The sequence below is a fragment of the Bufo gargarizans genome, chromosome 5 (genome assembly GCF_014858855.1).
Source record: "Bufo gargarizans isolate SCDJY-AF-19 chromosome 5, ASM1485885v1, whole genome shotgun sequence".
NCBI classification, from domain to species: Eukaryota; Metazoa; Chordata; class Amphibia; order Anura; family Bufonidae; genus Bufo; species Bufo gargarizans.
The window spans coordinates 467,454,937-467,598,420 of record NC_058084.1 but is presented as its reverse complement, the minus strand read 5'-3'; the positions used below and the strand labels follow the sequence as shown (position 1 = coordinate 467,598,420).

Sequence of the window (143,484 nt, the reverse complement as noted above, 5' to 3'; positions counted from 1 at the left end):
ATGGATCCGTAAAAATCATGCGGACGTCTGAATGGAGCCTTACAGGGGAGTGATCAATGACAGGGGGGTGATCAATGACAGGGGGTGATCAGGGAGTGTATATGGTTGATCACCCCCCTGTAAGGCTCCATTCAGACGTCCGTATGCTTTTTGCGGATCCGATCCATGTATCCGTGGATCCGTAAAAATCATACGGACGTCTGAACGGAGCCTGACAGGGGGGTGATCAATGACAGGGGGGTGATCAATGACAGGGGGGGTGATCAATGACAGGGGGGTGATCAATGACAGGGGGGTGATCAATGACAGGGGGGTGATCAATGACAGGGCGGTGATCAATGACAGGGGGGTGATCAGGGAGTTTATATGGGGTGATCATGGGTGATCAGGGGTTTATAAGGGGTTAATAAGTGACGGGGGGGGGGTGTAGTGTAGTGTAGTGTTTGGTGCGACTGTACTGACCTACCTGAGTCCTCTGGTGGTCGATCCTAACAAAAGGGACCACCAGAGGACCAGGTAGGAGGTATATTAGACGCTGTTATGAAAACAGCGTCTAATATACCTGTTAGGGGTTAAAAAATTTAGATCTCCAGCCTGCCAGCGAACGATCGCCGCTGGCATGCTGGAGATCCACTCGCTTACCTTCCGTTCCTGTGAGCGCGCGCGCCTGTGTGCGCGCGTTCACAGGAAATCTCGCGTCTCGCGAGATGACGCATATATGCGTGACTGTGCGCAGGGCTGCCACCTCCGGAACGCACATGTGCGTTAGGCGGTCCGGAGGTGGTTAAGAATAAACTAAAAATATTGTCAAAAAATAAAAAAAATCTGACCAATAAACTATGAAAAATTTTTTTTACATGAATAAAAAAAAAATATCTAAGCTAAAAAAATCATAAAAGTAGGCTAAAAAAAACTAAAATAATATTTAAACTAAAATGCCCCCAAAAAAACAGTATAAACAAAACAGTTAGATATGAAAATAAAAATTATTATGCAAAACCTTCGAAAACATCAGTGAAAAGAAAAAAAGAGAAAAAAGGAAAATCTTTGAAAAAAAACTAAAGGACGACTTGAATGAAAATGAGAAATAAAGCTTTCTTTTCTTCTGTGGGGATTTTTCGGAAGGTTTCTCCCACTCATCATTTAACCCATTATCTTCCTGCCAGGAGATGTGACCTTCGGGGCTCAGGAAGTATCTGGAGAACTGGCTGTGGATGGTAAATATGGCTGATGTTGACTATGGGACATCATGGTGGCTCAGGTCCTGTGTCCTGTGAAGTCAAATAAAAAAATTTGAAAAATTTGCAATCTTCAAAATTTCAATTTCTCTGCTTTTAAAACAGAAAGTGATACCTCACAAAATTACTTTACATTCCCCAAACATCCGCTTTATGTCGGCATCATTTTGTAAATGTCATTTTATTTTTTAGGACGTTACAAGGATTAGAAGTTTAGAAGCGATTCTTAAAATTTTTAAGAAAATTTCCAAAACCCACTTTTTTAAAGACCAGTTCAGGTCTGAAGTCACTTTGTGGGGCTTACATAGTGGAAACCCATCATAAATGACCCCATTATAGAAACTACACCCCTCAAGTTAGGCCGCTTTCACATCTGCGTTTTTTAATTCCGCTATTGTGATCCATCATAGGAAGAAAACGCTTCAGTTTTGTCTCCATTCATTGTCAATGGGGACAAAACTAAACAGGATGCACCAAACCGCATTCCGTTCTGTTTGGTTGCGTCCCCGTCGCGGACAGAATAACGCTGCAAGCATGTAAGTCAATGGGGACGGATCCGTTTTCTCTGACACAGTAGAAAACTAATCCGTCCCCCATTGACTTTCAATGGAGTTCATGGCGGATGCATACGGTTGTATTATTGTAACGAAAGCGTTTTGAAAGTAGCTAAAGTAGCCTTACTCAAAACTGATTTTACAAACTTTGTTAACCCTTTAGGTGTTCCACAAGAATTAAAGCAAAATGGAGATGAAATTTCTAAATTTAACTTTTTGGGCAGATCTCCATTTGAATCAATTTTATTCTGTTATACAACAAGGGTTAACAGCCAAATAAAACTCAATATCATTTAGCCTGACTCTGCAGTTAACAGAAACACCCCACATATGGTGGAAAACTGCTGTACGGGCACACGGCAGGGCGCAGAAGGAAAGGAGCGCCATGTGGATTTTGGAGGGCAGATTTTGCTGGACTGGTTTTTAGACACCATGTCCCATTTAAGCCCCCCTGATGCACCCCTACAGTAGAAACTCTCAAAAATTTACCCCATTTTGGAAACTACGGGACAAGGTGTTAGTTTTATTGATACTATTTTGGGGAAAAAATTAATAAGGAAGGTGAACTTTGGATGCAAACAAACAAGTCTGACTAAACCCTCAAACTGGTGGGACCTTACGCTCCTGTAATTCACCCACTGGCTCCTGGTATTGCCCATACGGCACAGGTAGGTTAGCGTTAGGTCCCGAGCTACTTGAGATACCTTGGCGCGGTGCTCGGGCTCAGATATGTCCTTCATATAAGGATATATTGGCTAAATTCTCAATTAACACCAGTTTGAGGGTTTAGTCAGACTTGGGGTGGAGCGCTTCCTGCCTTTTGATACCACACCATTTTTGGTAGTTTGTATACTATTTTGGGGTACAAATGATTTTTTATTGCTCTATATTACGTTTTTTATGAGGCAAGTAACAAAAAAATGGCTGTTCTGGCATAGTTTTTATTTGTTTTTTTACAATGTTCTCCCGACAGGTTCGATCATGTGGTATTTTTATAGCGCACGTTGTTACGGACGTGACAATACCAAATATGTCTACTTTTTATATTTGTTTAAGTTTTACATAATAAAGCATTTTGGAAAATAAAATTATGTTTTTGGGTCTCCATTTTTGAACGCCATATTTTTTATTTTTCTGCCGATCGTCTTGTGCAGGGGCTCGTTTTTTGCAGGAAGAGTTGACGTTTTGATTGGTACAGTTTTTGGGTTAATATGAACACTGTAAATAACAAAAAATAAAAACGGTGCCAAAACAGCTATTTTTTGTTACCTTGTGTAACGATCCCTACTCTCGGGTCACCGGGGTGAATTATACTAGTGAGCTCATCAATTTACCACAAATTCCCACCTATTCTAGATGACGGAATTATGTTAACTAACTCCCCTAGATTCTAACACCCCAATATTTTCTATCACAATTGCTGCCACCACCTATACTATGAGGCAATAGGGGCCTATACAAATATATTCTCTCAACCCAAAATTAACACTGTAACACCAGTTATCTATATGGGACCTAAAATCCTCTGAAACACTACCGGTAACGTTATTCCCTCCGAAAGAGCAAGTTCTATAGGACAACAAGGAAAGGACTTATCAATTTTTACATTTATTACACAATAGTGCAGTGCAATACAAAAAGAAAGTGTCAGATAAAAGATGAAAAACAAAATTATACATACAATAACAATGCAGTAAACAGATAACATAAAAGGGATAAAATACAGAATATTGGCTTACTGAGATGCAGCAGTTATATTCCGGCTGCGGGGACAGATGAGGATACGGGCAGTCACTCCAAACAATGTGGATCCCCAAATGGCTGACAATGAACTGTCCCCAACCACCCATTTTTATCCCATCCTCGGTCGAGGGGTGCGCTGTGATGGAGCCTCCCTCCCTTCTTTCGGTCCGGCCTTCTGGGACGTCTGATATTATTCAGGTTTTTGCCCCACCTTTCCAAACGGCTGACCGATGTGGCAATATGAATCACTGCAATTCCTCGCCGTATGACAGGGACTGCGGGTACAGGTAAGATCCCATAATCTGAGTCGCCCCGTCCCGGTCATACAGACACCAAATATAACCGAGTTATGACTTCCAGAAGGCCAGATCCTGAATACCGAGAAATGCCTCCTTCTCCAGTATGTTGTGTCTAGACTCTCCTCGAAGCCCATGTCAGGCTGAACACAATTACCAGGGTTCTGACGATGTGGGTGTTATGAGGTCGGAGTTATGGCTTCTGATATTCATTTCATCCACCTACTGAATGGCTTAGACCACCTGCTGGGTTAGCAGCCACCATGTCTGGGGTTGCCCTGCATTTTTAGTGTCCTCTTCCAGGTCTTCATTAGTATGCCCATATGGATAGTAAGTAGCAGGCTAGTGCTAAATGGAGTTTCCTCTGAGAATGTGGAGTGTCTCACCTCTTTGCAGACTGGTTGGCAACTAGAGGCACAATATGCAAAAGTCCTTAATAGATCAAAAAACACTGACATACAATCAGCTATTGGTAATGCAAGTTTAGGAAAACCTCAAATCTATCTATTTATCTATCTGTCTATCTACCTCAGATTTCATTATACCTTGCTTCACAAAAAGTATAATATAGAGCAACCAAAAATCATATGTACCCTAAAATAGTACCAACCAAACTGCCACCTTATCCCGTAGTTTCCAAAATGGGGTAATTTCTTTGGAGTTTCTACTCTAGGGGTGCATCAGGGGGGCTTAAAATGTCACATGGCAGCTTAAAATTATCCCAGTGAAATCTGCTTTGCAAAAACCATACGGCGTTCCTTTCCTTCTACGCCCTGCCGTGTGCCCGTACAGCAGTTTACAACTACATATGGGGTGTTTCTATAAACTAAAGAATCGGGGAAATAAATATTGAGTTTTGTTTGGCTGTTAACCCTTGCTTTGTTAGTGGAAAAAAAATGATTCAAATGGAAAATCTGCCAAAAAAAGTGACTAAAATTTCATCTCCATTTTCCATTCATTCTTGTGGAACACCTAAAGCAGGGATGTCAAACTCGTGGCCCTCCAGCTGTTGCAAAACTACAACTACCATCATGCCTGGGGATACTACAGCTATCAGGGAATGAAGGGAGTTGTAGTTTTGCAACATCTGGAGGGCCATGAGTTTGACATCCATGACCTAAAGGGTTAACAAAGTTTGTCAAATCAGTTTTGAATATCTTGAGGGGTGGAGTTTCTAAAATTGGGTCATTTTTGGGTGGTTTCTATTATGTAAGCCTCACAAAGTGACTTCAGACCTGAAATGCTCCTTAAAAAGTGGGTTTTGGAAATTTTCTGAAAAATTTCAAGATTTGCTTCTAAACTTCTAAGGTCCCCAAAAAATAAAATGTCATTCACAAACTGATCCAAACATGAAGTAGACATAAGGGGAATGTAAAGTAATTACTATTTTTGAAGGTATTACTATCTATTATAAAAGTAAAGAAATTAAGAATTTGGAAATTTTTCAACATTTTTTGTAAATTTAGTATATTTTTTTATAAATAAAAATGAAATTTTTTGACTCAATTTTATCACTGTCATGAAGTACAATATGTGACGAGAAAACAATCTCAGAATGGCCTGGATAAGTAAAAGTTATTACCACATAAAGTGACACATGTCAGATTTGCAAAAATCAGCCTGGGATTTAAGGTGAAAAGTGGCTCGGTAGTGAAGGGGTTAAACTTGGTGTCTGGCGAAGAAGTCTGTGAGCGCGACCCCCTGATGTAAAGCGATCCCTTACAATTGGTGGAGGATGCGGGCATCAGCAAATGTCCATGCAAAAAGGGCACTCGGATGTTGTCCATGCTAAAAAGGCAAAGCGTTGCTAGGGGCAACGGCATGTCAGAAAGAGCAGGTGCTGCTGACGGTCGTATTGGAGCTTAAAGGGCCAGAAGCCCAATTTAAAGAGACGGAGATCTCTGCTGATAAGACTGTGATGTCTGTGGTGCAAAAGAAGCGTGTATGCTGAAATTGTCTCTAGTTAAAGAGAGGCACCTGGAGACTGCGGCCTCTGATTTATGTGGACTTGTTGGGTTCTGGCGCTGGTATGTGAGGCAGCAGGGACCTCGGCTCCTCACCGCCGCATGAAAAAATCCACTCGCTCCGACAATCTCCCGCAAGTTGGGGAAATATCTGCAGCACACCAAGCTCCAGCCCCTGTATGGCGCGTTACTTACTCAGGAGCGGGCAGAAATCCTCTTCCACAAGCCGGCGGCAAAGCGTAGAGGAGCGTGAAGCTCCCAAGATGGCGCTGACCCAGGACGCAGCAGTGCCTCCTATAACGGAGGAAGAGAGCGGAGCGCAATCCCAGATACCTGCAGACACGCAGGTCGACATGTTCGGCACAGCAGGGGGCACAGTGGACACTAAAACCCTGGCCATAGAAGTGGCAAAGCTACTGGCTCCAGACATCATCGCCTCCCTGGCATCCACAGTGCAGACTGCCCTGAACAAGCTGCAGGAGGAGGTGACAGGCCAAGGTAACAAGAGGTGGAGCAGAGAGTAGCTAATGTGGAGGAGGTGACAGGCCAAGGTAACAAGAGGTGGAGCAGAGAGTAGCTAATGTGGAGGAGGTGACAGGCCAAGGTAACAAGAGGTGGAGCAGAGAGTAGCTAATGTGGAGGAGGTGACAGGCCAAGGTAACATGCTTACAGAGGTGGAGCAGAGAGTAGCTAATGTGGAGGAGGTGACAGGCCAAGGTAACAAGAGGTGGAGCAGAGAGTAGCTAATGTGGAGGAGGAAGCAACGGAGGCCTCTGTGAAAATTCAAGATATAATCCAAATGGCTGACAAGCTGAAAGATAGGATTGAGGATCTAGAGAACAGACCCAGGAGAAGCAATGTCAGAATGGTGGGGGTTCCTGAGTCTGTACCTGTAAAGGACTTGCGCCAACTGTTTGAATACGACCTACCGCAGGCCCTGCATTTGCCGGGTAGAAGGAGGGTGGAAAGGGCGAAGGGTGGAAAATCTCATGGAATATCAAGGGGCTGCGCTCCCCTAATAAGCGTATTAAAATCTTACGGCATCTCAAAAGACTGAAACAGACATTGCATTGCTGCAGGAGACCCATCTCGTATAATCATTTTCACAGGATGGAGAAGCTGTGGGTGGGAAAGGTCTTAGGATCAGCGGCGGTGGAAAGAAAAGCAGGTGTGTTAATCTTGATAGGGAGACATCTTTCCCATCTTGTCCACAAGGTGGAGACAGATTCAGAAGGTCGCATGGTGCACGTGCACATTTCAGGGCCCTTTGGTGACTACAATATTTATAACATATCTGCTCCAAATACAGGCCAAGAAAAGTTTATCAATGCCTTGAGCAAAACAATATTGCAGAATTCCTGCTCGAATTTAATAGTGGGAGGTGATTTCAACATGGTCATGCACACGCAGATGGACAGACAGAATGACAGGTCCAAGGGGAAACAAGACGTGTTGGCGGGGTTTGCTACCCTACTGTCACTTAGGGACAGTTGGAGACTATATCATCCACAAGATAGGGAGTATACACACTACTCTCATGCTCATGATACTTGGTCCCGAATAGATTACTGTTTCCTTTCCAGTAACATCCTTCAAAAAGTTGTAGAAGTCAGTATTAAAGACATGGTTATTTCTGACCACTCTCCGGTGCTCTTGGAGTTAGTGGGCCAGTACTCATGGAACAAGGAATATGTGTGGAGATTCCCAAACTTTCTATTGCGCGATGAAAACTTCATAAAAATCATGCAAGGGTGGTGGATGGAGTTTGTGGGGGATAATGCAGATCATGTTCCCTCTCCCTTGCTGTTCTGGGAGACGGCTAAGACTGTGCTGAGGGGCCGCCTATGTTTCTAACATTAAAAAGCTTGTCAGGAATAAATACGAAGCAGCCAGTGACACTCTGAGAAAGGCATATGTACACTTCACCTCGGTCGGGACTAGGGAGGCTAGAGAAAAATGGGTATTGGCCATGAGAGACTTTGACATGTGGGCATCTAAACAGGAAGATATAAAGAAAACCCAATATGACATAGAATTTCACAAATACGGGAACAAATCCGGAAAGTTATTAGCATCCCTAGCCAAAGGTAAACGGAAAATGACACATGTACACAGCCTACTTGGGAGGGATGGGGAAAAAGGAGGATAGACCGGAAAGGATCATAGAAATCTTTGGTGACTACTTCGCCAACTTTTACAAGAGTGAGGAAGAGGTGGGAGGCGGAAAACCGTTCCTAGAGACCCTGCCATTATCCAAACTCACAGAAGAACAAAGCAATTCCCTAAATGCCCCAATAACGGCCCAGGAAGTGCAGGAAACCATAAAATCTTTTCCCTCTGGGAAGGCCCCGGGTCCCGATGGGTTCACCCCTGATTTCTATAAAGCCCTGAGTACGCAGATAGCACCGACACTCACCACTTTATATGCTTCAGTAGCGGCAGGGAACAATATATCGGACCATATGAATTTAGCTTATGTCACACTGATACATAAGGAGGCCCCAGGATAGCCCTTCGTCATATCGGCCGATCTCCCTGATTAACCAGGATTTTAAAATACTATCTAAAATCCTGGCGAATAGACTGGCCAATATATTGCCTTTTCTCATATCTTCTGACCAGGTTGGCTTTGTGAAAGGAAGATCTGCTGTCACCAATATTAGGAAAGTTTTGCTGGCCTTGTCGGTGGCGAAGACGGAGAGATATGCTGGGCGGAACCCTGCCATAGTAACATTAGATGCCGAAAAGGCTTTTGACAGCCTGGGCTGGAGCTGGATGAACTTGGTTTTAGATGAAATGGGGTTCACGGGCCTTTTTAGAACAGTGCTAGGAAAGATTTACCATAATCCTAAAGCAAGGATATACAATGCAGGCCATATATCCAGTACATTCAATCTTCAGAGAGGAGCTCGACAGGGATGCCCATTGTCCCCCCTCCTGTTTGACCTGGCTATCGAGCCACTGGCGAGATATCTGGACACGCAAGGAGTATTTGAGGGGTTGACGGTGGGTCAGAAGAATCTGCGAGTAGCACTATTCGCGGATGATATTGTGCTATTTATGGCAGACCCTATTGGGGACTTACAAACAGTAACGCAAACTTTGTCAGATTTTGGATCTTTCTCCGGGCTCCGAATAAACCGGATCAAAAGTGAAACACTCTTCCTTAGAAACAAAAGAGGTGTTGAAACTGGGGGTCAAACAATGTCCATCGCAGGTGTGCCAGTAGCGAGATCTAGTATAAAATATCTGGGAATACGTATAGGTAGCACTTTAGTATCCATATATCGTCTGACTTATGCCCCACTGTCTTTAGAGGTGGGATTTTGTGCCCCCTGGTCGCTGATGGCATTTTGTGCCGCTGGTGGCAGGTGGCATTTTGTGCCCCCTGGTCGCTGATGGCATTGCTGCATTCTAGACTATCGGTTATCCCTTCTTGGATAAAACACTCCATTATAATAAAAGACACCATAGCGGCCTGGAGGATCCTGCGTAAGAGATACTGGCTCTCTTTTAGGGTGTCAAAACACTTACCGCTCTGGAATAATCCAGAATTCAAACTGGGACAGACAAATAGCCTTTTCTTAGAATGGAAAACGAAGGGTATACTCTTAGTGCAGCATCTCTTACATGCTCAAGAGCCTAGGTGGCTTAAAGAGGAGGAACTAATAGCCAAATTTTCCTTGAGACCCTTCCAGACTATACAGTATGCTCAAATAAAAATGGCCATCATGTCCAACTTAGTGGTTGTTCACAAGGAAATCACCCGAAACACTTTGGATAAAATACTGGACTTGGGGAGTATCGGTCTCGCAATTATACGCCAGACTAAAAGAGGCAGACTCTCAAAGAGACAGGGTAGATGGGTTCAAAAAATGGGAAGAGCAACTAGGTATTGAAAATGGATCGCAAATGATGTATCAGGGCTGGATGAGAGTCAGGAAACATATTATAAATGAAGTATGGAGGGACATGCAACTGAGGATAATACATAGGGCTATATTTGGATTCAACATACCCCCACACCCTGACAAAGCTGACAGAATAACACACTGTCCAAAGTGTAGACCGATTTATTCCATGGACTATGGGAGTGTTCGCACAGCAAGGACCTCTGGACAGCGGTAGGAAACATGGTGCAAACTATTTGGGGCCAGTCGGTACAGGTCACGCCACAACTATTTTTGTTCCACTATGAGACTGAGGATCACAACACGCGGCCTCTTCCTGTCTTGTTTCACTCAATATGTCTAGTGGTTAAACGATGTATTCTGCAGAGGTGGTTACAGCCAGAGGTGCTGAAGAAACTCTTCCACTGGGAACGTATAGATACTGTAAGAGTAAAAGATAAAAATACAAAGAACCTTTTTAAAAAATGGAGGAAGTTTATTATTACATACATGACAGAAAACGAAATTCAGACAGTTATAGGTCCATTCACACTAACAGACTGGTATCTGACTGAACAACTGAAGGGCACATTGGGCAAGTTATTGTTGTGTGCACCAAGTGGGTAGGGGTATTGCCTTGACACCCACTCAAACTCATGCTGATGATGATGATGATAAGCTATATGTAAATTGTTGCATGGATGTTATTGTTATTAAGAATATGTTTATGTTCTTGTATTGTTGGGGTCTGCGTACCCCCCCGTATGTGAGAAAAAAAAAAATGAAAAAGCAAAATTGTGTATGCAAAGACAAATGATGGGACAGAATATATATGGACAAAAGTATTTGGCAATAAAAAATTCAAAAAAAAAAAAAAAAAAGTCAAAAAATAAATAAAAATAAAGTGGACTTGTTTTCTATAAAAGTCTGTTGCCATGGGTCTTGGCGAAGAATAGGTCAGACGGTTGTGGCAGATAAAACGGCCCAAACAGATGGGTCGTACCCAAAGTGAAATAATAGGGTTTGATACCGAGCGGCAGGCTTTGAGGGCGCAATTGCAGTTGGCCCTGGAGAGAAAGTCTTCAACATTGAGTGGACACTTTGCAAAGGTCCAAGGTGTCCGTGATATACCTGGAGATCAAGAGGAAAAGGTGATGTGTGCCGTTGCTAAGGGCAACCAACAGGGTGAGATGGAGAGAGATTCGGCTCTCAGGAGGTCAAATGTTCCCTGCCAAGATGTACAGAGTCCTAGAGAGGATGTGCGAAGATGCCGTAATGCTATTGCTAAGAGCAACCAACCACGAGAGAGATGCCGTCTAGTGGGAAGGTGCGCACCTGATTGTCCTTTGGTCAGGAAGCCTGAGGATGATCGTTTAAACAGGAGAACTGAAAAAACGTATGAAAGATCCTGCGAGTTGGTGATTGGGGGAATCCCGCTGTGGGTCACTTTAGATTTCCGCCAACAAGAGTCCCGGGGGATGCCCGAAGTACTGGACTTTGTAAAGAGGGGGCCGGAGACAGATGCCACCGTGTCTCTGACCTTTATAACGGACTATGGCTCTGTGCAATGGGAGCTCTTGAAATGTGAGACCCTGCAAGTGGAATTTGTGCTCGGCAACGACTTTCCACTATTTTGGCAGCTATGGTGCGGAGAAAGTGCTTCAAGTTGTGCGGCTGGAGAACCCAAGGAACAGTCTACAGAGCGTGTGACTCACCGTCCGGAAAAAGACTGGAGTCAAGGCGTGTCCCGTGGCAACCACTGCACTGAGGAGTCTGCATGTGATCGGGTGACCAAGGGCTGGAGGTTCCTAATATCCAGGAGAAGGGTGATGACCGTGCTGGAGATATTCCTGGACTACCCTCCTCATCTCCCGTGAGGGCCGAACCCGCGACGTCAATCGGTAAGATCATTCCGATAATTATCACTTGTGTAGCAAATAAAGTGACAGTGAGCCGGCAGCAGTTGCTACCTGCTGGGCCGATAGGTGTTGAGATATCAGGACTAGAAACTGCTACAAACAGGCGGGTAAGTCTGTTGTGGTTGCTCCCCCACAGGAGTCTGCAGGGGAGAAGATGACTGTGTTGCCTAAATTGCCCGTAACAAAAGCTAGGTTTGGGATGGCAAAACTCAGAGATCCTATGCTAGCCCAGGTAAGAGGTAGCACGATCGTGAAACCTGAGACCGGTAAAATGATAAATGTGCTGGAGAGTCACGCGGATAATAAGGACTATCCGGTGGTTCTCATGGACTTGCTTGTAGAAATACACTCATGCATGAGGGAATGTTGGGCCGTGTTTTCCCATTGTTCTGTGAGTTGGGGGGAAGTGGAAACACTTCTGCAGTTAGGGACGAACCTCCTGCAGAACTTGTACCAACTTCTTTAAGTGATATGACCATTGAAGACAGTGGTACCGATAAGGTGCAAAGTGATGGTGCCATGTTTGAGGACATGCATAATGAAAATGTGATGTCATGTGAAATATGTGGTGATGATGACATGCCTTTTCCGTTGCAGGTTGTGATCAGGGGAGAAGCGCCCCCTGGGGAAAAAATTATAAAGGATGCAGAAGTGTTAATAAATGTTGAGAGAACGCAGCTGGGGGAACTCAATGTGGAAAATGTGACAGGGCTAGTGTATGTACCACACGTACCAGAGGAGAGTGTGAAGTCTCTTCAGTGTTCTAGGTTTAAAGGGAGTCTTTCACGCAGATTCACCCTATTAACCTAATAACAGTGTTATGTCCACGGCATCCGCCCAATTAAAACGATGCTTACCGTTTGTTCCTTGCTAGCATCGTTGTGCAGAAAAACACTTTTGATCCGCGTCTGCCCGCCCTTAGTCTCTGTTCTAACCTCCCTCCTCCCGTCCGTAACGCCGTGCAGGTGGGGATTAGCTCATCGGTGCCCCTAGAGGTCAGGATTAATAATGACACGAGTGGTAAATGTGACGTTATGTGCTGGGATCGATAGCAACCCAGCTAACATATCATGGTCCTGCGAAAATAAGGTGGTTACTAGTAGCGACCAGTCGACAGTTATACCTGACGAGACGAGAGTTAAGTGGGGAGACGTCAGCCTAGTTTCTGAGACCCATGTCCAGGCAGTGATAGATGACCTGACATGTCAGTACAGCTGCAATCAGGAGGATGATTTCTCTCTCTCCACACGGTCCCTAGATACGATAGAGAAGGGACTAGCTGTCTTCACAGAGCAACTGAAGAAGGCTTCAGAGGGGTCAAAGGAGGAGATCCAGAAAGAGATAAATGAACTGAAGGATCTAGAGTCACAAGTAGAAGTAAAAATTCTCCAACTTCAAGAGGAACTTGCAGCTTCTGAGCAATCCAGACGTCATGCAGAGATGATCTGATGGTGGACCTGGACCACCAAAGGTAAATTATGTCTAACCTGGAGAAGAAACAGAAGTTTGACCTGCTCCTTGCTGAAGAGAAAAACATCTCTGCCTGATGTGCCAAAGAACGTGACCGAGCGGAGACTGATGCTCGGGGAAAAGGAGACCAAGGCCCTCTCTCTGGCTAGGGCCCTTGAAGAGGTGCTTGAGGCTCGAGATGAATCGAAGAGGCTGAACAAGCAACTTAGAGAAGAGATGGAGGATCTTATGAGCTCAAAGGATGACGTCGAGAAGAACGTCCATGAGTTGGAGAAGTCTAAGTGTACTCTCGAGCAGCAGGTGGAAGAAAAAAGGACTCAGCTTGAAGAGTTAGAGGCAAGAGCTTCTCAAGATGACATATTTGCTCAATCAAAAGAAAAAGGAGAAACCTGAAGGGGAGAGTCCTCTGAAAGATGCCAATAAGTCCAAGCCAGAGCCTGTTAAGAATGGGTCTGGAGATGGTGGCACTGCGGTGCCGGCCGAGGCAGAGAATATGGAAGATGTCTCTGCTGGAAAAGTTGATGGGGCTGATACGGTTATTAAAGCCAAAAGACTCATGGTAGTGTAGCCCGGACCTGAAAGATGTCCCTCCGCCTACAAGCCCTTCCAAGTAGCCAGCAGCTTGCTGGGGAAGAAATACGAGGAGGTGGACGACCAGTATGCGGTTCCGGTCTACTACGATTGGCAGGCTCTCCTGAATCCTGCTTGAAAGGAGAACAATATTCTGGGTGTACCTATGGAGAAAATACCAGAAGACTACGAGTCTGGTGAAGTTCCCGGTGCCTCCTACAGCAGTGAGAAAGAGGAGGAGGAGTTAAGAGGGCAAGTATATGCTGCCGTGCCCAAGAAGAATGAGAAGGCCAACGAAAAGAATGGAAACTTAAAAAAGACAAGGGCCGAAGAAGCTAAGGCCGGTGTGTTGGAGGACATGAAATCCCCAGGTGCTGCAGAGAACAAAGTTAAGACGAAAGGAGTGGCTGCTGAAGTGAAGAAGCCACTGAAGACGCAGAAGACTCTGAATCTGGCCCCAAACCCGAGAAAGCCCCTGGTGAAAAGAAGGAGAAAGTGGCCCAGATACATGGAAAAGGGGTGAGCCGTGAGAAGCATGCTCTGCTGAAGCAGCAATGCAAAACAAAGGGAGAGCGAGGTCAAAGAGAGAGTAGAAATAGAGGGTCGGCCCGTTACATGGACACTGGAGTCCTTTAAACACTATCTGTTAGGCAAAACATCAGTTTTGGCTCTGCTGACATGAGTGTGGAAAAATAAAGGGAAAAGTGTGCAGCGGCTGCCCTCTTACGAGCATCCGGGTATTACAAGTGTTCACCCCCAGAGGTGGGGATATGTGATAAGGTGGACAGTGCGGGAAGGTGTGTATATCCCACTCAGATACCTCAGAGAGGATCGCAGGTGAGGTCTGCGATAATCAGACTGGGGAAAAGCACCTCTGGGGAAGAGAGAGTGACTAGGAAGCAGAGACCTGCCGAGGCTCTGCGTGGTCTCAGTCAGGAGGAATGAGGGGCCACAAGGCTATGTGACGCCTGATCACTTCCCTGGGTGGACTATTTGGCTGAGTAAAGCTGGACTGACTTGCATATATGAATGGTGCTCTACAAGAGAGGTAGGGACATATTTTGTATAGGTAGTGCCCAGACGGGCAGGTGTTTATTTTGTTTTGTTGATGCTGAAGTGCCATAATAAATCACAAGTTTGGACCTTAAACTTGGTGTCTGGCGAAGTCTGTGAGCGTGACCCCCTGAAGTAAAGCGATCCCTTACAGCCTGCTGTGCTCCCCAATAATAAACTGCAGACACAGATAAACCCCCTGATAATACTAGTACAATGCAGACAGTGCCCCTCAATAATTATTAGAAATCAGTGTCCTAAAATAACCGTGGTGGCGCAACAGAGTGGTGCCAAATAAGAAACAATAAACTAAAATACTTACCTCCATGTGGCTGTCAGTGATGCCGTGCCTCTTCCGGCCTGATTCCTGGGCTGTACGCTTTCTGGCTCAGGCGGCGCGATGATGATTACATCATCGCGCCACCTGTGCATAGGATTGCCACCTTTCCCAACAAAAATAAATAAATGGCCAAGTTGGTGTGGCTTAACAAGGGGTGATAATACTGGGGTTCCCAGTATTAATAATGCCCCCATTAGTGCACTCAATAATAGTAATGTCCCCATTAGTGCCCCACAGTAATACAGTCCTGATCAAAAGTTTAAGACCACTTGAAAAATGGCAAACAATCCTATTTAGCATGGCTGGATCTTAACAAGGTTCCAAGTAGAGGTTCAACATGCAACAAGGAGAAATGGGAGTGAGAAAACATTTTTTGAGCATTCAATTTAATGAAAACAACGAATAAACTGTAACAGGCTGTTTTTCAGCTGATCAAAAGTTTAGGACCACACCTCCAAAAAAAAACTAAACCCCCCTAAAACAGAAATCCAACTTCCAAACATGACCTCAGTAATGAGTAGCTCCGCCGTTATTGTTTCGGCATGCTTGATGCAAGTGTTTCCATGAGGTGAGTGGGAACATTTCCCCAAGTGGTGAAGACGGCCGCACGAAGGTCATCTACTGTCTGGAACTGTTGTCCATTTTTGTAAACTTCCCTTGCCATCCATCCCCAAAGGTTCTCAATTGGATTTAGATCAGGGGAACACGCAGGATGGGCCAAAAGAGTGATGTTATTCTCCTGGAAGAAGTCCCTTGTCCTGCGGGCATTGTGTACTGTAGCGTTGTCCTGTTGAAAAACCCAGTCGTTACCACACAGACGAGGGCCCTCAGTCATGAGGAATGCTCTCTGCAACATCTGGACATAGCCAGCGGCCGTTTGACGCCCCTGCACTTCCTGAAGCTCCATTGTTCCACTGAAGGAAAAAGCACCCCAGACCATTATGGCGCCCCCTCCACTGTGGCGCGTAGAAAACATCTCAGGTGGGATCTGCTTGTCATGCCAGTAACGTTGGAAACCATCAGGACCATCAAGGTTAAATTTTTTCTCATCAGAGAATAAAACTTTCTTCCACCTTTGAATGTCCCATGTTTGGTGCTCTCTTGCAAAGTCCAAACAAGCAGTTCTGTGGCGTTCAAGGAGACGAGGTCTTTGAAGCCCTTCAGTCTCAGATGCCGTCTGATGGTTATGGGGCTGCAGTCAGCACCAGTAAGGGCCTTAATTTGGGTCGAGGATCGTCAAGTGTCTTGACGGACAGCCAATTGGATCCTCCGGCTCAGTGCTGATGAAATTTTTTGGGGTCTTCCACTTGACTTTTTTGTTCCATAACCCTCAGGATCATTTAATTCCAAATGACTGTCTTACTGCGTCCCACTTCAGCAGGAGAGTTTTTTTTGCCTTTGCCATCACAACGTGTGACTACCTGACAGAAAATGACAATGAATCCACATCTTTGCACAGATTTGGCATTTTAAAGGCATGTGGCCCTAAAATTTGGATCAGCTGAAAAACAGCCTGTTTCAGTTTAATCGTTATTTTCAATTAATTGAATGCTCAAAAAATGTTTTGTCTCACTCCCATTTCTTCTTGTTGCATGGTGAAGCTCTACTTGGAACCTTGTTAAGATCCAACAATGTAAAATATTATTTTTTGCCATTTTTCAAGTGGTCTTAAACTTTTGATCAGGACTGTAGTAATGCCCCCATTAATGCCCCCCAGAATAAATAATGCACCCATTAGTGGCCCCCAGCAAGAGTAATGTGTCACGTTCAGGTGTGGGAGGGGAACACCACACCAAACATAGGAGGGAAAGGGGTAAGGGAATCAGGCCTGGAAATTAGAGAAAGAAGATGGACACCTCCTAGCAAAACCCTAATCAAAGTCATGACTAACTAGCAGTATGAACATACCCCAGAGGTAGGTGAGTTCATACACAGGAATACCGAATGTCCTAACTCACCCTATAGGACCCTGGTACTAATGTCAGGACTGAGACAACCTGTTCCTCCAAAAGGAAGGACGAAAAGGAGTTTCCCTCAGGCCTTAATACAAATGACAGGGAAATGCAACACACAAAATAACCCAAACAAAATACAAAAGGGAAAGAAAACACTTAACTTTAAGTGTCTATGGCAGCACCAGGGACTCAGCCAAGATCCACACACCAGCTCTCCACAACTCAAACAGAAGCTATAAACCGCATAGCATAGTGGGAGAAACAACAATAAATAGAGAAGGTTAAATGACCAGAATAGCCACACCTGGGGAAAGAAGGTGCGGCAAGCTCCAGAAACAATACAGACATCATCTGAGCCAAACGGAAAACATGTCAGGTCAAACCACATGTTGCCAGTCTCACCGATCTCCTGCCACCTGTCGCGGGAAGGTCCGTGATAGTACCCTCCTTCTATGTGTGACCTCCGGGCACCCAGGACCAACCTTATCCGGGTGAGACCTGTGAACGGCTTTAACCAAACGACTGGCATTCACGTCAGATGCCGGTACCCACATCCTATCCTCGGGTCCATAACCCTTCCAATGAACAAGATACTGAAGAGATCTACGAAGAACTCGAGAGTCAATAATCTTGGCGATCTGGAATTCCAAACTACTGTCCACCATGACAGGAGCGGGTGGCAAGGAAGACGGCTCCAAAGGTTCAACATATCTCTTCAACAAAGATTTGTGAAACACATTATGAATTTTCAGAGCCTGAGGAAGTTCAAAGCTACAGGATTAATAATGGCAGTGATTTTAGGCTACTTTCACATTTGCGGCAGAGTGATCCGGCAAAACGTATGCCAACTGATGGCATTTGTAAGACTGATCAGGATCCTGATCAGTCAGAAACATGCCGGTGTCATCCAGCAAAACGGATCTGTCATTTATTTTTTCCGGTATTCTTTTCCGGTATTGAGCCCCTAGGACGAACTCAGTGCCGGAAAAGAAAAACGCAAGTGTGAAAGAACCCTTATTATATGGACCAATAAACCTTGGACCCAACTTTCAAGAAGAACCCTTCAACTTTTAATATTTATTGTGGACAGCCACACAGAATCACCCACACTTAGGTCCAGACCATTCATAAGTTTCCTGTCAGCCACACGTTTATACTCGTTGTCCGTATTCATCAAGTTATTTTGAATTTTCCGCCATATAGAAGACAATGTTAACGAAAAACGTTCCTCCTCAGGGATACCGTAAGTATCTGAACCAGAGAATGTTCCAAATTAAGGGTGAAACCCATATGCCCCAAAAATGGCGGCTTACCAGTGGACTCTTGTCTACGATCGTTTTTGTCTTTGGCAGAGTTGGCTATAAACGAAGACCACTCCTCCTGGTTCTCACAGACAAAACATCTTAGGCTACTATCACACTAGCATTTCTATTTTCCGGTATTGAGATCCGTCACAGGGTCTCAATACCGGAAAAAAATGCTTCCGTTTCGTCCCCATTCATTGTCAATGGGGAAAAAACGTAACTGAACAGAACTGAATGCTCCAAAATGGATTCTGTTCCGTTCTCATACCAGAGAGCAAACCGCAAAAGAAAACGGATCTGTCTGGCATTACCACTTCTGCACCTCGCTACTATCTCCTATCATTAACCTATGTGCATATCTCTTTCCATGCAACTGTTATGTGAACATGTAATATGCCTGGTTCACCAGCAGATGGCAGCATATATGGCAGAGCTACAGGTACAGAGAATGGAACCTTCTTTTACATTCCAACACCCCCCTTTGTGGTCTGGTGGGTGTGTCTCACTTGCTGCAGGGAGGGTGGAGTTCTAGTTAGAGTACCCCCTGCTAGGGGAAGGCAGCAGGAGCACGTCCCTGTTGGAGGAGCCCTGTCTAGACCAGCTGGAGCACCTTCAGCTCTGCTGGATGTGGAGGCCACCGCTTGAAGCCTCTGAAGCCAGGAGTAAAGTTTTCCCTGGACAAATCTAGAACCAGACCAGACTACAAAGTTAAGCACAGCATAAAGAAGAAGCTGAGTTCTATAGTTAGCCTGTCAGCACAGCAGAGCCAGAGAGTGATAGTTGTAGCAGAGAGGAGTTTGCCTGCCACAGTTAATGCTAAAGCCTGCTGGAACTAAGATGAAGCCTGAAACTGTTTGGAGAAATGTTTATGCAAAGTAAAGCTGTTATTGAACTTCATCACAAAGTCTGGACTCCATTTATTCCATCATCCCCTTGTCCGATCAGTATGGGGGAAAAACTCCACACTAAACACAGAAGGGAAGGGGGAACAGTAACTGGGCCTGGAAACTAGGGAAGAAACAGGTCACCTCCTAAATAACCCTAATCCGGGCCTTAACCCCTTCCCAACCTATGATGTACTACTACGTCATGGGAACCACTGCGTTCCTGCAATTTGACATAATAGTACGTCATAGTGATCGCGCGGACACCGGAGCGGTGCGCACGTGATCACTGCAGGGGCCCGGCAGTCCGTGGTAGCCGGGCCCCTGCTGTATCCACCGGCATCACTGTAAAAGCCGATGCCAGCGGATTAACCCCTTCTATGCCGCGGTCCGCACTGACCGCGACATAGAAGGGGTTTGTGTCGGGTGAGTGATCGCATCGAGTCCCCGCGCTGCTGTGGCGGGGACGCGATGTCTCAGAAGGCAGCCCGATGCCGTGCAGAGGCTGGCCAATGCCTTGCACGGCATCCGGAACTGCCTTCTACGGGTGCCGAGGAGATCCAGCCTCAGGCCTGTCTCCTAGGTAACCTGTCCAGCCTCAGGCCCGTCTCCTAGGTAACCTGTCCAGCCTCAGGCCCGTCTCCTAGGTAACCTGTCCAGCCTCAGGCCCATCTCCTAGGTTACCTGTCCAGCCTCAGGCCCGTCTCCTAGGTAACCTGTCCAGCCTCAGGCCCATCTCCTAGGTTACCTGTCCAGCCTCAGGCCCATCTCCTAGGTTACCTGTCCAGCCTTAGGCCCGTCTCCTAGGTAACCTGTCCAGCCTCAGGCCAGTCTCCTAGGTAACCTGTTAGTGTATGACTCAGTGTCATACACTAACAGGCAATGCAATACAATACAGATGTATTGTAATGCATTGCAGAGGGGATCAGACCCCCAAAAGTGAACATCATAAATAAAGTAAAGAAAAAAAAGGTTAAAAAAAAGTGTTTTTAATAAAATTAATAAAGTAATAAAATTAATAAAGTAAAAAAGAAAAAAATGCTCCTTTCCCCTTATTTAATAAAAAACTGAACAAAACCCAGACATATTAGGTATCGCCGCGTCCGTAATGAACGGCTCTATAAATATATCACATGATGCACCCTGTCCAATAAACACCATAAAAAATAAAAATGGTTGAAAAAAATGCCATTTTTGTCACCTTAGATCACAAAAAGTGCAACACCAAGTGATCAAAAAGGCGTATCTCCCACAAAATGGTATCAATAAAACAGTCACCTCATCCCGCAAAACATTAACCCCTACCTAAGAATATCGCCCAAAAAAATAAAATAACTATAGCTCTCATAACATAGAGACACTAAAACATCATTTTTTTTGTTTCAAAACTGCTATTATTGTGCTAAAGTGAAATACATAAAAAAAATATACATATTAGGTATCGCCACATCCGTAACAACCATCTCTATAAAAATATCACATGACCTAACCCCTCAGGTAAACACCGTAAAAAAAAAAACAACTGTGTAACAAAAGCCATTTTTGTCACATTACATCACAAAAATTGCAACAGCAAGTGATCAGAAAGGCATATGGCCCCCAAAATAGTACCAATCAGACCGTCACCCCATCCCGCAAAAAATGAGACCCTACCTAAGAGAATCGGTCAAAAAATAAAAAAAAGCTATCACTCTCAGACAATGGAGACACTAAAATATGATTATTTGTTGCTTCAAAACTGCTATTATTGTGCTAAAGTGAAAAAAATAAAAAAAGAAGTATACATATTAGGTATCGTCACGTCCGTAACAACCAGCTCTATAAAAATATTACATGACCTAATCACTCAGGTGAACACCGTAAAAAATAAATAAAAAAAAGCTGTTAAAAAAAAGCAATTTTTGTCACATTACATCTCAAAAATTGCAACAGCAAGTGATCAAAAAGGTGTATGCCCCCAAAATAGTACCAATCAGACCATCACCTCATTCCACAAAAAATGAGACCCTACCTAAGAGAATCGGTCTAAAAATAAAAAAGCTATGGCTCTCAGACTATGGATACACAAAAATATGATTATTTTGGTTTAAAAAATTCTATTATTGTGTAAAACTTAAATAAATGAGAAAAAGTAGACATATTATGCCACGTCCGTAATGATCTTCTCTATAAAAAAAAGTCACATGTCCTAATCCCTCAGGTAAATGCTGTAAAAAAAACAACAATTTTTTGGTTACCTTGCCTCACAAAAAACTTAATATAGAGCAATTAAAAATCATATGTACCCCAAAATAGTACCAATAAAACTGGCACCTTATCCCGTAGTTTTTAAAATGTGGTAACTCTTTTGAGTTTCTACTCTAGGGGTGCATCAGGGGGGCTTTAAATGGGACATGGCATCTAAAAACCAGTTCAGCTAAACCTGCCTTCCAAAAACCATATGGAGTTCCTTTCCTACTGGTCCCTGCCGTGTGCCCGTACAGCAGTTTACGATCACATGTGGGGTGTTTCTGTAAACCACAGAATCAGGGTAATAAATAATATGGCTGTTAACCCTTGCTTTGCTACTGGAAAAAAATGGATTAAAATGTAAAATCTGCCCAAAAAGTTAAATTCTGAAATTTCATCTCCATTTTCCATTAATTCTTGTGGAACACTTAAAGGGTTAACAAAGTTTGTAAAATCCGTTTTGTATACCTTGAGGATTGTAGTTTTTAAAATGGGGTCATTTTTGGGTGGTTTCTATTATGTAAGCCTCACAAAGTTACTTCAGACCTGAACTGGTCCTTAAAAAGGGGGTTTTGGAAATTTTCCGAAAAATTTCAAGATTTGCTTTTCAAACTTCTAAGGCCTCGTTCACACTTCAGTGTTTGGTCAGTGATTTCCATCAGTGATTTGTGAGCCAAAACCAGAAGTGAAGCCTCCACAGACATGAGGTAGAAGGGAAAGATCTGCTCCTATTCTGTGTTTAGAGCCGCACCTGGTTTTGGCTCACAAATCACTGATGGAAATCACTGACCGAACACTGATGTGTGAATGAGGCATAAGCCTTCTAACGTCCCCAAAAAATAAAATTTTATTTTCAAAATGATCCAAACATGAATATAAATATAAAATGACATATGGGGAATGTAAAGTAATTACTATTTTTTGAGGTATTACTATCTATTATAAAAGTAGAGAAATAAAAATTTGGAAATTTGCTAATTTTTCCACATTTTTGGTAAATTTGGTATTTTTTTGGGAATAAAAATGTTTTTTTTTTCATTTTTACCACTGTCATGAAGTACGATATGTGACGAGAAAACAATCTCAGAATGGCCGGGATAAGTAAAAGCGTTTTAAAGTTGTTACCACATAAAGTGACACAGATTTGCAAAAAATGGCCTGGGCAGGAAGGTGAAAACAGGCCCGGGGTTGAAGGGGTTAACTACCTATCAATATGAATAGACCTTGTAGGTAGGAATATTCATATGCAGGATACCTAGGCCCTTATATCCCTATAAGACCCTGGAATGAGGTTAGGACCAGAGACAACCCATTCCCTTCCGGATAGATGAATGGATGTCTCTGTCTCAGGCCCAGATACAAACAGGGAATATAACAAACGCAAAACAATAAGAACAGACAAGACTTATCTGAAAGTAGAAAACTGGCAACTCCAGACGCACCACAGAGTACAACCGACCAACTAGATAGAAGGCAGGAAGAAAATCTATAAAAGGCAGTTTACCAACAAGCAACACCTGAAGCAAGGGGTGTGGGCGGCATTCACCAAAACACAGACACAATAAGATCCACAGTGAACTTGTCAATTTAACCCACGAGTTGCCAGTCTCTCCGATCATCTGGTACCTGCCACGGGAACATCCGTGACAGTACCCCCTCTTCTACGGGTGACCTCCGGGCACCCAGGACTGAGCATATCCGGGTGAGATCTATGAAAGGCATTCACTAAACGATTGGCATTAACGTCGGTTGCCGGCACCGACATACTCTCCTCCGCAGGGGCGTACATAGAAATCACTGGGCCCCATAGCAAAAATCTGAATTGGGCCCCTTAACCCCGCCCACTACCCACCATGGCCCCTCCCACTTCCCGACCTGGCTCCTCCCATGCCACAACACCCATTAAATACATTTATACATGACCTACAGAGTTGGGACATCATATAAGGATTTCTTGGTCTGCGGGTATCTGGTCATATAATACTAGACTAGAGGGTTTCATCTGCTGAAGAACACAGTTAATACATGAACTCTCCACATCGCATGGGTAATGGGCTGGCGTACTACATGCAGCATATGGGCCGAGCTCCCTGCAGTGACAGGCAAGGGGGGCACATTGTAAGGTAACACAGATATCACCCTGCCCCCCAGAGATTTGTAAACTAACACGGGCCCTGGCCCTCATAATATATAGTCATATGTCAGAGTCGGCCAGGCACTGCTGCAGGGAGTGCACTGTGCAGGCAGTGACACGGCAGGACGAACGGTACTTGTTCTGACTGAGTCTGACTTACTTCAGGCCAACCAGGGACACAGCCGGTGCTTCAGAATCTTCCTTCTTCTCTCCTCAGCTCAGGCACTCTGGCGACGGCCGACGGCGAAGTTCGAGCCGATTCTCCCGCCCCCTTGCGCCACTGGCCAATCAGCAGCTGCCTCAACAGAGTTGCCTTGTGCTGATTGGCCAGCGTTTCCAGTGCTACATGCAGGCTGGTTTGATCCTGATTCTGCGTCAGCAGACTGTCTGTCAGGATCAGGGTCAGGTCAGGAGGAGGTCAGGATCAGGTCAAACAGGAAGTGGGGGGCGGAGGACCACTTAGGCTTGGCGGCGATTGCGGAAGAAGAGTTGGGGCTGAAGAAAAGCAGCCGCATAGCCGGCTGCATGTCATGCGTGGGCGGGGCCAAATAGTGTGGGCGGGGCTTTCTCTGCGCTACGGGCCCCCCAGTGCCGCGGGCCCCATAGCAGTGGCGTGGTCTGCCTCTATGGGCGGTACGCCACTGCTCCTCCGGTCCATAACCTCTCCAGTGGACAAGATATTGAAGGGATCCACGGAGAACTTGAGAGTCAACTATTTTTGCAATCTCGAATTCCAAATTACCGTCCACCATGACCGGAGCGGGTGGCAAGGAAGATGGCTGTAAAGGTTCCACATATTTTTTCAACAAAGACCTATGGAACACATTATGAATTTTTAGGGCCTGAGGAAGTTCAAGATGAAGCTACAGGATTAATAATGGCCATGATCTTATATGGGCCGATAAACCTTGGACCCAACTTCCAAGAAGGTACCTTCAACTTAATGTTTCTTGTGGACAGCCACACAAAATCACCCACACTTAGGCCTGGACCATTAAAGGGAGTCTGTCACCTCCATATGGCCATATACAGTGCTTACATGGCTCTGTAGCACACCTATACAGGATTGTAACGGTACCTTTGTCTTTGTCTTTAGACTTGCACCAGCAGGAAAAACTAAGTTTAATTCAGATGCAAATGAGCGCCCGCAAGTGCCCAGGGGCGGCGTTCAGTGTGTAAGTGCCCAGGGGCGGCGTTCAGTGTGTAGGTGCCCAGGGGCGGCGTTCAGTGTGTAGGTGCCCAGGCTGCTCTGCCTTCTTTTCACTTTACTCCTCCCCAGCCTCTTCCTTTGCCCGCCCTCCAAGTCCGGACCAATCGATGAGGCAAGAGACTTGGAGGGCGGGCAAAGGCAGAGACTGGGGAGGCAGCCTGGGCACCTACACACTGAACGCCGCCCCTGGGCACTTGCGAGTGCTCATTTGCATATGAATTAAACTTAGTTTTTCCTACTGGTGCAAGTCTAAAGAAAATAACAAAGGTTGACTGAGGATGAAAAGCCATAGAAAAGTACAGTTGTACCCCCAGTCTAGTACAGAAAGCCTTCTAGAATCTGGAAACAAACTGAGTCCCACGATCTGAGACCATGTCAGGGGGAATGCCATGAAGTTTCACAATGTTGTCAACAAATACCTGTGCAAGGGTATTAGCATTAGGTAGGCCTGGTAATGCAATAAAATGTACCATTTTACCAAAGCGATCAACTACCACCAGAATAACTGTCTTTCCTGAAGAATTAGGTAGATCAGTGATAAAGTCCATACATGAGTCCATGGTCTGGACGGAATGGGTAACAAAGGTAAAGATCCAGAAGGTCGAGTATGTGTCACCTTGGCACGTGCACAGGTAGTACAGGTTGACACATAATCCTTCACACACTTACGCCACCCTGGCCACCAGAATCTACGAGATATGAAGTTGGCAGTGGACCTACTTCCAGGATGTCCTGTAAGAACCGTACAATGATGTTCCTCCAACACCTTGTGACGCAATTCCGGTGGCACAAATAATTTCCCAGAGGGACACGAGTCCGGTGCGTCTCCCTGAGCCTCTAACACCTTCACCTCAAGGTCAGGGTAGAGGGCGGATATCACCACCCTTTTAGACAGTATGGGCTTTCAAAATCACCACCTCCAGGGAAACTATGTGACAAGGCGTCCACCTTGACACTCTTAATCCCAGGACGATAGGTGACAGTGAAAATGAATCTGGTGAAAAACAGGGCCCATCTGGCTTGTCTTGGGTTCAGTCATTTCGTCGACTCCAGATAAGCCAGGTTTTTGTGATCTGTGTCACCGCCAGATCTCTGAGAAGCTCTGACAGACGTTCTTCAGTACCTCGTGCTTGAGGTTCTTTTGTTTTGGTTTCGTTTTGTCATCTCGTTCCCCTCTCTCAGCTGTCATCTAGTTGCACTGATTGCATCCATTTATATCCCCTCCCATACTGCATCACTTTGCGGTTTATACAACTTCCTGGATTGTGCTCACTGCTAGATGCTGCAACTGCTGGTTCCTCAGATAAGTCTTTTCCTTTATTAGTGTTTTCCTGTTGGCTTGATTCTAGGTGACCCTGACTCCCTCCGTATTAAGTGCAGGGAGGCGGTGGTCGTGTCCCCTCACTATTGTAGGGTTTTCAGGTGTCACTCAGTCTAGGTACGAGGGCATGCAATTTTCTATTATTAAGATCTTTGCATGGGCTGAGCAGTCTGGGAGAGCTCTAGGGCTTTTATAGGGCTCACCCATATGTTCCTTAGTTTGGGATAAAGTCAGTTGGATCTTTATTTGTGACTTCTAGTTTCCTTCAACACCATCCGTGACAATCTGTGAACACCATGATCGGATGAACCGCCCCTTCCAACCAATGACGCCATTCCTCAAAAGCCAATTACCAGGCCAGCAACTCTCTGTTACCCACATCATAATTTTTCTCAGCGGGGGATAGTTTTTTTTGAGAAAAATACACATGGTCGCCATTTACCAGGTGATGGGCCCTGTGACAAAACTGCTCCCACCCCTACCTCGGATGTGTCCACTTCCACAATAAATGGTTGTGACACATCTGGCTGCACCAATATGGGAGCAGAAGAGAAGCATTCCTTAATCACAGAAAAGGCTTGTAATCCTGAATCAGACCATACAGAGACATCCGTCCCTTTCTTAGTCATGTCCGTTAAGGGTTTTACTATTGTCAAATAATTCTTAATAAATTTTCGGCAATAGTTGGTGAATCCTAAAAATGCATAAGAGCCTTCAGATTTTCGGGTCGATCCCAGTCCAATACAGCACGGACTTTCTCAGGATCCATTTGAAAACCTGAAGATGAAGGCAGGTAGCCCAAGATTTGCACCTCGTGTACCGCAAAAAACATATTTCTTTAATTTTGCGAACAATTTATTATCCCTTAGAATCTGTAACATCTGTCTCATGTGATCCTGATGTATCTCCATGTCAGGAGAATAAATAAAAATGTCATCCAAATACACAATCTCAAACCTCCCCACCAGGTGATGAAAGATGTAATTCGCAAAATGTTGGAATACCGTCGGGGCATTGGTCAACCCGAAAGGCATGACCAGGTTCTCAAAGTGCCCCTCAGGAGTATTAAAAGCCATCTTCCATTCATCCCCTTCCCTGATCCTAACCAGAATATATGCCCCCCTTAAGTCCAACTTGGAGAACACCTTGGCACCAATAATCTAGTTAAACAAATCGGGAATCAAAGGAAGAGGGTAAGGATCACTTATCGTAATCTGATTGAGTTCACGAAAATCCAGACATGGCCGAAGACCTCCATGTTTTAGGTCCCTTTCTTCCAACTTTCGGCAAAATATATTCTCTCATGGCCTGTCTTTCAGGTTCAGAAAGATTATACAACCTAGATTTAGGCAATTTAGCTCCGGGAATAAGATTGACAGGGCAATATTCCCGATGGGGAGGTAAATCCTGACATCCACTCTCAGAAAACACATCGGCAAACTCGGATATAAAAGAGGGTGCAGCCTTAGTAGTGACCACAGAAAAGGATGTACAGTATTGAGACATTTATCGATGCAATAGTCCCCCCAATCCAGAATCTGCCCAGCTTGCCAATCGATAGCTGGATTATGCTTGATAAACCACGGTAAACCCAGAACCATAGGTGCAGGGAGAACTTCCAAGACAAAACACGAGATATCATGGAAAACGTGCGACGAGCTCCTCTGATGAAGAGGGGCAGAATCAATAGCAAATACAGGAATGTCTTTTTTAATGTACTTGGTGATAACCCGTGCATGCGGACAAACTGAGCATCAATCAGGTTCACCCCGGCCCCGCTGTCTATAAATACTTCAATTTCCACCGTTTTTGACTCTAGCGCCATCTCAGCAGGCAGGAGAAATCGGGTACTACCAGCAAAGGACAAATGCACATTCTCTGACTCCCCACTCACACCTCCGATAGTCAGATGGGATTTAGACGCCCCTTTTTGTTTCTCTTTTTGACGCTGAATGCCTGGACGTATATTGACAAAATGTCCCCTTTGACCGATCAGGAAAAAAAAAACATACTCCCTGCTTGCGACTCCTACTTTTGCAAGCAGATCCCAGAGTCGCTCCCCCTAATTGCATAGTCTTTTCACCCAAAGAGTCAAAGGAATACGGTACGTTGTGTAATAGAGCGTCCTGAGAGAGCGGGCCCTTAGATCTCTCTCTGAGGCGTCTATCAATACGTACAGCCAAAGACATAGCGGCTTCCAAGACTCAGGATTCTCACGAAAAGCCAAAGCGTCCTTCAGCCTGATAATCCCAGACAGAACTGGCTACGGAGAGCAGGATCGTTCCACTCAGTATCCGTAGCCCACCTCCTAAATTCGGAACAATAGATCTCAGCTGAACGCTCTCCCTAACGAAGGCCGCGTACCTTGGTCTCGGCCAGGGAGGTCCGATCTGGGTCATCATAGACCCAAAGCTTTGAAAAATTCATCCACCTACCGGAGAGACTGCGATCCGGTCGGCAGAGAAAAAGCCCAAGACTGGGAGTCCCCTTTAAGCATACGAAATAACCGCACCACCTCGCTGCTTCTCATCCCCAGATGAGCGTGGACGTGGCCTAAAGTACAGTTTGCACGCCTCCCTAAACATGAACTGAGCATAGGAGGGGAAGGGGTGAGGGAATCAGGCCTGGGAACTAGGGAAAGGAGATGGACACCTCCTAGTAGAACCCTAATCAAAGTCTTGACCAGTGTCAGACTGGGGTGACAAGGGCCCACCAGTAGAAGTGACTCTAGGGGCCCACCAGTAGAAGTGACTCTAGGGGCCCACCAGTAGAAGTGACTCTAGGGGCCCACCAGTAGAAGTGACTCTAGGGGCCCACCAGTAGAAGTGACTCTAGGGGCCCACCAGTAGAAGTGACTCTAAGGGCCCACCAGTAGAAGTGACTCTAGGGGCCCACCAGTAGAAGTGACTCTAGGGGCCCACCAGTAGAAGTGACTCTAGGGGCCCACCAGTAGAAGTGACTCTAGGGGCCCACCAGTAGAAGTGACTCTAGGGGCCCACCAGTAGAAGTGACTCTAGGGGCCCACCAGTAGAAGTGACTCTAGGGGCCCACCAGTAGAAGTGACTCTAGGGGCCCACCAGTAAAAGTGACTCTAGGGGCCCACCAGTAGAAGTGACTCTAGGGGCCCACCAGTAGAAGTGACTCTAGGGGCTCACCCTAAAGTTTCATTCAAATATTGACATTTAAGGGGGTTTTCCGATTTGCCTCAACATTCTTTCAAATAATCCTTTATATAGGAAGCTGTAGTGTAATAGCGCACATGACCGCTGCAGCCAATCACTGGCCTTGGTGCTGTAGACCACTGAGATCACTGATTGGTTACAGCAGTCAGGTGCGGCACACGGGCATTTTACTGCGGCAGCCAAAACATTATGTCCCAGCTGCAGCCCGGCGGAGAGAACAGGGTATGGGTGCTGGGTCAGAGTGATCAGGATGGTGAGTTTAGGTGTTTTTTATTTTTATAAACTCTTACATACACACACTGTCATACATGCAGGCACCCTTACATACACACACTGTCATACATACAGGCACTCTTACATACACACACTGTCATACATGCATGCACCCCTACATACACACACTGTCATACATACAGGCACTCTTACATACACACACTGTCATACATGCATGCACCCCTACATACAAACACTGTCATACATACAGGCACTCTTACATACACACACTGTCATACATACAGGCACTCTTACATACACACACTGTCATACATACAGGCACTCTTACATACACACACTGTCATACATGCATGCACCCCTACATACACACACTGTCATACATACAGGCACCCCTACATACACACACTGTCATACATACAGGCACCCCTACATACACACACTGTCATACATGCATGCACTCTTACATACACATACTGTCACACATGCAGGCACTCTTACATACACACACTGTCACACATGCATGCACTCTTACATACACACTGTCATACATACAGGCACTCTTACATACACACACTGTCATACATGCATGCACCCCTACATACACACACTGTCATACATACAGGCACTCTTACATACACACACTGTCATACATGCAGGCACCCTTACATACACACACTGTCATACATGCAGGTCTCTTACATACACACACTGTCATACATGCATGCACCCTTACATACACACACTGTCATACATACAGGTCTCTTACATACACACACTGTCATACATGCATGCACCCCTACATACACACACTGTCATACATGCAGGCACTCTTACATACACACACTGTCATACATGCATGCACCCTTACATACACACACTGTCATACATACATGGACTCTTACATACACACACTGTCATACATGTACTCTTACATACACACACTGTCATACATGCATGCACCCCTACATACACACACTGTCATACATGCAGGCACTCTTACATACACACACTGTCATACATGCATGCACCCTTACATACACACACTGTCATACATACATGGACTCTTACATACACACACTGTCATACATACATGGACTCTTACATACACACACTGTCATACATGCATGCACTCTTACATACACACACTGTCATACATACATGGGCTCTTACATACACACACTGTCATACATACATGGGCTCTTACATACACACACTGTCATACATACATGGGCTCTTACATACACACACTGTCATACATGCAGGTACTCTTACATACACACACTGTCATACATGCATGCACTCATACATACACACACTGTCATACATGCAGGCACTCTTACATACACACACTGTCATACATGCATGCACTCTTACATACACACACTGTCATACATGCACTCTTACATACACACACACTGTCATACATGCAGGCACTCATACATACACACACACACACACACACACTGTCATACATGCATGCACTCTTACATACACACACTGTCATACATGCAGGCACTTTTTTAAACCAATTACAATACATGTAGATTCCTTCCTCACCTCATGGCCCTCTGTATTGCTAGTTGTGTCCCCAGGTCCTGAGCCAGTGTCCTCCCCCTCGCAGCAGCGGGGCTCCAGACTGATCACACAGGCAGCAGTCCTTCCAGCAGAGCTGCCTCATCGGAGGAGATCCTGTCAAGTGCTATTGACTGACAGGTTTTAGTCCAATCAGTGTTCCTGGTCAGAGTAAGGCTGTTTCCACATCATCTGATTTACATAGAATCGCAGCAAATTGCCTCGTTTTTTTTGCCGCGATTTTATGAAAATCAGATCATGTGGAAACAGCCTTACTCTGACCAGAAGTGCCGATTACACAAAACTTGTCAGCTGCCATGAATCAGCGCTGGTGTGGAGCCCCCCTGGCAGGCAGCATGCATCCTACTGTGTACAGGGGAGCCTGGTCCTGACTGACTACCAGTGTGAACAGACCCCAGAGGTAGGTGAGTTCATACACAGGAATACCTAGTGTCCTAACTCACCCTATAGGACCCTGGTACTAATGTCAGGACGGAGAAAAAAGGAAGGACGGACAGCAGTCTCCCTCAGGCCTTAATACAAATGACAGGGAAATGCAACACACAAAATAACCCAAACAAAATACAAAAGGGAAAGAAAACACTTAACTTTAAGTGTCTATGGCAGCACCAGGAACTCAGCCCAGATCCACACACCAGCTATCCACAACTCAAACAGAAGCTACAAACCGCACAGCATTGTGGGAGAAACAGCAATAAAGAGAGAAGGTTAAATGACCCTAATATCCACACCTGGGGAAAGAAGGAGCGGCGAGCGCCAGAAACAATACAGACATCATCTGAGCCAAACGGAAAACATGTCTCACCGATCTCCTGCCACCTGCCCTCATTAGTGCCCTTCACAATTAATAATGCACCCATTAGTGCCCCCAGTAATATTATTGTCCCTAGTAATAGTAATGCCCCCTTTAGTTCCCCCCAGAATTACTAATACCCCATCAGTGCCCCCAGTAATAGTAATGCCCCTAGTAATATTAATGCCTCTAGTAATAGTAATGCCCCCATTAGTGCCCCCCAGAGTTAGTAATGCCCCCATCAGAGCCCCCAGTAATAGTAATGCCCCCATTAGTGCCACCCAGAGTTAATAATGCCCCCGTTAGTGCCCCCCAGTAATAGTAATGCCTCTATTAGTGCTCCCCAGAAATAATTATGCCCCCATTGGAGACCCCCAGAATTAATAATGCCCTCATTAGTGCCCCCCAGAATTAATAATGCCCCTATTAGCGCTCCCCTAGTAATAGTAATGCCCCCATTAGTGCCCCCAGAATTACTAATGCTCCTTATTAGAGCCCCCCCCAGTTAGAATAATGCTCCCCATTAGTGCCCCCTTCTCTGTCCTCCTGCACCGAGCCCTCCACCAGTGAGGCACAGGGGCACTGAGTTACTGGTTTGGGTGGCGACCCTACTTGTGCACTAGGCCTGAAGCCTATCAGAAGGGAATGGGGGTGCAGGGCGGCATGGCTTCCCTGCCCCGCTGAGGCCCCTAAAGGTATCGCTGTAATGAGGACAGTGATACATAATTTGTGATGTGCCACCAAGGGGCGTCCTGTGGGCCCCCCAGGTTTAGGAGCCCAGTCTCAATGAGGACTGCTGAGGCCCCTATAGCTACGCCTCTGAATTTGTTGCACCACATTCTCTCCACAAGAAGATGGATGCACAGCTACTACCTTTTGTACAGTGACAACAACAAAAAAAAGATAATAACGGATCGATATCGCATCTTGAGGTATCCGTCAGTTCTGCAGAAGCCCCAGTAGATGTCGCTGTCTTTCATTCAACAGCGCGCTATCTCTACGCACCACTAGAGGTCGCCACGGTCAGTACCGCGATGCGCTGACTCCAAGGTCCGGTAGGTGGCGCCAACCGTGGCGGAAATGATGCAGCCAGTTCCTCTGGGTCGGGAGCCATTAGCCGCACGCTGCATGGACGGTCTGGAGCTCCGCGGGCTGCTGTGACCGGGACACCCCCTGCACCCCGCCCTCCAGCTGCACCGCCGGGCTCAGCCCCCGGGGCTGCTCACACAGGACGAGCGCGGCCGCCGACGAGACCCGGAGGGTGAGTGAACAATAGACGGAAGACCGCGGGCCACGAGCGGGGTCACTGCCGCAGCATCACGGGGGCGGGCTCAGTGCGGGCTCCGGGCCTGTACGGGTGTTCGCCCTAACAGGTGGGGGCTTCGCCGGGTGCGTGCCTCATGGGTGGGGGAGGGACGGGCGAGCACCGCGGGGCCGTTATCAGGGCGCAGGCCTCCTAACTGGGGGGCACTGCCGGGATACCCGCCTCCTAACTGGGGGGGCACTGCCGGGGCGCAGGCCTCCTAACTGGGGGGCACTGCCGGGGCGCAGGCCTCCTAACTGGGGGGCACTGCCGGGGCGCAGGCCTCCTAACTGGGGGGCACTGCCGGGGTGCAGGCCTCCTAACTGGGGGGCACTGCCGTGGCCCACGCCTCCTAACTGGGGGGCACTGCCGGGGCGCACGCCCCGTAACTGGGGGGATCTGCGGGGGCGCACGCCTCGTAACTTGAGGGTGGGGGGCTCTGCCGGGGCACACGCCTCCTAACTGGGGGGCACTGCCGGGGCGCACGCCCCGTAACTTGAGGGTGGGGGGCACTGCCGGGGCGCACGCCCCGTAACTTGAGGGTGGGGGGCACTGCCGAGGCGCACGCCCCGTAACTGGTGGGGGGGGGGGGCACTGCCGGGGCGCACGCCCCGTAACTGGTGGGGGGGGGGGCACTGCCGGGGCGCACGCCCCGTAACTGGTGGGGGGTGGGGGGCACTGCCGGGGCGCACGCCCCGTAACTGGTGGGGGGGGGCACTGCCGGGGCGCACGCCCCGTAACTGGTGGGGGGGGGCACGCCCCATAACTGGTGGGGGGCAGCACTGCTGGGGCGCCCGCCCCGTAACTTGGGGGGGGGGGGGCACTGCCGGGGCGCCCGCCCCGTAACTTGGGGGGGGGGGCACTGCCGGGGCGCACTCCCCGTAACTGGTGGGGGGGGGGGCACGCCCCGTAACTGGTGGGGGGCAGCACTGCTGGGGCGCCCGCCCCGTAACTTGGGGGGGGGGGCACTGCCGGGGCGCCCGCCCGTAACTTGGGGAGGGGGGCCCTCACCTGCGGTATAGGGGCGTGTCGGGAGCTGACTTTGGGTGACCCAGCGACCCTTGTGTACGGGCAGAGTGTCTCTGGAGGACCCATTGATGTAATACCTCCCGTCCCCTGTGGGGGAGCTGCAGACTGACCGCCCGGTCTCCCCACAGAGCGCTGGGATTTGCTTGGTCACCGGGAACCTTCTCCTTCACATCCAGAGGCTGAAACCCCATCTGGACCTCATACTTATCACAGCTGAGGGTTTGTTACAGTGTATGACATAATCATCCAAACATCAGCACCAGTGTCTCTTCTGCCGATAGTCTGTTACAATGTGTCAGTCTGGAGTCCAGGTTCACAGAGGATTGTCTAGACTGGATACAATTGTAACAAACCCCCGGATGTGACAAGGCAGGATCAGTTTTTAGTCTGTATGGAAACAAAAGTGTCCAGCTCACTGACTGCAAACAGAGGTACTGAAAATGGGGAGAAAATAAAAGTAGTGCTGGTTGATGTCTGCAGCCAGTACACGGGACCTGACTTCTTTGAGCTAGCAAGGGGTTAATGTGTGGCTTATCTCCCCCATGTGATACATTGTATCCCTGAGGCTTCCTGCTGAGCTCCCTGCACATGAAGGGGTTAATCAGCAGCTTGTTGTTCCAGACATGTGGCCTCTGGGAGAACCCGCCAAACTGGAGGACACGGCCCCGCCCCCTCCGACACCGAGCCCGCCCCCTCCCCGCTGTCACAAGTCGTATCCCTCTGTCCTCTTACACTTGTATTATAGTATGTGCACCCCCAAATAGGGACTCTATGGATGCATGTGACACAGGTGCACCCCCAGATAGGGACTCTGTGGATGCATGTGACACAGGTGCACCCCCAGATAGGGACTCTATGGATGCATGTGACACAGGTGCACCCCCAGATAGGGACTCTTTGGATGCATGTGACACAGGTGCACCCCCAGATAGGGACTCTATGGATGCATGTGACACAGGTGCACCCCCAGATAGGGACTCTATGGATGCATGTGACACAGGTGCACCCCCAGATAGGGACTCTATGGATGCATGTGACACAGGTGCACCCCCAGATAGGGACTCTATGGATGCATGTGACACAGGTGCACCCCCAGATAGGGACTCTATGGATGCATGTGACACAGGTGCACCCCCAGATAGGGACTCTATGGATGCATGTGACACAGGTGCACCCCCAGATAGGGACTCTGGATGCATGTGACACAGGTGCACCCCCAGATAGGGACTCTATGGATGCATGTGACACAGGTGCACCCCCAGATAGGGACTCTATGGATGCATGTGACACAGGTGCACCCCCAGATAGGGACTCTATGGATGCATGTGACACAGGTGCACCCCCAGATAGGGACTCTGGATGCATGTGACACAGGTGCACCCCCAGATAGGGACTCTGGATGCATGTGACACAGGTGCACCCCCAGATAGGGACTCTGGATGCATGTGACACAGGTGCACCCCCAGATAGGGACTCTATGGATGCATGTGACACAGGTGCACCCCCAGATATAAACAGTGGATGCACGTCAGGAGTTCCGAAACCACAACTCACTTCTGTGGGAGTTATAGTTTCACAGCCCCTCGTATACATATTTGTCATTCTCTCTTGCTTAGTCATTACCCCCTTTTTTGCTGAATGGTTGCTCCCGCTTACAGCTCTTACAATGTACTGGATGATTTTAAGTACTGGGGGGGGGGTTATGATGGAGAACTCTCATTAATCTGCTGTTTTCTCCCCCTGTTGCAGATTTAAATGCTGAGAGTTTGAATCCAGTTGCACTAATGTCTGACGGAAGCCTCCCTGTTCGAAGAATTGGCACCAGAGCGGCGGTACGGCAAGAGGCCTCTAACATGGCGGAATCTGATGCTTCTTCCAGCTCTGAACCGGCACCTTCCACCCCCCAGAAGCTCGACAACTCTCCAAAGTTGGAACCTTTACTGGAACCCAAACCGGAGCCGATGGATACGTCGCCTCCTGCGAGCACAGACCAGCCGCTGTCCATCATGCAGACCGCCCCCATCCTCACCACCGTACAACTCAAGGACACGGTGCTTCTGCCGCCGCTCGGGACCGGCCTCTACACCGGACGGAAACGGAAAGCCAATTTCTCCAATGAAGAGACGGAGACGCTGGTCAGGGACGTGGTCCAACATTTCAGTGCCCTGTACGGGTCCGAGGCGCTGCGCACAGAGTCCACCCGCCGGAACCAGCGCCGCAGCCAGCTCTGGACCCAGATACAGAAAAACGTCAACGAACTGGGGTACACGCCGCGCAGCATCGACGACCTGAAGCACAAATGGCGCGACCTGCGCTTGGAAGTCAAAAGGAAGATCACCCATCGGAGGACGGGCACCAAGGAGACCCCCACTCCTGTAGGGACCCCCGTTATTGACACTAAGCTCAGCCAACTAGAGGACCTGGTGGCCTCGACGATAGGACACCACTGCACGCTGGACGGGGAGCAGGAGGGCATGTACATGGAGCCTGGTAAGTGCTGGGGGTCCGGGGCTGCGTCTCCCACAGCGCACCGCAGGGAACGTTAGCAGATACAGAATTGTGAATGCAGCTCTGGATGTGACTGAAGTATAAGTTTTGCTGCCTTTCATTATCATTAGTTATGAAATATCTCTGCTTGCTGTCATAATGAGCGGCCTTTGGTGACATGCAAAAAAAAAAAGTCCTGCAGATTCGTAATTAACTGTGTACCTCTGCTTGCTGCCACTGAATAGCAGCATTCAGTTCTTGTGGTTTTGTAGCCTCCAATGCAGTTGTGAACAGAGTCCACCACCGATTGCTGAGGGGTTGTTACAGTTGTATCCAAATTTAAACAAAACTCCATGAGCTGAAAATCCTGCACTGATACATTGTAACAAACCATGCCTTTAAGAAGCTGTGCCGTATTTCGTGCTTCCTTTGACGGCCTCCGTTTGTTTCCTCCTCCAGGGGTACCGCGACAATCCATATTCTTCTCATGCAGAGGAGGGATCGGGGACTTGAGCAGCGACAGGGGTTGCGACAGGATGGGCACCACCGGTGAGTATCCGCCGCCGATCTGTGTCTGCTGCTCCGGGCGTAGCAAGAAGTTCTGCAGCTTCCCAGTGTTGTGTTTCAATTCCTCATCATTTACAAGATCTCTGCTTGCTGCCTCTGAATGGCAACATCACAGCTTTAAGGGCATTCACATGTCGTGTTTATAGTGCATAAGACTTGCCTTGTGTGAATACAGCCTAAAATCTCACCTCCATCCTGGCGGGCGTCGATGCGCTGTAACGAGCTACGCCCCTGTATTCTTGACCGAGTGTTCCTTTTCACTGATGGCAAGCGGAGTAATTGAAAAATGTGAAGAGTTGACGCAAAGGACATTGGACAGTTGCAGCACATTATTGGGGGGATCATAGAGGCTCGGGGGTGCAATGGGCTGATATGGGGCAGGGGTTCCCAGTTGCTAGCCTCTGGGCAGTCAGACGCGCAGTGTGAATTACAGTCTATTCTGCATATGGGGTGGGGGGCTTTAATCTATGTACCCCACAATAGGGGGTCAGTCATGTCCTAGGTCTGATCACTGTAGTTACGTTCTTCTCTCTCTTTCATTCACAGCAAGTCCGAGGCCCACGCCGGAGATGTCGGTCGCGTCCCCTCTGGTTAGCGCATCCCCCGCTCAGCTCTCTTTTGTCCGGGTAACAGAAGACCTAGAGAACGGCGAGCGCGAGAAGGATGTCGCCCCAGGTGTCCCGCTCAAGACCTTCCCCGACACCTGGTCGGCCATGAAGGAGGTGTGCACGCTGGTGACCACCCAGAACCTGATCCCAGCTCAGCAGACCATCGTCACAGCCCCACCGGAGATCCTGACCGTCAAGCAGGAAGTTCTGACCACCAAGCCTGTCTTGGCTCCAGCGCGTTGCGAGTCTCAGAACTCAATTGTCTCGTCCCCGGAAGGGTCCCTCGGTAATCCAGCCGGGCAAACTGAACAGAATGCCGGGGGAAGTGACTGTGACAACAGCAGCAGCAGCCCGGCCATGTCTGTGGTCAAGACAGATGGGGAGACGGTGCAACTGAAGGTGGAGAGTGAAGGAGGAGACAGTCAGGATGCAGGGAAGGATTCTCCGGAACAAGATGACGACAGGGGCAACTGGCAAGAGAATCAGGATGAGTGGGAGAGACAATCCCATTCCCCGCAGCTCAGCGACAACGCCCAGGACGACTCCATGCCCTCTTCATCTTCCCAGGACGGGGACCCTTCTTCAGGAGGCGAGCTCCCCCCAAACGGAGACTGTTCCTTTGACCCAGACGACCGTAAAGCTCCATGTAAATCGAATATGAGTCGGCTGCTTGAGTTGGAGGAGCAGTGGGACCGGTTATACCACCGCGAGCTGGGACTATGGGAGGAAGAGCGGATGCAGCAACAGCAGCAACGCAACCAAGACAGGGAGCTGCAGCAGCAACTGCTCGGCGTGCTGACGGACATTCGAGACGAACTGCGCCAGCTCAGGCAGGAGAGGGCCGTCACCCGGCAGAACCAGGCGGCCGCCACCGCCAATGGCTCCCTCTCGGTAACAGACACTTCTACTATAGCAGCCACCAAACCTAATACCGAAACTCCCACGGTGGCAGAGACCCCAACAAAAAGTACTCCCGTTATTGCAAGGCGTAGGGGGAGGCCCCGCCTCATCAAGCCGACACCAGAGCCCGCCCGCCCCATCCGACCGCAACCAGGTGCTTCTACCAAAAGCTGAGCTTTGTCCCATCCTGGACCTCAGCAACTATGCTAGCTCAAACTGTATAATGCACTGGCTACAAAGAGGTTAACCCCCCCTCCATGCAATAGTTGGAGTAGTAGTCCACACTGGACACGGAAACATCAGTCTGTTTTTATTTTTTATTTTTTTTGCTAGGCTTTGACAGCAAGGAAGTTTCTAGACGCGGAGGGAGCTGCCAGTTTACGGGTCCAGCTCCGCAGGGTATAAGGGGGGTGGGGGGGTCCCGACCGCTAGATGTCTGTATATAAATGTATTTTTTTATAACCCAGGCCTTAAAATGATCCATGCACCTGCATTCCAAGCATTTGTCTTCTGCCCGGGGGTAGAGCCCTATCCCTGCATCGTTTCCCAGCGTCATATAGCAGTATACAGGAAAGGTTTTTCACGTTTATTTTTTCACGTTTTTCCGTTCATGACGTAGAGGAATTGAATGCAGATTTTTGGGATTGTAGCAGCAGTAGAAGTCACTGTATTGTACAAAGCGGTCAGGTTAGAGGAGGAGGAAGAGTCTCCTAGGAGGATTATTTTTTTTTTTATTTAAAAACTTTTATTTTAAAAGATGAAAAACATTTATAGTTTTCTATAATGAACTTCCCTTAGAGTAAGATTTTTTGCAACGCAGAGGACGTCCCCGTGGGACCCTGTGACTCGATCCCGACACCCGGGAGCATGAAAGATAAGAGGGGCGAGTTTTAGCGGACGAGGAGGGGTTTGATTCTCGCTGTACCCACCCCCCCTGTGCTCATCCGATGATTGGACCTTTTAATCTTTTCATGCAATAAAAGGATTTTGTTGTTTTTTTTTACCTTTTTTTTGTTTTTTTTCCTTTTGTGGTAATGTGCGTGAACTCGAGGAGTTAAACCTGCATAAGAAGTTGAAACTTTGCTGATCCTTTGCACTGTCTCAGAGTTACAGCATGTCTTGGGTTAAATTTGTAGACAGAATTATAAATGCAGCTCTGAATGTGACTAGTGTTTAAAGGGGTTGTTCACCTTCAGGGGCCTTCCCCCAATGTCACCAGATCTGCAGAAGAAAGCCCACGTAGCTGCTGCTGCTGCGCACTGCAGGATGTAAGCTCCTTCAGTCCCCGCTGCTGCGCTGTGGTCCTGCAGGGGGTCACATGTGCCATTGCAGCCGCGGTGTTTCCCCGTGCATGACGTGACTGACGGAGCTGAAATCCTGTGGTGGGGAGAAGGTCAGTAAGTATGCTTCCGTCTGCTGGTCCAGCAGTGCTGCGGGGGACTGACCAGAAACTCCAGTCACATCCAGAGCTGCATTTCTAAACCTGCTTGAATCCTAGCACAGATCCCACAATGCACTGCATCTACATTGCCTTCGTAGATGGTCCGGGCAATAGTGAACTTATCACATGGAGTTGTCTTCTGCAAATCCAGGTGATAACTTTCACCCCTTCAAGAGCATCTGCCAGCAGGATTAACCCTTTTCCCCACATGGTTGCCAGGTGCCTGCTGTTTTAAACTGAGACCCTACAGGCAATGTCTATGGCGATAACGCCGATCACAGACATTTTACCTCTCGGATGCTGTGGTCAGTTGCGACCATGGCATTTAAGAGAGGCCTTTCCTCAGCATTGCTACACTCCCAGGGCTCGAACAGCTCCTCGTGCGGCGATAGAGGGACCAGTTTTATTTGCTACAGCCCCCCCCCAAAGTATCAAAGGCCTGCCACAGCTACATTCCTATGAAGCTCGGCCTGTGGCAGAATAGCGAACTTCCCATCGGCTGCAATGTGAGATCATTGAGGTCTGTGGGAGAAAGGTCCTCTTAAGTCCCTCTAGGGGACTATCCCCTCTCCTGACATGTCAGTTTTAGTAACTACTTGCATGCCCCGTGTAATACTAATTCTGGAGCATCTATTCTTAGGACTCTGTGCTGTACCATTCCTGTATTATTCCTTCTAGAAGTTTACAAATACATTGCCACTGGTCTGCAGTAAAGGTACTGCTGGGTGTTACCAGTAGTAGGTGTGTTTGACTCTGTCCAATCAGTGCTGCTGGTGTTACTGGGCGGGGCCCCTCCCAACTGGTAACACCCAGCTCTACCTTTACTGCAAGCTACGGAGCATAAACTTCTAAGACGTAACAGAGGACTGATAACACAGAGCAATAAGAATAGATGCTTCAGCCGTATTACTACAGGAGAGGGGGACGACGGGGCCTCTTCAAGTGTAAAAAAGTTTTTAAAAATGTTTAAAAAATATTTATATATAAATTAAAAATAAACCTCAGGTATCACCGCACCCAGAAAACCGCTGAGCTATTAACATCTAAACATAGTTGCCCCGTATAGTGAGCACCGAAACACAGGGGGAAAATAAAAATGGCTGATTAACTATATACTGTTTTTTTTTTTTTTCGCCCTATAAGACGCACCCCCCCCCAAAAAGTGTGTGTGTGTGTGGGGAGAGAGAGAGAGAGAGAGAGAGAGAGAGAGAGAGAGAGAGAGAGAGAGAGAGATGGCGAGATGGCAGCGGGGCCCAGTGCAGTAACTGTATTCTACTACACCAGGCCCCGCTCACTGTAGTAATCATATAGGCAATGTTAATTCAGCTCCAGTCCAGGCTGTAGTACCGTACTTACTACTAACTTCCATAGCAGGCAGGAGGCCGAGTGGGCCGGAGCCGGCAGCGTAACTCGCTACGTCACACGCCTGCTCCGTCCGCTTTTTGAATAAAGCAGGCGCGTGACGTAGTGAGTTGCGCTGCCGCCTCCTGCCTGCTATGGAAGCTAATAAGTACCGTACTACAGCCTGGATTGGAGATTAATTACTACAGTGACTGCACTGGGCCCCGCTGCCATTACAAAACAAGAGGCTGACCCCCCACCCCCTGTATTGGGGGTCATTCACTACACAGAGACACTGTTATGGGGGGGGAGAGAATCTGTGGATGACACATAGCATAAGATGCTATGTGTAATCCACAGATCCCCCTCCCCCCGTAACAGTGTCATCCACTAGTTCAAAAGTATACCTTTTCGTTAAAAAATGTTTTCCTCCTCAAAAACCTAGGTGCGTCTTATAGGGTGAAAATACGGGTAAATTTGGTATATTAATCGTACTGATCTGGAGAATAAAGGGAACAGGAAAGTTTTGCCACATAGGGGACGCCACAAAAACTAAACCCATAAAACTTGTGGAATTGCTCCCCCCCCCCCATTTGGAATTTTTTCCAGCTTCCCTTTATCTTGTATTCAATATTAAGTGGTGGCGTTAGAAAGGACAATTTGTCCCGCAAAAAAAAGAAAGGAAGGGGGAAGGCAGGGAGTGAGAAACAGGAAGGGGTGAAACCATCACGCTGGGGGTGCAGCGGGAGCCTAGGCCCCACCCCTGCCGCTCGGAATAGATAATTGGCATAAACGTACACATTTCTCAAATCGTTACAACCCTAACAAGCATTTCAAAACCCGTAACTTAATTTTTTCGTCAGTGGAGCCGTGTGAGGTCGCGTTCTTTTCAGATGAATTTTTTTCAGCGTATAGGATATGATCATTTTTGTGGATGCGCCGATGCCTATAATGTGTTAATTTTCAAAATATTTTTTTTCAGTGCAAATACAATTATTATTATTTTTTTTTTTACTTTTACTAAGTCTGACTATGGGACTTGATCCACTGATGAAACCCGAAGGGGCACATTTATTAGGATCGGCGTTTTAGGTCCTAATAGCTCTATAGCTGGCGGTGGATCCGCTGCAGTTATGCGCCGGCCTCTTCGTAACTTCGGCCGTGTGGAAGCAGAGAAAACGTTTTCTTCGGAGTATCTCTAATCGCACTGACCCGGGAATGAGGAGAACAGGTCGGTTTTATCCCATAGGGAACACTGCAAAAACTAAACTCTGGCGGAATAGCTTTTTTTTTTCCTTTTCCATTTCTACCCTCATTTGGAATTTTTTTCAGCTTCCCACTACATCGCATACAGTATTAAACGGGGCCATTAGAAAGTACAACTTTTCCCGCAAAAAACAAGCCCTCTCATGTCTATGTGAATGGGAAAATAAAAAAGTTACGGCTCTGGGGGGGGGGGGGAGATAGTGAATGGAAATAAAAAAATAAAAAATTGCCATGTCCTTAATGGGGGCTTCCAGGATTTTTTTTTTTTTAAGCGGTACCTGTGACCTGCCCCCCACCTCATCTGCTGAAGGTGAGGTGCGCCTCTGCAGCCAAGGACTGGCCTCAGAAGATGGAAGCCGGGGAGCAGGTAAGTGCAGGCTCCTCACAGGTAGCGCCTGGACAGGGAAGTAGCTGCCGACCAGTCTGAACGTGTCCGCTCGTAGAAGATTGACCCCCCTAACTGGGGCCCCGAGACCACCACAGACTGCAGCTTACAAAGTATCCCCCTACTGGAGGGTGCGCTGCCCTGTGTGGGGAGGACCCGCCGCCAGGAGTAGCTCCACTCTGGACACAACCCGCAGCAGGGCTCAGCAGCACACCTCAGCGCTCCCGCGGAGCACTGCATTATGGGAAGTGTAGTCCGCGCGCTCTGGGCGTTTACAGAGCTCAGAGCCGCCTAGGACTCCATCTCCCAGCATGCCTTGCTGAGCGCACGGGTAATGTGCTCCCCCTCCCCGTAGACTTCCTTTGTCTGTTCCTCCCGGAGCTGTGGCTCGTCCTCCTCAGCGGTGTCATGGCGACCGGAAATCCCGCTCAGGTACCGAGCGCCTTACGTATCTTGTTTCCCCTCAGTGTGGAGAAAGCGTCATGTATGTAATGTATGTTATATCCCCAGCGTCACCACAACCAACCAGAGATCCCCCCACAAGTGTGCCCCCCCCCCCCCCATAACAGTGTGACATCCACAGATCCCCCCATAACAGTGTGTCCTCCGCAGATTCCCCCCATAACAGTGTGTCCTCCGCAGATTCCCCCCATAACAGTGTGTCATCCACAGATCCCCCCATAACAGTGTGTCCTCCGCAGATTCCCCCCATAACAGTGTGTCCTCCGCAGATTCCCCCCATAACAGTGTGTCCTCCGCAGATTCCCCCCATAACAGTGTGTCCTCCGCAGATTCCCCCCATAACAGTGTGTCCTCCGCAGATTCCCCCCATAACAGTGTGTCCTCCGCAGATTCCCCCCATAACAGTGTGTCCTCCGCAGATTCCCCCCATAACAGTGTGTCCTCCGCAGATTCCCCCCATAACAGTGTGTCCTCCGCAGATTCCCCCCATAACAGTGTGTCCTCCGCAGATTCCCCCCCTAACAGTGTGCCCTCCGCAGATTCCCCCCATAACAGTGTGCCCTCCGCAGATTCCCCCCATAACAATATGCCATCGGCAGATCCCCCGTAACAATGTGCCATTGGCAGATCCCCCCCATAACAGTGTCATCCACAGATCCCCCCCATAACAGTGTCATCCGCAGACCCCCCCATAACAGTGTCATCCGCAGATCCCCCATAACAGTATCATCCACAGATCCCCATAACAGTGTCATCCACAGATCCCCATAACAGCGTCATCCACAGGTCCCCCCATAACAGTGTCATCCGCAGACCCCCCATAACAGTGTCATCCGCAGATCCCCCATAACAGTGTCATCCACAGGTCCCCCCATAAGTGTGTCATCCGCAGATCACCCCCATAACAGTGTGTCATCCACAGATACCCCATAACAGTGTCATCCACAGATCCCCCATAACAGCGTCATCCACAGGTCCCCCCATAAGTGTGTCATCCGCAGATCACCCCCATAACAGTGTGTCATCCACAGATTGCCCATAACAATGTCCCCTCCGCAGATCGCCCCCATAAGTGTGTCCTCCACAGATCCCCCATAACAGTGTCCCCTCCATTACAGTATGTGATAGGCGCCTCCTGGTGGTGGCAGTGTGTTACCGCACCATCCTGTTACACGCTTGCCTTCTTTTTAGGTTTTGCCGACATTTGATGACGTTCCGGTTTATTTCTCGCGGAGGCGTCTGAGCCCGTCCCAGAGGGATCTGTACAAGTCGGTTATGATGGAGAATTACGAGAGCGTGCTATCTGTAGGTAAAAACCTCTCTGACCTGACAGGGCCATTTATGGGAGAACTGGTACCGGAATTCATCTCGGGCAGCAGAACTTACAATCTAACGAGAAGGAAATGGCGCTGCAGTCACATCCTGTTATTGCGCTCCTATTCTGACTCTACCTACGTGAAGAGGAAAGTCCTAGCGAAACCGGAACAGTAATCGAGGAGGCCTGAGGCTGCACTACTGAGACATTCTGATTACCACAAGTCCTCTTCTGAGTTCTTTCAGGTCCATTGATGTCACCGATGCTACAAATCAATATCTACATCCTGCCTGGCTAGAATAGTGGCAGCTCTGTGTGTGGACATTGATGTGGATGGTGACACTTTTTGTATAGAGGCCTGTTCACACCTGCCTGCATTCCAAATGAGACTTTAAAATAGATTCCATGGGTTCTGATTTGAACAAAATGTTTTCGGATGCGTTTTACCTCCTGGCTGGACTCCAGTGCTCCACATCTCACAGGCCTTCTTGTTCCGTTTGCAGGTTACGAGATACACAAACCTGAAGTGGTGTCCAGAACTGAAGGCGGTCAGGAGCCATGGTCTGGAGATTGTCTGGAGGGTAAAAGCCAAGGTAAGAGATGATTTCCCACCCGGCCCAGGGGTTCGTCCTAATACGTTTCCAGTCTGTAACTAGTCTTGTTTATGTTATTTAGTGGAGACTCTGAAGACAGAAGATGAAGCCACCAGTGAAGTTCTTAAGGTTGAAGACCTACGCCTGAATTATGAAGAAGTTACTGATCTCTTGGGTGTAGAACAGTCTAACGAGATCCAGTTACCATCTCCTCAGGACATAAAGCCTCATATTTGTAGCCGCTGCGGTAAAAGCTTCAGTTGTTACGAGGCTGTGGAGAGACATCGGGGCTTGTGTGAACAACACCATGAAGATGTGACCAAACTGCGTAAAACCAGCCAAGGGCAGAGGTCGTTCCACTGCTCCGAGTGCAAGAAGAACTTTGCAGCACGTTCTGCTCTTCTTAAACATCAGAAAACACATTCCGGGGAGAGACCCTACAAGTGCTCTGAATGTCACAAGGCTTTCAGCCAGAGTTCTGCTTTAACTAAGCATCGGAGGAGTCACACCGGTGAGAGGCCTTATTCTTGCACCGTATGCTCGAAAGGCTTTATCCAAAAGTCGGACCTGGTAAAACACCTTCGCACCCACACTGGGGAGAGGCCGTATCAGTGTTCCACCTGCCAGAAGAGCTTTGCGGAAAGTTCTGCTTTAATCAAACACAAGAGAACGCACTTTACAAATCGTCAAAACCAAATTAAACGGGTGGAGATGGCTGCAGAGTCTCCTAGGAGAATCCAGAATGTGGAGGACAAGAATGGAGCCACTAATTCTCTGTACACGTGTGCAGACTGTGGAAAGACGTGGAAGCAATGGTCGTCCTTCCTCAGACATCAACTGATGCATTTGAGGGAAAGACCCCACAAATGCGCACAGTGCAGCAAGACCTTCATCCAGAAGTCTGACCTGGTGAAGCATGAGAAGACCCACACTGAAGACCGGCCTCATCAGTGCACGCAGTGCAACAAAGGCTTCATTCAGAAGTCCGACTTGGTCAAGCATCAGCGGACACATACCGGGGAGAGGCCGTTCCAGTGCGCTTACTGTCAGAAGACATTTGCAGAAAGATCTGCCTTAGTCAAACACCAGAGGACGCACACAGGGGAGAAGCCTTACACATGCACGACCTGCGGGAGAGGCTTTTCTCAGAAGTCTAATCTCATATTGCACCAAAGGATTCACTCTGGAGAACGTCCTTACAGCTGTTCTCAGTGCGATCGGACATTTATACAAAAGTCGGATATGGTGAAGCATCAGGGAGTCCACATGAGGCATCAGGGTTTATCCATCAACCCTGCAGAGGACTCCAGTTCTTACAAGTGTAACCAGTGCGATCAGAGCTTCAGTCAGTGGTCTGACTTTCATAAGCACAAGCTGGTGCATGGTGGTCACAATCTTCTCCGATGTCCTGAGTGCAACAAGGACTTTCTCCTGAAGTCCGATCTCTTAAAACATATCTGTAGCCACATTGGAGACCAGTCCTGTTCCCAGAGCTTCGTCCAGAACTCAGCCCCCCTTAGCTATTGTAAGACCCAGATAGAAGAACGCCCTAGCACGTGTCAGGTTTGTCACAAGACCTTTGCTAAGAAATCAGCTTTAATAAAGCACAGCCGAATTCACACGGGGGAACGGCCGCATAAATGTGGTCTGTGCGAGAAAGCTTTTATCCAGAGGTCGTCCCTGACTAAGCACATGAGGAGTCACACGGGCGAGAGGCCTTACGCCTGTGAGCAGTGTGGGAAGAGCTTCATTCAGAATTCAGATTTAGTCAAACACCAAAGAATCCACACTGGGGAGAAACCCTATCATTGCACTGAATGTAACAAAAGCTTTACCGAAGGGTCTTCTCTGGTGAAACATCGTAGAACCCACAAGGGGGAGAAGCCCTATAAGTGTCCGCAGTGTGAGAAGACTTTTACTCAAAGCTCAGACTTAATTAAACACGGTTTGGTTCACATTGTAGAAAACCCACCGACTGCCACTGCTTTTCATGAGATTGTCATTGTAGACCCAGAGGATCTGAACAGCGGTTCAGTAGAACAGAGTTACCCCTATCGATGCACAGAATGCCCCAATGTGTTCCTTAATAGACCAGTTTTTATGAAGCATCTGAGAACACACAATATGGAAAAACGTTACCCATGCGGCAAGTGTCCCATGAGATTTGTTCAGACCTCCGACTTAGTAAAACATTTGCGAAAACATACTGGAGAACGGCCCTACCATTGTACACAGTGTGGTAAGGGCTTCATTCAGAATTCGGACTTAGTAAAACACCAAAGAACCCACACAGGGGAGCGTCCTTTCAGATGTGACATGTGCAACCGTGGCTTTGTTCAGAAATCCGCCCTGACAAAGCACATGAGGACCCACACTGAGAAGCCGTATAGATGTGAGCACTGTGGCAAGTGTTTTATCCAGAACTCAGATCTGGTGAAGCATCGAAGGATCCACACAGGAGAGAAGCCGTACAGATGCCCAGAATGTGACCGCAGCTTCACAGAAGGGTCGTCGCTTATCAAACACCGCAGGATTCACAGTCGATTGCAGCCCTACTTGTGCAAAAAGTGCGGAAAAAGCTTTAGTCAGAGCTCAAACCTTCTGAAACACATGAGATGTCACGGAGAAGAAAAAATGCAGCTAGCCGATGCACCTAAGAAGAACGCAGCAGTCATCGTCTCTGAGGCCCTCAGCCATGAGGTGCCCTTAATGCATGGGAAAAAGGGAGGTGACAGATCATTTCTGTGTAGCGTGTGCGGGAACAGCTTTAATCACAAGTCAGTCCTCATTAAACATTTACGTATCCACACAGGAGAACGGCCGTACAAGTGCAATTTGTGTGTGAGGAGCTTTATCCAAAAATCAGACCTTGTGAAGCATTACCGCACACACACGGGAGAGAGGCCATACCATTGCCAGGAGTGTGGACGAAGCTTTGTCGAACAGTCTGCGTTATCGAAACACCAAAGGACTCACCACAGAGCTCAGGTGCTTGTGGATGATAGTGCGACACAAGCTTGTGTGGGACCTCAGCACCAAATCACCTACTGGGGAGAATCAGAAGATGACCCTGGGAGTTTGATACCAAGGTTTCATGTCATCAAACAAGAAGACCATTTTCCGACCATTCGGCCTATGGGCGGCTCAAAAAGTTTCTCCTTTAAGGTCAAACACAGGAGAAAAGCGACAAAGGCACAGTCGTACACCTGTCCAGAATGCAACAAGACGTTTAGCCACTGCGCTGTGTTCTTAACCCACCGGAGAACACATGGAGAACAGCTGCATATCTGCAAAGTGTGCGGCAAGAGAGTCAGCCAACGATCGGCACTGGTGAAACACATGAGGCGACACACCGGAGAGAAACCCTATAAGTGCCCGACGTGTGCAAAGTCTTTCATCCAGAACTCGGACCTGGTGAAACATCTGAGAACCCACACAGGAGAAAAACCGTACAAGTGTGACCTCTGTGAGAAACGCTTCATCGACCGGTCAGCGGTTGTGAAACATATTAGGACTCATACTGGAGAGAGGCCCTACAAGTGCCAGGAGTGCGAGCGAGGATTTGTCCAAAAGTCTGACTTGGTAAAGCATACGAGGATGCACACAGGGGAGAAACCCTATCCGTGCTCCTCGTGTGACAAAAGATTCAGCTCTCGATCTGCCTCCTTCAGACACCAACGTATGTGCTCTGTGGGGGCTTCCTACCAAGACCCCGACCTCTTCTACCCCAACATGTTAATGTGGGAAGAGCAGCCATCTCCTGATGCTTTTCCTAGAGACTCTTCCAGATTGCAGATGGTGTCAGGGGTGGTCGTATGACTTCAGACTCTGGTCCCAACGCATTTCAGTGACTGAGCCTGTTACATGTGAACATTAGGAGGTGTAAATGGTGCAGACGCCACTTGTTAAATAAAACCTTTATCTGAAGTTTGAAAATAAAAGTTCACAGAAAAACTGATCACTAGTGAGTAAAACTTCATCTGTGGTGGTTCAGGTGCGGAAATGAAGGGGCAGAAGCCCTCAGCTGAGCTGCCAAGGCTCTCAGTACTGACAGTAGTGGTCATGGGGGGCGGGGAGGTCTGCACACTTCCCGTCATTCATCCCATTGGTCAGCCTCTTACCCACCTGACATGGCTGATAACAGGGTGCAACGTATTATACCCACCTACCCTACAGTCACTCTCTCCAGAAACAAGAGGTAGCAGCATCTCTGAGGTAGAACGTGTTTATTTCCGATTTACAATTTGCAGCCTGATTGCACTTTCTAGAATAACCCTGTTAGCAATGTGTGGGGGGTGAGAAGAACAATCACCCTCACCATCCTCATCTTGGTTTGGTGCTTTTGAAGATTTTCAAGAAAACTTAGAGGCGACATAAAAAATAAAACCTAAAAAATAAAATAAATGTATAAAACAGGAACTAGAGCCGTACGTATTCAGGTTAGACCCTGTGTCCTCGCGGGGGAGGTGGGGAATATGCTGCAGATTGTCACGCCAACATATATATATATATTTATACACACACACTATACAACATGGACACTATAAATACAGGGGGCGCACAATATATCCAGCCATGGTCACGAACGCGCTACAGTCCAGTCTGCTTGCCCCCTACACAGGAGCGCCCTCTGCAGGAGTGGTGTGGTCACCGCACGGCTCATCCAGAGATGATTGAATGTGGAGGAAATAGAGACGTATCCAAGCCCCCGATACTGCACCGTCCTTCACCACACATGGAAGCTGCGGAGGCTGTAGAGCGGCTGCTGCTGTACCTGCAGGGAAGGAGGTGATGCATGACATAAGACATTTAAAGGGGTGCGTGGTGGGAATTGTTAGTTATGCGATTCCCTACAGTTGTCTTATCGCAATTGTTTTGTTCCCGGCTGTTAACCTATCAGACTATACAGGATTGGATTTGAATGGTTTGGAGCCTTACTTTTCCTGGTACAGAGCTCCAAATACCCTTCTTCCCTCCGCACTCAGCGAGATGATAAAATTCTGTCCACCTGCAGCCACCACTAGGGGGAGCTCACTACATACGCACTGAACGCGGTAATGAATCTGTCTGATGTGAGCTCCCCCTAGTGGCTGCTGCAGGCAGACAGAATTTTATCATATAACTGGCTGTTTGAGGCAGGGGATTTGGTGCTGTGTATCAGGAAACTGTTACAGGTGCATCTCAATACATTAGAATAGCATCAAAAATGTATTTCAGTTCAAAAAGTTCTTATATATTCTATAGATCCATTATACACAGAGTGATCTTTCATATTCTATAGATCCATTATACACAGTGATCTCTCGTATATTCTATAGATCCATTATACACAGTGATCTCATATATTCTATAGATCCATTATACACAGAATGATCTCTCATAGGATCCATTATACACACAGTGATCTCTCATATTATATAGATCCATTATACACAGAGTGATCTTTTATTTATTCTATAGATCCATTTTACACACAGTGATGTCATATATTCTATAGATCCATTATACACAGAGTGATCTCATATATTCAATAGATTCATTATAAGCTGATCTTTCGTATATTCTATAGATTCATTATACAGTGATCTCTCATAGGATCTATTATACACAGAGTGATCTCTCATATATTCTATAGATCCATTATACACAAAGTGATCTTATATTCTATAGATCCATTATACACAGAGTGATCTCATATTCTATAGAGCCATTATACACACAGTGATCTCTCATATATTCTATAGATTCATTATACACACAGTGATCTTTTATTCTATAGATTCATTATACAGTGATCTCCCAGGTAATCTATAGATTTATTATACACAGTGATCTCTCATTATATAGAATAATTATACACACAATGATCTTTTATTTATTCTATAGATCCATTTTAAACACAGTGATCTCATATATTCTATAGATCCATTATACACACAGTGATCTCTCATATTATATAGATCCATTATACACAGTGTGATCTCATATTCTATAGATCCATTATACAGAGTGATCCCTAGTATATTCTATAGATTCATTATACAAATGTATAGAATATATGAGAGATCACACTGTGCATAATGAATCTATAGATTATATGGGAGATCACTGTGTATAATCTATAGAATATAAGTTTCACTTTTTGAACTGAATTACTGAAATAAATACATTTTTCGATGATACTGAGATGCCCCTGTGTAAACACTATAAAAAAAATACTACCAACCTGCCTTCAGTACTTACTGGGCCCAGGACACCATCTGTCCCAATCTGCTACACCGGAGGCTGCACCACCTCAAGCCAGATCCACAGGAACCATTTGCTGCTGTACTGGAACATCTCACCAGTCCAATGTAGGATTCCTCGTGCGGAGAGCGCCCCCCTGTGGACAGAAGATTTCAGCTTTAGAAATGTAGGAATCACTTCACTGAACCAATTCAGACTTTATCCCCTTATGTCCTCCATTGGAAACGTTGGCAGATCGACTGTCCCGATCATCCGACAGCCCAGCAAATCGCTAACAGATTCATGGATCAGGCACTCACTGGCTTACTGGAGACTTGTGCCGGCCACTCCCATCTCCAGATGTGCAGCAGCTGGGGTCCGGCCGCCCCTGTGGCCCCTCCGCAATCTCCACAATTCTGTTATTGCATGTATTTGTAAAACCTTCTCAGATTCACAGTTTTTGCCGGTTTCCCTTTGGCCGCCGAGCAAAGTCAGCCCCAATTAAAAACTGCTGCAAAGACACTTCTCTCCCGCTGCCGTCACTTCTGCTCATCGTCATGACGGAGGCGGCTTCAAGTTTCTGGAGGAAGAAGATGGAAATACAGTATATGTATACTCCTATTACAGGTCCTGCTGTATACCTATAGATACAAGCGGAGGATCAGGACACTACCGTGAGACGATGTACTCTTAAACCACCAGCTCCCGCTCCAGGCCTGCCCGCTGCCCCTGGGCGCTGGGGTAAACGTTGGGACTCCCTTAAGAAGCTTCTCCAGACCGCTAATATGTTCATTGACGGCAGGAACAGCTCTGACATCACTACCCGCTCTGCTGCTGCTCGATGCCCCCGGGTCGAGCGGTTTGTCCAGCTTGCCACTTGGATTCTTCGGCGAGTTAATGGACCATCTGTGATTTTCAGCAAGAGGCGGATTCAGAGCAACACCTGTGGAGAGGAACCAAGAGGGGACATGAGGGTCACGATCAGCAAGAAGCAGACACGTCCACAGAAAGCAAGGCAAATTCGTCAGGTCTGTAAGTACGGCTCAGCTGGCCGCAGTATGCAGTGTGTAAGGCGCCATCGATACCCGTGGTATCGGAACCGTATCAGCATCCACATGTGAACAGACTAAATCTTGTTGCTTTTACCAGTATGACTTGGCTTCCGGGCCATTTCTGCTTTGGGTTTGGTAGGCGTTTCCTCCTCTTCAGTCAGATCAATCAGCTGGTTACTGGGAATCCGACTGCTGCCTGGAAGTCGGGGTCTGTAACCCACTGGATGTACGGACCGGGTACTGGGCAATTCTGTGGGTCGGCCAAGAGAGGGACCTGTGAGAAAGATACACATGGTTTGTGCTACCCGATGTCCTCCCCAATCATCCTCCCAGGACCCCAGGCTGAAACGTCTGACCTGCACCGACACACTGTAACACCATAAGCTTTATTAACATTAAAGTAAACCATAGGTTAGGTGACAAATGTATGATCGCTGGGGGTCCGACCGCTGGGAACCCCAACAGATTGGTAGTGCTCATGTCTGACCAGCACTCCATTCACTTCTATGGGACTGCTGAGTACAGCCCTCGACTCTTCTTCAGTCCCATAGAAAGGAATGGAGTAATGCATTTATACAGGGACCCTCCATTCTCGTTATCGGTGGGGTCTCCAATAGTCTGAAGTTCTGAACCCAACTGGTCGCCTAATAAGTGTTTATGGGCCAACCCCTGCAATTAAAGGTTTACGGAGCAGGTGTCATTCACAAAATTGGTCCCCCTGGCCCTTTAAACCAATGCTGATGCCTTTACCTTCCCGGATTTTCTGCCTTCTCTCCTTCTCCAGGGCCGCACTTCTGTTTTTGCTGCACACGGGTTCCTCTTCTTGTGTCAGGTCGATGCAATGGCTGCTGGACGAGCTGCGAGAGTCATTACGGCCTTGTAAGAAAAAAATAAATAAAAATACTTTTACAAAACTTCACAAATGTGCAAAAATGCAGCTTTCTTTGGTTCTGTCACTTTCTACACCAAGTCAGCTACATTTATTACATAAAATAATCCGCTAATTGTCCAAATATTTGCAGATCTCCAGTCCCCTGCTGTACATGTCACCCGTCCTCTCTCCTGATGCCCCCGGTACCCATCCCCGGAGGTGGCCATTCTTGCCCAGAACAAAGGTTCATATTGGGGTTCTAAGCAAATCTCCCTCACGTATAAAGATGGCAGACTTGAAGGGGTTAATATTCAGTGCGGCTCAACCCCCACTTGTTGATGTTTGGGGGGGCTCCACACCCTGGCACCCCATAGGGTCCTGCTGCCATCAGCAGACCCGGTTCCATAAGGGGAGATTCCAGACCCGGTTCCTGTGGATGACATTTTGGGAAGGACTTACTGGGTACAGCGATGGCGGCCGTTCTCTGCCTTTCAGTCGAGCATTTTTGTGAGGTCTCGCCTGGGGATAGAAAGCAGGGTCAAGGCTTCCTTTATACACATGCTGAATCTTACAGAAACGCACATCACGTCCTTCCATGGAACGTGGCTCAAGGGAAAAGAAGAAGAGCAGTTGCCTATGGCAAGCAGGTTCCAGTGGCCCTTTTTCAGGGGTCCTGTTTTATTCAGCACTAGTTTTGATTAATCTTCCTCATTACGTATGAAAAGGGGTAGATCCTGTGACCCCAAGGTAAGAGCGGAGGGACGACGTTAGGCTACATGCACACTATAGTAAAAAAAAAAAAAAGTTTGTTAAAAACGGATAAACTGTACATTTTTAACAGATTCCTTTCTGAGAAACGGATGTTAAAAATGAACCCATTTAATTGTGTGGGGTCAGTCGTCAGTAAAATACGGACAAGATAGAACATGTTCTATTTTTTTACGTCCATTTTTCACAGACGGTCAAAAAAACTGCCATGTGAATAACCCCATAGACAACCATCGGTCTCAAAATAGACGTGTGATGGCCGTTAAAAAAATGTACATCGCATGTCCGTCTTTGTGCATGTAGCCTTAGGCTTACAATATGGAAGCCACCCCTGTAAGACTCCTTTCCTGTATTGTATGGGAGCCTTAAGCTCTGGTGGGGGGACCTGGTCTCCATCCTAACTGGTGCAGTCACTACTGAGGTTTTAGGTTTCGAGTCGCGGTTATCATGGAAATAGAAATGACGCATCAGAACACGACAAACCCTCATCGCTGCGCTCACGTCGGCTCTTCATCGTCAGTCCTGCATCACTCTCGCTGGACACATTGCTGGCTACCGTCATGGGGCTCAGACAGCCGGCATCAGGGACCCCATCAATCACGTTCCTCTGTCCGCTGAGGGTAGAGGACACGACATCTGTGCACGGAGGGAAAGGGGGATCAGTCACCGGTCATACAAAAAGAGCAATGGAGGAAAGTATGTATAGTCTAGACCAGGGGGTGCACAATGGTGTGCTGCGTGGTCCTAACTAGGGATGAGCGAATCGACTTCGGATGAAACATCCGAAGTCTATTCGCATAAAACTTCGTTAGAATACTGTACAGAGAGAGCGCTCCGTACAGTATAAGAATGTATTGGCTCCGATGAGCTGAAGTTATTACCTGCGAAACTTTGGATAATAACTTCAGAAATTAATTTCTACTGTTAAAAAGCTTTTATGATTGCATTTTACTCATTTTGGACTAAAAATATATATTTTTTTAAATACTGAGCCATTCTGTCACAAAGGGTTAACGGTTTGTCTAGGTGTGTGAATAGTGCTGATCACCTAATAGCCATTATCTCTAATTTACTAAGAGGTCATAAACACCACAATCTTATGGCTATACTGAGTGTTTATAATGTCAGAGAGCAGAGATGAGGAGCTGACAGGGGCAGAGAGAGAATTCAGATCCCTCTATTACAGCATCTCAGGTCTGTACCGAAAAAAAGGCTCCATATTTGTCATAAAGACCAATTTAAAAATAGATTTTTAACTCAAAATGATTATCTTGCAATAATATATAAAAATGGCCCCCAAAGGTGTACATGGCCTTTAATTTTTTCTTTTATGTTATGTTGCTATACCTAGTGCAAGCCTGAGGGGGCGCTGTATGACTGGTGACCTCTAAATGATTGCCTGTGTCATGCTGCACCCCCTCAGGCCCCGATAACACAATTAATAGAAGTATATGTACACCATACATTTCTGGTAAGTGGGGTCCATCTTTGGGGTCCCCATATCAGGAGGCCGCTCCAGAGAGGAGGATATTACTCCAGGAGGAGACTGGGATCGGCAGAGTTTGGTCGGTAGTGTATGTTTGGAGAGCAGAGGAGGACACCCATCTCACCCTGTGCCTGAGCGTCGCTCCTCCGCTGGATGGACACCTCTGGGACGCCCTCGCTGACCGGGGTACTGACTGCAGAGAACGGGCTGACGCAGCTCATCTCCGAGAAGCCGTTCACCACTCTCTGGAGACCACTGAGAGCCGAGTATGAGGAGTCTGGTGAGAGGAGTAGTACAGCTTAGTGTGACCCCTACTGGGAGATGCAGATCATGTGGGTGGGAAGCAGAGGGGCGACCCATAATAAACAAGGATTTACATCCTGATCAGTGCATCTCACCCCGTTCAGACAGCCATTTTCCAGTGTCACACAGGAAGTGACTGGTGACCGACGCCGGAGGGGAGCCCAGAATATGGGGTGACACAGCTGTGGTCAAAGGACAAAAGATATACATGAAGATGTATACAATCAACCTGGATAGAAGACTGCTAGACATGGAAGGTATGTGGTCTACAGTAGCTCAGCAAGGCAGGCGTGGCCCGGGGAAGCACAAGGCTGGCGTGGCCCGGGGAAGCACAAGGCTGGCGTGGCCCGGGGAAGCACAAGGCTGGCGTGGCCCGGGGAAGCACAAGGCTGGCGTGGCCCGGGGAAGCACAAGGCTGGCGTGGCCCGGGGAAGCACAAGGCTGGCGTGGCCCAGGGCAGCAGGCAGGGCAGCAACCACAAGTGGTGTACAGTGGCGCAGCAGCGACAAACATGGTCTAGACTGACAGAACAGCAGACGTGGCCTAGAGATAGAGACCAGCAGAACCATGATATTGCTATAATGTACTTACCTTCGTCCTCCTGGCAGGTTTTCCTCCCAGGTAGGTCCCTCTGGCCGTTGTTGGGGGTGCTGTTCCTGACAGCTGTTATAGGACTCACGCACTCTTGCTCTACAAAGCCATGGACCACCTTCTGCAGGCCACGAATAGCAGCTATTGCCGCTTCTCCTGCAGGATATGAGACATGAGGATAAGTACGAGACCGACCAACTTATTCAATAAGAAAAGACAAACTTCTCACCATTCTCAGCAGAGCAGGCGCTGGCTGCGACCCCAGCAGCCTCCCGGGGCGATCGCCTGACACTCTCATGGAGTCGGGAGGCGGAAGCTGCAGAGAGGATTCCATATGTCACACACAAACAGAAGCTCAGGGCACAAAGAAAACTGCAGGACACAACATTTCCCTGCAGAGCAGCACTCCGATACAAGCAATGTCTTGTGAAGAGACAAAAGAAACCCCCCTTTATCAGCACCAAGATCTGCAGCGCAGAAAGGGTTAAACTGCTAGGATCTGCATTTTCTCCAACACTGTCCATTAGGGTGGAATCACAGCCGTCCTCCGTGGTCGCAGCAGCCATGTCTACTCACCTGTCAAAGCCTCTTTGGGTTTCTTCAGTCCAGCCCCGTCCTGGACGCCGGTGACGGGGGGGGCAGCTACTGCGACGAGGGGACTGACTGATCCTAGTTCAGCAAACTCGCTCACCACCCTCTGCAGCCCACCGATGGCAGAGTATGAAGGGTCCACTGTGGGGGTCAGGAAACAGAAGCCATCAGCAGGCTGATACCTTACCATCAGGACGGGAGGCAGGAGTGCGACCACTTACCGTTCTCCGAGGACCAGCTCGTGTCATCGCTGTACACAGAGTCCCCCGATGCAATGGTGCTGTCGTTCAGCTCCGCCTGGAAACCGGAATCTTCTAAAAAAGAGAGAAGGCGCAGGAAGGGGTTAAAGGGGCTTCTATACCGTTTCGTCATTGTGTAATAGAGCGAGGCCTGACACACTGCGACAACACCTTGGACAGCACACTCTATTAACCCTTTCTAGCCATGTTCTATTCTCACCGTTACAGGAGGAGAGATAATTCGATCGGTCCATTCTCCGGGCCATGGAATGTCCGACGGCGATACTATACATGGCCCGGGACGGGTTACTCGACTCCACGCATGGGATTTCCTCCATGAGTCTCATCAGCCCAGTCAGGTGGACGTTAGTGGCCACGGGTCCTGCAAAGAGGTTAATTCTGCATTTAAAAAAAACAAAGGGTTTTGGAGCCAGCGCTAAATTATCAGGTCGGGGACAAACTTTAAGTGTTCACCCTATTTCACATCTTCCAAACAGCGGCAGTTTGAGTGTGGAAACCATCAACAAGCAGGCATAACATTCTGCATCAGGAGACTTCTCCTCAATCCGCTGTGCCCTAAGGAAGGGGGATTGGGCTGACCTGATTGTTTTGGGACATCAGGACTCTGCGGCGGTGCTGTCCACTGTCTGGACGGCTCCACGCGAGGGTTTTCATCTTTTTCCTGTTTCACTTTTACGTCTTTCACTTCAGTAGTGACTCCTGGAATAAAAAATAATTTATTTTTTTTAGAAACCGGCGGATCAGAGGCCTGAAATCATGAGCCGCTCGCCGCGTCCGTGCGTTGATGGTCACCTTGTGTGCAGGGGCGGCCCAAGTCTGGTGGAACATGTATGGAAGAAATGGGGCGGCAGCCGGGGATCCTCCTCACGCAGTTCATGACGCTCAGCAGATGGGAGCTCCCAATAGGCTGATCTGTATGAGGAGAGCGGGGGACACATGTTTAGCAGCCTCATGGTGAGGGTGACCCCAGAACCTGTGACGGAGGGGGCGCAGAACCCACAGGCAGCGGACATCCAGAGGACATTCTCCATGTTATCACGCTCACACCACAGCTTTACAAATGAGACCTACCCTCACTGGGGGCCCTGGGCAGCTCCTCGGGGGGTCTCCACAAGTCACGGTGGCCGGGAGAACAGCTGCTGACTACACGGGAGGACACTTCCAGGGCGGACCTCTTTGCACCACTGAATACACCAGTCCGACAGGACAGATCTGAAATGTAAAGGCGATAATTAAAACACAGCGCCCCCCGAAGCTCAGGAACAGGATACGAGATAAGTATCTGATTGGTGGGGGTCCGACTGCTGGGGAGTCGTCCCTCTGAGGTGGTCGAGCATATCGACTTAACCCCTTATTTTCATTTTGAAATTTTTTATTTTTCCTCCTCATGTTCCAATAGCCATAACTTTTTTACCTTTCCGTTCACATAGCTATACGAGGGCTTATTTTTGGCGGGACAAGATGCATTTTTTAATTCCACCATTTAATTTACTATGTCTTGTATTATAAAATGGGGGAAAAAAAAATCCTTTGTGTGGCAAAATTGAAAAAAAATAAAATAAATTACACCAAGGTTTTTGGGGTTTTGACATCACAGTGACACTAAAAATCACCTTACGTTCTAATTCTGCGGCTCAATACAACTTGAACAATTCTTTTTTTGTTTTACTACTTTAAAAAAAAGAAAAACCTCTTAGAAAAATAAAAATCTTCATTGCATCGCTATATTCTGACAGCCATAACTTTTTTTTATTTTGGTCTACAGAGCTGTATAAGTTATTTTTTTCGTAACGAACTGTAGTTTTTATCAATACCATTCTTGTAGTACATACGACGTTTTGATCACCGTTATAAAAATTTTTGGGGGGAAAAAAAAAAAAGGCAAATCGCGTGTTTTGAAAAAAAAAAATTTTTTAATAGTTCAGACAATTGCGGATGCGGTGATACTCAATATGTTTATTTTTTTATTGATTATGTATTTTTATATGTAAAAATAGGATTTTTTGGGCTTACCTGTAAAATTATTTTCTCGCTGAGTTGATTGGGGGACACAGAAGACCATGGGTGGGAGCTGTGCCCCCAAGGAACTCAGCGAGAAAAGGATTTTACAGGTAAGCACAAACAAATCCTATTTTCTTGCTCGTATCATTGGGGGACACAGAAGACCATGGGACGTTAAAGAGCAGTACCATGGGGAGGGAACAAGACCAGAACGAATCCAAAACCTTTCATAAGGCCCCACACAGAATTGCGGGGGAAGGACACCAAAAAAAACTTAAAAAATGGGCAGGAAGGCCAGCCAGAGAGCGGCTGAATACACAGAGGCCCCGGCGGGGCAGAAGAACAGCGAAGAACAGCAGCACAGGGGACATATGCCACAAGCTTAGGAGACTTCGGAAGAAGTGGAGAGCATAAAGAATATCCACAGACGGACCAGAAAGAAAACAGGTCAGTCACCAGAAAAAACGGTGATACCGAAGTGATACCCAAGGATCAGTACCCCAAGAAAAAAAACACCCTATAGCAGTGTTGGCGAACCTATGGCACGGGTGCCAGAGGCGGCACTCGGAGCCCTCTCTGTGGGCACCCTGGAAAAAGTCTATGGCACACTAATATGACTTAGCTTTTTCCTGCCCTTCATTAGCGCAGGGCGCACTATGAACAGCACAGGCAGCGCACTGCAGGCAGGCAGGCTATTATAGCTAAATGATAGAGTACATGGAAGATATACGATGTTTGACTGTAGAATTCAGGTTAAATTACCGTGTTGGCACTTTGCAATAAATAAGTGGGCTTTGGGTTGAAGTTTGGGCACTCAGTCTCTAAAAGGTTCACCATCACTGCCCTAGAGTGATCAACAGACACGACATGGCATGAGAAAATAAAAAAACGAACTGAAAAATGGTGTCTGGTAACTGAGGGACAAAGAACTGCAGACGTGACGAATCTAGCCCCCCCCCCCATGGGTGAAGAAGTAGGGGTGCCAGAAGGCAACAACCCCAAACTGCATACCTGCCAGAGGAGAGGAACACTTCAGCAAGACCATGAACAAGTCAGGGCTGGAGAACCTGGGTGTCTGACATGACCATGGCCCACAAGAAAAAGATCTCGAGGGAGAGAAGAGACACAACGGAACAAGGCATTGAAACTGACCCAAGAAAATCACGGATTAACCTGGTAGGAAATGAGAGTCCTCCGGGACCAAAAAACACGTCCCTTTCAGACCTACGGCTAAGGGTTTTGCCTCATAAGAGGTTTCCCAAAGGAAAATGACAATGTGGGAAGCAGAGGTCTGTAGAGGAGAGAAGCCGCCTGATACCTATGGAAGGCGGCCCGGACTGGCAGACCTAACCCGGAACTAAAGAAAATAAATGTAGGGCGCTACACCAACAGATAACCAAGGAGCCAGGTGCACTATCCCCCGCCAATAAACGGACAAGTATAAATTATATGGAAAGGAAGGCTCTCAGATAGCTGGTGTTTTACCAAAGTAGGAAAATATTAATTTATTTAGATAAAATGACCGCACTATTTAAACATTAAAGGGGTTCTGCGGTTTATTTAAACTTATGATCTATCCCCTGGATAGATGAATCAGCATCTGATCGGCGGGGGTCCGACACCCGGGACCTCTGCTGATCAGCTGTTTGAGAAGGCAGCGGCAGTAGCGCCGCGGCCTTCTCCCCGTTTACCGCAGGCCCAGTGACGTCACGACTAGTATCAATGGCCTGGGCGCGGCTAAGCTCTGTTCACTTGAAGCTCAGGCCAGTGATGCTAGTCGTGACGTCACAGGGCCTGCGGTAAACAGCGAGAAGGCCGGGGCGCTACTGCCGGCGCCTTCTCAAACAGCTGATCGGTGGGGGTCCCGGGTGTCAGACCCCCGCCGATCAGATGCTGATCATCTATCCAGAGGATAAATCATCAGTTAAATAAAAATGCAGAACCCCTTTAAAATAAAGAGAAAATGGTGTACCTGTCTTCATCTCTATCTGTGACCTGTAAGGATTCTGTAGGGGTATAACAAGTGGCCTCCCCTACTGTCTCCGGCTCCCGCAGTCAGCCGGCTGCTATCGTCTCACTGCGCATGCGCCGGCCATTTCCATCGCGCGCGCACGTCTGAAGCCAGTGATCACGCTGACGACAAGAATCGCCGCGCATGCGCAGTGAGACGATAGCAGCCGGGAGCCGTAGACGGGATCGCGCAGTAACAAGGAGTAAGGGGCGGGCTTAGCTTGACTTGAAGCAAGGAGGCCGCTTCCCCCTTGACTACAAGCTGGCTCTGAAGATAGCGCGAATGGAGATTAAAACAGCGTTTTTATAAAGTGTGCAGCAACCGATGGAGGAATGAAACACGTGATTATGGACACACCGGGGGCTGCTGTAAGGTAATGATGTCGGTTTTATATGTGCTTTGGAGGTGACAGGTTCCCTTTAAAGAAAAAAAATTACCTAGTCCAAGGGAACAGGTAGAAGCGACGTCGATGTCTGAAAACATGAAGGTTGTGTAAACCCGTCAGATAGTAACGGCCGCCACTGCGGAACCTCTCCGCCAAAAGAAGAAGAGGAATGTACAAAACGGCCAGACAGGAACCAGAGATGGTAGAAATACTGCGCCAGGAGGGGAGTGTCGAACGCCACAAAAATCCCAGAAAAAAAACTGGGAAAGGAAACAATCCTACCAGCGCAGGCACTCCACAGCAGAAAGGGGGCATACGATAACCCAATGGCTATGGACACAGCATCTGGGGGAAGTGCAACTACTCGCCCTGCGGGAGGGGACAAGTAGAAGAGGCTGATGCGGCTCAGTAGAGAACCAGTATTAGTGATGACAATAAGGACAGTACGACCGCTCTACCAAGCGAGGGAACAAATGCAGACAACTCACATGTGCAACCGGATAAGTGCATACCCGAACTCCACCAGGAGGTAACGCTGGTGCCGTCACCGTAGCAGATGGTAGAGGCGATGCACTACATGTGAAGGGAACAAGGCGCTAAGCCAGTGCCATAGAAATCGGTAGGTTATACCAGGTACAGAAAACCGTACTAATGCCCACCAGGAGTGAACAAACCCATTACCTGCAGCATGGCTCGGTATGGGCATTTGACCAGCGCCATATGGAATAAGTGTACCCCTCAGGCCCCGTCTCAGGAACACCATACATACCATGCTTGGTGGAGCTACCGCACCCAGCGATGGCAGAACAGGGGCACAGTGCCAACTGTGGGAGAAGGAAAAGTAGACACAACCACAGCTACGATGAGCGAGGAAGTTCCACCCCCAAAAGGAGAAATGTTTTGTAGAAACCACACGAAAAGCTGGGGCCGATACTCCATATGGAGGAAGGGTGTGTGGCAAGAACCCCGATGCCGCGGCCACTAACAATGATTCCTGAAGCCAGAACACAGTAAGTGCCGCCATCTGAAGAAGGAACGCAAACATTCTCCCCGGGAGGGAGTCACACAGCAGGCCAAAAATCTACGACCAGCCCAAAACTGCCGTACCAGCACCCGTGGCCTCACCAGAGGAGGGACTCCACCTGAAAATGAGGTCAATCAGCAGTAGCCACCATGAATTGGTGCTAGCGTATACTCCACCTGAGAAGGAAGAAAACTGGCACCCAGTGAGTGTGGAGGCCGAGCGCGCCAAGAAACAGCAACAAAATCAGAATGCTCCCAATAGGGACTCAGGGTGTATGGAGCGGGCCTCTGCAGTGACCCTGCTCCATACACGGCAGGTGCCGGCTGTTTCATACAACCGGCATCCGCCGTGTATGGAGCAGGGTCACTGCAGAGGCCCGCTCCATACACCCGGGGGCACATAACGCCGTGTATATATTGGTTAAGATTAATGGGGTTGTGGGGAAGCAGCCAAGCGCTACACTGAGCTGAACAGAGCACCAGCAGCCATGTGCGTCCGCTGCTCCGTTCACCCACGTATCAGACACATCCCCTATCCAGTGCCCCCACAATTAGAGCACCGTAATAGTACATTGCGTGTCCTGGTACTTTTATGGCTCTGCTGTGGCTCCTACTCGTGCAGTCCTAGCCCATGCACTGTACCACTGTACCCGCCATCTTACCTTCAGAGTGGGTTCTCTTCACCCCCAGTTCTGCCCTCCGGGGCTCCTCACTGCTGTGGGTCACACCGCGGGACTGGATCTTTTCCAGACACTTCCCCAGGGCAGACAGCCGAACGTGGCCCATGGGTGACACTGGAGCATCTAAAATACAGGAGTCATCAACCCTAAAAACCAGCACAAGCAGCCCTCCACCACTGGAATGACCCCCATCTGCTCACTCTCTCTGCTCGCCCTCGTGTCTGAGGTCTTCGGCTCTACCCCCCGTAGCTGGGCCGCTCCATTGGTGACGGCTGCAGTGAACGGATTAGGCTGAGGTGCTGCGATCGTAGAGGAACCGCTCGCTCTGCTGGAGGCATCTGTAATAGAAAAGGTATCATTTTCCGGTTCTGCTTCCACCACAGGATGAATAATTTGCAGCGTTGCAGTAAAGTTACCTGCACAGACTCTGCTCATATCCGTGACCCATCTGGTGGTGGACAATGTGCCGCTGAACGGACGTGGGCGGCTGGTGGTAATCTCCCTCAGGCAGTTCACTAGTCTGTGTAAGGGGGAGCTTCCCAGGGGTGCATCTGTAGAAAGAAGGAAGGATGGGTGTGGAGCAGGACTGCAGTGTAAAGCATGGAGAGACAGAACGACAGCTCGAGCCTGTGATGAGACTTTACAGACAAGAACTACCTGCAGGGGATCTCAGGGGAGAAGCCGCCAGCCTCCAGTGCTCCCTCTCTGCCTGCAGGACTGTGGAAGAGGATGGCGGCGTCTGGTAAACTTTCCTCCCATAACCAGGGGAATCCGACAAGTCTCTATCACTCCCAGAATCCTCTGCAAAATAAAACCTCAATCAAAAAGTGTTCTGCTTCTAGTACTAATGAATATACTGCAAGCTGAGCTAATGATAAATCTCCACCAGCAGAATAGTGAGTGCAGCTCTGCAGTATAATACAGGATGTAACTCAGGATCAGTACAGGATAAGTAATGTATGTACACAGTGACTGCACCAGCAGAATAGTGACTGCAGCTCTGGAGTATAATACAGGATGTAACTCAGGATCAGTACAGGATAAGTAATGTATGTACACAGTGACTGCAGCAGCAGAATAGTGAGTGCAGCTCTGGAGTATAATACAGGATGTAACTCAGGAGCAGTACAGGATAAGTAATGCATGTACACAGTGACTGCACCAGCAGAATAGTGAGTGCAGCTCTGGAGTATAATACAGGATATAACTCAGGATCAGTACAGGATAAGTAATGTATGTACACAGTGACTGCACCAGCAGAATAGTGAGTGCAGCTCTGGAGTATAATACAGGATGTAACTCAGGATCAGTACAGGATAAGTAATGCATGTACACAGTGACTGCACCAGCAGAATAGTGAGTGCAGCTCTGGAGTATAATACAGGATGTAACTCAGGATCAGTACAGGATAAGTAATGTATGTACACAGTGACTGCACCAGCAGAATAGTGAGTGCAGCTCTGGAGTATAATACAGGATGTAACTCAGGATCAGTACAGGATAAGTAATGTATGTACACAGTGACTGCACCAGCAGAATAGTGAGTGCAGCTCTGGAGTATAATACAGGATGTAACTCAGGATCAGTACAGGATAAGTAATGTATGTACACAGTGACTGCACCAGCAGAATAGTGAGTGCAGCTCTGGAGTATAATACAGGATGTAACTCAGGATCAGTACAGGATAAGTAATGTATGTACACAGTGACTGCACCAGCAGAATAGTGAGTGCAGCTCTGGAGTATAATACAGGATGTAACTCAGGATCAGTACAGGATAAGTAATGTATGTACACAGTGACTGCACCAGCAGAATAGTGAGTGCAGCTCTGGAGTATAATACAGGATGTAACTCAGGATCAGTACAGGATAAGTAATGTATGTACACAGTGACTGCACCAGCAGAATAGTGAGTGCAGCTCTGGAGTATAATACAGGATGTAACTCAGGATCAGTACAGGATAAGTAATGTATGTACACAGTGACTGCACCAGCAGAATAGTGAGTGCAGCTCTGGAGTATAATACAGGATGTAACTCTGGATCAGTACAGGATAAGTAATGTATGTACACAGTGACTGCACCAGCAGAATAGTGAGTGCAGCTCTGGAGTATAATACAGGATATAACTCAGGATCAGTACAGGATAAGTAATGTATGTACACAGTGACTGCACCAGCAGAATAGTGAGTGCAGCTCTGGAGTATAATACAGGATGTAACTCAGGATCAGTACAGGATAAGTAATGTATGTACACAGTGACTGCACCAGCAGAATAGTGAGTGCAGCTCTGGAGTATAATACAGGATGTAACTTAGGATCAGTACAGGATCAGTAATGTATGTACACAGTGACTGCACCAGCAGAATAGGGAGTGCAGCTCTGGAGTATAATACAGGATGTAACTCAGGATCAGTACAGGATAAGTAATGTATGTACACAGTGACTGCACCAGCAGAATAGTGAGCGCAGCTCTGGAGTATAATACAGGATGTAACTCAGGATCAGCACAGGATAAGTAATGTATGTGGACAGTGACTGCACCTGCAGAATAGTGAGTGCAGCTCTGGAGTATAATACAGGATGTAACTCAGGATCAGTACAGGATAAGTAATGTATGTACACAGTGACTGCACCAGCAGAATAGTGAGTGCAGCTCTGGAGTATAATACAGGATGTAACTCAGGATCAGTACAGGATAAGTAATGTATGTACACAGTGACTGCACCAGCAGAATAGTGAGTGCAGCTCTGGAGTATAATACAGGATGTAATTCAGTATCAGTACAGGATAAGTAATGTATGGGATTGTGCTTCCCTGATATGATGCTTTGCACACTGCAGTATATAAGATACAGACCTTGTTTAATTTTTATTTTCAGTTCCCCCAGACCAGTGCTTTTTGTTCTTTGATGGGGAGACGCTGGGGAGACACTCGGGTTTCGGGGTGAGGCGGCTGTTGAGCAGCTCAAGGAAGTCCCACCTGTTGGGAGTGTATAGTGAATAGTTGTAAACACGGTCCCCCCTGAGCCATCCCCATTAAGTATGGTGCACTCACCTCCAGAGCTGGGTCTCCTGGCACGGTCAGGAATCAGATGGTCCCAGGTTTCTGGGCTATAGAGCGGGATTTTTGGAAGATGGGAAATGTTGGGTTTTACAAGAGGGACGTCTCTCTGTTGAGCAGGACTGCAGGCAGCGGGAAACTCTTCTGTGATAGGACACAGCACAGGTAATTCCTCGTGCACAATGTAGTCAGAAACTATATATTTTACAGGTTAGCCGTGCAGCATATGCATGGTGACTTTTTGTCCATCACCATTTCTGACATCAGAAAACTTTGCACATCGAGAATTTTTATAAATGTCCCCCAATAATTCTGCACCCCGCTGCACTTACCTTGTTTTATCTGCAGCCTGTCAGTGCCAGTGCCCGGGTCACTCTTGATACAAAAGGATGATGCAGGCGAATGACTGAGAGGCGTGCTGTATCTGGATGGCGGACTCACAGCGACCTCTGCTGGAATACAAGGAACATTTCAGTCATTCGGCGCACAACCGTCATACCGGTTTGTAGGAATCAAATTAATAAAAAAAAAAAAAATCTGCCTCCTTGAGGAGCAAGGGGCTGGCTCTGCCGCTCAAGAGGCTACTCCCCACCCTCTTGATCTTCTACCTGCGCCATTGTTCTGAGCAGTGGAGCGAGCGCAGATGCTCTTCTGCTGAAAACTCATCAGCGCAGATGCAGACTGTGCGTGCACTGCTCATGTCAGGGTACACCCGGAAGTGTAGTGGCGCATGCACAGTCAGCACTGCTCAGGAAGCAGCAGCAGAGCCTCTGTCCGTGCACCTCTCATGTCAGGGTACACCTGGAAGTGTAGTGGCGCATGTACAGTCAGCACTGCTCAGATAGCAGCAGCAGAGCCTCTGTCCGTGCACCTCTCATGTCAGGGTACACCTGGAAGTGTAGTGGCGCATGTACAGTCAGCACTGCTCAGATAGCAGCAGCAGAGCCTCTGTCCGTGCACCTCTCATGTCAGGGTACACTCGGAAGTGTAGTGGCGCATGCACAGTCAGCACTGCTCAGATAGCAGCAGCAGCAGAGCCTCTGTCCGTGCACCTCTCATGTCAGGGTACACCTGGAAGTGTAGTGGCGCATGTACAGTCAGCACTGCTCAGATAGCAGCAGCAGAGCCTCTGTCCGTGCACCACTCACGTCAGGGTACACCCGGAAGTGTAGTGGCGCATGCACAGTCAGCACTGCTCAGCTAGCAGCAGCAGACCTCTGTGCGTGCACCTCTCATGTCAGGGTACACCCGGAAGTGTAGTGGCGCATGCACAGTCAGCACTGCTTAGCTAGCAGCAGCAGACCTCTGTGCGTGCACCGCTCAGGTCAGGGTACACCCAGAAGTGTAGTGGCGCATGCACAGTCAGCACTGCTCAGGCAGCAGCAGAGCCTCTGTCCGTGCACCTCTCATGTCAGGGTACACCCGGAAGTGTAGTGGCGCATGCACAGTCAGCACTGCTCAGCTAGCAGCAGCAGACCTCTGTGCGTGCACCGCTACTTGGACCAACGGCACAGCTGCAAGATGTCTGGCCCGGTGAATCAAAAGGAGGAGGGGGGTCTCTTGAGCAGCAGAGCCAACCCCTCACTTCTCAAGGAGGCTGCTTTTTGAATGAGTTTAGTGTTGATTCACACGTCTCTAGTGAGGACCTATGTCCTCCACTGTCATCACACTTACTTTTTTCTGCTTTGGTCACGATTTTGCTGTTGTTCTGCTCCGTACTCCTGTGCACCCTCGGACAGGTGGCAATTTCCATGGTCTCACTCACAGGAACACAGGCAGAAGCCGGAGAACTGGCCGGTGAAGGTTCCTCTATTTTGACTGAATAAATAAGACGTACAGATAAACTTCTGAGCGCTAAGGTGCAGGTCACAGCCCGTTCTTCAACATCCATACTAGGCACTGTTCACATTTCGTGTTCCCCTCTGTAGGAGGTATACGGTGGAAGCATTCCGTGATGAATACCTCCAACTGTGCCTCTGTAAGGCATATTATACTGCCCGAAGGCTCCAACTGGGGCTCTCCAGATCCATTCGGTGTACACTGAGGGTGCTCTCCTGGCATAATGAGAAGTCTGCAGAACAATCACGACCAAGTCCAACTCACCTTCCAGGATCTGCCTGCCGTTCCCATGATCCTCTACGCTGCGGGCGGGAGAGCTTCCATCTGTCACTGAGCTGCCCAAAAGGAATCCTGGGATCTCGTTCACTAGTCGCATCAAGGCACCCAGGTGACTACTACTCTCAGCAGACTCTGAAGAACGGAAGGGTAAATTTAAGGGAGAGTCAGAGGCCGGACATAACATATACAGCATGCTAGATAGTATCTGCAGTAGGGAAGAAGCAGACCGTCTCACCTCGCCCAGTGCAGGGTGAAGTATCGCTTTCCTCAGCCGACAGGCGGACTCCATCCATATCCCGGTCTAGGCACCACCGGTCCTCCTCTGAAATCAGAAAGCAGCTCAGACCGGCAATCACAAAAATAAAAGGGTTTCCTGGTTTTAGGCACATGTTTCTAGTCACTGATAGCAAGCGGAGATCTTGTAAATTAAGGTTCATTCTTTTGTGCTCAAACCATTAGAACACTCACCCTGGTGATGGCTCCTCCTTGTGGATCCTTGATCAACCCAGAGATTATCCTCCTCCTCCTCAATCCGTATCACCAGGTCCGGCTTCTCCTGCAGGAGCCCTGGGGCCAGAAATAATACTGTAAAGTCACGTCTGCCCCTACAGGAACACGGGTCTGAACGGGGCCAGATCTTGTAGCACACAGACTTACCCAGAGAGCTCAGAGACTGGTAATTGTCAGCCATGACCTCCCTGTAGAGACCCTTCTCGTCGTCCCCAAGCAATTCCCATTCCTCCTTAGAGAAATACACAGCGACGTCTTCAAATGTCACCTGAGGGGCAAAAAGAGAGGAAAGACCTTAGAGGCCCTGCTGCGTTACCCCATCGCTCCTGCACACTGGTAATAACATGTGTAAAGGGAAAGCGTTATTTGAGCCGTTACCCAACACTATGCACAATCACGGGGAATCGCTTAAAGAACAATTTCCCATTTTGCCCAATGGGGCTTTGATGGTTCCCAGTAACAGACTGGGACACCCCCCGCACTGCTGTGAGTCAATGTATTATGTTTGAGCAAGTCCTATCTGCAGGGACTGATCTGAACATACTAGGAAGATCTGCCATACCTTATCAACAAGGCTGGTGTCCTGAGGCAGAGGATGGTCCGGGCTTCTCTCTTCTTCCTGTGCAGGAGTAAAAGGTCATTAAGGGGTTAATCACTGCTTCTGCCCCTGAACACACAGGTTTGTTCATTATCTCAGGAAGTGCTTCACCTGACGCAATGTACGGATGTTCAGCACAGGCGGGCAGCTGTGGCTCTTCGGGGGTCTTACAGCAGTACTCTGCAGGCCCTGGGGGTTTTTGTTAGCTGTCTGTGATGTCTGCTGCGGGAGGTCATCACAGGTCTGGAAAGAGGAGAACATCCATGAGGGCTCAAACATGAGGCACGAACAATTACAGATTAAATCGGAGGTCAACCAATCTCGGTAATGTAGCGCCTGCCCCCATTTCCTGGCCTTGCACGGCAGTCAGACTCCATCTATGTAAATAAGAGGTACCAAGTCCCAAGCAGGAACATTAGGAAAGCACCAGGACGACCGCCATCACTAAACACAACCTGCACGGGGCGACCTCCATCACTGTACCCAACCTGTTCGGGGCGACCACATTACTAAACCCAACCTATTCGGGGCGACCACATTACTAAACCCAACCTATTCGGGGCGACCGCCATCACTAAACCCAACCTGCTCAGGGAGACTGCTATGACTAAACCCAACCTGCTCAGGACAACCGAAATCACTAAACCCAACCTGCTCGGGACAACCGCAATCACTAAACACAACCTGCTCGGGACAACCGCAATCACCAAACACAACCTGCTCGGGGCGACCTCCATCACTAAACACAACCTGCACGGGGCGACCGCCATCACTGTACCCAACCTGTTCGGGGCGACCACATTACTAAACCCAACCTATTCGGGGCGACCACATTACTAAACCCAACCTATTCGGGGCGACCGCCATCACTAAACCCAACCTGCTCAGGGAGACTGCTATGACTAAACCCAACCTGCTCAGGACAACCGCAATCACTAAACACAACCTGCTCGGGACAACCGCAATCACTAAACACAACCTGCTCGGGGCGACCTCCATCACTATACCCAACCTGCTCGGGGCAACCTCCATCACTATACCCAACCTGCTCGGGGAGCCTGCTATGACTAAACACAACCTGCTCGGGACAACCGCAATCACTAAACACAACCTGCTCGGGGCGACCGCCATCACTAAACACAACCTGCTCCGCGGGACCGGGGGAGAAGAGGAAGAGGGGCAGGGATTAGTCAATGTTTTATTTTCTGGTCTGGAGAATAAATCAATTTTGGAATCTGGTCTCATTCATTTCAGGAGTCTGGAGTCTCATTGTTTTAAGGGGTCTGATTCTTTTTAGGCTACTTTCACATCTCCGCTTGCCTTTCCACTATTCATATCCGTCATAGGATCTCAACACCATTCATTGTCAATGGTGAAAAAACAGAACTGAACGGAGTGCACCAGAATGCATTCCGTTCCTTTTCATCCCCATACCGGACACAAAACCGCTGCAAGTCAATGGTGCCTGATCCGTTTTCTCAAACGCAAAAGAAAACGGATCCGGCACACATTGACTTCCAATGGATCTTTCCTGTTCCTTTTAGAGATAATACAACCGGATCTATTCAGAACGGATGCAGCCCGTTGTGTTATCATAACGGAAGCGTTTTTGCTAATCCCTGCCGGATGCAGCAAAAACGCTAATGTGAAAGTAGCCTTAAAGGACCGGGGTTTCATTAATTTGGGGGATCTGGTTCATCTTGGCGGTCTAGTCTGATATGGAGCCTGGATTACATTTGCAGCCTGGTCTCTGCCACAGAGCTTATGTCTAGTGGCGGCTTTATAGCAGAGACCTTTACACACCATGTGGAGGAGGCGGCACATACAGGGCAAAGTAGGACCCACCTGTGTTTCCCGGTGCTGCAGAGATGTGACGACAGGAGATGGTAAATTACTTGAAGTGCTCTGAGCAGGGGCTTCCTTACTCACAGGCGCACTCTCCTGCTCCACAAAATTGAGTACAATCTAAAAAGGGAACATTTATAGCATTTTTATCCGAAGATTAAATATCACAAAATATCACCAGAGGGACAAGATCATCTGCACTCACCTGCTTGACCCGGCGCTGAGCTGAGATACACCGGGAGGAAAACACAGGAGCTGGGATACATGAAGGAGGCGGCACATTATACTGCTCCAGCAGATCTCCGACATACTGACCACATAGAGGAGAAAGTACAGGTGAATACACACAGGACAATCAGAAAGATCATACCCTGATAAATGTACCGCACACCGAGGACACACCGCCAATGTCATAGGTATAGTCTTACATGTAGGAGCAGTATTATAGTAGTTATATTCTTGTACATAGGAGGCAGTATTATAGTAGTTATATTCTTGTACATAGGAGCAGTATTATAGTAGTTATATTCTTGTATATAGGAGCAGTATTATAGTAGTTATATTCTTGTACATAGGAGCAGTATTATAGTAGTTATATTCTTGTACATAGGAGCAGTATTATAGTAGTTATATTCTTGTACATAGGAGCAGTATTATAGTAGTTATATTCTTGTACATAGGAGGCAGTATTATAGTAGTTATATTCTTGTACATAGGAGGCAGTATTATAGCAGTTATATTCTTGTACATAGGAGCAGTATTATAGCAGTTATATTCTTGTACATAGGAGGCGGTATTATAGCAGTTATATTCTTGTACATAGGAGCAGTATTATAGTAGTGATATTCTTGTACATAGGAGCAGTATTATAGTAGTTATATTCTTGTACATAGGAGCAGTATTATAGTAGTTATATTCTTATACATAGGAGCAGTGTTATAGTAGTTATATTCTTGTACATAGGGGGCAGTATTATAGTAGTTATATTCTTGTACATAGGAGGCAGTATTATAGTAGTTATATTCTTGTACATAGGAGGCAGTATTATAGTAGTTATATTCTTGTACATAGGAGGCAGTATTATAGTAGTTATATTCTTGTACATAGGAGGCAGTATTATAGTAGTTATATTCTTGTACATAGGAGGCAGTATTATAGTAGTTATATTCTTGTACATAGGAGGCAGTATTATAGTAGTTATATTCTTGTACATAGGAGGCAGTATTATAGTAGTTATATTCTTGTACATAGGAGGCAGTATTATAGTAGTTATATTCTTGTACATAGGAGGCAGTATTATAGTAGTTATATTCTTGCACATAGGAGCAGTATTATAGTAGTTATATTCTTGCACATAGGAGGCAGTATTATAGTAGTTATATTCTTGTACAAAGGAGGCAGTATTATAGTAGTTATATTATTGTACATAGGAGCAGTATTATAGTAGTTATATTCTTGTACATAGGAGCAGTATTATAGTAGTTATATTCTTGTACATAGGAGCAGTATTATAGTACTTATATTCTTGTACATCGGAGGCAGTATTATCGTAGTTATATTCTTGTACATAGGAGCAGTATTATAGCAGTTATATTCTTGTACATAGGAGCAGTATTATAGTAGTTATATTCTTATACATAGGAGCAGTATTATAGTAGTTATATTCTTGTACATAGGAGCAGTATTATAGTAGTTATATTCTTGTACATCGGAGGCAGTATTATAGCAGTTATATTCTTGTACATAGGAGGCAGTATTATAGTAGTAATATTCTTGTACATAGGAGCAGTATTATAGTAGTTATATTCTTGTACATAGGAGCAGTATTATAGTAGTTATATTCTTGTACATAGGAGCTGTATTATAGTAGTTATATTCTTGTGTATAGGAGCAGTATTATAGTAGTTATATTCTTGTACATAGGAGCAGTATTATAGTAGTTGTAGTTATATTCTTGTACATAGGGGGCAGTATTATAGTAGTTATATTTTTACATAGGAGGCAGTATTCCACTAGCTATATTAACTAACACAAGCAGGCATGATCGGCCGGTGCTGTGTAAATGGCTGGGGTTAACATAATATTGTCAGCCATATTATACACGGATTATTCCCCTACCTGATTTATAGATGGATCCAAGCAGAAGTGTCCGGCGTTCTGCTGGTTCTGAGGACACACAGGAGGCTGTGAAGGGTTTTCAGGTTCACATTTCCTAACATTTCTTGGTGTTTGGTCATGGGCAAGCTGCTAATGAAGAGACTTGGAATTATTTTCAGATGATGAGCCCTATCCTGGCCCTAGCCCTGCGGACACAGCTGAGGGTTTATTACAAATCCTGGAATCCAACACAGGAGACATGTCTGTGCTCACATTTTATTTAGCTTACAGATATTTGAAACATGGAAGTAAATCGTCAGCTCTGTGCTCAGGAGTATGTCAGGTCATGTCAACCAATGGATGTGGTTACATTCAAAGTCAGCAAGCAGAGATCTTCAATAAGATGAAGATTGGCTCTGCCTTCTTAAAGGAGTTGTTTCATCACAAACGATGGGGGCATATCACTAGGACATGCCCCCATTTGGGACCCGCACCTATATATACAACAGAGCCCCGGAAGTGGTGGAGAGCGCACTGTGCAGCCCTCCTCCATCCATTTTCTATGGGGTCGCCAAAAATAGCCGAGCACTGGCTCGACTATTTCCGTCGGGACCGTAGAAGTGAATGGGAGCGGTGGCCAGTCATGCGCGGTGCTCTGCCATTCACTTCTATGGGGAGAGCGCTTGGTGGTGGGCGGACCGGAGTCCTCCAGCCGCCACCTTGCGGGGCTCTGTTCCCGCACGTATAAGACAATGGGGGCATATCCTAGCGAAATGACCCCATTGTCTGAGATGAGACAACCACTTTAAAGGGCTCATCCACATTTGACACCAAAACCTTAGAAAAGACCAGCATTTCAGTGCGCAACTTCAATAAGTATCAATAACAAACGCTCAAAATGCTAAGTGACGCGTTTCAGACCCACCATAGACACAGTCTAAAATGCGTTATCAAGGTTTGGGGCTGTTTTAAAAGATGATAATAAATGGTACCTGATCCCGTGTGTCCTCAATGGAGGTGGGCGCCCCACATCTATGTTCTGGTTCCATATCCAAGCTTTTGGGGGCTTCTGGGAGTTTGTCAGCGGCAAGGGGCAGACAATGAAGGTCAGCCTCCCTCCTGGCCTCGTCATTCTGGGACCGTTGGTCTGGTTTACTTAATACGGACGCTGATAAAGCTGTGGATGAACAGATCTTCTCGCCAGGACTGCTGCTGACCTCGCTGGTCTTGGGGGATCTCTCCTCTTGTACCTCGCAGTTTTGCTGTGGTCCGCTGACCTCCGTACATGTACTGGTCTGTGTGCTCGTGTGGACGACCTCCTGATGTGACGGATGGTGGACAGGGACCTCTGAGTTCACCTGGGCATTGGTCTCGGACTTTCCATCTCTCGCCTCAGTCTGGGTGCTAGAACTCACTGTGGGGGGAGACGCCACAGATGACGTTGTGGTGGCCGATTCGCGAGGGTGATCCAAGAAGATGACAACAACCTGAGAAAGAAGAGAGGACACAGAAAGTGAATCTGAAGATCTGCCACGGATGCTCGACACGTCCCATCCTCTCGAGGTCCGCTTACCTGCTTGACCACTCTCTGCAGGCAGTGGCATCCTCCCTGACACTGGGGGGCGCTCTCCGTGGACACATTATCCAGCGTAAGACTCTTTCCTTCCTCCCGAAAGTTTAGAACAATCTATGAAAAAATAAAATGTTACAAGTCAAAAAAAACTTTAGGAAATGGGGCACCAATTTCCAGACACCCAAAATTTTGCAGAAAATTTTCTCAGAAGAGTAGGGGGCTGTTATAGTCATAAAGGGGGGAGAACCCAATAATAACCCCCACGGTTAAAAAATGTCTACCAAGCTCCAATAAGTGTAAAAGTCAAGGGTTCAGATGTAATGGAAATCTGGTGGGGACCCTGCACCTTCCACTATGTAGGTCTCAATCAATGACCTCCCACAAGATCAGTGCACTGTACTCCTAAAATCCTCTGTGCTGCATGGGCCTGTTTCTTCAACATTCCCGTCCCCCGCCCCATTATAAAAAGAAAGTGTCCCCCCCATTGTGCTAGCCCCCAACTAGGGGTGGGCGATATAGGCGATATGCGATATAAATTTGTGCCACGATATGGATTTTTAGCATATCGCCTATATCGCGGGATCGCGATCTCTGCGCGCACCATGTTCTCCTGAGCTGGCACAGAGAAGGAGGGAGTCCCTCCCTCCCTCCCTCCCAACTGTGCGCGGATGGCACTGTTTAGGGGAGGGGGGGGGGGGAATCTGTGAATGGCACTGTTTAGGGGAGGGGGGGATCTGTGGATGGCACCGTTTAGGGGAGGGGGGGGGTCTGTGGATGGCACAGTTTAGGGGAGGGGGGGGGATCTGTGGGTGGCACAGTTTAGGGGAGGGGGGGGGGATCTGTGGATGGCATCGTTTAGGGGAGGGGGGGGGAATCTGTGGATGGCACCGTTTAGGGGAGGGGGGGGATCTGTGGATGGCATTGTTTAGGGGAGGGGGGGGGATCTGTGGATGGCACCGTTTAGGGGAGGGGGGGGGATCTGTGGATGGCACCGTTTAGGGGAGGGGGGGGGATCTGTGGATGGCACCGTTTAGGGGAGGGGGGGGATCTGTGGATGGCACCGTTTAGGGGAGGGGGGGGATCTGTGGATGGCACCGTTTAGGGGAGGGGGGGGATCTGTGGATGGCATTGTTTAGGGGAGGGGGGGATCTGTGGATGGCACCGTTTAGGGGAGGGGGGGGGGATCTGTGGATGGCACCGTTTAGGGGAGGGGGGGGATCTGTGGATGGCACCGTTTAGGGGAGGGGGTGGATCTGTGGATGGCACCGTTTAGGGGAGGGGGGGGGGGATCTGTGGATGGCACCGTTTAGGGGAGGGATCTGTGGATGGCACCGTTTAGGGGAGGGGGGGGGGATCTGTGGATGGCACCGTTTAGGGGAGGGGGGGGGGGATCTGTGGATGGCACCGTTTAGGGGAGGGGGGGGATCTGTGGATGTTACTGTTTAGGGGAGGGGGATCTGTGGATGGCTGTGTGCACAAAGCACAGGGCAGCAGGGAGAGTGTAAAGTCCTATTCACCCTGATAGATCTCTATTAGGGTGAATATGACAAGGGTTCTACGTTCTAGCTCTTAAGGAGGCTAATAGTTATTAAATAAAAAGTAAAAAAAAAAAAAGTTTAAACACCCCCCCAGATATAGAAAACAATATATCGCAATATAGATTTTAGGCCATATCGCCCACCCTTACCCCCAACATTGCTACAAGTGCCATCATAGAGCCCTCTCAATATACCAGCAGAGTGCTCCCAATATTTGCGACACATCATAAGTGCACATCACTATTTAAGCCTGCATAGGACCCAGTTATTTGTGTTAACAGAGTGCCACCATTATTTTTGCCTGCAGAGTGCACATCATTAACCCCTTGGCACCACAGTTTCATTTACATTGCTGGATACCTGCTGTAAAAGGACCAGAGCCATAAACGTACGGCAGAGTGATGACGGGCACAGAAGTGTCCGCAGTTAGGACTTCATCTTGGCCCACCATGGCTGGTATCAGACAAAGCTGAGAACAGTTGTTTAACTCTTTATATACTGTCCTGAAGAGTGACTGCACCGAAGTTACAGGTAACCTCCAACAGATAAAAGACTGTGCCCCCTGATTTACAAGGCAGGGTACTGGCGTATCTGACACATCGTCTCTTGCAGCTCACCTGACTGACACCGGGCTGGGAGCTGACAACCGTGGCTCCTGTGGTGCAATGTGACACCTGGGGTCTGGACTCCGACAATCGGATGTTGGACGCTTTTTCACCGTCTGGACCCTGCAGCAGAAAAAAAAAAAAAGGGACTCAGATCTGACCCCAGGGGGAAGGGGAGACATGAGATCATATATGACGCAGCCCTTACCTGTGCAGCCCTAGAGGTCTGGGCACATGTGCAAGAGGAAGGCGCTGAAGGCGGAGCCTGTCCGTGTGGGCTGCGTGCGGCGGGCAACGAAGAGTCAACCTGGAAGCGAAGAGCATAACATTATAGACATGGGCAGCAGAGAACGCGCGGCGGAGGAGGAGGCGGGCAGCAGAGAACGCGCGGCGGAGGAGGAGGCGGGCAGCAGAGAACGCGCGGCGGAGGAGGAGGCGGGCAGCAGAGAACGCGCGGCGGAGGAGGAGGCGGGCAGCAGAGAACGCGCGGCGGAGGAGGAGGCGGGCAGCAGAGAACGCGCGGCGGAGGAGGCGGGCAGCAGAGAACGCGCGGCGGAGGAGGAGGCGGGCAGCAGAGAACGCGCGGCGGAGGAGGAGGCGGGCAGCAGAGAACGCGCGGCGGAGGAGGAGGCGGGCAGCAGAGAACGCGCGGCGGAGGAGGAGGCGGGCAGCAGAGAACGCGCGGCGGAGGAGGAGGCGGGCAGCAGAGAACGCGCGGCGGAGGAGGCTATCCCCACAACGTCCTCCCTAAGAACCTCAGAAGGATATGTTCGGGATGAGAGCAGATGAAATGGGGAACCAGCCACCGTCTATAAGTGACTGAAAGATGGCCGGCTGGTGGTTGCTATGGAAACTATGGGGAGCTGGTTTGGCAGGAGCAATCAGCGAGGAAAGGTAGAATGAAATCCTCCATGATTTATGATGTGAGGAGTGGACCGCCGCTCAGCACAGGCCAAGGAATCCACCAGGAATACAACCCCAATCATCCACATCATGGCACAGAAGGATCGGCTAAGATACAAATAATAGCAAAAATAAAATGACAACTGGATAAATAGCAATTCCCTAAAATATCCTTGAGGGGACACAAACTCATCGCCATTGCCCTCCGCACAAGGCAGGCACCAAATAATGCATCAAGTGTCATGTCCGCCCCCTATGAGGATCAAGACAGATTCCGGTGACATCGAAAGCTGAGGGAATCCAGAGGAAAATAAAGCAGTCCGAGAGCTGCACGTATACAAGCAAACAATGCGAGTTTGTGAGCGTTCGCGTGTGTGATTTCAAGTGTGTGACTTTAGATTATGTGACTTCAGATTCAGGGCCTTTAGGAGGCGACTACAGATTCTGATCACTGCACTATATTGTATTTGTTCCCCATTAGTCTGTGTCCATTACTGACAGCGCGTCCAGTGCACGTCTTGTCTGATGTCTGCAGTCCTGGAACAGCCGTTTGCATATCTTTGTTCAAAATGTGAGCATATTACCCGTTTGGAATCGCACATCGAGTATCTAACCGGGCGAGTTTCAACACTGAGAGGCATTGGTAATTCGGAACAGAGTTTGCTGCTCACTGAGCAAGCGCTCTATGGGGTAGATGAGGGGGAGGGTGGTAGCGAGGAGGCTGAGGAAAGTGAGGTAGCTAGCTGGATAACAGTTAGAAAGCGGGGTAGAGGGAAGAGTGCAGGGAGGCTAGCCCTGATCTGACACAAGGTTGGCAGACGAGGGGGATGTCAGTCCAGGGACGGCACTGCTGCAGCCGGACACTTCCTCTGCCAGTCGGGGGGATGTCCGCTCCACTAAGCAGGGGACCAGGAGAGCAGGGCAGACGGGTGCTGGTAGTGGGAGACTTCATTATAAGGGGAACAGATAGGACGATCTGTCACAAAGCCCGGGATCGGCAAACGGTGTGTTGTCTTCCTGGCGCTCGAGTTCGACTAGGGTTCTAGCAGGTATTGAATTATCAATACCCAATCGATACTTTTGTACCGGTATCGATTCGATACCGGGATTTGACATTTACCGATACTAGGCTGCGCTACTGCGCATGCTGCTCTCAGCGCGCGCCATGTTCCCTCAGCAGCACAGGGGAGATGGAGTCTCTCCCTCCCCCTGTGCCACTGCCAATAAGAAAAGGGCTGTGGCCATACGCCACCAATGGTAACTCACCCATTTATACAAATATTGGCGCCAAGTGCCGGTGGCAGCATGCAGTAGTTTTAGTCCGGCTGCCTCTGCCGCGCGCTGCCTTGCTGCCCCCACCCCCATTATAGTCAATAGGGACAGAGCGGCAGTCCGGGGGCACACATGAACTAGCGGCAGGACGGAACTGACAGGCTGTTCACCCGCAGGAACAGCCTGCCGGACTCCCCTGCTGCTAATGTCAAACTAGCCTAAAAAAATAAGAGTAAAAAAATTTAAAAAAAACACCAAAATATTCACCCCCTTTCCCAATTTTTCATATCAAATATATAAACAATAAATAAACATATTACATATCGCCACACCCAAAAAAGTGCGAACTATTAAAATATTAAAAAATAACTCCTATGTGGTGAACGCCGCAACAGAAAAATAAATTAAATAAAAACCGGGGTATTCGCCGTTTTTTTTTGTCACCTTGTCAACCCAAAAAATGGGATTGTACTGTTCGATTATGGGCCAGACGTTCCATAAAATGCGCAATGCACACTGCTTTCTTGGTGTTTTATTTTTTTCGGGTGGTATCAAATGGCATAGAGTATGGCAATACTTTTTTATGGTATCGAAATCGAATAAAAATTTTGGTATCGCAACAACCCTATTCGACACATCGCGGATCGGGTTGACAGATTACTGGGACGGGCTGGTGAAGACCCAGCGGTCATGGTCCATATCGGAACCAATGACAAAGTTAGAGGTAGGTGGAGAGTCCTTAAAAATTATTTTAGGGATTTAGGTCACAAGCTTAGGGCGAGGACCTCCTTTTCCGAAATACTGCCTGTACCACGAGCCACACAAGAAAGGCAGCGGGAGATTAGGAGGGGGAACAAGTGGCTCCAGAACTGGTGTAGGAAGGAGGGGTTTGGGTTCCTGGAGAACTGGGCCGACTTCTCTATCGGCTACAGGCTCTATCGTAGGGACAGGCTGCACCTCAATGGGGAAGAGACAGCTGTGTTACATAGAAACATAGAATGTGTCGGCAGATAAGACCCATTTGGCCCATCTAGTCTGCCCAATATACTGAATACTATGGATAGCCCCCCGGCCCTATCTTATATGAAGGATGGCCTTATGCCTATCCCATGCATGCTTAAACTCCTCCACTGTATTTGCAGCTACCACTTCTGCAGGAAGGCTATTCCATGCATCCACTACTCTCTCAGTAAAGTAATACTTCCTGATATTACTATTAAACCTTTGCCCCTCTAATTTAAAACTATGTCCTCTTGTAGCAGTTTTTCTTCTTGTAAATCTTCTCTCCTCTTTTCCCTTGTTGATTCCCTTTATGTATTTAGCAGTCTCTCTCATCTCCCCTCTGTCTCGTCTTTCTTCCAAGCTCTACATGTTAAGGTCCTTTAATCTTTCCTGGTAAGTTTTATCCTGCAATCCATGGACCAGTTTAGTAGCTCTTCTCTGAACTCTCTCTAGAGTATTTATATCCTTCTGGAGATATGGTCTCCAGTACTGAGCACAATACTCCAGATGAGGTCTCACTAGTGCTCTGTAGAGCGGCATGAGCGCCCCCCTCTGTCTACTGGTAATGCCTCTCCCTATACACCCCAGCATTCTGCTAGCATCTCCTGCTGCTCTATGACATTGTCTGCCTACCTTTAAGTCTTCTGAAATAATGACCCCTAAATCCCTTTCCTCAGATACTGAGGTTAGGACTGTATCACTGATTGTATATTCTGCTCTTGGGTTTTTACGTCCCAGGTGCATTATCTTGCACTTATCAACATTACATTTTAGTTGCCAGATTTTTGACCATTCCTCTAGTTTTCCTAAGTCCTTTTCCATTTGGTGAATCCCTCCAGGAACATCAACCCTGTTACAAATCTTTGTGTCATCAGCAAAAAGACACACCTTACCATCGAGGCCTTCTGCAATTTCGCTGATAAAGATATTAAACAATATGGGTCCCAGAACAGATCCCTGAGGTCCCCACTGGTAACAAGACCTTGGTCTGAATATACTCCATTGACTACAACCCTCTGTTGTCTGTCCCTCAGCCACTGCCTAATCCATTCAACAATATGGGAGTCCAAGTCCAAAGACTGCAGTTTATTGATAAGCCTTCTATTTGGGACAGTATCAAAAGCCTTAGTAAAGTCCAGATAAGCGATGTCTACTGCACCTCCGCCATCTATTATTTTAGTCACCCAATCAAAAAAATCAATAAGATTAGTTTGACATGATCTCCCTGAAGTAAACCCATGCTGTTTGTCATCTTTCAATCCATGGGATTTTAGATGTTCCACAATCCTCTCCTTAAGTATGGTTTCCATTAATTTCCCCACTATTGATGTCAGGCTTACTGGCCTATAGTTGCCCGATTCCTCCCTACTACCTTTCTTGTGAATGGGCACAACATTTGCTAATTTCCAATCTTCTGGGACGACTCCTGTTGCCAGTGATTGGTTAAATTAATCTGTTAATGGTTTTGCTAGGTCACCGCTGAGCTCTATTAATAGCCTTGGGTGTATCCCATCAGGCCCCTGTGACTTATTTGTATTAATTTTAGACAGCTGACTTAGAACCTCTTCCTCTGTAAAGACACATGCATCAAAAGATTCATTCGTCTTGTTTCCTAACTGAGGTCCTTTTCCTTCATTTTCCTTTGTAAACACTGAACAGGAGTATTCATTGAGGCAGTCAGCTAGTTCTTTATCTTCTTCCATATACCTTCCTTCTTTTGTTTTTAATTTGGTAATTCCTTATTTTAGTTTCCTTTTTTCATTTATGTATCTGAAGAATGTCTTATCGCCTTTTTTCACTGACTGAGCTAATTTCTCTTCTGCCTGTGCTTTAGAAGCTCTTAAACTCCTTCACTGTATTTGCAGCTACCACTTCTGCAGGAAGGCTATTCCATGCATCCACTACTCTCTACTACTACTTTCTCATTAAAGTAATACTTTATTAGGGGAGAAGATGGCTAGAAGGTTGGAGGAGTGTTTAAACTAGGGACTGGGGGAGGGTAATTACGTTATAGGAGGGGAAGATAGTGCAGATAGAGACCGGGGGCAAGATAGTGAGACTGAGGGAGGAATGGAAGGAGGGACTAGAACAGCTCAGAAGGAAAGGTGTAGGGTAAAAAATAATATACATAAACATCTTAAAAGTATGTATACTAATGCCAGAAGCCTGACTAATAAACCGGGGAGCTGGAATTAGTGATGTGTGAGGAGGACTATGACATAGTGGGAATAACTGAGACATGGCTGGATGATAGCTATGACAGTGGGAATAACTGAGACATGGCTGGATGATAGCTATGACAGTGGGAATAACTGAGACACGGCTGGATGATAGCTATGACAGTGGGAATAACTGAGACATGGCTGGATGATAGCTATGACAGTGGGAATAACAGACATGGCTGGATGATAGCTATGACAGTGGGAATAACAGACATGGCTGGATGATAGCTATGACAGTGGGAATAACTGAGAATTGCCAGGATGATAGCTATGACAGTGGGAATAACTGAGACATGGCTGGATGATAGCTATGACAGTGGGAATAACTGAGACATGGCTGGATGATAGCTATGACAGTGGGAATAACTGAGACACGGCTGGATGATCGCTATGACAGTGGGAATAACTGAGACATGGCTGGATGATAGCTATGACAGTGGGAATAACAGACATGGCTGGATGATAGCTATGACAGTGGGAATAACAGACATGGCTGGATGATAGCTATGACAGTGGGAATAACTGAGAATTGCCAGGATGATAGCTATGACAGTGGGAATAACAGACATGGCTGGATGATAGCTATGACAGTGGGAATAACTGAGACACGGCTGGATGATAGCTATGACAGTGGGAATAACTGAGACATGGCTGGATGATAGCTATGAGTGGGAATAACTGAGACACGGCTGGATGATAGCTATGACAGTGGGAATAACTGAGACACGGCTGGATGATAGCTATGACAGTGGGAATAACTGAGACATGGCTGGATGATAGCTATGACAGTGGGAATAACTGAGACATGGCTGGATGATAGCTATGACAGTGGGAATAACTGAGACATGGCTGGATGATAGCTATGACAGTGGGAATAACTGAGACATGGCTGGATGATAGCTATGACAGTGGGAATAACTGAGACATGGCTGGATGATAGCTATGACAGTGGGAATAACTGAGACATGGCTGGATGATAGCTATGACAGTGGGAATAACTGAGACATGGCTGGATGATAGCTATGACTGGGAGGTTAATGTACAGGGTTACAGTCTGTTTAGAAAAGATCACCAAAACCGGAGAGGGGGAGAGGTCTGCCTTTATGTAAAGTCCTGTCTAAAGCCCACAGTCTGAGAAGATATAAGTGAGGGACTTGAACATGTGGAGTCAGTGTGGGTAGAGATACATGGAGGCAAAAGCTATAATAAATTACTAATAGGAGTTTATTATAAACCACATAATATACCAGAGTCCACAAAAAATCTACTACTAAACAAGAGACGAGGCGGCAAATCATAATGAGGTGGTTATTATGGGGGACTTCAACTACCCAGATATAGACTGGGAAACTGAGACCTGTACATCTCATAAAGGAAACAGGTTCTTGGCAATAACCAAAGACAATTACCTCTCCCAACTGGTTCAGGACCCGACTAGAGGGACGGCCATACTGGACTTAGTATTAACCAATAGACCTGACAGAACAACAGACGTGCAGGTCGGGGGACACCTGGGAAATAGTGACCATAAAGTAATAACCTTCCAATTATCATTCAAGAGAGCGTTTCTACAGGGAGGAACAAAAATACCAAACTACAAAAAAGCTAAATTTAGCCAACTAAGAGAGGACAGTATAATGTATATATACTACAGAGGACAGTATAAATATATACATACAGTACAGACCAAAAGTTTGGACACACCTTCTCATTCAAAGAGTTTTCTTTATTTTCACGACTATGAAAATTGTAGATTCACACTGAAGGCATCAAAACTATGAATTAACACATGTGGAATTATATACATAACAAAAAAGTGTGAAACAACTGAAAATATGTCATATTCTAGGTTCTTCAAAGTAGCCACCTTTTGCTTTGATTACTGCTTTGCACACTCTTTGCATTCTCTTGATGAGCTTCAAGAGGTAGTCACCTGAAATGGTCTTCACTTCACAGGTGCGCCCTGTCAGGTTTAATAAGTGGGATTTCTTGCCTTATAAATGGGGTTGGGACCATCAGTTGGGTTGTGGAGAAGGCAGGTGGATACACAGCTGATAGTCCTACTGAATAGACTGTTAGAATTTGTATTATGGCAAGAAAAAAGCAGCTAAGTAAAGAAAAACGAGTGGCCATCATTACTTTAAGAAATGAAGGTCAGTCAGTCCGAAAAATTGGGAAAACTTTGAAAGTGTCCCCAAGTGCAGTCACAAAAACCATCAAGCGCTACAAAGAAACTGGCTCACATGCGGACCGCCCCAGGAAAGGAAGACCAAGAGTCACCTCTGCTGCGGAGGAGAAGTTCATCCGAGTCACCAGCCTCAGAAATCGCAGGTTAACAGCAGCTCAGATTAGAGACCAGGTCAATGCCACCCAGAGTTCTAGCAGCAGACACATCTCTAGAACAACTGTTAAGAGGAGACTGTGTGAATCAGGCCTTCATGGTAGAATATCTGCTAGGAAACCACTGCTAAGGACAGGCAACAAGCAGAAGAGACTTGTTTGGGCTAAAGAACACAAGGAATGGACATTAGACCAGTGGAAATCTGTGCTTTGGTCTGATGAGTCCAAATTTGAGATCTTTGGTTCCAACCACCGTGTCTTTGTGCGACGCAGAAAAGGTGAACGGATGGACTCTACATACCTGGTTCCCACCGTGAAGCATGGAGGAGGAGGTGTGATGGTGTGGGGGGGCTTTGCTGGTGACACTGTTGGGGATTTATTCAAAATTGAAGGCATACTGAACCAGCATGGCTACCACAGCATCTTGCAGCGGCATGCTATTCCATCCGGTTTGCGTTTAGTTGGACCATCATTTATTTTTCAACAGGACAATGACCCCAAACACCTCCAGGCTGTGTAAGGGCTATTTGACCATGAAGGAGAGTGATGGGGTGCTGCGCCAGATGACCTGGCCTCCACAGTCACCGGATCTGAACCCAATCGAGATGGTTTGTGGTGATCTGGACCGCTGAGTGAAGGCAAAAGGGCCAACAAGTGCTAAGCATCTCTGGGAACTCCTTCAAGACTGTTGGAAGACCATTTCAGGTGACTACCTCTTGAAGCTCATCAAGAGAATGCCAAGAGTGTGCAAAGCAGTAATCAAAGCAAAAGGTGGCTACTGTGAAGAACCCAGAATATGTTCAGTTGTTTCACACTTTTTTGTACTGTATATAATATATATATGCAGTCATGTGAAAAAATTAGGACACCCTTTGAAAGCATGTGGTTTTTTGTAACATTTTTAATAAAAGGTTATTTCATCTCCGTTTCAACAATACAGAGAGATTAAAGTAATCCGACTAAACAAAGAAAACTGAAGAAAAGTCTTTTCAAGATCTTCTGTAAATGTCATTCTACAAAAATGCCTATTCTAACTGAGGAAAAAGATAGGACACCCTTGCCCCTAATAGCGAGTGTTACCTCCTTTGGCTGAAATAACTGCAGTGAGACGGTTCTTGTAGCCATCTACCAGTCTTCGACATCGGTCTGAGGAAATTTTACCCCACTCCTCAATGCAGAACTTTTTCAGCTGTGAGATGTTTGAGGGGTTTCTTGCACGTACAGCCCTTTTCAAGTCACCCCACAGCATCTCAATGGGATTCAAATCTGGACTTTGACTTGGCCATTCCAGGACTCTCCATTTCTTCTTTTTCAGCCAATCTTTGGTTGATTTACTAGTATGTTTTGGGTCATTGTCATGTTGCATGGTCCAGTTCCGCTTCAGCTTTAATTTTCTAACTGATGGTCTCACATGTTCTTCAAGCACCTTCTGATACACAGTAGAATTCATCGTGGATTCTATGATGGTGAGCTGACCAGGTCCTGCTGCAGCAAAGCAGCCCCAAACCATGACACTTCCACCTCCATGCTTCACAGTTGGTATGAGGTTCTTTTCTTGGAATGCTGTGTTTGGTTTACGCCAAACATGTCCTCTGCTGTTGTGTCCAAATTCAATTTTGGACTCATCTGTCCAAAGAACATTATTCCAGAAGTCCTGGTCTTTGTTAACTTTATCTCTGGCAAATGTCAGTCTGGCCTCGATGTTTCTCTTGGAAAGCAAAGGTTTCCTCCTTGCACACCTCCCATGCAAGTTAAACTTGTACAGTCTCTTTCTGATTGTAGAGGCATGTACTTCTACATCAACAGTAGCCAGAGCCTGCTGTAGTTCTCGAGATGACACTTTAGGGTTTTTGGAGACCTCTTTTAGCATCTTGCGGTCTGCTCTTGGGGTGAACTTGCTGGGGCGACCAGTCCTGGGCATGTTGGCAGTTGTTTTGAAAGCCCTCCACTTGTAGACTATCTTCCGGACAGTGGAATGGCTGATTTCAAAATCTTTTGAGATCTTTTTAAATCCCTTCCCAGACTCATAGGCTGCTACAATCTTTTTTCTGAAGTCCTCTGACAGCTCTTTTGCTCTCACCATGGTGCTCACTCTCACTTCAACAGTCAGGAGCACACCAAACTAAATGTCTGAGGTTTAAATAGGGCAAGCCTCATTCAACATGCAGAGTAACGATCTACTAATTATGTGCACCTGGTGTGATATACCTGTGTGAGATCTGAGCCAATTTAAGAGGGAATACATGTGAGGGTGTCCTATCTTTTTCCTCAGTTAGAATAGGCATTTTTGTAGAATGACATTTACAGAAGATCTTGAAAAGACTTTTCTTCAGTTTTCTTTGTTTAGTTGGATTACTTTAATCTCTCTGTATTGTTGAAACGGAGATGAAATAACCTTTTATTAAAAATGTTACAAAAAACCACATGCTTTCAAAGGGTGTCCTAATTTTTTCACATGACTATATATATATATATATATATATATATATATATATAAAATGATGAAAATTCAGGGCAGCACACCTAGTGAAAGGTTCTGGGTGCCAGCGGTGTCGACACCAAGTCCAAAAGTGTCAATAAACAAAGAAATAAGCACACCGCAGCACATCCATCAGGTGAAAAAAATAGTGGGATCCTTTATTCACCCAAGTAGCGACGTTTCGGTCCGCTTACTGGGACCATTTTCAAGCGGAAAATGGTCCCAGTAAGCGGACCGAAACGTCGCTACTTGGGTGAATAAAGGATCCCACTATTTTTTTCACCTGATGGATGTGCTGCGGTGTGCTTATTTCTTTATATATATATATATATATATATATATATATATATATATATATATATATATATATATATATACATACATACACACACACACACTACAGAGGACAGTATACTATATATATATATATATATATATATATATATATATATATATATACACACTACAGATGACTACTGTATATACACTAGAGGACAGTATACTGTATATTAATATATATACTAAAGAAGACAGTATACTGTATATAAATACTACAGAGGACAGTATACTATGTATATATATATATACACACACACAGGTCCTTCTAAAAAAAATTAGCATATTGTTATAAAGTTCATTATTTTCTGTAATGTGCTGATAAACATTAGACTTTCATATGTTTTAGATTCATTACACACAACTGAAGGAGTTCAAGCCTTTTATTGTTTTAATATTGATGATTTTGGCTACAGCTCATGAAAACCCAAATTCCTATCTAAAAAAAATAGCATATCATGAAAAGGTTCTCTAAACGAGCTATTAACCTAATCATCTGAATCAACTAATTAACTCTAAACACCTGCAAAAGATTCCTGAGGCTTTTAAAAACTGCCAGCCTGGTTCATTACTCCAAACAGCAATCATGGGTAAGACTGCCGACCTGACTGCTGTCCAGAAGGCCATCATTGACCCCTCAAGCAAGAGGGTAAGACACAGAAAGACATGTCTGAAGGAATAGGCTGTTCCCAGAGTGCTGTATCAAGTCCCCTCAGTGGGAAGTCTGTGGGAAGGAAAACGTGTGGCAGAAAACGCTGCACAACGAGAAGAGGTGACCGGACCCTGAGGAAGATTGTGGAGAAGGACGGATTCCAGACCTTGGGGGACCTGCGGAAGCAGTGGACTGAGTCTGGAGTAGAAACATCCAGAGCCACCGTGTGCAGGAAATGGGCTACAGGTGCCGCATTCCCCAGAAACAGAGAAGCAGCACTGGACTGTTGCATGTCATTCGGAAATCAAGGTGCCAGAGTCTGGAGGAAGACTGGGGAGAGGGAAATGCCAAAATGCCTGAAGTCCAGTGTCAAGTACCCACAGTCAGTGATGGTCTGGGGGCCATGTCAGCTGCTGGTGTTGGTCCACTGTGTTTTATCAAGGGCAGGGTCAATGCAGCCGCTATCAGGAGATTTTGGAGCACTTCATGCTTCCATCTGCTGAAAAGCTTTATGGAGATGAAGATTTCATTTTTCAGCACGACCTGGCACCTGCTCACAGCGCCAACACCACTGGTAAATGGTTTACTGACCATGGTATTACTGGGCTCAACTGGCTGCCAACTCTCCTGACCTGAACCCCATAGAGAATCTGAGGGATATTGGGAAGAGAAAGTTGAGAGACGCAAGACCCAACACTCTGGATGAGCTTAAGGCCGCTATCGAAGCATCCTGGGCCTCCATAACACCTCAGCAGTGCCACAGGCTGATTGCCTCCATGCCACGCCGCTATCGCAGCATCCTGGGCCTCCATAACAGCTCAGCAGTGCCACAGGCTGATTGCCTCTATGCCACGCCGCATTGAAGCCTCCTGGGCCTCCATAACACCTCAGCAGTGCCACAGGCTGATTGCCTCCATGCCACGCCGCAGTGAAGCATCCTGGGCCTCCATAACACCTCAGCAGTGCCACAGGCTGATTGCCTCCATGCCACGCCGCAGTGAAGCATCCTGGGCCTCCATAACACCTCAGCAGTGCCACAGGCTGATTGCCTCCATGCCACGCCGCAGTGAAGCATCCTGGGCCTCCATAACACCTCAGCAGTGCCACAGGCTGATTGCCTCCATGCCACGCCGCAGTGAAGCATCCTGGGCCTCCATAACACCTCAGCAGTGCCACAGGCTGATTGCCTCTATGCCACGCCGCATTGAAGCCTCCTGGGCCTCCATAACACCTCAGCAGTGCCACAGGCTGATTGCCTCCATGCCACGCCGCAGTGAAGCATCCTGGGCCTCCATAACACCTCAGCAGTGCCACAGGCTGATTGCCTCCATGCCACGCCGCAGTGAAGCAGTCATTTCTGCAAAAGGATTCCGGACCAAGTATTGAGGGCAGAACTGAACATAATTATTTGAAGGTTGACTTTTTTTGTATTAAAAACACTTTTCTTTTATTGGTCGGATGAAATATGCTAATTTTTTTAGATAGGAATTTTGGGTTTTCATGAGCTGTGGCCAAAATCATCAATATTAACCACTTAAGGACCACAGGTTTATACCCCCCTAGTGACCAGGCCCTTTTTTACAAATCGGCACTCCACAACTTTAGCGGTTTATTGCTCGGTCATGCAACTTACCACCCAAATGAATTTTACCTCCTTTTCTTCTCACTAATAGAGCTTTCATTGGGTGGTATTTCATTGCCGCTGACATTTTTACTTTTTTTGTTATTAATCGAAATTTAACGATTTTTTTGCAAAAAAATGACATTTTTCACTTTCAGCTGTAAAATTTTGCAAAAAAAACGACATCCATATATACATTTTTCGCCAAATTTATTGTTCTACATGTCTTTGATAAAAAAAAAATGTTTGGGCAAAAAAAAAAATGGTTTGGGTAAAAGTTATAGCGTTTACAAACTATGGTACAAAAATGTGAATTTCCGCTTTTTGAAGCAGCTCTGACTTTCTGAGCACCTGTCATGTTTCCTGAGGTTCTACAATGCCCAAACAGTAGAAAAACCCCACAAATGACCCCATTTCGGAAAGTAGACACCCTAAGGTATTCGCTGATGGGCATAGTGAGTTCATAGAACTTTTTATTTTTTGTCACAAGTTAGCGGAAAATGATGATGATTTTATTTTTTTTATTTTTTCTTACAAAGTCTCATATTCCACTAACTTGCGACAAAAAATAAAAAATTCTAAAAACTTGCCATGCCCCTCACGGAATACCTTGGGGTGTCTTCTTTCCAAAATGGGGTCACTTGTGGGGTAGTTATACTGCCCTGGCAATTTAGGGGCCCAAATGTGTGAGAAGAACTTTGCAATCAAAATGTGTAAAAAATGACCGGTGAAATCCAAAAGGTGCACTTTGGAATATGTGCCCCTTTGCCCACCTTGGCAGCAAAAAAGTGTCACACATCTGGTATCGCCGTACTCAGGAGAAGTTGGGGAATGTGTTTTGGGGTGTCATTTTACATATACCCATGCTGGGTGAGAAAAATATCTTGGTCAAATGCCAACTTTGTATAAAAAAATGGGAAAAGTTGTCTTTTGCCAAGATATTTCTCTCATCCAGCATGGGTATATGTAAAATGACACCCCAAAACACATTCCCCAACTTCTCCTGAGTACGGCGATACCAGATGTGTCACACTTTTTTGCTGCCAAGGTGGGCAAAGGGGCACATATTCCAAAGTGCACCTTTCGGATTTCGCAGGCCATTTTTTACACATTTTGATTGCAAGGTACTTCTCACACATTTGGGCCCCTAAATTGCCAGGGCAGTATAACTACGCCACAAGTGACCCCATTTTGGAAAGAAGACACCCCAAGGTATTCCGTGAGGGGCACGGCGAGTTCCTAGAATTTTTTATTTTTTGTCACAAGTTAGCGGAAAATGATGATTTTTTTTTTTTTCTCTTTTTTCCTTACAAAGTCTCATATTCCACTAACTTGCGACAAAAAATAAAAAATTCTAGGAACTCGCCATGCCCCTCACGGAATACCTTGGGGTGTCTTCTTTCCAAAATGGGGTCACTTGTGGGGTAGTTATACTGCCCTGGCAATTTAGGGGCCCAAATGTGTGAGAAGTACTTTGCAATCAAAATCTGTAAAAAAATGACCGGTGAAATCCGAAAGGTGCACTTTGGAATATGTGCCCCTTTGCCCACCTTGGCATCAAAAAAGTGTCACACATCTGGTATCGCCGTACTCAGGAGAAGTTGGGGAATGTGTTTTGGGGTGTCATTTTACATATACCCATGCTGGGTGAGAGAAATATCTTAGCAAAAGACAACTTTTCCCATTTTTTTATACAAAGTTGGCATTTGACCAAGATATTTTTCTCACCCAGCATGGGTATATGTAAAATGACACCCCAAAACACATTCCCCAACTTCTCCTGAGTACGGCGATACCAGATGTGTCACACTTTTTTGCAGCCTAGATGCGCAAAGGGGCCCAAATTCCTTTTAGGAGGGCATTTTTAGACATTTGGATCCCAGACTTCTTCTCACCCTTTCGGGCCCCTAAAATGCCAGGGCAGTATAAATACCCCACATGTGACCCCACTTTGGAAAGAAGACACCCCAAGGTATTCAATGAGGGGCATGGCGAGTTCCTAGAATTTTTTTTTTTTTTGCATAAGTTAGCGGATATTGATTTTTTTTTGTTTTTTTCTCACAAAGTCTCACTTTCTGCTAACTTAGGACAAAAATTTCAATCTTTCATGGGCTCAATATGCCCCTCACGGAATACCTTGGGGTGTCTTCTTTCCGAAATGGGGTCACATGTGGGGTATTTATACTGCCCTGGCTTTTTAGGGGCCCTAAAGCGTGAGAAGAAGTCTGGAATATAAATGTCTAAAAATGTTTACGCATTTGGATTCCGTGAGGGGTATGGTGAGTTCATGGGAGATTTTATTTTTTGACACAAGTTAGTGGAATATGAGACTTAGTAAGAAAAAACAAAAACAAACAAAAAATTTCCGCTAACTTGTGCCAAAAAAAAATGTCTGAATGGAGCCTTACCAGGGGGGGGGGGGTGATCAATGACAGGGGGGGGATCAATGACAGGGGGGTGATCACCCATATAGACTCCCTGATCACCCCCCTGTCATTGATCACCCCCCCTGTAAGGCTCCATTCAGACATCCGCATGATTTTTTACGGATCCATGGATACATGTATCGGATCCACAGAACGCATGCGGACGTCTGAATGGAGCCTTACAGGGGGGTTATCAATGACAGGGGGTGATCAGGGTAATCAGGGTGATCACCCCCCTGTCATTGATCACCCCCCCTGTAAGGCTCCATTCAGACATCCGCATGATTTTTTACGGATCCATGGATACATGTATCGGATCCACAGAACGCATGCGGACGTCTGAATGGAGCCTTACAGGGGGGTTATCAATGACAGGGGATGATCAGGGTAATCAGGGTGATCACCCCCCTGTCACTGATCACCCCCCCTGTAAGGCTCCATTCAGACATCTGCATGATTTTTTACGGATCCATGGATACATGGATCGGATCCACAAAACGCATGCGGACGTCTGAATGGAGCCTTACAGGGGGGTTATCAATGACAGGGGTGATCAGGGTAATCAGGGTGATCACTCCCCTGTCACTGATCACCCCCCCTGTAAGGCTCCATTCAGACATCCGCATGATTTTTTACGGATCCATGGATACATGGATCGGATCCACAAAACGCATGCGGACGTCTGAATGGAGCCTTACAGGGGGGTTATCAATGACAGGGGGTGATCAGGGTAATCACCCCCCTGTCACTGATCACCCCCCCTGTAAGGCTCCATTCAGACATCCGCAATATTTTTTACGGATCCATGGATCGGATCCACAAAACGCATGCTGACGTCTGAATGGAGCCTTACAGGGGGGTTATCAATGACAGGGGGTGATCAGGGTAATCACCCCCCTGTCACTGATCACCCCCCCTGTAAGGCTCCATTCAGACATCCGCATGATTTTTTACGGATCCATGGATCGGATCCACAAAACGCATGCTGACGTCTGAATGGAGCCTTACAGGGGGGTTATCAATGACAGGGGGTGATCAGGGTAATCACCCCCCTGTCACTGATCACCCCCCCTGTAAGGCTCCATTCAGACATCCGCATGATTTTTTACGGATCCATGGATCGGATCCACAAAACGCATGCTGACGTCTGAATGGAGCCTTACAGGGGGGTTATCAATGACAGGGGGTGATCAGGGTAATCAGGGTGATCACCCCCCTGTCACTGATCACCCCCCCTGTAAGGCTCCATTCAGACATCCGCATGATTTTTTACGGATCCATGGATACATGGATCGGATCCACAAAACGCATGCGGACGTCTGAATGGAGCCTTACAGGGGGGTTATCAATGACAGGGGGGTGATCAGGGAGTGTATATGGGTGATCACCCGCCTGTCATTGATCACCCCCTGTAAGGCTCCATTCAGACGTCCGCATGTGTTTTGCGGATCCGATCCATGTATCCGTAAAAATCATGCGGACGTCTGAATGGAGCCTTACAGGGGAGTGATCAATGACAGGGGGGTGATCAATGACAGGGGGTGATCAGGGAGTGTATATAGGTGATCACCCGCCTGTCATTGATCACCCCCCTGTAAGGCTCCATTCAGACGTCCGTATGCTTTTTGCGGATCCGATCCATGTATCCGTGGATCCGTAAAAATCATACGGACGTCTGAACGGAGCCTGACAGGGGGGTGATCAATGACAGGGGGGTGATCAGGGAGTTTATATGGGGTGATCATGGGTGATCAGGGGTTTATAAGGGGTTAATAAGTGACGGGGGGGTGTGTGTAGTGTAGTGTAGTGTTTGGTGCGACTTTACTGACCTACCTGTGTCCTCTGGTGGTCGATCCTAACAAAAGGGACCACCAGAGGACCAGGTAGGAGGTATATTAGACGCTGTTATGAAAACAGCGTCTAATATACCTGTTAGGGGTTAAAAAATTCGGATCTCCAGCCTGCCAGCGAACGATCGCCGCTGGCATGCTGGAGATCCACTCGCTTACCTTCCGTTCCTGTGAGCGCGCGCGCCTGTGTGCGCGCGTTCACAGGAAATCTCGCGTCTCGCGAGATGACGCCTATTGGCGTTAGTGTGACCTGGGAGCGCCGCAGAGATGACGCCTTTCGGCGTTAGTGTGACGGGAGGAGGTTAAAACAATAAAAGGCTTGAACTACTTCAGTTGTGTGTAATGAATCTAAAATATATGAAAGTCTAATGTTTATCAGCACATTACAGAAAATAATGAACTTTATCACAATATGCAATTTTTTTTAGAAGGACCTGTACACACACACTACAGAGGACAGTATACTGTATACATACTACAGAGGACAGTATACTGTACATATACTACAGAGGACAGTATACTGTATATATACTACAGAGGACAGTATACTGTATACATACTACAGAGGACAGTATACTGTACATATACTACAGAGGACAGTATACTGTATATATACTACAGAGGACAGTACACTGTATACATACTACAGAGGACAGTATACTGTACATATACTACAGAGGACAGTATACTGTATATATACTACAGAGGACAGTATACTGTATACATACTACAGAGGACAGTATACTGTACATATACTACAGAGGACAGTATACTGTATACATACTACAGAGGACAGTACACTGTATACATACTACAGAGGACAGTATACTGTACATATACTACAGAGGACAGTATACTGTATATATACTACAGAGGACAGTATGTGTATATATATACACTCACCTAAAGAATTATTAGGAACACCTGTTCTATTTCTCATTAATGCGATTTTCTAGTCAACCAATCACATGGCAGTTGCTTCGATGCATGGAGGGTTGTGGTCCTGGTCAAGACAATCTCCTGAACTCCAAACTGAATGTCAGAATGGGAAAGAAAGGTGATTTAGGCAATTTTGAGCGTGGCATGGTTGTTGGTGCCAGACGGGCCGGTCCGAGTATTTCACAATCTGCTCAGTTACTGGGATTTTCACGCACAACCATTTCTAGGGTTTACAGAGAATGGTGTGAAAAGGGAAAACCATCCAGTATGCGGCCGTCCTGTGGACGAGAATGCCTTGTTGATGCTAGAGGTCAGAGGAGAATGGGCGACTGATTCAAGCTGATAGAAGAGCAACGTTGACTGAAATAACCACTCGTTACAACCGAGGTCTGCAGCAAAGCATTTGTGAAGCCACAACACGCACAACCCTGAGGCGGATGGGCTACAACAGCAGAAGACCCCACCGGGTACCACTCATCTCCACTACAAATAGGAAAAAGAGGCTACAATTTGCACGAGCTCACCAAAATTGGACTGTTGAAGACTGGAAAAATGTTGCCTGGTCTGATGAGTCTCGATTTCTGATGAGACATTCAAATGTCCGAATTTGGCGTAAACAGAATGAGAACATGTATCCATCATGCCTTGTTACCACTGTGCAGGCTGGTGGTGTAATGGTGTGGGGGATGTTTTCTGGGCACACTTTAGGCCCCTTAGTGCCAATTGGCCATCGTTTAGATGCCACGGGCTACCTGAGCATTGTTTCTGACCATGTCCATCCCTTCATGACCACCATGTACCCATCCTCTGATGGCTACTTCCAGCAGGATAATGCACCATGTCACAAAGCTCCAATCATTTCAAATTGGTTTCTTGAACATGACAATGAGTTCACTGGACTAAAATGGCCCCACAGTCACCAGATCTCAACCCAATAGAGCGTCTTTGGGATGTGGTGGAACGGGAGCTTCGTGCCCTGGATGTGCAGCCCTCAAATCTCCATCAACTGCAAGATGCTATCCTATCAATATGGGCCAACATTTCTAAAGAATGCTATCAGCACCTTGTGGAATCAATGCCACGTAGAATGAAGGCAGTTCTGAAGGCAAAAGGGGTCCAACACCGTATTAGTATGGTGTTCCTAATAATTCTTTAGGTGAGTGTATATACTACAGAGGACAGTATACTGTATATATACACACTACAGAGGACAGTATACTGTATATATACACACTACAGAGGACAGACTGTGTGTGTATAATATATATAAGGGCTCCAGATGGCGACCAAAATGGTTGCCAATGTGACTTAGAATTGCTAAATGCCGAGAAGACTTTGTAGTCTTGTCGCCATTTGCTCCTAGACCCTCCGCTGCTCTGCTGTCAGCACCTGCCATGTTCTTCTCAACAGCACAGGGGAGAAGGAGGCAGCCCCTCCCCCTGCGCCGCTGCCACCAATGGGCTGATAGCAGGGAGGAGGAGGGAGGGGCTGTGGCCACTGCGCCACCAATTAATATAGTGCGCTGCGGGCGACGGCAGAAACCCATATCCGGCCTATATGACTGCGCGCTGCGATCCACCGCTATTAACCCCTCAGATGACTGCGTTTGTATTCAGGCATAAACTATATTCGTTGGTGGCACAGTGCACCACAACCCCCCCAGTAATATAAAGTAGAATCACTGGTGGCACAGTGCGCCCCTCCCCCCCCAGTATTATAACTATTATAGTCATTGGTGGCAGTGGTCACAGGATCCCCTCCTCCTCATTGGTGGCAGTTCCGATTGGAGCCCCAGCAGTGTAGCCTGGGGCTACAATCGGTTACCATGGCAGCCAGGACGCTACTGAAGCCGTCCATGGTCAGCTCCCTGCTGCTGTGTGCACTATGCCCAGGGCAGCAGGGACAGTGTGTGGTCCTAGTCACCATCACAGAGCTCTATCAGGGTGAACAGGGGGAAATATGTATTAAATAAAAGAATAAATAAACGCCGTAACAAAAAAAAAAAAAAAACAACTTGCAATTTGCAATTTTTTAGTCACCTTGTCCCGACAATAATTAGGATCGGACTGTTCTATTATGGTCCAGGCGTTCCATAAAATGCGGAATGCACGCGGCTTTTTTTGTGTTTTATTTTTTTCACGTGGTACCGAGTATCGCAATACTTTTTTATGGCATCGAAATCGAGTCAAAATTTTGGTATCTATAAACACACAGCCTTATTTGGCTTATAATAACTCTTGTCCCAGACATTAAAACAAGAGTCCAGGAGGGGCCTGGATGTATTTCTGGAGCGTAATAACAATATTACAGGCTATAGCTACTAGAGAGGGGTCGCTGATCCAGGGAGTTATTCTGATTGGAGTCGGGAAGGAATTTTTTCCCGAAAAGTGAGGAAAATTGGCTTCTACCTCACAGGGTTTTTTGCCTTCCTCTGGATCAACTTGCAGGATAACAGGCCGAACTGGGTGGACGGAGGGATTTTTTCGGCCTTATGTACTATGTTACTATATTACTATGTTACTATGTTAAGTGTTTAAGCGAATCCTAAATATAAAACTGACCCACAATCCACACGGTCACAATCTAAAGGACGACGCTCCTCTCTATACTTGTAGTGACATTAAAAAAACACCAGCCGTCAATCAGAGGATGAGGAAGGCAGGAGCGGCCATTCTGCAGGTCTGCGCTGAGAGCACATATCAGCCGAGCGCCGGCCGAGAGCAAACAATGGCCGCAGAACCGGGGGGAGAATAAAACCGCCAGCGCGCTGACAGGTGGAAGCATGATTAATGGCATCGACGTCGCTTGTCAGGCTTGGCTTGAAATGAAAAATTGGACTGACGCAGACAACTGACAGCAATGAATGATGGAGCCAGGTGTCAGGATCAGTCATCACATCCATCACCGGGACACGGAACAACAAGCGGGAGAAATACTCCACAGGAGACCCAGAGAACAGTACTATACTAGGAATATTCTATACATAGGAGGCAGTATTATACTAGGAATATTCTATACATAGGAGCAGTATTATAGTAGTTATATTCTATACATAGGAGGCAGTATTATAGTAGTTATATTCTTGTACATAGGAGGCAGTATTATAGTAGTTATATTCTTGTACATAGGAGGCAGTATTATAGTAGTTATATTCTTATACATAGGAGGCAGTATTATAGTAGTTATATTCTTGTACATAGGAGCGGTATTATAGTAGTTATATTCTTGTACATAGGAGGCAGTATTATAGTAGTTATATTCCTGTACATAGGAGCAGTATTATAGTAGTTATATTCTTGTACATAGGAGGCAGTATTATAGCAGTTATATTCTTGTACATAGGGGCAGTATTATAGTAGTTATATTCCTGTACATAGGAGCAGTATTATAGCAGTTATATTCTTGTACATAGGAGGCAGTATTATAGTAGTTATATTCTTGTACATAGGAGCAGTATTATAGTAGTTATATTCTTGTACATAGGAGCAGTATTATAGTAGTTATATTCTTGTACATAGGAGCAGTATTATAGTAGTTATATTCTTGTACATAGGAGCAGTATTATAGTAGTTATATTCTTGTACATAGGAGGCAGTATTATAGTAGTTATATTCTTGTACATAGGAGCAGTATTATAGTAGTTATATTCCTGTACATAGGAGCAGTATTATAGCAGTTATATTCTTGTACATAGGAGCAGTATTATAGTAGTTATATTCTTGTACATGGGAGCAGTATTATAGCAGTTATATTCTTGTACATAGGAGCAGTATTATAGTAGTTATATTCTTGTACATAGGAGCAGTATTATAGCAGTTATATTCTTGTACATAGGAGCAGATGGCGGCGCAAAGGTCCTTTGTGCTGCAATCTGGGATTCCTCCCCACTCACGTCAGGTCTAAAAAAGTGGGCGCAGCGCGGGCCGGAAAGGGGACGGGCCGTCTCATTTACTATTTTCTGTGCCTGTCGTAGGCATAGAAAACTGTCTAAATATAAGATGGGAAGCTCGGATGGAAGCTGTCTTACATTTAGAAGCAGCGCAGGATACCGGCGCCTCTTCATAACTTTGGTCTAAAACGCCGGTCTCAATAAATGTGCCCCAAAGTGTATTAGAAGGTGGAGAGACCATTCATTATACAGTAATTATTCTTCATTGCTATACCTGGGGCAGCTCCATTAAACAGACGTCTTGCCCACAGAGGTTGCGCACCTTCGCTCAGCAGATTGGTTAGGCTCACTTACCTGAGCGCTGCTCTGGGCGGTCTGTCTTGGGCTCAGTAACAGCGTTGGCTCCACTCCTTGCTTCAGTTTCTTGCTGCAGGTTTTGTCGTCTGGTTTTATTTCAAAAGCTTCTTGCTCAAAGTGCAGGGAACATAGTTGGTATCTCTCGACATCACCATGGTCCAGATCCGTCAAGAGTTGAGAACACTCCTGGCTGGAGACCCCGCACAGACTCGCCCATCTCTCCGCTGTCTCTCGCTTTGCTGGGAAAGGGTGGAAGGAGACTGAGATGTCCGTCCTCCCAGAAGCGTTCCTGCAGCCCCTCACCAAGCAGTGAGACATCATGGACCTGACAAGAACAGGAGGCAGAGACTGGTGTCAATCAATGTCACTTCACTATGACATATCACATCCCTCCGGACAGAGAGTCCCAGGAACAGCAAGCAATTAGCATAACAATAAAGACAAGAGGTAAAAACACATTACAAAAAAGGGAGTTTATGGGGGGATGGGGAGCAGAGTCGGCCACAACGACCATCCACCCTCAACTCCCCCATTACAGCAAACCATAGAGATCAGAAGTTATATAGGATCAGCCTGGATGGATATATCCTAATTGTTTGTCCTGAAATAAAAGGGCTCCAAAGGGGACCACAACCACTTACATCCTGTATTATACTCCAGAGCTGCACTCACTATTCTGCTGGCGCAGTCACTGTGTACATACATTACTTATCCTGTACTGATCCTGAGTTACATCCTGTATTATACTCCAGAGCTGCGCTCACTATTCTGCTGGTGCAGTCACTGTGTACATACATTACTTATCCTGTACTGATCCTGAGTTACATCCTGTATTATACTCCAGAGCTGCACTCACTATTCTGCTGGTGCAGTCACTGTGTACATACATTACTTATCCTGTACTGATCCTGAGTTACATCCTGTAGTATACTCCAGAGCTGCACTCACTATTCTGCTGGTGCAGTCACTGTGTACATACATTACTTATCCTGTACTGATCCTGAGCTACATCCTGTATTATACTCCAGAGCTGCACTCACTATTCTGCTGGTGCAGTCACTGTGTACATACATTACTTATCCTGTACTGATCCTGAGTTACATCCTGTATTATACTCCAGAGCTGCACTCACTATTCTGCTGGTGCAGTCACTGTGTACATACATTACTTATCCTGTACTGATCCTGAGTTACATCCTGTATTATACTCCAGAGCTGCACTCACTATTCTGCTGGCGCAGTCACTGTGTACATACATTACTTATCCTGTACTGATCCTCAGTTACATCCTGTATTATTCTCCAGAGCTGCACTCACTATTCTGCTGGTGCAGTCACTGTGTACATACATTACTTATCCTGTACTGATCCTGAGTTACATCCTGTAATATACTCCAGAGCTGCACTCACTATTCTGCTGGTGCAGTCACTGTGTACATACATTACTTATCCTGTACTGATCCTGAGTTACATCCTGTATTATAAACCAGAGCTGCACTCACTATTCTGCTGGTGCAGTCACTGTGTACATACATTACTTATCCTGTACTGATCCTGAGTTACATCCTGTATTATACTCCAGAGCTGCACTCACTATTCTGCTGGCGCAGTCACTGTGTACATACATTACTTATCCTGTACTGATCCTGAGTTACATCCTGTATTATACTCCAGAGCTGCACTCACTGTTCTGCTGGTGCAGTCACTATGTACATACATTACATTACTTATCCTGTACTGATCCTGAGTTACATCCTGTATTATAAACCAGAGCTGCACTCGCTATTCTGCTGGTGCTGTCACTGTGTACATACATTACTTATCCTGTACTGATCCTGAGTTACATCCTGTATTATACTCCAGAGCTGCACTCACTATTCTGCTGGTGCAGTCACTGTGTACATATATTACTTATCCTGTACTGATCCTGAGTTACATCCTGTATTATACTCCAGAGCTGCACTCACTATTCTGCTGGTGCAGTCACTGTGTACATACATTACTTATCCTGTACTGATCCTGAGTTACATCCTGTATTATACTCCAGAGCTGCACTCACTATTCTGCTGGTGGAGTCACTGTGTACATACATTACTTATCCTGTACTGATCCTGAGTTACATCCTGTATTATACTCCAGAGCTGCACTCACTATTTTGCTGGTGCAGTCACTGTGTACATACATTACTTATCCTGAGTTACATCCTGTATTATACTCCAGAGCTGCACTCACTATTCTGCTGGTGCAGTCACTGTGTACATACATTACTTGCCCTGTACTAATTTCAGGTTACAGTGTGTATTACACTCTAAAGCTGCACTTGATTCTGTCGCCTTCAGAGCTGAAATCCCTCAGTGTCTGCAGAGATGTTTCACTGGTGATTTGCATTCAGAATGCTCAGTAAAAGCGGAGTGTTCCTGTGTACGTCGTGGGGGTCGGGAGAGATGGATGTTGGTCAAACAAGCATTCAGCACAGCGGTAACCCTATGTGTACGTCTGCCGGATCACACTGCCCGGTTCCGCCTGAAGCCTGTAACCATGGAGACACGTCAGTCTGCATAGGAAATGCATAGGCAAAATTACAAAACTGAATGCAAAGTTGTTTGGTGATGCATTTGTGCATTAAACAATGGTTGCAAAAGTGTTCATACCCTTTAAAGGGGTTCTCCGAGATATCCCCTGGATAGGTCATTAGTATCTGATCGGTGACTCCGCCGATCGTCACCGGCTCCTCTGTGAACACTGCAGCATTCTCTCAGCTCACCAAGCACGGCCGCTGTAAAACGTACGGCGAGCATGGAGAAGGCAGCAGCGCTCACAGCTGATCGGCGGGGGTCCCGGGGGTCAGACCCTCACCGATAACCTATCCTGAGGTTAGGTCATCAGTATAAAAATCCTGGAAAACCCTTCTTTTCAGGCTGCAGTGTTTCGGCAGAAGAGCGCGGAAAAAATGTCACCAACATTGAGCACAAATATGTCACTGAACGTGAAGGCATGAACCAGAAAACATGGAAAATAAATACTGACTATAATAAAAATAAATAAAAAAAAACTCTCTTCCCGGAATTTGTTTTTGCCCCAAATATCCCCGCCCTGTGTCCCATGAGTCTCCAGCTGCAGCGGTATGGTCAGTGTGTAATAACCATGGAGGAGCAGGGGGTGTCCCCGGGCCCCGGGCGTCTGCTGATCTCACTCTGCTGGGAAGAAAGTCATGCATTGCAAAGTAGGGCACTTGTCAGCTATGATAAATGCCCCCATTTGTGAGAACGGCTGCAACAGGATGGGGGGGGGGGGGGCGCAGAGATAACTCCCGGCTCCTCCCCCTCCCTGCAACAGACGGAAGCAATAGTGACAGCGCCGCAAAAGGCTAAAAAATAAAATCGCTGGATAATCACAGAGTAAAAAGCAACAAATAAATATCATATAGAACATATAATACAAATGAAGTAATAAAAAAAACAAACAATGTAATAAAATAATTTTTTACAAATATCAACGCAATACGTATAAATGTAGTATGTATGGAGCATACAGGAGGAGAGCCACAAAAATCTAGACGGACAGTATGAAAAAAAGTGTCCTGAATAAGGGCTCATGCACACGGCCGTATGTATTCTGCGGAACGCAACAGCTGGCGCCTAATAGAACAGTCCTATCCTTGTCCGTAATGCGGAACGGAAATACGGAGACGGAATGCACACGGAGTGACTTCCGTTTTTTTTGCGGACCCATTGAAATGTATGGTTCCGTATACGTCCGCCAAAAAAAAAAAAACACGGAACGGACATGGAAAGAAAAATCTAAGTAACACTCGGAAAAATAATACAATAATAGTATAAAGTGAAAAAATACATAAAACAATTTAACTGAAACTATCTAAAATAAAGAGAAAATATAAAAAAAATAAGAGTAAATAATAAACTAATAAAAATATACATTTATATACACCGGTACATAAACATATAAAAATGGGGACACTCTATTAGTCTGAATCTAATGGGCAAAGGGAATAAAAGAAAAAAAAATCTAATTAGAAATTTAAAAACAAATTTTATTAAATCTAATAAAATAAAAAGAAAATGAATGGAAAAAAATAAATAAATAAATATGCAAATAAAATAAAAGGAAATAACAGGCGGCACAGACAACAAAGGATAAAATGCAATAAACAGGTCAAAATTATAAAACAGATTTTTCAAATTCATAAAAATAAAATCAGAAATGTAAAGATAAAATATAAAATGAGCTTTATCCATAATTAGGAAAATATGGTGTAACATGAGGGGCAGGAGCGACAGGACAGGTGGGACCTCTACGTGGCTGCGGCCCCCCCGGGTGACGGAGACGATCTCATGTGTGAGGCGATGGGGACTCGACAAGGTGATGACAAAACTGGAATGTGGAGGAGAAGGAGCAGGAGCGCTCAGTCATCACAGGGGGCAACATGGAGATATTGGGGGGAGGGGGCACTACACATGTATGTGTCCGGGTACTGCAGATGGCAGAAGGTGGCGGCAGCAGCCATAGTGGGTGCACCAGGACATGGAGAAAAAGGATCTGGGGCGCACAGCATAGCCTGGAAAAATTTTGGGGTGCAGGCAAAGGATAATGTAAGAGCTGGATGACGAAGAGATCACTGCAGGTCTAACAATAGGGTGCTAAATATTGGGGTACATCTCTAATGTGGAGAAATGTTATGCTGTTAGATATCGGGGTGCTCTGAGGATGGTTGGTAGATATTGGGGGGCTCTGAAGGAGGTTGGTAGATATCGGGGTGCTCTGAGGGAGGTTGCTAGATATCGGGGTGCTCTGAGGGAGGTTGCTAGATATCGGGGTGCTCTGAGGATGTCGGTAGATATCGGGGTGCTCTGAGGATGTCGGTAGATATCGGGGTGCTCTGAGGATGTCGGTAGATATCGGGGTGCTCTGAGGATGTCGGTAGATATCGGGGTGCTCTGAGGATGTCGGTAGATATCGGGGTGCTCTGAGGATGTCGGTAGATATCGGGGTGCTCTGAGGATGTCGGTAGATATCGGGGTGCTCTGAGGATGTCGGTAGATATCGGGGTGCTCTGAGGATGTCGGTAGATATCGGGGTGCTCTGAGGATGTCGGTAGATATATTGGGGTGCTCTGAGGGAGGTCGGTAGATATTGTGGTGCTCTAAGGGAGGTTGGTAGATATCGGGGTGCTCTAAAGGGAGGTCGGTAGATATATTGGGGTGTTCTGAGGGAGGTCGGTAGATATTGTGGTGCTCTGAGGGAGGTTGGTAGATATCAGGGTGCTCTAAAGGGAGGTCGGTAGATACCGGGGTGCTCTGAGGATGGTTGCTAGATATCAGGGTGCTCTGAGGATGGTTGCTAGATATCGGGGTGCTCTAAAGGGAGGTCGGTAGATATCGGGGTGCTCTGAGGATGGTTGCTAGATATCAGGGTGCTCTGAGGGAGGTTGGTAGATATCGGGGTGCTCTGAGGGAGGTTGCTAGATATCAGGGTGCTCTGAGGATGGTTGCTAGATATCAGGGTGCTCTGAGGGAGGTTGCTAGATATCGGGGTGCTCTGAGGATGGTCGGTAGATATCGGGGTGCTCTGAGGGAGGTTGGTAGATATCGGGGTGCTCTGAGGATGGTCGGTAGATATCGGGGTGCTCTGAGGGAGGTCGGTAGATATCAGGGTGCTCTGAGGGAGGTCGGTAGATATCGGGGTGCTCTGAGGATGGTTGGTAGATATCGGGGTGCTCTGAGGGAGGTTGGTAGATATCGGGGTGCTCTGAGGGAGGTTGCTAGATATCGGGGTGCTCTGAGGGAGCCTGCTAGATATCGGGGTGCTCTGAGGGGGGGTCGGTAGAAATCGGGGTGCTCTGAGGGAGCCTGCTAGATATCGGGGTGCTCTGAGGGAGCCTGCTAGATATCGGGGTGCTCTGAGGGAGCCTGCTAGATATCGGGGTGCTCTGAGGGAGCCTGCTAGATATCGGGGTGCTCTGAGGGAGCCTGCTAGATATCGGGGTGCTCTGAGGGAGGTCGGTACATATCGGGGTGCTGATACAGAACTGCTTTGCTGATACAGATGAGGTGCTGAATGTTGGGGTTCAGTCTGTGACAGGGCTATGCTGTATACTGGGGGGCAGCAGGTAGGAATATCAGGGTGTCTGATGTACATCATGGCTGCAGGTTTGGGGTCCAGGGCAGGTGTTCAGATGATGGCTATCGGGGGCCCCGGGTGATGTGTGGCAGCTCCAGGGCAGGGGCGGATCTGCGGGGTGCAGGGCTGGGGCCCCGGGGAGCCCCTTACCTCGCTCAGACATGCTGCCCCGGCTCCGGGGGGAGAAGAGATCCGGGTGTCCGTCCTTTTGTCTGGGCTCCGGGGATGTGACTGCCGGGGAGCGGGGAGGACACAGCACAACCAGGGCGGACAGGAAGTAGGAGGAGAGAGGGGACATGGAGGCCGCGCACCCCGCACACCGCCCCGGAGCGCACAGCAGACCCGCACCGGCCGCACAGGGTCCCACCTCAGCCGCAAAGCATCACTGGGAGCTGAAGTCCCCTGAGCGGGGGAGAGGAGGGGGCGGGGGCAGGGAGAACTACAACTCCCGTCATCCACTGCCCGTGTGTCACAGTCATCAGTGTCCCCTCATCTCCTCCTGTGTCACATTCATCAGTGTCCCCTCATCTCCTCCTGTGTCACAGTCATCAGTGTCCCCTCATCTCCTCCTGTGTCACAGTCATTAGTGTCCCCTCATCTCCTCCTGTGTCACAGTCATTAGTGTCCCCTCATCTCCTCCTGTGTCACAGTCATCAGTGTCCCCTCATCTCCCCCTGTGTCACAGTCATCAGTGTCCCCTCATCTCCTCCTGTGTCACAGTCATTAGTGTCCCCTCATCTACCCGTGTGTCACAGTCATTAGTGTCCCCTCATCTCCTCCTGTGTCACAGTCATCAGTGTCCCCTCATCTCCCCCTGTGTCACAGTCATCAGTGTCCCCTCATCTCCTCCCGTGTCACAGTCATCAGTGTCCCCTCATCTCCCCATGTGTCACAGTCATTAGTGTTCCCTCATCTCCTCGTGTGTTACATTCATCAATGTCCCCTCATCTCTCCGTGTGTCACAGTCATAAGTGTCCCCTCATCTCCCCCTGTGTCACAGTCATAAGTGTCCCCTCATCTCCCTGTGTGTCAGTCATTAGTGTCCCCTCATCTCTCCGTGTGTCACAGTCATAAGTGTCCCCTCATCTCCCTGTGTGTCACAGTCATAAGTGTCCCCTCATCTCCCTGTGTGTCAGTCATTAGTGTTCCCCCATCTCCCCCTGTGTCACAGTCATTAGTGTCCCCTCATCTCCCCCTGTGTCAGTCATTAGTGTCCCCTCATCTCCCCCTGTGTCAGTCATTAGTGTCCCCTCATCTCTCTGTGTGTCAAAGTCATAAGTGTCCCCTCACCTTCCCTATGTGTCACAGTCATTAGTGTCCCCTCATCTCCTCGTGTGTCACAGTCATTAGTGTCCCCTCATCTTCCCCTGTGTCACAGTCATTACTGTCCCCTCATCTCCTCTTGTATCACAGTCATTAGTGTCCCCTCATCTCCCCCTGTGTCACAGTCATTAGAGTCCCCTCATCTCCCCCTGTGTCTCAGTCATCAGTGTTCCCTTATCTCCCCCTGTGTCACAGTCATCGGTGTCCCCTCATCTCCCCCTGTGTCTCAGTCATCAGTGTTCCCTTATCTCCCCCTGTGTCACAGTCATTATTGTCCCCTCATCTCCTTGTGTGTCACAGTCATCAGTGTCCCCTCATCTCCCTGTGTGTCAGTCATTAGTGTCCCCTCATCTCCTCCTGTGTCACAGTCATCAGTGTTCCCTTATCTCCCCCTGTGTCACAGTCATCAGTGTCCCCTCATCTCCTCCTGTGTCACAGTCATCAGTGTCCCCTCATCTCCTCATGTGTCACAGTCATCAGTGTCCCCTCATCTCCCACTGTGTCACAGTCATCAGTGTCCCCTCATCTCCTCCTGTGTCACAGTCATCAGTGTCCCCTCATCTCCTCCTGTGTCACAGTCATCAGTGTCCCCTCATCTCCTCATGTGTCACAGTCAGTAGTGTCCCCTCATCTCCCCATGTGTTACATTCATTAGTGTCCCCTCATCTCCCCAAGTGTCACAGTCCTCTGTGTCCTCTCATGTGTCACAGTCATCAGTGTCCCCTCATCTCCCGGTGTGTCACAGTCATTAGTATCCCCTCATCTCCCCCTGTGTCACAGTCATTGGTGTCTTCTCATCTCCTCATGTGTCACAGTCATCAGTGTCCCCTCATCTCCCCAAGTGTCACAGTCATTAGTGTCCCCCTCATCTCCCCCTGTGTCACAGCCATAAGTGTCCCCTCATCTCCCCAAGTATCACAGTCCTCTGTATCCCCTCATGTGTCATAGTCATTAGTGTCCCCTCATCTCCCCTGTGTCACAGTCATTACTGTCCCCTCATCTCCCCGTGTGTCACAGTCATTAGTGTCCCCTCATCTCCTCCTGTGTCACAGTCATTAGTGTCCTCTCATCTCCCCGTGTGTCACAGTCATTAGTGTCCCCTCGTCTCCCCATGTGTCATGGTCATTATTGTCCCCTCATCTCCCCAAGCGTCACAGTCATTAGTGTCCCCTCATCTCCTCGTGTGTCACAGTCATTAGTGTCCCCTCATCTCCCCATGTGTTGCATTCATCTCCCCATGGGTCATGGTCATTAGTGTCCCCACATCTCCCTGTGTGTCACAGTCATTAGTGCCCCCTCATCTCCTTGTGTGTCACAGTCATTATTGTCCCCTCATCTTTTCCTCATCAGGGCCATAGGGCAAGCATTTTGAAGGCCTGAGGTTTGGGATAGGAGACCGCTTGAGCAGTAGGGTGCACTTACACTTCTGTCCCTCTTTTGGGGTGCGCTTATCTCTATTTTATCCTGGCTTTTTGGCTAAGCTCCATTATGAGGATTTTTATGTACACGTGTCTGGCCCAGAGCAGCATGGCAGCGTCATCTTCTTTACATGATGCAGTGTGTTTTTATAAGGTTTGGAAATAGACTTCTATATACAGCATACTGCACTGTGTAACTGCGCTGAGGGTATGCTGCCACCTACTGGCCAATAACTGCCACTGGGTAATATGGGGCTGCCCAGGACCCTTTTGCCAGATGAGAACATAGAGAGCAGTGCTCTGCAGACCTTGTGTCAGTTGCAAGCAGATAGAGGAGTGAGCTGCAGATTCCTGCGTGTAGCTAGTTGGCAAGTGGAGGTGATTGATACTAGTAATACTAATATGGGTACACTACCTCAGGACATAGAGCCACAAAGAGTTAAGGCTGGAGTCCAGGGGCATAGCTAAAGGCTCATGGGCTCTGGTGTAAGAGTTTAGCTTGGACCCCGCTTCCCTCAGTGCTTTGTGGCCAGCAGCAGGGGTGCACCTAGCCTTTCTGCTGCCTGAGGCAAAAATTGAAACAAATTCTCAACCTAACCCCTTCCCTCCAGTCCTACTGTTAAATACATTGGAAAACATTACTACAAAACATACAGCGCCACATACCTCTTACATCCAGTGACATCTCCTCTGATGTAGATATTCTCGTTCCTCAACTTCTCCTTCTGACCAGACCACCATGATGACTTGATTCAGCCATGTCTCGTCTCTGCAGAGCTTGACAGACAGACATCTTAGTTTACGACTTTTCCATCAACCTTTTCAACACCCCAATACTGTGCCGCTGTGCTTCCCAATACTATACTGCAGAAACAGATAATCCCCCTAAAAATACTGGTACCACACAGATCGTGCCCTTCAATAATAATTAGTGGTGCACAGTGCCCTAAAGAATAACTGTGCCCAGCAAGTAGTATCCCTGACACTAATAGTACCAGCCCATACTAGTTATCATGTTCCCCGTTGTCCCCCAATAGTAATAATTCTCCTCATAATGTGTGCCAGTACAAAAATACCCCCTTACAATGTGCGCCAGTACAAAAATACCCCCTTTTCAGATCCGCAGATCACCCCCCCCCCCCATATGAGACCTTAGATCAGACCCCATATTAGAACTCAAATCTGACCCTCATATCAGATCCTCAGACCTCAGATCATACCCTCATATCAGATCCTCAGATCATACCCCCATATTGGATCCTCAGACCCCCTTATTAGATCCTCAGATCAGACCCCCATATTAGATCCTCAGACCTCAGATCAGACCCCCATATTAGATCCTCAGACCCCCATATCAGACCTCAGATCAGACCCCCATATTAGATCCTCAGACCCCCATATCAGACCTCAGATCAGACCCCCAGATCAGACCCCATCTCAGATCAGACCCCCTTATCAGATCCTCAGACCCCCATATCAGACATCAGATCAGACCCCCACATTAGATCCTCAGACCCCCATTTCAGACCTCAGATCAGACCCCCATATTAGATCCTCAGACCCCATATCAGACCTCAGATCATACCCCATATTAGATCCTCAGACCCCTATATCAGACCTCAGATCATAACCCCCTATAAGATCTTCAGACCCCATATCAGACCTCAGATCAGAACCCAATATCAGACCTCAGATCAGACCCCCATATCAGATCCTCAGATCAGACCCCCTTATCAGATCCTCAGACCCCCATTTCAGACCTCAGATCAGTCCCCCATATTAGATCCTCAGACCCCATATCAGACCTCAGATCATACCCCCATATTAGATCCTCAGACCCCTATATCAGACCTCAGATCATAACCCCCTATAAGATCTTCAGACCCCCATATCAGACCTCAGATCAGACCCCAATATCAGATCCTCAGACCAGACCCCAAATAAATAAACATACCTTTCCTGCTCCACCGCCCCTCTCCATGTCCGATGGTCTCTGCTTCAGTCCCCGCTCACTGAAAGATCACGATTGCCTGATGAATGGGTAATCGGCGGCAATACTAGGCTACTTTCACACTAGCGTTTTTTTGCAGATCCGTTACAATAATACAACTGCATGCATCCGTCATGAACGGATCCGGTTGTATTATGTCTTATATAGCCATGACAGATCCGTCATGAACACCACTGAAAGTCAATAGGGGACAGATCTGTTTTCTATTGTGTCAGAGAAAACGGATCTGTCCCCATTGCCTTACATTGTGTGCCAGGACGAATCCGTTTGGCTCAGTTTCGCTGCAGGCAGCCTCCAGAGCGGAACGGAGACTGAACTGATGCATTCTGAGCGGACCCTTTTCCATTCAGAATGCATTCAGGGCAAAACTGATCCGTTTTGGACCGCTGAGCCCTGAACGGATCTCACAAACGGAAAGCCAAAACGCCAGTGTGACAGTAGCCTTAGACTGCCAGATCGCTAATGAAATCTGCCAGTGTAATACAGGCTTAATCCGCGGTATGGCCCCTCACTGCCCCGTCCTCTTTACTTTCTTCTGACATCCATCTCCTTATCAGGGAACTTTTATCAGGCCTCAGTGCAGTAAAAGTGATGCCAGGGTGGCAGGGTAAGGGTTAAACCTTCTGGCCTGTCAGTATGGCTGGAATAACAGAGGTCTGTGATCAGGAGATATGGGGCGGATGTGGCTAAAAATGATCATGCAGAGGTTGTCAGGACAGTCGGCACTCAGATCTCCCAATGGCGTGGTGCACGTGTCTAGGGTCAGTGTCCCCGAAGCAAACATGAAGATAAGACCGCCACTCACTTGTAGATTGCAATCTACCAGTCTTATCTTCATGCATGCAGAGGTTGTGTCTCACACTGCCCTGCCAAATATCATGTAACCCTCCATTATACCAGGCAGGGGCGGACTGAGAACTTAAAGTGGAAAGTACTAGAAAAAAATATATATAAAAGTGGCCCTGTTGTAGGGGGTCAGCCTTACCATATATACCAGTGATGGAGAACCTTTTAGAGACCGAGTGCCCAAACTGAAACCCAAAACCCACTTATCGGAAAGTGCCAACACAGCAATTTAACCTGAATACCAATATACTGTATCTTCCATGTACTTTATCATTTAGCTATAATAGCCGCCTACATTCAGTGCGCTGCCTGCGCTGTTCATAGCGCGCCCTGCGCTGGCGAGTCTAATGCATATTGGTACACCATAGACTTTTTCCAGGGTGTAGGTGCCCACAGATAGGGATCTGAGTGCCTGCCTCGGGTATTTTCAGAAGTCCTATTGAAATGAATGTGAAGTGCTCCATTCACTTACTTACGGAAATAGCAGAGCCAACGCTCGGGTATTTTCGGAAGTCCCATAGAAATGAAAGGAGGGTGGCCGCGCATGCTTGGTGTCCCCTCTGTCACTTTGCGGGTTCCATTCTAAGGATAGGTAAAGGTCCCACAGGTGGAACCGCACGTATCAGACATCGGGGGCATATCCTAGTAATATGCCCCCGAATGTCCAAGATAGAAATACCCCTTTAAACATCCCCCACCAGTTAGGTGTATGCCGGATTCCTTCGTCCATCCTAGACTGGGGAGCCATGTATGTCACTCAGGGCTTAAAAAGATTCTGTCCGCAAGATCTGACCCCCTTACCATGTTCCTTTGATATACCTCATGATGCAGGGCTCTTTTTGGTGTCCCTCCTGGGGTGCTGTGGCTATTAGGTTCCTTACCTCCCTATAACCCAGCTTCTCACTTTCGGAGAGCACCCACAGATTATCCCTAAGCTTTGATGAAAGGCGGTCATTGGCCCCTGACCCTTGCAGGCCCTTCAGGCTCTGAAGGTTGCAGAATAGGTCTAGGGATCTTCTTCTTTTGGAGAGGGCCTGCCATAGACCACATCCGGAGTAAGCACCTTTCTAGTGGTTTCCCTGTTGATGAACCCTGCTGATTGGGCAGTATTATGTGGGTAACGCTTTCTGGGCAATGCCGGGCAGCATAACTTATTAGTGATGGAGGAAGTAGCTAGCTTCTCCTACTATTTGGGTGTCAAAAGAAATCAATACTGTAGCCATAAAGTACACGACGAGAAAGCTGTGACATGGGAATGTCCAGAAATGAATGAAGCATTTTTATTGTCCACCCTGAGACACAGACCATCAACAGTTCTTGAAATCTCTAAGACTATTCAGCAAGCTCTTAGGACCTGCTAGGTTTCCGCGTCACCCGTGTGATCCCGACGATGCCTAATGAGAGACGACTGGTAGCAGAACGACTTGTCACAGGTATTGCACTTAAAGGGTCTTTCCCCTGTATGGATCCGCTGATGCATCACCATATTGGACTGCTGAGTGAACTGCTTCCCACATTCTGAACAGGTATACGGCCGCTCTCCAGTGTGGATTCTACGATGGACAGTCAGTTTGGACATCTTAAGAAAACTCTTGCCGCACTCAGAGCACACATACGGCTTTTCTCCCGTGTGCGTCTTCCTGTGCTCTGTTAGACGGGACCATTGAATGAAGGCCTTGTCACACAGAGAGCACTTGTAAGGACGTTCCCCGGTGTGAGTTCGGAGGTGGACCACCAGCTTAGACTTATCTAGGAATGATTTGTCACACTCGGTGCAGCTATACTTCTTATCTGGAAGTAAAAGGGCACCTAAGTACTCGCTCAAGGGTGAGCGTGGAAGATAATTGTCCTCACAGTCCTGTACAACATCTGGGGAACTTGTGACGGTTGTTGGTGGCTCCGCGGATAGAGGCCTGCACTCTACAGTCTTTGTTGCTCCAGCTGAACATGTTGTTTGGTCTGGAGTTGATGGAGGCGTCTTATCTATCTCATCTGGTAGTTGTGACTCATGAACTTTAAGATGAAGTTTGAGGCTAGAGTGTTGCGTGAAGGCTTTCTCGCACAGGCTGCACTTGTACGGCTTTTCCCCTGTGTGGGTTCTTTGGTGGACCATGAGAGTGTAATGGTAGCTAAATGTTTTCTCGCAGTCGTTACACTTAAAGGGTTTCTCTCCTGTGTGAGTCCTTTGATGGACCACAAGGTTGGACTGTTGGCTAAAGCTCTTGTCGCACTCCGTGCATTTGTAAGGCCTTTCCCCGGTGTGAATCCGGAGATGGACAATGAGTTTGGACATCTTGATGAAGCTCTTATCGCATTCGGTGCACTGATATGGCCTGTCACCGGAATGAGTCCTCTGATGCTCCACCAGATTTGACGGATAATGGAAGGTCTTATCACACTGGTCACACTTATGCGGTTTGTCCCCCGTGTGGATCCTCAGATGTTCCTTAAGGTGTGACCTTTTGGTGAAGCCTTTCCCACACTCATGGCATTTGAATGGTTTTTCTCCTGTGTGCGTTCTTTGGTGCTCAATCAGCTTTGATTGTTGGGTGTAACTCTTTTCACATTCGGTGCACTTGAAAGGTCTTTCTTCTATGTGGCATCGCTTGTGCATCACCAGTTGGCACCTCTTCGGGAAGCTCTTGCCGCATTCAGAGCATTTAAAGAGCTTCTCGCCTGTGTGCGTTTTCTGGTGCAGAGATAGGACGGACTGGTTACTGAAGGATTTATCGCAGTTATTACATTGGAAGACCTTTCCTGCCGGGGGTACAGACTGCGGGGTTAGCACTTGCTTTACGACTTTACTCAAGTCTTCTCTCCGAACCTTTCCTTCCTTATGGCTTTTCTTGTGCTCTTCAAGGAGCGTCCAGCTGCCGAACACAGTCCTACACTCTACACATCTGTGCACTTTCCTATTGTCTCGAGGTTTTCTCGGCTCACTGGCTTCTTTACCATTTATTAGAAGTTTCGGATGGCTGGGCACTGCTTCTTCTTTGTCTTCTGCATTCTCCTCTAGTTCTTCCTCTGGAATTTAAAGCAGAAAATGCAAAAGTTAAATGGGTGACTCCAAGCAGGAACCAGACCCTAAAAATTAGGCAGAATGGTCCCAAATCACCTTCTAAGAGCCGTATGAGAGGGCTTGGTGTAAGCGGGACAAGTTGTATTTTTAACAGCGCCATTCAATGATTCAATGTACTGAAAGACTTTCACAATTATTTTTGTACGTGGAATGGAAAAATAAGCTGCAATTCTGACGGTATTTTGGGGCTTCGTTTAACAGCCCTTACTTTTTTTTTAACGTAAAAAATACAAATAAATTCAAAAATTACTTTATATCACCATATCTGACACCTATAACATTTTACCGGTATATTTCCAGCGATGTAGCTGAATGACAGTTGTTTTTTGGAAGAGCTTTAGTTTTTATCGGATCCTTTTGGGTTACATTCCCTTTTTTTCCATTTTGGGAGGTAACCTTCGTAGTTTGGGATATATAACATGACAGGCAGGGTGTAATAGATATACCAAGATGGTAGGCCTGGGCGCCTTTGCTAGAACCCCAGCTGGCATGACAGTCTTTGGCACCCTGCGATCACACAAAAGAGGCAGCCCCCTCCCTCCGTCTAAACCAGGCATCCTCAAACTGCGGCCCTCCAGCTGTTGTAAAACTACAACTCCCACAATGCCCTGTTGTAGGCTGATACCTGTAGGCTGTTCAGGCATGCTGGGGGTTGTAGTTTTGCAACAGCTGGAGGGCCGCAGTTTGAGGATGCCTGGTCTAAACATTCAGAAACTGTGGTCACTGTCAACCAGAACATCTGAGGTGTCAACGAGATTTAGGGTTACCACCGATCCTGGCTACTGAAGATGGGTCTTAGCCGTATAATAAAGATGACGCCCACCGTCTGTTCCCGAGCCCATTCTATAGACTCCCAACTGCAGTGTTGGGAAGGGGGTTAAACGAATGCTGACCATGTTATTAGGGGTGACCAGGGAGAGGTCCCCACATGAGGTCGTCTTCTTCAGGGTGCATGTATTATAAATCACTTTTTCCCTGCTGATGACGCCGCAGCGATCAGCACTGATGTGGAGGGAGGACGCCTGCAGCAATTGTTTCGTTTGCTTGCAGTGTCCCCACAGCATTACATGGACCTCATTAAAAGCAATGGGCCGTCTGTATAATGTACGGAGTTTCCAGGTCCTTCCAAGAGGGAGAGATAATCTCTGTGGTGGTTCTTAGTGTCTATTAGCAGAAATAGGTCACTTACCCAAACGGAATCCAAAATAATTGGTAATAGACGCCTCATCCTCTGGTAGCAGCCTCGGTGGGGGAGAGGTCTGGGGATACTGGTACCCTGTGTCGGCAAAGAAAAATATAAAGTCACTGGCCGGTCAGTGGGATCGTTCTACTAGGAGTGTAAAAAATGACGGTCCCTTACCCAAAGACAGCACGACTTCTAGGTTCTCCTGCATGACCTCCCTGTACAGGTTTTTCTGCCACTCCTCTAGATGGCGCCATTCATCCTCTGAGAAATATACCGCCACCTCATCGAAGGACACGGGGACCTGGAATATGAGGGCACACATGACACGTTTTACTACAGGTTATCGCTTGCATGGGTTGAAACATTTATATTTTTGCAATTGTGTTGCATTTAGTTGGTGGCCATGTAGCAAAAATGAAAATATAGCGTGGGACCTACTTTTTGGGTGTATTTACATGTGCTGGATTTTACGGCATACCCAATGAATGGCATGGACTATGATCCAACGTCCGCTGTGTGAACACATCTCTGTGCATGCCGGGATTCATGACCACATTTCCCCTTTGAGAGGACACAATTCTAGGGGTAGAGGACTCCCAATTAGTGATGAGCGAACTTCTGTTTTAAGTTCGGCGTCTAAAGTTCGGCTTCCGGTTAGCGGAGAATCCCGATATGGTTCCCGATATGGATTCCGACTTCCGTTGTGGTCCGTGGTAGCGGAATCAATAATCGGCCATTATTGATTCCGCTACCACGGACCACAACGGAAGTCGGAATCCATATCGGGAACCATATCGGGATTCTCCCCTAACCGGAAGCCGAACTTTAGACGCCGAACTTAAAACAGAAGTTCGCTCATCACTACTCCCAATCCCACCTGGTCTATAGTGCTCAGGACCTCATGGTCTACGCCTCCAGCTAATGCATTCGCCCGTCCTACAGTCACAGCTGCGCTACGGCTTGGAATGGCTGATAACCGAGATCAGCAGATCGCAGGTAAGGCTACTTTCACACTAGCGTTTTTCTTTTCCGGTATTGAGTTCTGTCCTAGGGGCTCAAAACTGGAAAAAAACTGATCAGTTTTATCCCCATGCATTCTGAATGGAGTGTAATCCGTTCAGGATGCATCAGGTCAGTCCATCTTACGTTTTTTGGCCGGAGAAAATACTGCAGCATGCTGCAGTTTTATCTCCGGCCAAAAATGCTGAACACCTGCCGGATCCGGCATTAATTTCCATTGAAATGTATTAGTGCATTAAAATTGCCGCATTGACGGATCCGTTCTTCCGGTCCGTGCATGCGCAGACCTTTAAATTTGTGAAAATAAATAAAAAACCGGATTCGTTTTTCCGGATGACACCGGAAAGACGGATCCGGTATTTCAATGCATTTGTCAGACGGATCTGTTAGACAAATGCCATCCATTTGCGTCCGGATTGCCGGATCCTCTGCCGCAAGTGTGAAAGTACCCTAACAGACAGAAGGTCTGCACCGCTGACGGATCCGTTCTTCCGGTCCGCACATTAACAGACCTTTAAATCTATGAAAAATAAATAAATCCCGGATCCGTTTTTCTGGATGACACCGGAAAGACTGATCCGGTATTTCAATGCATTTGTCAGACGGATCCGTTTGCGTCCGGATTGCCTGATCCTCTGCCGCAAGTGTGAAAGTACCCTAACATAGACAGAAGGTCTGCACCGCTGGACGGATCCGTTCTTCCGGTCCGCGCATGCGCAGACATTTAAGGCTACTTTCACACTAGCGTTCGGCTGTCCGCTCGTGAGCTCCGTTTGAAGGGGCTCACGAGCGGACCCGAACGCTTCCGTCCAGCCCTGATGCAGTCTGAATGGATGCGGATCTGCTCAGACTGCATCAGTCTGGCGGCGTTCAGCCTCCGCTCCGCTCAGCAGGCGGACACCTGAACGCTGCTTCCTGGCCGTGCGGATCCGTCCAGACTTACAATGTAAGTCAATGGGGACGGATCCGTTTGAAGATGCCACAATATGGCTCAATCTTCAAGCGGATCCGTCCCCCATTGACTTTACATTGAAAGTCTGGACGGATCCGCTCAGGCTAATTTCACACTTAGCTTTTTTTTGCTAATATAATGCAGACGGATCCGTTCTGAACGGAGCCTCCGTCTGCATTATTATGAACGGATCCGATCGAACGCTAGTGTGAAAGTAGCCTAAATCTGTGAAGAATAAAAAAATGTATCCGTTTTTCCGGATGACACCGGAACGACGGATCCAATATTTTAATGCATTTGTCAGACGGATCCGTTTGCGCCCGGATTGCCGGATCCTCTGCCGCAAGTGTGAAAGTACCCTAACATAGACAGAAGGTCTGCACCGCTGCCGCCATCGGAGTCTTTGCCGTACCGTATACACAATATAACTTTTATACATTTCCATCAATCACACATTTCTCTCAGCCTGATTCTCACTAGAGGAATGTATCAGAGCCTGCGGGCACTTATCCCTCGTGAAGACAGCCAGTGAAAGGGTTAAGTCAGCGACTTACCTTCCCCAGCGCTGCGTCAGACATCACGAACCATCTGTAGGACACACATAAGGCTCCCGGTGACTGCTCCTCTCCCTGCACAAATCACATGACCAACTACATCCTGCTGCCAGGCTGCCTGGACTACAACCCCCACAATCCTTTGCAGGCTCCGCCGCCTCATAGTACAAAGTCAGCCGGCGTCCCTGCTCCATACACACTCCATAGGGAGTCAGATGGAGCAGAGCACATAGTCCAAACAGCATGAGAAACAAAAAATCTGCCACGGCCGACAGAACGCGTGGATCCCAGTGAATTTTACGTAGAGTTTTTTTTTTTTGCATTTTTACAGAAGTCATGAAGCCAGAAGTCTACAGTCAATGATGTCATTTGTGCCCTTTTTAAAAAAAAAAAATTGTCAAACATTCTAGGTATCGTGAAATTCTAGGTATTTTTTATTTATTTTTACAATTTTTCCTGCAGATTTTTTCAGTAAAATCTCATCCACTTCGCTGCTGGAAACGCTGCAGTTTTCCGCCAAACATTTTTTGAGCTTTTCTTTGTGGCGTTTTCTTTCTTGTGTCGCTGTTTGAGTCGTCGCCACATTTCCTAACATAAAATACGAGACAAGTTTACAGGGGTAAAGAATTGGGTGCGGTTTTTGGGGGCGCAGATTAACATGGGGGGGGTATTTGACACCAATGTTTTGATCATACTTTTTTTTTATGTATACATAACTATTTTTTCATGTCATTTTTAATATAAAATGCCGCCCCGGCCTCACGTGTGATGAATGAGCTCTTATTGATAAGCAAATAACCACAAAGTCTTGAAAAATCCATTTCCTCCACCATTTCCACTGCCAACCCGGAACCGTGCGCCCGATGAAGAAGCCCAGTTTGGATGGTTCTCATACCAGTTTGTTCTGTAAATACTAATAGAAGACAATGGTTTTGGGCGACAGTCAGTGAGAGAAACTGTTCTGATGGAAACCTTCTCCATCTGTCAGATCTTCCTCTCCAGTGATGGTCACCATTACTGCCGCGTGTAACGGGTGTCGCTGGAGAAACTCCGCAGGTTTTACACTAACGAAAAGAAAAGCCCCCGTATGTGACCATCAGAGAGCAGCCGTGCTGTGGCTGAGGGGGGAGGATTACAGGCACAGAGGTCCATGTTAGGTTTCACCCACATCTCTATAGTAGGATCCGTCAGGAGCTTTCGTTGCAGATTCCATCACGAGTAAGGGACAGAATACCTCGGCATGCTGCCGCTTTTTCCTGTTAGGTAAAATGGCGAGTTTTCTAATGGAAATCGCATGCATTTCCCTCATTTGGTGGAGATGGCATTGCCATTATTTTAATTGTTCATCAAAAGGTCATCATGATGGTCCGGGCTGAATAAAGGAGATGAGGAAAGAGAACATCTGCATCAGAGGAGACATCACTGGATGTAAGAGCTATGGAGAGCTGCATTCTCCTGTATGGCCATGACCACCACTGGGCAGAATAGTGTGCTGCACTGTGGTATCTGGTTCTGCTGGGGCAGTATATTGTGCTGCACTGTGGTATCTGGTTCTGCTGGGGCAGTATAGTGTGCTGCACTGTGGTATCTGGTTCTGCTGGGGCAGTATATTGTGCTGCATTCTCCTGTATGGCCATGACCACCACTGGGCAGAATAGTGTGCTGCACTGTGGTATCTGGTTCTGCTGGGGCAGTATATTGTGCTGCACTGTGGTATCTGGTTCTGCGGGGGCAGTATATTGTGCTGCACTGTGGTATCTGGATCTGCTGGGGCAGTATAGTGTGCTGCACTGTGGTATCTGGTTCTGCTGGGGCAGTATAGTGTGCTGCACTGTGGTATCTGGTTCTGCTGGGGCGGTATAGTGTGCTGCACTGTGGTATCTGGTTCTGCTGGGGCAGTATATTGTGCTGCACTGTGGTATCTGGTTCTGCTGGGGCAGTATATTGTGCTGCACTGTGGTATCTGGTTCTGGTGGGGCAGTATATTGTGCTGCACTGTGGTATCTGGTTCTGCTGGGGCAGCATATTGTGCTGCACTGTGGTATCTGGTTCTGCTGGGGCGGTATATTGTGCTGCACTGTGGTATCTGGTTCTGCTGGGGCAGTATATTGTGCTGCACTGTGGTATCTGGTTCTGCTGGGGCAGTATATTGTGCTGCACTGTGGTATCTGGTTCTGCTGGGGCAGTATATTGTGCTGCACTGTGGTATCTGGTTCTGCTGGGGCAGTATATTGTGCTGCACTGTGGTATCTGGTTCTGCTGGGGCAGTATATTGTGCTGCACTGTGGTATCTGGTTCTGCTGGGGCAGTATATTGTGCTGCACTGTGGTATCTGGTTCTGCTGGGGCAGTATATTGTGCTGCACTGTGGTATCTGGTTCTGCTGGGGCAGTATATTGTGCTGCACTGTGGTATCTGGTTCTGCTGGGGCAGTATATTGTGCTGCACTGTGGTATCTGGTTCTGCTGGGGCAGTATATTGTGCTGCACTGTGGTATCTGGTTCTGCTGGGGCAGTATATTGTGCTGCACTGTGGTATCTGGTTCTGCTGGGGCAGTATATTGTGCTGCTGCACTGTGGTATCTGGTTCTGCTGGGGCAGTATAGTGTGCTGCACTGTGGTATCTGGTTCTGCTGGGGCAGTATATTGTGCTGCACTGTGGTATCTGGTTCTGCTGGGGCAGTATATTGTGCTGCACTGTGGTATCTGGTTCTGCTGGGGCAGTATATTGTGCTGCACTGTGGTATCTGGTTCTGCTGGGGCAGTATATTGTGCTGCACTGTGGTATCTGGTTCTGCTGGGGCAGTATATTGTGCTGCACTGTGGTATCTGGTTCTGCTGGGGCAGTATATTGTGCTGCACTGTGGTATCTGGTTCTGCTGGGGCAGTATATTGTGCTGCACTGTGGTATCTGGTTCTGCTGGGGCAGTATATTGTGCTGCACTGTGGTATCTGGTTCTGCTGGGGCAGTATATTGTGCTGCACTGTGGTATCTGGTTCTGCTGGGGCAGTATATTGTGCTGCACTGTGGTATCTGGTTCTGCTGGGGCAGTATATTGTGCTGCACTGTGGTATCTGGTTCTGCTGGGGCAGTATATTGTGCTGCACTGTGGTATTTGGTTTCTGCTGGGGCAGTATATTGTGCTGCACTGTGGTATCTGGTTCTGCTGGGGCAGTATATTGTGCTGCACTGTGGTATCTGGTTCTGCTCGGGCAGTATATTGTGCTGCACTGTGGTATCTGGTTCTGCTGGGGCAGTATAGTGTGCTGCACTGTGGTATCTGGTTCTGCTGGGGCAGTATATTGTGCTGCACTGTGGTATTGGTTCTGCTGGGGCGGTATATTGTGCTGCACTGTGGTATCTGGTTCTGCTAGGGCAGTATATTGTGCTGCACTGTGGTATTGGTTCTGCTGGGGCAGTATATTGTGCTGCACTGTGGTATCTGGTTCTGCTGGGGCAGTATATTGTGCTGCACTGTGGTATCTGGTTCTGCTGGGGCAGTATATTGTGCTGCACTGTGGTATCTGGTTCTGCTGGGGCAGTATATTGTGCTGCCTGTGGTATTGGTTCTGCTGGGGCAGTATATTGTGCTGCACTGTGGTATCTGGTTCTGCTGGGGCAGTATATTGTGCTGCACTGTGGTATCTGGTTCTGCTGGGGCAGTATATTGTGCTGCACTGTGGTATCTGGTTCTGCTGGGGCAGTATATTGTGCTGCACTGTGGTATCTGGTTCTGCTGGGGCAGTATATTGTGCTGCACTGTGGTATTGGTTCTGCTGGGGCAGTATATTGTGCTGCACTGTGGTATCTGGTTCTGCTGGGGCAGTATATTGTGCTGCACTGTGGTATCTGGTTCTGCTGGGGCAGTATATTGTGCTGCACTGTGGTATCTGGTTCTGCTGGGGCAGTATATTGTGCTGCACTGTGGTATCTGGTTCTGCTGGGGCAGTATATTGTGCTGCACTGTGGTATCTGGTTCTGCTGGGGCAGTATAGTGTGCTGCACTGTGGTATCTGGTTCTGCTGGGGCAGTATATTGTGCTGCACTGTGGTATCTGGTTCTGCTGGGGCAGTATATTGTGCTGCACTGTGGTATCTGGTTCTGCTGGGGCAGTATATTGTGCTGCACTGTGGTATCTGGTTCTGCTGGGGCAGTATATTGTGCTGCACTGTGGTATCTGGTTCTGCTGGGGCAGTATATTGTGCTGCACTGTGGTATCTGGTTCTGCTGGGGCAGTATATTGTGCTGCACTGTGGTATTTGGTTCTGCTGGGGCAGTATATTGTGCTGCACTGTGGTATCTGGTTCTGCTGGGGCAGTATAGTGTGCTGCACTGTGGTATCTGGTTCTGCTGGGGCAGTATATTGTGCTGCACTGTGGTATCTGGTTCTGCTGGGGCAGTATATTGTGCTGCACTGTGGTATTTGTTCTGCTGGGGCAGTATATTGTGCTGCACTGTGGTATTTGGTCTGCTGGGGCAGTATATTGTGCTGCACTGTGGTATCTGGTTCTGCTGGGGCAGTATATTGTGCTGCACTGTGGTATCTGGTTCTGCTGGGGCAGTATATTGTGCTGCACTGTGGTATCTGGTTCTGCTGGGGCAGTATATTGTGCTGCACTGGTATTTGGTTCTGCTGGGCAGTATATTGTGCTGCACTGTGGTATCTGGTTCTGCTGGGGCAGTATATTGTGCTGCACTGTGGTATCTGGTTCTGCTGGGGCAGTATATTGTGCTGCACTGTGGTATCTGGTTCTGCTGGGGCAGTATATTGTGCTGCACTGTGGTATCTGGTTCTGCTGGGGCGGTATATTGTGCTGCACTGTGGTATCTGGTTCTGCTGGGGCAGTATATTGTGCTGCACTGTGGTATCTGGTTCTGCTGGGGCAGTATATTGTGCTGCACTGTGGTATCTGGTTCTGCTGGGGCAGTATATTGTGCTGCACTGTGGTATCTGGTTCTGCTGGGGCAGTATATTGTGCTGCACTGTGGTATCTGGTTCTGCTGGGGCGGTATATTGTGCTGCACTGTGGTATCTGGTTCTGCTGGGGCAGTATATTGTGCTGCACTGTGGTATCTGGTTCTGCTGGGGCAGTATATTGTGCTGCACTGTGGTATCTGGTTCTGCTGGGGCAGTATATTGTGCTGCACTGTGGTATCTGGTTCTGCTGGGGCAGGTATATTGTGCTGCACTGTGGTATCTGGTTCTGCTGGGGCAGTATATTGTGCTGCACTGTGGTATCTTGGTTCTGCTGGGGCAGTATATTGTGCTGCACTGTGGTATCTGGTTCTGCTGGGGCAGTATATTGTGCTGCACTGTGGTATCTGGTTCTGCTGGGGCAGTATATTGTGCTGCACTGTGGTATCTGGTTCTGCTGGGGCAGTATATTGTGCTGCACTGTGGTATTGGTTCTGCTGGGGCAGTATATTGTGCTGCACTGTGGTATCTGGTTCTGCTGGGGCAGTATATTGTGCTGCACTGTGGTATCTGGTTCTGCTGGGCAGTATATTGTGCTGCACTGTGGTATCTGGTTCTGCTGGGGCAGTATATTGTGCTGCACTGTGGTATCTGGTTCTGCTGGGGCAGTATATTGTGCTGCACTGTGGTATCTGGTTCTGCTGGGCAGTATATTGTGCTGCACTGTGGTATCTGGTTCTGCTGGGGCAGTATATTGTGCTGCACTGTGGTATCTGGTTCTGCTGGGGCAGTATATTGTGCTGCACTGTGGTATCTGGTTCTGCTGGGGCAGTATATGTGCTGCACTGTGGTATCTGGTTCTGCTGGGGCAGTATATTGTGCTGCACTGTGGTATCTGGTTCTGCTGGTGGCGGTATAGTGTGCTGCACTGTGGTATCTGGTTCTGCTGGGGCAGTATATTGTGCTGCACTGTGGTATCTGGTTCTGCTGGGGCAGTATATTGTGCTGCACTGTGGTATCTGGTTCTGCTGGGGCAGTATATTGTGCTTGCACTGTGGTATCTGGTTCTGCTGGGGCAGTATATTGTGCTGCACTGTGGTATCTGGTTTCTGCTGGGGCAGTATATTGTGCTGCACTGTGGTATCTGGTTCTGCTGGGGCAGTATATTGTGCCTGCACTGTGGTATCTGGTTCTGCTGGGGCAGTATATTGTGCTGCACTGTGGTATCTTGGTTCTGCTGGGGCGGTATATTGTGCTGCACTGTGGTATCTGGTTCTGCTGGGGCAGTATATTGTGCTGCACTGTGGTATCTGGTTCTGCTGGGCAGTATATTGTGCTGCACTGTGGTATCTGTTCTGCTGGGGCAGTATATTGTGCTGCACTGTGGTATCTGGTTCTGCTGGGGCAGTATATTGTGCTGCACTGTGGTATCTGGTTCTGCTGGGCAGTATATTGTGCTGCACTGTGGTATCTGGTTCTGCTGGGGCAGTATATTGTGCTGCACTGTGGTATCTGGTTCTGCTGGGGCAGGTATATTGTGCTGCACTGTGGTATTGGTTCTGCTGGGGCGTATATTGTGCTGCACTGTGGTATTTGGTTCTGCTGGGGCAGTATATTGTGCTGCACTGTGGTATCTGGTTCTGCTGGGGCAGTATAGTGTGCTGCACTGTGGTATCTGGTTCTGCTGGGGCAGTATATGTGCTGCACTGTGGTATCTGGTTCTGCTGGGGCAGTATATTGTGCTGCACTGTGGTATCTGGTTCTGCTGGGCAGTATAGTGTGCGCACTGTGGTATTTGGTTCTGCTGGGGCAGTATATTGTGGCTTCTATCTGTGGTACTCTGGTTACTGCTGGGGTCAGTATCGTTGCTGCACGTGGTATCTGGTTCTGCGGGCAGTATAGTGTGCTGCACTGTGGTATCTGGTTCTGCTGGGGCAGTATATTGTGCTGCACTGTGGTATCTGGTTCTGCTGGGGCAGTTATATTGTGCTGCACTGTGGTATCTGGTTCTGCTGGGGCAGTATATTGTGCTGCACTGTGGTATCTGGTTCTGCTGGGGCCGGTATAGTGTGCTGCACTGTTGGTATCTGGTTCTGCTGGGGCAGTATATTGTGCTGGCACTGTGGTTATCTGGTTCTGCTGGGGCAGTATAGTGTGCTGCACTGTGGTATCTGGTTCTGCGGGGGCAGTATATTGTGCTGCACTGTGGTATTGGTTCTGCTGGGGCAGTATATTGTGCTGCACTGTGGGCGGTATATTGTGCTGCACTGTGGTATCTGGTTCTGCTGGGGCAGTATATTGTGCTGCACTGTGTATCTGGTTCTGCTGGGGCAGTATATTGTGCTGCACTGTGGTATCTGTTTCTGCTGGGGCAGTATATTGTGCTGCACTGTGGTATCTGGTTCTGCTGGGGCAGTATATTGTGCTGCACTGTTGGTATCTGGTTCTGCTGGGGCAGTATATTGTGCTGCACTGTGGTATCTGGTTCTGCTGGGGCAGTATATTGTGCTGCACTGTGGTATCTGGTTCTGCTGGGGCAGTATATTGTGCTGCACTGTGGTATCTGGTTCTGCTGGGGCAGTATATTGTGCTGCACTGTGGTATCTGGTTCTGCTGGGGCAGTATATTGTGCTGCACTGTGGTATCTGGTTCTGCGGGGGCAGTATATGTGCTGCACTGTGGTATCTGGTTCTGCTGGGGCAGTATATTGTGCCGCACTGTGGTATCTGGTTCTGCTGGGGCAGTATAGTGTGCTGCACTGTGGTATCTGGTTCTGCTGGGGCAGTATAGTGTGCTGCACTGTGGTATCTGGTTCTGCTGGGGCAGTATAGTGTGCTGCACTGTGGTATCTGGTTCTGCTGGGGCAGTATAGTGTGCTGCACTGTGGTATCTGGTTCTGCGGGGGCAGTATATTGTGCTGCACTGTGGCATTTGGTTCTGCTGGGGCGGTATATTGTGCTGCACTGTGGTATTTGTTGCTGCGGGGGCAGTATATTGTGCTGCACTGTGGTATCTGGTTCTGCTGGGGCAGTATATTGTGCTGCACTGTGGTATCTGGTTCTGCTGGGGCAGTATATTGTGCTGCACTGTGGTATCTGGTTCTGCTGGGGCAGTATCTTGTGCTGCACTGTGGTATTTGGTTCTGCTGGGGCAGTATATTGTGCTGCACTGTGGTATTTGGTTCTGCTGGGGCAGTATATTGTGCTGCACTGTGGTATCTGGTTCTGCTGGGGCAGTATATTGTGCCGCACTGTGGTATCTGGTTCTGCTGGGGCAGTATATTGTGCCGCACTGTGGTATCTGGTTCTGCTGGGGCGGTATATTGTGCTGCACTGTGGTATCTGGTTCTGCTGGGGCGGTATATTGTGCTGCACTGTGGTATCTGGTTCTGCTGGGTCAGTATATTGTGCTGCACTGTGGTGTCTGGTTCTGCTGGGGCAGTATATTTTGCTGCACTGTGGTATCTGGTTCTGCTGGGGCAGTATATTTTGCTGCACTGTGGTATTTGGTTCTGCTGGGGTGGTATATTGTGCTGCACTGTGGTATCTGGTTCTGCTGGGGCAGTATATTGTGCTGCACTGTGATATTTGGTTCTGCTGGGGCAGTATATTGTACTGAACTGTAGTATCTGGTTCTGCTGGGGCAGTATATTGTGCTGCACTGTGGTATCTGGTTCTGCTGGGGCAGTATATTGTACTGAACTGTAGTATCTGGTTCTGCTGGGGCAGTATATTGTGCTGCACTGTGGTATCTGGTTCTGCTGGGGCAGTATATTGTACTGAACTGTAGTATCTGGTTCTGCTGGGGCAGTATATTGTACTGAACTGTAGTATCTGGTTCTGCTGGGGCGGTATATTGTGCTGCACTGTGGTATCTGGTTCTGCTGGGGCAGTATATTGTACTGAACTGTAGTATCTGGTTCTGCTGGGGCAGTATATTGTGCTGCACTGTGGTATCTGGTTCTGCTGGGGCAGTATATTGTGCTGCACTGTGGTATTTAGCTCTGCTGGGGCAGTATATTGTGTTGCGCTGTGGTATCTGGTTCTGCTGGGGCAGTATATTGTACTGAACTGTAGTATCTGGTTCTGCTGGGGCAGTATATTGTGCTGCACTGTGGTATTTGTTGCTGCCGGGGCAGTATATTGTGCTGCACTGTAGTATTTGTTGCTGCGGGGGCAGCCACAGTATATTGTGCTGCACTGTAGTATTTGTTGCTGCGGGGGCAGTATAGTGTGCAGCACATACGTTCTAATGCTGTATGGACACAGGTCTCCTTATAGCATTAAAGCGAAGTTTAAGAACGATTCGCTCACCCCTAGTCATGGTGCCATTTCTGTATGGAAACCAACATTCTGAGTCACCAGCACCACTTGCAGTCCTGGTTAATCCATGGGTATCTCTCTAGGCTTCAATATCTCCACAGATTCTCCCACCATCTTCTTCTTGATTTCCAAGCTGTCCTTCTGCCCCTGTGAACTGCACAATTTCTGGAGAACTTTTCATCACAGAGAACTTCATCCAATGCTAAAAACTGAGGTTGGGTGGAGTCTTATCAAGTGCTGTAATATTAGAAGGACTTGGCAAGGCAAGAGAAACAAGAGCAAGAGAAGATCCTTCTAATCTTAGAACGTTCCTAGTAGAAAGGAATGACTTTCACAAAATTCATTTAGGTTTCTATTCTATTGATTTAACCGTCCAATTCGATTCTCTCCAGATAAATTCAATCCAAATTAAGGTGCTCAGATTGCCACGAAAAGTTGTGTATGACCTTCCGAGGACTGTAGCCAACCTGCTCATTAAAGGAAGGAAAGCCTGCTAGATGGGAGTATTATGTACATTCATCCATAATCTCATTAACCAAGACCTGCCATGATTGCTGTCTCTGGGCCTGGAGATCCAAATAAGCTCTCTGGAAAAGAACCGAGGTTGATTGTCCCAAAGGTGGGCCCTTTCTTAACTGGAGAACATATCATCAAATATATGATCAAAACACTTTGGAGATAAGTGACCAGAAGAAGCTCTGAAGATTTGTGACCCAGGAGAGCTGTGACCTGAAGTCGCGGTGACGTAAAAGTTTGTGCCGTTGTCAGTAAATGACCAAAAGAAAGTTTAGGACAATTCAACCTCTTTCTTGGACATCTGAAGACTCTAGAGCCGAGCAGACTGAGTGCAGCACTTTTCATTTAGTATATATGTGACTATACTTGGTGGCGAGGGCTTTGTCTAAGGAGATAAGGCTGTTAAAATGATATAAGAGGTCATGGTGGACCGTGAATTTCGACAAGTAACACATAGGAAAGAACCTTAGACCACTGACGACTGGCATGCCTGTATGGACGGCACCACCAAAACCAGTCTACAAAGTGATTATGGTTAGAGAGTTGGAGGTAAGCAATGTCAATTCTATGCTAAAGCATATTGTACATACAACTTCTTCTGCAAAACAAATTTCTCATCAGGGAAGACCAAGGGTGGAAATCAATAGAACCCTCCAACTGCTGTGACCAAGGTCATTGGGCATGGCTGTGTGCCTGTATGACAGAAGGGCTGGAGAACATGATGACTGTAGTCCTACCAATGCCGGAAGCTGCAGAGACCGGAAACTGAAATGGAAGAGAGTAATCCATGGAGACGGGCGGAGTCTATATTTTAGGGGTACAGTGCCAGCGGTGAGTAAATCTTACCAGTGGACGGATAACAATAGGAATAGAGGATGGAAGAGACCATGTAAAACTGGATCAACTCCAGTTGTTCAAAATGTCTTTGTTGATTTGAAAGCCACGATTTCCCCATTTTCACCTCCTACAAAATGAATGGGACAAATTACTTAAGAGGAATGATATTAAAAGTATAGAATTGGAGAAATTGGTAAAGAGACAGCTAAAAAGTTTCAGGAGCCTGGGTGGAGTATTCCATATAAAACATACAGTCATCCTGTTAGGGAGGCTGTCTGTGCCCACCGTCTTGCCAACCTGCTGATCCAGAAGTCCATGGGGTCCGTCATCAGCAATGGCAATTTCTGCCACCACCCGAGCTTGCCCTAGATTTGCAGCTTTTGACCTTACTCCAACAGCGCCTGCTCCCAAGCTGACCCCAACAGAAGCAGATCTGTCTCTGATAGTTTTTTTTGTAATGTTTTCGTCATATGTCGGCTCCACTCTTGTCGCCTCCACCCTTCTCCGATGTGATCACCTTAATATGGTTCCCAAATCTTCTCCAACATACAATAATCGCCACATTTTTCAGACTGTGATATGTTTTGGGCTCCTTGCCCCCGTTGATGATTCCCTCCTCTATATGCTCCAAGTACAGCTACCACCATGGCTAACAATGTCCCTACCACCACTAACACAACTATATAATGCAGTCATCATGTTCTCCGCCTGTTCTCATAAAATTCATCAACAGGAACACTATCTGGAGCATTTTCCTTAGCACCAGGGGTTTTGTCTCAGGAGAAGAAAAGGTGCCCCAAAAAAATGCTCAAAAGCATGGTTCGGACTCCGAGGTAGCACCATTATCGTCCTGCTGTGACTGGGATGATGAATAAGCCATCCAGTCCACAATGTCATCTGCTTCCTCCACAATAACACACTGTTATCTACTGGAGGTAAAGGACAACTGGGTCCTGTTACTATCGGCCGGACAGCTGGTGCCACTAGTGCTGCTTCTGCTTGCACTGCAGCCACCAACATTCTCATTAGTGGACGATGTGGCACAGGTATAGTTTTATCCACTGCTGCTCTGTCTTTTATTAGATATTTTATTTTTAACATGATACTTCTAGAAACAAAACCAGAAGTCACATAGTCTATCCACTAAACGTGCACTGTATTTCCATAGAATTCAGTCAAATATGACTGTAAAACTGTAACAATACATTGGGCAAAATAGTCCGTGATCAACAAAATTTTTAAAATTGTACAAATTATTTGTAAAATTGTAAAAATTATTTGTAAAAAAAAAACAAACAAAAAAAAATTGTCAATTGGACAAAGTCTAATGCACTATAACTGTGATGTAGAACAGAACGTCAGGCATCACACCCTTCAGCACCAGGATTACTATAGCAAAAGATCTGTTGTGATTGTAAATTATGTGATGAAGATTGGGCTGATTCACCTTAATAATACAGTAAATTGAGTAGTACAGCTTTAAATGCCGCACACTGGCACAAGCAGTCTCATAAATGGCTGCCAGCCTCCCTGAGTCAGCCTGAAGGAGTTACACAATGACACGCTGACTCCTGTCTCTCTATGTGAAATAATTGTAAATATAACTAGATAATGTATCCTCCTCACTGTGAAGTCTCTGACCCTAAAGCAGTTGTATTCTGTGTTTTAAGATCTCTTTGTTCTATCAGTCATTCTACCCCTCCAATGTACAAACACAGGGAAGCATGGCAGATACTGTCTGGGCTCTTATATAGTGTTTATAGCCCCTTATGACTGTCTTAGCCTGACTGCAAGGCATTATGGGCAGGCCTGCTGGGATGGGGTCATATGTTTCTCCATCTTCATCTTCACATCTTCCCTATATTCTATCATGTAAAATGTTGGATGCCACTTTGAATGAACCAAAGTTTCTGAGAAATTTGTAATGAATTTGATCCATATAGAGTCTACTCGCTCATTAGAATTTGTAGGTGCTGCAGATCACTGGCTCCATAACCAAGTCTAGTTAGAGGTCCCCTTTATGTTCATGACCAGGTTATTGCCCAGGTTGAAGGATATCTTATAATATTCAAAGCTCATTGGACTCATGAACATGGCAGAGCCCAGTGCATGGAGGTTTCATACAAGTAAGCCATGGACCTCCATGCACTGATGTAAAGGCTCCCCAAGCTGCTATATGGCTGGAGATATATCCCCTAGAAGCAATACTTCCTTATATCATATCAGCATCTGATAGCTCTTGTCACAATTTGTTTCTGTTGATTGCGGAGGCATATGGAGGTACAGTAGATGCCTCATCTACCTCTATGGAGCCCTTATTAAATTCTATAAATGATAGAGGGAAAATTGATGCAAGGAACGGGCAACAAAACCGAAGAACACCCTTTAATTTATGGAATTACAGATAAAATGACTGATATCCCTGAGCTCCTGGAACGTTCTCCACCATAGACTGATAAAGATTCCAATAAATCATCGATGGAATGTTTTTGTGTCTAGTCTTCCCGTCCGATCATAAACACCGGTCATATCTTTGATGTTTGAGAAGCCCAGTCCGATAGCGGAATGATTTGTTGCAGCCTGTGCACATAAATGGCTTCTCCCCTGTGTGGATTCGTTGATGGACGACAAGATTAAACTTCTGACTGAACTGTTTGTGACATTTGCCGCAGGAGTAAGGCTTCTCTCCAGTGTGCGTCCTTAGGTGAACCACAAGTTGAGAGGCCTTGATGAAGACTTTGTTGCACATGGTGCACCTGTGCCGGCCGCTGGTATGCACTCTTTGGTGTTTTATGTACTTGTCTAATTGGGAGAAGCATTTCTTACAATGGTCGCATTTATATTGTTCCTTTCCCATTCTTGACCTGGGATCAACAGATGTCCTTTTCTCAAAGACACAAGTTGAGGACTTTGGTCTTTTGCCCTGGACTTGGTGGACAACAGGTGGACTATATGGAGAGGCAATATTGACAGGATCATGACTAAGAAATGTTGGAATGCGAGAAAGAAGGGAGGGTTCAACAGACGATCGAAGAGTGGAATACAGTGTATTGTTGCCTTTAAGTTCTTCATCAGTTTTCAAAGTCTTCTTTCTAATATTAACCTTATAGGATGCCAGGCCTGGTGACCTTTTAGCAATTGGGTTTTCAGATATTGAAATTCGTTTTGACTTCAGATGTCCACCCAATGGTGGCAATGGTGAACATGATGTCTTACATTGAAACCTTTGCCAACTATCCAGTTGTCGTCTCAAATTTTTGGTTAAATCTGGATTTTCAAAATTATTAACTTTTTCAGATCCTGGGGAAGCTGGCTGAGATTTCAAAGGTCTATCTATTGTAGGGGTTGACTTGGCAAAGCTTTGGTTAGCAGTAAGAGAGTTTTCTATTGATGCCTTTTTTGTACATGGTCCATGCCTCTGATGACGGAGAAGACCTGTTCGGTATCGGAAGGACTTATAACATTCTGTACATAGATATGGGTTTTCTCCTGTATGTATGCGTTGGTGCACCACAAGATTGAACCTTTGGCTGAACCTTCTCCCACATTCAGTGCAGGCAAAAGGCCTTTCTCCAGTGTGAGTCCTTTTATGAAGGATGAGTGTGGATTTCCGAATGAAGCTCTTATTGCATTCTGGGCAAGTATTTCGTGATCCAGTGTGGGATTTCTGATGTTCCATCAATTGACTCTTGTGGACAAAAGATTTTTTGCATTGACTACATTTAAATAGTTTCTCAGCAGGACAATGTGAACTGGCTTGCGATGGGGCTGGAAAAGACATGGTCTGCGGGCAAATGGAGGCAGGTGATTTAGAAGAAGGTTTAGTACCATGCAGATGAGAAGTTGGCGATAACGGCAATGAAGGTTTAGTTGCAGACTCATTTACAGAAACTGGATGACTGGTGGAGGTAACCAAGGAAGAACAATTGCCACCATGGGGTGTGTATGTATTATAACTGGTGAAAGCAGGTTTTATATGGGAGGCTGGCGGACATGAGATCATGGATGATGAATGACATTTTACACCTGATGGAAGATATCTAGCAGAGGACAATGTGGAAGAAAGTTTAGGACAAGAAGCAGAGGAAGGTGAAAAAGGGTTTTTACTTGTTTGGTAAACCATGTAGGGTGATGTAGCAGAGAGATGCTTCATAGCTGGGGCAGAAAATTTTGAACAGCCTGAGGCTAAGGTTATTTTATCTGATGAAGGACGTATTGGGAAAGAAGAGGTGAATGCAGGTTGAATACATGATGAATGAGAAATCAAGGAGGATGAAGCTGATGGAGGCTTGGTATCCAATGAACGACAGATGGAGGAAGGTGAGGCTGAGGGAGGCATAGTATCCACTGATTTACTGATGGAGGAAGGTAAAGTCAATGGAGGCTTAGTAGCCAATGATTGACTGGTGGAGCATGTTAAAGCCGATGTAGGATTAGTAACCAATAGCTGATTCGATGGGAGAAGTTAAGGTTGTTGAAAGCTTACTATCCACTGAAAGATGAATAGAGGAAGGTGAGGTGGATTGAACTTTACTATCCAGTGAATGACTTATGGAGGAAGGTGAGGCCAATGGAGGCTTAGTAGTCAACGAATGAGTGATAAGGGAAGTAGGGGCCAATGGAGGTTTACTATCTAATAAATGACTGATGGAGGAAGGTGAGGTCGATAAAGTCTTAATTTCCAAGGAATGACTGATGGGATAAGTTGAGGCTAATGAAATCTTAGTATCCAATGAATGACTGACAAAGGAAGTGGAAGTTGGCTTAGTATTGAATGCATGACTCGTGGAGGAAGGTGCGGTTGTTGGATGCCTTCTACGCAAAAGACTGTGGATGGAAGATGGTACAGCCAATACAGTCTTTATACTTGACTTATTGTATATCAAGGTTGTGGGGGATTTCATTCTCAGGTTGTGAGACTCAACAGATGTGAGAGGTTTACTGCTTGCTAGAGGATTTGAAGAAGGTGCAATTGATGGGACTTTAACACCATGTAAATTTTGGTTCGTGGTTTTTGGGCAGGTTAGTGGTCTGAGCTTTGATAAATGAAGTTTGGAATCTGCTGTGTCATGTACAGAGTTCAAGGAAAATGAATGATGGATGGAAGAATGTGGAAGAATTTGTGATGTTTTAACAGTAGCAGTCATATGAGGAAGATGTCCAGGGCTCTTTTTCTCCACCATCGTCTGTGTTTTGGGGACATTTTTAACACATTTTCCTTCTTTCTCATGCCTGACAAGAGCTGGCTTGTAGCGGAAGCTTTTGTCACATGTAGGACATCTATACGGCTTCTCTCCTGTATGAATCCGCTGATGGATCACAAGGTTGAACCTCTGGCTGAAACTTTTCCCACAGTCAGTACAGGCAAATGGCCGCTCTCCTGTGTGCGTCCTCCGGTGGAGCTTCAGTATGGACTTCCTAATGAAAGTTTTGCCACAATCAGGGCAGGCAAAGGTCTTGTTTTCCTTGTGTGATTTCTCATGCTCAGCAAGAAGGCTGCCGTCTTTGAATACCTTAGAACAATGTACGCATTTATGGAAATTATTCCCCATTTCTGAGTTCTGAATCCTGGTTGAGAGTTTCTTACTTTCACAATTGGAAAGTATTTCGTGGATCTTGTGAGAACTGTAAGATTTTGTTGGCTCTTGGTCAATCCTTTCAGTCTGTTTATCATCTTGTGTCCGTATTGTGCATGTTGCCTGAATCAGATCCCTCAAAGAAAAGTGCTCATGATCTCCAAGAGATCTCCAGTCATTGTATCTTGGGCTTTGAAGGCTTGAGATTATCTTCTCGTCATCCTGAGTGAACCGTGAATTCTCACTGTGGCAGATCATTTTATGGTCAATAAGTAGGGACCAGCTATTAAAGTCTTCTTGACATTGGCAGCACTTGTGGCATAGACCTTCTAAGACACCATGGACATACTTCTTGTACTGACTGCTCCCTGCATCTTGCTCATCCAGCTGGGTTCTTTTTAGTTTCCTCCTTACCTTATTACTAGAGAATGTAGAAGTATTTTCTTCAATTTTATTGCAAACATCATCTGAAAAGAGCACAGAAATTAACATTTGTACGATGTGGTGAGCAACTATGAAAATCACATTAAAAATCTGCTTTATGAGATGTATTAAGATTACTGAGGGTCCTGGGATTCTTTTTATGCTTGATGCTGACCTCTACAATACTAGTATTTTACAAACTAAGCCATGGCCTCCAAATTACTAGTTCTTTAAAAATTCAAACATGACCCCCATTTTACTAGTTTCTTACCAATTCAAACATGACCCCTATTTTACTAGTTTCTTACTAACTCAAACATGACCCCCATTTTACTAGTTTCTTACTAATTCAAACATGACCCCCATTTTACTAGTTTCTTACCAATTCAAACATGACCCCATTTTACTAGTTTCTTACTAATTCAAACATGACCCCCATTTTACTAGTTTCTTACCAATTCAAACATGACCCCATTTTACTAGTTTCTTACTAATTCAAACATGACCCCATTTTACTAGTTTCTTACCAATTCAAACATGACCCCATTTTACTAGTTTCTTACTAATTCAAACATGACCCCTATTTTACTAGTTTCTTACCAATTCAAACATGACCCCATTTTACTAGTTTCTTACTAATTCAAACATGACCACTATTTTTACTAGTTTCTTACTAATTCAAACATGACCCCTATTTTACTAGTTTCTTACTAATTCAAACATGACCCCATTTTACTAGTTTCTTACTAATTCAAACATGACCACTATTTTACTAGTTTCTTACTAACTCAAACATGACCCCCATTTTACTAGTTTCTTACTAATTCAAACATGACCACTATTTTTACTAGTTTCTTACTAATTCAAACATGACCCCCATTTTACTAGTTTCTTACTAATTCAAACATGACCCCTATTTTACTAGTTTCTTACTAATTCAAACATGACCCCCATTTTACTAGTTTCTTACCAATTCAAACATGACCCCCATTTTACTAGTTTCTTACCAATTCAAACATGACCACCATTTTACTAGTTCCTTACCAATTCAAACATGACCCCCATTTTACTAGTTCCTTACCAATTCAAACATGACCCCTATTTTACTAGTTCCTTACCAATTCAAACATGACCACCATTTTACTAGTTCCTTACCAATTCAAACATGACCCCCATTTTACAAGTTTCTTACCAATTCAAACATAACCACCATTTTACTAGTTCCTTACCAATTCAAACATGACCCCCATTTTACTAGTTTCTTACCAATTCAACTTATTAAAGCATGACCCTCAATCAACTAGTTTCTGACCAGGTCAAACATGACCCCCACTCTACTAGTTTCTGACCAGGTCAAACATGACCCCCACTCTACTAGTTTCCTACCAGGTCAAGCACGGCGTCCACTCTACTGTTCGTCCCTTGTACCATTCATAGCCAATCATAACTCCTGCCTTAATTTCGCTGGTTCCTTACCTAATGAAAGCAAGATTTCCAGGTTTTCCTGCATGACCTCCGTGTACAGGTTTTTCTGCCACTCCTCTAGATAGCGCCATTCTTCATTTGAGAAATAAATTGCCACATCATTAAAATTCACAGGGACCTACAGCAAATTAAAAATTGATAAACTGTTTTTTCCTGTAGAAATATCATGAGTCTATTTTTTTACTAGGTCACGGTAACCTGTTGCCTATAGATGATTTGCTTTGAAAATATGCCATATTTTACTCCAGAGCTGCAATCACAATTCTGCTACACTCCTCAACATTGAAACTGCAACATCAATAGCACTATAATCCTGGGAGTAGGACCGGAGTGACATTCCCATGTAAAAGCCTCTTCATGGCATTGTCCACGTGTTCTCCAGACCACTCTCTGGCTATCCGACACAAAAGCTGGACACATTGCTGAAGAGGACAGACCTCCGTTACAGCCTCCATTGCTGTCATACATCATGATAGCCTTTGAGAGCGGTGGGGTAAGGTCAGTGGAACACCTGTAGCTGGATGTCTTGCTCGTAGCCCAATGTAGTGCAGATGCCTTTTGATGGATTGTGTAGACAATGTTTGCCGCCCTAGGCTTGGGAGGTGATGTCCAAGTTCACTTGCAGTACAGAATGGATCATTAAGCGCCATTCTTCTAATCAGATGGTCTGTCCGGGCAGAGGTTCTCCTCTCTGCACCTAATGCTGTCATTCCAGTTTGTCATTGTTATCCCAACCACCCGGACACAGGAAATGTATAGAAATTTTAGCTTAGACGATAGAAGAATAGTGAGTGCAGCTCTGGAGTATAATACAGGATGTAACTCAGGATCAGTACAGGATAAGTAATGTACAGTACACAGTGACTGCACCAGCAGAATAGTGAGTGCAGCTCTGGAGTATAATACAGGATGTAACTCAGGATCAGTACAGGATAAGTAATGTATGTACACAGTGACTGCACGAGCAGAATAGTGAGTGCAGCTCTGGAGTATAATACAGGATGTAACTCAGGATTAGTACAGGATAAGTAATGTATGTACACAGTGACTGCACCAGCAGAATAGTGAGTGCAGCTCTGGAGTATAATACAGGATGTAACTCAGGATCAGTACAGGATAAGTAATGTATGTACACGGTGACTGCACCAGTAGAATAGTGAGTGCAGCTCTGGAGTATAATACAGGATGGAACTGAGGATCAGTACAGGATAAGTAATGTATGTACACAGTGACTGCACCAGCAGAATAGTGAGTGCAGCTCTGGAGTATAATACAGGATGTAACTCAGGATCAGTACAGGATAAGTAATGTATGTACACGGTGACTGCACCAGCAGAATAGTGAGTGCAGCTCTGGAGTATAATACAGGATGTAACTCAGGATCAGTACAGAATAAGTAATGTATGTACACAGTGACTGCACCAGCAGAATAGTGAGTGCAGCTCTGGAGTATAATACAGGATGGAACTCAGGATCAGTACAGGATAAGTAATGTATGTACACAGTGACTGCACCAGCAGAATAGTGAGTGCAGCTCTGGAGTATAATACAGGGTGTAAATCAGGATCAGTACAGGATAAGTAATGTATGTACACAGTGACTGCACCAGCAGAATAGTGAGTGCAGCTCTGGAGTATAATACAGGATGTAACTCAGGATCAGTACAGGATAAGTAATGTATGTACACAGTGACTGCACCAGCAGAATAGTGAGTGCAGCTCTGGAGCATAATACAGGATATAACTCAGGATCAGTACAGGATAAGTAATGTATGTACACAGCGACTGCACCAGCAGAATAGTGAGTGCAGCTCTGGAGCATAATACAGGATATAACTCAGGATCAGTACAGGATAAGTAATGTATGTACACAGTGACTGCACCAGCAGAATAGTGAGTGCAGCTCTGGAGCATAATACAGGATATAACTCAGGATCAGTACAGGATAAGTAATGTATGTACACAGCGACTGCACCAGCAGAACAGTGAGTGCAGCTCTGGAGTATAATACAGGATGTAACTCAGGATCAGTACAGGATAAGTAATGTATGTACACAGTGACTGCACCAGTAGAATAGTGAGTGCAGCTCTGGAGTATAATACCGGATAATTACAATCTCTGTGTGTACAATAATTCTATATATAAAATGTTTCCTGTATTATAATGAATAGCTGATGATTTGACTATTTTTGTGCTGTTAATACAATTCCTGATGTTCTGTAGCCTGTGATGTGGGACATGGACCCCACAGCAGACAATACTATCTATTTCTAGGTGACATCACACATCGCTCATTATTCCAGACTTTCCATAGAATGACTTATGGTGGAGTTAGTAAGCGCCCAATTATCAGCAGAGAGAAGGGTGTAAAGAGAGAACATGAGTACATACCTGCCCAGAGGGCATAGTGATGTCAGGGGCTGGGATGCTGCAAAGTGACATCTTGGTGACATGTGAGCAGGAGGCTGCGGTGGCTCAGTGTCACCCCTGCTGCTCCGCACACTGCAGTACAAGGGTTAAATGCTATGCAAAGTGCAGACCCAAGGATCAAAGCCTCCTCCCAGCATGCACTGCTTCCACACAGCTGTCTACTTCCCGTTACTTCATTGAATCTGGAAAACTACAAACCCCAGAGTCCTTAGGGCTGCACCCCCTGGTGGCTGCTGCCTGTACTGCGACAGTGAGAGAGAAGGAAGGAGCAATCCTGTAGGAAGGATTCCTTCTATAACAGACCGGTTACCACTGTATCTAATCCTAATGTGTGTGATACTGTCTGTTGTGTATCTAATCCTAATGTGTGTGATACTGCCTGCTGCGCTGTGTATCTAATCCTATCCTGTGTGATACAGTCTGCTGAGCTGTGTATCTAATCCTATCCTGTGTGATACTGTCTGCTGAGCTGTGTATCTAATCCTCCCCTGTGTGATACCGTCTGCTGAGCTGTGTATCTAATCCTCCCCTGTGTGATACTGTCTGCTGAGCTGTGTATCTAATCCTCTCCTGTGTGATACAGTCTGCTGAGCTGTGTATCTAATCCTATCCTGTGTGATACTGTCTACTGAGCTGTGTATCTAATCCTCCCCTGTGTGATACCGTCTGCTGAGCTGTGTATCTAATCCTCCCCTGTGTGATACTGTCTGCTGAGCTGTGTATCTAATCCTGTCCTGTGTGATACTGTCTGCTGAGCTGTGTATCTAATCCTATCCTGTGTGATACTGTCTGCTGAGCTGTGTATCTAATCCTATCCTGTGTGATACTGCCTGCTGAGCTGTGTATCTAATCCTATCCTGTGTGATACTGTCCAGCTGAGCTGTGTATCTAATCCTGTCCTGTGTGATACTGTCTGCCTGAGCTGTGTATCTAATCCTATCCTGTGTGATACTGTCTGCTGAGCTGTGTATCTAATCCTCCTGTGTGATACTGTCTGCTGAGCTGTGTATCTAATCCTATCCTGTGTGATACTGTCTGCTGAGCTGTGTATCTAATCCTATCCTGTGTGATACTGTCTGCTGAGCTGTGTATCTAATCCTATCCTGTGTGATACTGTCTGCTGAGCTGTGTATCTAATCCTATCCTGTGTGATACTGTCCTGCTGAGCTGTGTATCTAATCCTATCCTGTGTGATACATGTCTGCTGAGCTGTGTATCTAATCCTGTCCTGTGTGATACTGTCTGCTGAGCTGTGTATCTAATCCTATCCTGTGTGATACTGTCTGCTGAGCTGTGTATCTAATCCTATCCTGTGTGATACTGTCTGCTGAGCTGTGTATCTAATCCTATCCTGTGTGATACTGTCTGCTGAGCTGTGTATCTAATCTATCCTGTGTGATACTGTCTGCTGAGCTGTGTATCTAATCCTATCCTGTGTGATACTGTCCTGCTGAGCTGTGTATCTAATCCTATCCTGTGTGATACTGTCTGCTGAGCTGTGTATCTAATCCTATCCTGTGTGATACTGTCTGCTGAGCTGTGTATCTAATCCTATCCTGTGTGATACTGTCTGCTGAGCTGTGTATCTAATCCTATCCTGTGTGATACTGTCTGCTGAGCTGTGTATCTAATCCTATCCTGTGTGATACTGTCTGCTGAGCTGTGTATCTAATCCTCCCTGTGTGATACTGTCTGCTGAGCTGTGTATCTAATCCTATCCTGTGTGATACTGTCTGCTGAGCTGTGTATCTAATCCTATCCTGTGTGATACTGTCTGCTGAGCTGTGTATCTAATCCTGATCCTGTGTGATACTGTCTGCTGAGCTGTGTATCTAATCCTATCCTGTGTGATACTGTCTGCTGAGCTGTGTATCTAATCCTATCCTGTGTGATACTGTCTGCTGAGCTGTGTATCTAATCCTATCCTGTGTGATACTGTCTGCTGAGCTGTGTATCTAATCCTATCCTGTGTGATACTGTCTGCTGAGCTGTGTATCTAATCCTATCCTGTGTGATACTGTCTGCTGAGCTGTGTATCTAATCCTATCCTGTGTGATACTGTCTGCTGAGCTGTGTATCTAATCCTATCCTGTGTGATACTGTCTGCTGAGCTGTGTATCTAATCCTATCCTGTGTGATACTGTCTGCTGAGCTGTGTATCTAATCCTATCCTGTGTGATACTGTCTGCTGAGCTGTGTATCTAATCCTATCCTGTGTGATACTGTCTGCTGAGCTGTGTATCTAATCCTCTCCTGTGTGATACTGTCTGCTGAGCTGTGTATCTAATCCTATCCTGTGTGATACTGTCTGCTGAGCTGTGTATCTAATCCTATCCTGTGTGATACTGTCTGCTGAGCTGTGTATCTAATCCTATCCTGTGTGATACTGTCTGCTGAGCTGTGTATCTAATCCTATCCTGTGTGATACTGTCTGCTGAGCTGTGTATCTAATCCTATCCTGTGTGATACTGTCTGCTGAGCTGTGTATCTAATCCTATCCTGTGTGATACTGTCTGCTGAGCTGTGTATCTAATCCTATCCTGTGTGATACTGTCTGCTGAGCTGTGTATCTAATCCTATCCTGTTATACAGTCTGCTGAGCTGTGTATCTAATCCTATCCTGTGTGATACTGCCTGCTGAGCTGTGTATCTAATCCTATCCTGTGTGATACTGTCTGCTGAGCTGTGTATCTAATCCTCTCCTGTGTGATACTGTCTGCTGAGCTGTGTATCTAATCCTATCCTGTGTGATACTGTCTGCTGAGCTGTGTATCTAATCCTGTCCTGTGTGATACAGTCTGCTGAGCTGTGTATCTAATCCTATCCTGTGTGATACTGTGTGCTGAGCTGTGTATCTAATCCTATCCTGTGTGATACAGTCTGCTGAGCTGTGTATCTAATCCTATCCTGTGTGATACTGTCTGCTGAGCTGTGTATCTAATCCTATCCTGTGCGATACAGTCTGCTGAGCTGTGTATCTAATCCTCCCTGTGTGATACTGTCTGCTGAGCTGTGTATCTAATCCTATCCTGTGCGATACAGTCTGCTGAGCTGTGTATCTAATCCTCCCCTGTGTGATACTGTCTGCTGAGCTGTGTATCTAATCCTATCCTGTGTGATACTGTCTGCTGAGCTGTGTATCTAATCCTCTCCTGTGTGATACAGTCTGCTGAGCTGTGTATCTAATCCTCTCCTGTGTGATACTGTCTGCTGAGCTGTGTATCTAATCCTATCCTGTGTGATACTGTCTGCTGAGCTGTGTATCTAATCCTCCCCTGTGTGATACTGCCTGCTGAGCTGTGTATCTAATCCTATCCTGTGTGATACTGTCTGCTGAGCTCCTGTATCTAATCCCGTTCTGTGTGATACTGTCTGCTGAGCTGTGTATCTAATCCTCTCCTGTGTGATACTGTCTGCTGAGCTGTGTATCTAATCCTGTCCTGTGTGATACTGTCTGCTGAGCTGTGTATCTAATCCTCTCCTCTGTGTATCTCAGCCGGTGGTGGGTGGGGTCCCGGCGCCGCTCAGTTTTAGGGGGATGGGTTGGAGGCATTTCGTGCCTCAGGGCTCGGTAGCAGGAAGAGGGGGAGGGGCGGTGGAGGGACAGGAGGGGGGCTTCTCATTGTGACTGTAGTTCGGAGTCCGGCAGACATGCGGGGGCTGCTGGTTTTGGGGTGCGTTGCTCTTGGCGTCTTCTTGGTGACGGCGTCTCCCCAGGACCAGGCTCAGCCTGAGGTAGAAGCCAAGGATGAGGGAGCGCAGGTAAGTGACCCCAGAGAGACTTACCACTACAGCAATGGATGTGATCCTGCAGAGATACATTGTGTGTGATCTCCTGGTGCGGGATGGTGGGAGTTATACATTGTGTGTGATCTCCTGGGTGTGGGATGGTGGGAGTGATACATTGTGTGTGATCTCCTGGGTGCGGGATAATGGGTAAAATACCCTGTATGTGAACTTCTGGTGCTGGATGATGGGAGTGATACATTGTGTGTGATCTCCTGATGCAGGATGATGGGAGTGATTTCACGGTTTCATTATGAGATTTCGTCTCTTATAGGGAGAGTTGGTCCATATCCGGGAAATCCGATCCACGGGAGATAATAAAAAGAGAGGCAATCCGCCCCGGAGGACCACCGGGTTGTACTCCGCCCTGATCAAACTTCCCACCACACGGGACAAGAGGGTCAGTATACACTGTATAGGGGAAGTCATCGAGTCCACAGCAACCAGCAACTAATACTCCTATCATCTATTGCAGAACACAGAACAGAAACGCAAGAAATGCCCTGGATGTTACTCACCTGTGTTTAACTTAAAGGTAATGTCCCCAATCCACACCTCCCCTATTGCTCTAACTAGTGGTGGCTGTATAATCTGTATGTAGTGAGCTCCCCCTAGTG

General features: G+C 47.0%; 7 protein-coding genes across 17 annotated transcripts in view; 3 read left to right on the top strand and 4 right to left on the bottom strand.

Annotated features, from left to right (window-relative positions):
• Nucleotides 1-32,970: 32,970 nt before the first annotated feature.
• LOC122938324 lies at nt 32,971-39,744 on the top strand. Its single transcript, XM_044293762.1, has 4 exons — nt 32,971-33,137; nt 35,958-36,698; nt 37,155-37,244; nt 37,809-39,744. Exons 2-4 carry the CDS (start codon nt 35,993-35,995, stop codon nt 38,942-38,944), a joined length of 1,932 nt encoding a protein of 643 aa, XP_044149697.1. The 5' UTR covers nt 32,971-33,137; nt 35,958-35,992; the 3' UTR covers nt 38,945-39,744.
• A 3,825-nt stretch (nt 39,745-43,569) lies between these two features.
• LOC122938323 (zinc finger protein Xfin-like) lies at nt 43,570-49,531 on the top strand. The gene is made up of 4 exons (XM_044293761.1): nt 43,570-43,635; nt 44,857-44,974; nt 45,484-45,573; nt 45,656-49,531. Exons 1-4 carry the CDS (start codon nt 43,612-43,614, stop codon nt 49,390-49,392), a joined length of 3,969 nt encoding a protein of 1,322 aa, XP_044149696.1. The 5' UTR covers nt 43,570-43,611; the 3' UTR covers nt 49,393-49,531.
• Nucleotides 49,532-49,770: 239 nt separating this feature from the next.
• Nucleotides 49,771-106,740, bottom strand: LOC122938321. 8 transcript variants are annotated; one of them, XM_044293758.1, is made up of 41 exons: nt 106,340-106,740; nt 100,051-100,378; nt 77,974-78,072; nt 77,778-77,888; nt 75,623-75,736; nt 75,042-75,536; nt 74,071-74,199; nt 72,158-72,262; nt 71,953-72,072; nt 70,219-70,350; nt 70,072-70,128; nt 69,657-69,777; nt 69,468-69,566; nt 69,235-69,321; nt 68,985-69,131; nt 68,556-68,699; nt 67,214-67,333; nt 66,876-67,025; nt 66,678-66,800; nt 64,478-64,621; nt 64,237-64,371; nt 64,021-64,158; nt 63,803-63,943; nt 58,792-58,932; nt 58,513-58,632; nt 58,300-58,419; nt 57,920-58,081; nt 57,682-57,774; nt 57,446-57,601; nt 57,099-57,185; nt 56,870-57,025; nt 56,374-56,460; nt 56,100-56,252; nt 54,973-55,125; nt 54,181-54,240; nt 53,601-53,726; nt 52,945-53,100; nt 52,472-52,741; nt 52,119-52,378; nt 51,817-51,955; nt 49,771-50,347 (listed from the first exon to the last, which is right to left on the bottom strand). In XM_044293758.1, the coding sequence occupies exons 2-39, from the start codon at nt 100,372-100,374 to the stop codon at nt 52,371-52,373; spliced, it is 5,283 nt and encodes a 1,760-aa protein (XP_044149693.1). In that variant the 5' UTR covers nt 100,375-100,378; nt 106,340-106,740; the 3' UTR covers nt 49,771-50,347; nt 51,817-51,955; nt 52,119-52,370. The 8 variants fall into 8 exon arrangements, with proteins under 8 accessions (XP_044149693.1, XP_044149692.1, XP_044149691.1 ...); XM_044293757.1 differs by having other exon boundaries at nt 52,945-53,124; nt 54,991-55,125; XM_044293756.1 differs by having other exon boundaries at nt 52,945-53,124; nt 74,071-74,196.
• A 6,305-nt stretch (nt 106,741-113,045) lies between these two features.
• On the bottom strand, nt 113,046-118,714 carry LOC122938242 (oocyte zinc finger protein XlCOF28-like). Of its 2 annotated transcripts, none has more exons than XM_044293618.1 (4): nt 118,579-118,714; nt 116,227-116,353; nt 116,056-116,142; nt 113,046-114,811 (listed from the first exon to the last, which is right to left on the bottom strand). In XM_044293618.1, exons 1-4 carry the CDS (start codon nt 118,600-118,602, stop codon nt 113,145-113,147), a joined length of 1,905 nt encoding a protein of 634 aa, XP_044149553.1. In that variant the 5' UTR covers nt 118,603-118,714; the 3' UTR covers nt 113,046-113,144. The 2 variants fall into 2 exon arrangements, with proteins under 2 accessions (XP_044149553.1, XP_044149552.1); XM_044293617.1 differs by lacking the exon at nt 118,579-118,714 and adding an exon at nt 116,491-116,672.
• Nucleotides 118,715-119,013: 299 nt separating this feature from the next.
• LOC122938244 (oocyte zinc finger protein XlCOF28-like) lies at nt 119,014-139,216 on the bottom strand. Of its 3 annotated transcripts, XM_044293623.1 has the most exons (4): nt 139,043-139,216; nt 136,643-136,769; nt 135,158-135,210; nt 119,014-119,166 (listed from the first exon to the last, which is right to left on the bottom strand). In XM_044293623.1, the coding sequence occupies exons 1-4, from the start codon at nt 139,091-139,093 to the stop codon at nt 119,047-119,049; spliced, it is 351 nt and encodes a 116-aa protein (XP_044149558.1). In that variant the 5' UTR covers nt 139,094-139,216; the 3' UTR covers nt 119,014-119,046. The 3 variants fall into 3 exon arrangements, with proteins under 3 accessions (XP_044149558.1, XP_044149556.1, XP_044149557.1); XM_044293621.1 differs by lacking the exon at nt 119,014-119,166 and having other exon boundaries at nt 133,586-135,210; XM_044293622.1 differs by lacking the exon at nt 119,014-119,166 and having other exon boundaries at nt 133,586-135,210; nt 136,643-136,723.
• LOC122938243 (zinc finger protein 2-like) lies at nt 131,539-133,506 on the bottom strand. Its single transcript, XM_044293620.1, has one exon. It carries the CDS (start codon nt 133,504-133,506, stop codon nt 131,680-131,682), a length of 1,827 nt encoding a protein of 608 aa, XP_044149555.1. The 3' UTR covers nt 131,539-131,679.
• Nucleotides 139,217-142,682: 3,466 nt separating the features above from the next.
• The window catches only part of LOC122939232, a 13,731-nt gene continuing 12,929 nt past the window's right edge, over nt 142,683-143,484 (top strand). Inside the window, exons 1-3 of the mRNA XM_044295270.1 lie at nt 142,683-142,843; nt 143,142-143,267; nt 143,343-143,402. Of these exons, the coding sequence (XP_044151205.1) occupies nt 142,733-142,843; nt 143,142-143,267; nt 143,343-143,402 (297 nt within the window). The 5' untranslated portion in view covers nt 142,683-142,732. The remainder of the gene's footprint in view (nt 142,844-143,141; nt 143,268-143,342; nt 143,403-143,484) is intronic.

Excerpts from the sequence above, each read along its gene's own strand:
- LOC122938243 (XM_044293620.1), bottom strand. The coding sequence starts at position 133,506 with ATGCCTCCCTCAGCCTCACCTTCCTCCATCTGTCGTTCATTGGATACC.
- LOC122938324 (XM_044293762.1), top strand. The coding sequence starts at position 35,993 with ATGTCTGACGGAAGCCTCCCTGTTCGAAGAATTGGCACCAGAGCGGCG. Across the intron at positions 36,699-37,154 it reads GGGCATGTACATGGAGCCTG|GGGTACCGCGACAATCCATA; the intron begins GTAAGTGCTGGG and ends TTCCTCCTCCAG. Across the intron at positions 37,245-37,808 it reads CGACAGGATGGGCACCACCG|CAAGTCCGAGGCCCACGCCG; the intron begins GTGAGTATCCGC and ends TTTCATTCACAG.
- LOC122938242 (XM_044293617.1), bottom strand. The coding sequence starts at position 116,544 with ATGCCATTCATTGGGTATGCCGTAAAATCCAGCACATGTAAATACACC. Across the intron at positions 116,354-116,490 it reads CATGTAAATACACCCAAAAA|GTCCCCGTGTCCTTCGATGA; the intron begins GTAGGTCCCACG and ends CTCATATTCCAG. Across the intron at positions 116,143-116,226 it reads AGAAGTCGTGCTGTCTTTGG|GGTACCAGTATCCCCAGACC; the intron begins GTAAGGGACCGT and ends TTGCCGACACAG.
- LOC122938323 (XM_044293761.1), top strand. The coding sequence starts at position 43,612 with ATGGCGACCGGAAATCCCGCTCAG. Across the intron at positions 44,975-45,483 it reads CGAGAGCGTGCTATCTGTAG|GTTACGAGATACACAAACCT; the intron begins GTAAAAACCTCT and ends TTCCGTTTGCAG. Across the intron at positions 45,574-45,655 it reads TCTGGAGGGTAAAAGCCAAG|TGGAGACTCTGAAGACAGAA; the intron begins GTAAGAGATGAT and ends TATGTTATTTAG.
- LOC122938321 (XM_044293754.1), bottom strand. The coding sequence starts at position 100,374 with ATGATGTCTCACTGCTTGGTGAGGGGCTGCAGGAACGCTTCTGGGAGG. Across the intron at positions 58,633-58,791 it reads GCCCAGGGCCCCCAGTGAGG|ATCAGCCTATTGGGAGCTCC; the intron begins GTAGGTCTCATT and ends CTCCTCATACAG. Across the intron at positions 52,742-52,944 it reads CCGGAAGCCAAGTCATACTG|GTGTTGCTCTGAATCCGCCT; the intron begins GTAAAAGCAACA and ends TCCTCTCCACAG.
- LOC122938244 (XM_044293621.1), bottom strand. The coding sequence starts at position 139,093 with ATGTCACTTTGCAGCATCCCAGCCCCTGACATCACTATGCCCTCTGGG. Across the intron at positions 136,770-139,042 it reads TCACTATGCCCTCTGGGCAG|GTCCCTGTGAATTTTAATGA; the intron begins GTATGTACTCAT and ends AATTTGCTGTAG. Across the intron at positions 135,211-136,642 it reads GGAAATCTTGCTTTCATTAG|ATGATGTTTGCAATAAAATT; the intron begins GTAAGGAACCAG and ends TGCTCTTTTCAG.